General features: G+C 47.4%; 1 protein-coding gene across 1 annotated transcript; it reads left to right on the forward strand.

Annotated features, from left to right (window-relative positions):
- Positions 1 to 34,962: 34,962 nt before the first annotated feature.
- RPS19BP1 (ribosomal protein S19 binding protein 1) lies at positions 34,963 to 90,431 on the forward strand. The gene is made up of 4 exons (XM_078683417.1): positions 34,963 to 35,116; positions 48,496 to 48,648; positions 49,115 to 49,212; positions 89,878 to 90,431. The coding sequence occupies exons 1-4, from the start codon at positions 35,068 to 35,070 to the stop codon at positions 90,022 to 90,024; spliced, it is 447 nt and encodes a 148-aa protein (XP_078539543.1). The 5' UTR covers positions 34,963 to 35,067; the 3' UTR covers positions 90,025 to 90,431.
- Positions 90,432 to 126,810: the final 36,379 nt, after the last annotated feature.

Raw genomic sequence — 126,810 nt, forward strand, 5'->3', positions numbered from 1 at the left:
CTTCTCTTCCAAAGACACTTTCAGAACTAATACCGTCATCCTCAGAACCCTCCAGGAAGTTTGTTCATCATTGTAAATGTGTAACCTTTTCTTGTACATCCCCACCCTTGCTTGATGTGTTTGATATTGTGTTCGTGCCTTCCATGTTTTTATCCTACCTCTCCTAGTCTCCGGTTTATTATTGTGACGCTCTATTTTGTAACAGTTCTCTCATGTAACGTAACTGGTTCTACTGTACAGCGCTCTGACACCTTCCGGTAAAGTCTGTGTTATATAAAAATGCATCTCCATAAGGGCTTGCAATGGGCGCTTCCCGAAAGACAACCCAGGCCAACCAACATTTGAAAGAGCAGGTCAAACATCCGTAATAGACTATTTTTTAATCAGCATAGATCTATGGCAAAAAGTTTTAGACTTTAGTATCGTGCACCGTACTGAAAGTGACCACAATCCGTTGGTCACTATTTTAGATATTTGTCCAAGCAATTCAGTTCAAGTTTTAACAACTTTACCTAGCAGCGACCTGAGAGTTGCAGCTGGAGGGAGACGGATACGCTGGGCAAAAATTACCCAATCTACTGAAACAATGGCTAGAATGTATAAAAGTATAATTCCATTGTTAGAAAAGGTATGCCCTACCATAGAAAGTCCTCATAGCACTGCTTGTTGTGAGGATCTGGCAGAAATCCACCAGAAAATGGTGGCAACCTTGTCGGAATTCTTTGTTAACTCCAGGCCTAATAAGAATAAGCAACAAGCCAACAAGAATCCATGGTTTAACAAGGGATGTAGGGCTGCTAAGCTAACTCTCCTATCCTCTCTTAGGGAAGGAAATTATCTACGTATTAAGGAAGCTAGGGCAGTTTTAAAAAAACACATATTTAATGCGAAAACTGAATGGGAGATGGAAAGATGGCAGAATATAAAGTCCGCCTTAGATTTAAAAGACGTAAAGACCTTCTGGAACATGGTGCAAACCGGGAAGACAGAGGGTAAGTCCACCATCGACCCAAACATATGTGAAGAAGCATGGCGCTTGCACTATAAAGATCTATATTCGGGCAAAAAGAAGAGTTAAAGATGGAAGTATTAATGAAAGCAATAGCTGGCCAACTACAATGGGTGAGGCTCATTGTCACATGGGTCATGACGTGCCCCCTAAAGTTTCGACTGAGAAATGTTTATCTCCTTCTCTTCCTTTGATATTCTCTGGTAACAGATATGCAGTTTTGGCTGATATTCATGATGAGTCCCCCATTTCACAAATGATGCAGGTAGAAGGGGCTGAAGGGGCATGTACTTCCACTTCGACACCTAACTCAAATTCCAGCAGGGGTAAAATAGTATCTGATGAAGTTAATATTTTAACTAATCTAGTTATCCTTTTACGTGATGAAATTGAATCATTAAAATCACTAATTATAAACTTAACAACTTTGGTTAGTGTCGTGCCAGAGGGAGGAACAAATAATCTTCCCAACATGATAACTACTACACGAATCTTCTTCCCGACAAAACCAAGCATAGTAAATAAGGCACATCAAACACAAGTAAGGAATAAGCACACAGATCCAGCTTTGGTACCTGCTATTGATATTAGCAAAAATGGTCGCATTACTGGGAAAGCTCCTACCGGTGGGCCATCAACACCAAGGTGTAGAGTAACGGGCACCGACTTGGAACCAAGACAGAAGCCTGGCACTTCGGTAGGGGGGAGAAATACTACACCCAGGGTACTTAAGAGTACGAAACGATCAGATGACAATGCCTCTAGGAAAGGGGGGGTTTCCTACGTTAATAACGCCCATTGCCCAAATAAAATATATATGACTAATGTCCCTAAGCTGGATAAAGTGACAAGTGGAAATAGTGAGTACCCAGATTACCTAATTAATAAAGCTATCCACTGGCTGCGCCACGTCAGAGGCTGCCGCTCGGTGATTAGGGAAGATATTCTGGAGGCAAAAAGGCTAAGTGTCCCTCATGCTAAATATGACTCTATTGAGTTAACCCTGAAATCAGTGCTTCTTGCTGAAAATCTCTTTGCATTGGAGTTTAGAACTAGCGCACCGGCACACTCACTGATTCACCTAAGAAAATCGTGTTCTCCACCCCTGGAGCGTTCTCTTCACACACCGAGTAGTGTGGGTAGGTGAAACGGTTCCGGGTTGGATAATAACGATTGACATACACCAAACCTAATTCAAGGCATTAGTGGCAATTTGGCGGCCTCCTGTGGGGAGAAAACTACAGGGGTAATAGTGACAGCCGGAAGGGTAACTATGTGTGCTGACTACCCTCCTAATATAAATAGGAAGATAAGTCTACATAGTGGGGAGAATCCTTCAACTTATTTTAATCTGGAAACCACAAGTGAGGCAGAGTTGGTGCCATGTAGTATCCCTGCCATTGCCACTCCTATAAGAATAATTGACAGCAACAGGGTTGGTGTGGGTAAACTAGTCTCATGGAACATTGCCGGGTTGCGTTCCAGACAGCAGCCTCCTGATTGGTTAACATTCGTTAACGAATTTGACGTGTGCATCTTCCAGGAGGCTTGGCTGTGTGAGCCTCATTTTGCCCATGGTTATCTGAATTACTTTGTCCCGGCAATAAAGGGCCCTAAGGGGCGACCTATGGGTGGCTTGGTCATATGGGTCCGGCAGAGTTTATCACTCAATATCAAGGCGGTAGCCACCAGAAGCAAAGACGTCCAACTCATTAGAGCCGACCTGGGTCCCTTGATATTTACAATGTTTACGCTAGGGGTAACAAGGGGGGGGAGGTCAGACGTTTTAGCGGCTCTGGATTCCCTCCTAGAAACTCACTCTGCAGATAATAACATTGTGATAGCTGGTGACTTAAATCGAACCTTCGAGCCTCTGGCTACCTATGATGAGTTTCCTGGGGACGAGGAGGATAGGCAATGGGGTGTCCCCAAATTGGATTTGAAACCTTTTACCCGTTGGTCTGAGGATGTTATCTGTATAAATGCAATCTGCTATGAAAGGGGTCTAAGGGCATTAAATGGGAGGACTGAGAGTGACAAATCAGGGGCAAATACCTTTGATAATGGGCGTCATAGTAGCAGAATTGATTATGTCCTCTGTAGCTTGAAATTATGGAAACTGGTTGGTGATATGGAGGTTAAATGGAGAATTGAAAGCAACCATAACCCACTGTGTGTAGAGCACAAATGGTGGATATCTGAACATGTGGAACCGAACCTGGATGTGGGAAGCCTTCCTACAATTGTCCCTACAAATGATTTGCGTAGGCTAAAATGGATGCATGTCATGGCTAATCAAGAGGTTATGGATGGCATTGGGGCAGAGGCTGATAAAGCCATAATGGCGATTGAGCAAATGAATATAGTTGATCCAGGCTCGGATGATGTAACCATAATCCATGATAGCCTCTTTTCAAGTATTAGGGATCACTTTCTGAAACCTGTAAGGAGGAACAATGGTGCAACTCCCAAGCCGGCTAAGTGGTATAATGCTGAATGAAGGCACGCTAGATTCGCCCTAGGCTCAGCCATCAAGGGAAGGCAATTAGAGACCATTCGCATTGCCAGAAAGGAATACAAGAAATGTATAGTAAACGCCAAGAAAGCGTGGGACGAGCTCCATTGGCAAGATTTAAAGGAGGCCAGTGCTAGAAGAGATTCAAGGCAATTTTGGAATATTGTAAAGTGGGGTAGGGGGGGTGTATCTGACCCTCCTAGTAATAATGTATCACAGGAGGACTGGGTAAATTATTTCAAACCCCAGTACGCCCAAAACCAGTCTGATAATTTGATGGACGGTTTCAGGCCTGCCTACTACAAAGGAAATTCTTTCAGCATTAACGAAGTAAAAACGGCTCTCGGTACAGTGGCTAGTGGTAGAGCACCGGGCTTAGATGGTGTACCGGCGGACGTCTTTATTAACCGCTACCGCGTTTTCCCGCTGTGCGCTGATTTTTAAAAATCGCGCTGTTTATGACAAAGCCAGCTCGTCATCCGCGTAGGGCAGGTAACGCCCATGACGAGCTGGCATTGTCATTAGCGTCGAAGGGGTTAATGATAAAGAGCGCTGGAGCAAGTACATTGTTCTCTTCGCCAATGCAGTGGCTCAGGGTGCAGCTGTCCCGATATCATGGCAGGGCGCAGTTATAATCCCTGTATTTAAAAAAGGAGACAAATCGCAGCCTGGAAACTGCAGGCCCATAAGCTTAATTGATACCATCCAAAAGGTGGTTGGAAGGATGGTTGTCAATAGGCTATTTGATTGGGCCGAGGAGAACAATGCTCTGTCACCCTACCAGGCGGGGTTCCGTACGTTTACCAGCACGGTGGATCAGGTCTTCCGCTTTACTTTACTTCAATGGAAGACTGTGCTACTGGGCAAGGGCAGCCTGTGCGCGGCATTTGTCGATTTGCGGGCTGCCTTTGACCTTGTCCCTAGGTCTCAGTTGTGGCTGGTTCTGAAGAACCTGGGCCTTCCCGTAGAACTGCTGACAATGCTGATGAGGCTTCACGAAGCAAATTTTGCTAAGATACAGTGGGGAGGGCAGGGAATGGTCACCTCAGATTTCCCGGTGCAGCGGGGAGTCCGCCAAGGGTGCGCGATGGCTCCCACACTTTTTACATTGTACATTAATGGTGTTGTAGCCCGCATGCTTTCTGCAAATGTGGATGCTCCTTCCCTGGCTGGCATTAAGACACCTATTTTAATGTTTGCAGACGATACTCTGATTTTATCGAGGACCCCGAGTGGTCTGCAGCATGCCCTATCCATTTTTGATCAATTTTGTGGGGAGCACGGCGTAGAAGTTAATGTGGCTAAAACTAAGCTCATGGTTTTTAACCCTCACCGTAGTTTTAAAAATAAACTTACCATGAATGGTCGCCCTCTGGAGGTGGTTAATGCCTTTACGTACCTGGGGATTCATGTGGCAAAGGATCTTAGAAGGTCTCATCACATAGATACTGCAGTACTAAGGCACAGGCAAACAGTAGGAGCTCTTTCGACAGAGCACAGAAAATCTTTAACTAAACCAATAAAGCCAGTGCTTCAGGTGTATGAGGTTAAGCCCTCAGCTCAGCGCTTTACGGCGCTGAACTGTGGGGTTTTGAGAAATTACAGCCATTTCAAACTTCGGAAAACAAGTTTCTCCGTCTTATAACTGGCCTTCCCAAAAGTACTCCCCTGCTCCCACTTAAGTACGATCTTGGCAGGAAGGCTATTGTAGACTAAGCTAGGCTTCGTCCAATCTTACATTGGCGTAGGCTTTGGACAACACCTGAACTTTCACATTATGTGGAAGGATTTTTAGACATTATCAAAACTGATGTCTTTCACAAAGTTAGTTGGATGAACGAACTCAGAATAGCGCTGGGTGTTCTAGGTCTCCAAACGCTATGGGAACATCCAGAGACAGCTTTATTCCCATCCAAAAAAGTACTGAAGGACATTTATTGGGAGAAGATGGCCTATCGGAACTGGAGTGGTACTAGCTCCTCGACTATGGCTGGAGGTTTTTTAGAAGCAAAGCCCAACCCCAGTCTAGAACTTTATTGGGATGCCGTAACTGTACCAACGGATAGGAAGCTCCTCTTTCAACTCAGAGCAGGTGCCCTACCCCTTAGATCTCTGACAGGAAGGTAGCATGGCTTGTCCACCAGCAACTGCCCTGCTTGTGGAGCACATAAGGAAACAATTGGCCATTTTTTATTTGCTTGTTCGGCCTATGCAGAACCAAGACGCATCTGGTTAACTCCATTGTGTAAGTCCTTAGGTACTATTAGCAGCACTGTAGCCTTAAGAATTATATGCACTAGCACTTTACTGCCTATAGCAATAGCTACCGCTAAATATTTAGGATGGGCATGGAATGTCAGACAGAAGCTTTTAGATCATTGATTCTGTCATTTTTGTAAACTATCATTGAACTGGTAAAATAATGTATTAAAAGAGTATCTGCATTTTAAATTTTAAATGTAATTTTTATGATGTAATTTCACTATGTTTTTATATTACTTGCTTGTACATCAAGTTTTTTAACTACTATTTTAGTGTACTATATTGGAGAATGTATATGCTTTTATGAGTGAACCTCGAATAAAGCAAAATCTGACTTGTATGCCCTACCATAGCACTGCTTGTTGTGAGGATCTGGCACAAATCCACCAGGAAATGGTGGCAACCTTGTCGGAATTCTTTGTTAACTCCAGGCCTAATAAGAATAAACAACAAGCCAACAAGAATCCATGGTTTAACAAGGGATGTAGGGCTGCTAAGCTAACTCTCCTATCCTCTCTTAGGGAAGGAAATTATCTACGTATTAAGGAAGCTAGGGCAGTTTTAAAAAAAAACATATTTAATGCGAAAACTGAATGGGAGATGGAAAGATGGCAGAATATAAAGTCCGCCTTAGATTTAAAAGACGTAAAGACCTTCTGGAACCGGGTGCATACCGGGAAGACAGAGGGTAAGTCCACCATCGACCCAAACATATGTGAAGAAGCATGGCGCTTGCACTATAAAGATCTATACTCAAACCACTCAGTTTAAGCAAGCGAGCTGCCAGCATGTCTTTTAAATCCCGATCTGAAATGGAATATTCCACCTTGCACACTCTCTGAGGTACAAGTGGCCTTAGCCAAGCTTCAAAGGAATAAAGCCCCTGGCTTGGACAGGATCCCAGGAGATCTATATAGAGAGGAACAGACAGTGTGGGCCCCATACTTACAATTATTATTCAACGCAATTCTAGGTGGTCTTCCTGCCCCCCCCCCACCTGGTTGGGGGCGGAGATTATCTCCATTTACAAAAAGGGTCCGCCTATGGAACCAGTAAACTATAGGCCAATTAGCCTGATTGATGTATCACCAAAAATCTATGGTAGGGTCTTGCTCCAACGCCTTCAGGAATGGATGAGTGATCAAGACATCCTGACTCCCCTACAAGCAGGTTTTAGGGTCAAACCCTCCACAATAGATCAACTAGTCAGGCTCCAGTTGATCTACTGGAAGCATGTTGTGTTGGGACGGGGTAGTCTATATGTAGTATGAACTTTATTCGATAGAAATGTCATCATAAAAGTATACAGTTTATACAGTACATTAAAAAAATAAAAGAGTAGGGGCACAACACTCATGTATATTCAACCATCCTCATATACTACTCAGTTTAAATTATCTAAAATCAAACTCAAACTGATTACATAAAATTCATAAAAGACACTTCCTGCCATAGGGCTGTCCGGCGGTTAGGCTAAATGGGGGGTAGGCTTGGCCGTCCTTGCACGGGTCTGCCATGCACTGCCCAGAAATTTGGCTACCCCGCACACCATAGCAGTAGAAGATGTGTCAGTGCGGAGTACCCGTAGGGCCATATTGTGACATCTAAGGCCCAACCCCATACATAGTGGTTTTAGCCATATTTCTCTAGCGACCCTATAAGCCGGGCAAGCAAAGAGAAAGTGCGCTACTGACTCATTAGGGGCTGCACAGCCAGGGCAGGATTTAGTAAGAACACCTTTGCTTTTCCACCCAGAAGAAAAGTCATTCACCGGCAAGGTCCCATGCCTGAATTTCAGGTAAAGTGCTCTGTCCAGGGGTTTCTCTATAAAGTCGAGGGAGGGTTCCAATTTTCTTGTCCATTTGATCTCCAGAAATCGCTGGGAGAGGGATCCCCCTTCACTCCTGCGTATGGCCGTCTCCTGTACCCAGTCCCAATAGAGCTTTTTAATCACTGCCTTGGGAGGCGGAGTTTGGCTCAGCCACGATTCGCTTAGGCCCAGTTGCACAACTAGCTGTCTCAGGTTGCACAACCACTTGATTTTGTTAGCTGTATTGAGCAAAATAAGTTCATCTAGGGCTGCAGCATAATTACATAGCTCCTGGGTCCTTCTTAGTCGCACCCAAAAAAGTAGTGGGCGCAAACATACTATGTCTTTAATGGAACGCCTACCCAGATCTAACCGTAGAGGGATCAGCGGGGTGCAGACTGGGAGGGCCACCAGATCTCGCATAAACTTATTTTCCGATGTGGCTAACTCCGTTATGTTCTCAAACCCCCATAGCTCAGAACCGTATAGGGATGCCGGTAATACTTGGCCATCGTATATTGCGAGAGTCGGTGCCACAGGTTTACTCAACGACTCCCGCTGTTCCCTTAATACCACCCCTGCAACTCTTTTGTGGTTTAATAACATTTTGGCCAGGTGATCTTTCCATTTCATCCGGCTGTTTACCCTGACACCCAGGTAATCAAAGGAAACGACCAACTCCAAGGGGACCCCATTAAGTAAAAAGTTGTTCCTAAATCTCTTGGGAGGGTGAAATGGCCATAAGCTTTGTTTTAGAGGTATTGATGGTAAGGCCTCTATCAATGCAAAAACTCACTAAAGCGGTCCAGGAGTTTTTGGAGACCTATGGGGGATTTAGAGATCAGGATGGTATCATCCGCGAAGAGTAGAGTAGGTGTTTTTTCCCCCGCCAGGGATGGCGCATCTGCCGCTTCCTCCCTCAGATAATCCACCACACCATTCACAAAGAGGGAGAACAGAGTCGGTGCCATAACACATCCCTGGCGGACTCCACTCCTCACGGGCACCCTCTCTGTCAGTTGCCCCTGGGTGCCCCATCTGATCCTCGCATAATTGCCCTCATGTAGCTTTACAATGAAACCCAAAAGAGGCTTTAGGAAACCCATGTTCTCCAGGATATCCCAGAGCCTTGCTCGGGGGACCAGGTCGAACGCCGTTTTGAGATCTATGAATGCTAAATAGAGGCTACCGTTGTTAATGGTCACGGCCTTCCAATAGATCGCAAAAAAATGGAAGACCTGGTCCATTGTGCCCACCTTCTGGCGAAACCCTGCTTGGAAGTGGGAGAGAACGTGCTCCTCTTCCATCCAGACACCCACCCTAGAAATGATGACCCTGCCAACCACCTTCTGGATCACGTCAATCAGACTGATCGGTCTGTAATTGGCAGGGTCATCTCTGGGGCCCTTTTTAGGTTTCGACCTGGCGAGAGCACGCAGTGCTCCGCCCAGACGAAAACTTTTGTTAACAGTATGGGATGTTCGTCCTGCCTCTGTTTCCCATTGGCTAGCTCCATAAATGGACGCTAGCCATTGGCAAACAGAGGCGTCCGTCATCCTGCGAGGCGACTCGTGGGCGTTTCTGAGAATTTTTCTCATCCGGCCCATTTTGTCACGTCAGTGCGGCGGTGGGCGGGGTTTATTTTTCTGTTCATCGAGGTTTATTTTCGTCATTCCGCAGCCGACCGCTGCCGGAGGAAGTCCAGGTGAGTGCTTTCCGTGTGTTCCCGCACCCCACTCCCGCTGTCCGTCTTCCCGTTCCTGCCCCCCCCGCTGTTCGTGTCCCCGTTCCCGCCCCCCTCCCGCTGTCCGTGTGCCTGCCCGCCCCCCTCCCGCTGTCCGTGTGCCTCCCGCTACATTTTTTTTGTCCCGATGTTGCATGTATTTTACTGTTCGAACAATTGCATGCTATAGTTATTGCTTGGGATGTTTGTGTTTGAAGAGCGAGCAAGAGAAATGGGTTGAAACCTGAATGTTGTGGTGGGAGTTGTGGCTATTGGGGACTAGTGTGATCGTCGGGCTGCTTTGGTTCCACTAGCGGGTCACATCACAACTGCTATAGTGTGTGAGTTAAAGTCTAGACTGCATTGCAGATCTTCGATCAGACTGGTACCTTCAGTGGACACATGGGGTGGGGGAGGGTGGGCGGTTCACAGAAGCGTGCAGATCATTGGATCCGCCTCTGGTAAGTAACATGAACTAGCGCATATTGCCATCAAAAGATCCCACTTCTTGAGGGCGCTTCTGTCGGCGCTATTGCATTTTCATTCCGCATTCCAAAATGCTAGGACTTTTACCCCCACATCGAAAAGGTAACATTAAATCTCACCCCATTAACTTTACAGCTGCTGGCCTGGCTTCCAAAGTCCACGTATGACTCGCTGCTCCAGTGTAGGATTTTTCTTTGCATTCTGGGACTCGTAGTCCCGGAGGCTGAGGTCTAACCCACATCGAGGCCAAATTTGGTTTCACAACTTCACAACCTGGAAGCGGACCTTGGCACACACCATTAGCAGAATAGTATTCTCGATTGAGTTGCTCATAGCAAGCGAGGGGTCGCACAACAGCTGTATGTGTGACAGACAGCATGAGTGACATCAGAGCGAGAGTGACTGTATGAGAGACAGCATGAGTGTGAGTGCCAGCATGAGTGTGAGTGCCAGCATGAGGGTGAGTTGTTGGTTCTGGGATGAAATGAATTAAGGCTTCCTTGAAGGCTCCGTTGTTTGAGGATATTATGTATCGCAAAAGAAATGAGCAGGAAATTATAAGTGAAGGGAAACACATTTCACGGATCTTATCAGTACTAGGAAAGATTCACATTTAGTAAAGTCTTCCATTTTTCCTGTTCTTCTATATTTGAAAACACCAACGATCTCACCCGCTGTCTACACATGAGGAATCCCGAGTGTGTGCGTGTCTGACTGCTCCAGTGTGTGCGTGCATGTGACTGCTCCAGAGTGTGTGTGCATGTGACTGCTCCTGGGTGTGTGTGTGTGTGTGTGACTGCTGCTGGGTGTGTGTGTGTGTGTGACTGCTCCAGAGTGTGTGTGTATGTGACTGCTCCAGAGTGTGTGTGTGTGTGTATGTGACTGCTCCAGAGTGTGTGTGTATGTGACTGCTCCAGAGTGTGTGTGTGTGTGTATGTGACTGCTCCAGAGTGTGTGTGTGTGTATGTGACTGCTCCAGTGTGTGTGTGTGTGTGACTGCTCCAGTGTGTGTGTGTGTGACTGCTCCAGTGGGTGTGTGTATGTGACTGCTCTGGTTGTGTGTGTGTGGGGGGCTCTGGGTGTGTGTGTGGCTCTGGGTGTGGCTGGCTCGGGGTGTGTGTGGCTGGCTCTGGGTGTGTGTGGCTGGCTCTGGGTGTGTGTGTGTGGCTCTGGGTGTGTGTGTGGGTGGTAGTAATTGCTGTCTACTGAGCTCGTCCGTAGGGTACAATAGTTCTCACATTTGCGAGAGATTAAGCTATTGGCAATGTAAATGACAATGCCATTTATTTATCTGTTTTCAAAACCAACACATAAATACAAATGTTGTCATTTACAATGCCAAAAGCTCTAACTTCTCCAAAGGCGAAACCGTTGCATTGTAAATGCTTGTTGAATACTGTTACCACCTCTGCTCCCTTCCAAGAGTCTGGCACAGGATAACCCTTGGAGATCAAGTTCATTACTAAGGCAATAAGTCTGGCCCAGGCATCAGGATCATTCAGGAGTAAATCTACCGGTATCCCATCCTGGCCAGCTGCCTTCCTGGGGGTCAGATGTTTAATGGCCAGAATTACTTCCGAGGGCAGAAATGGTTCTTCAAACCCCAGTGGAGATTGGATCCTGGCGTGTGAATCGGGGTGAGGGGAACCTAGTACTCCTCTCCCACCATACAAGGCAGAAAAGTGGGAGTGCCACTGGTGTTCCGTTATATGGTTAGCAATAGATGGTATACTTTGCTGCCTAGCCTTATTGATCAAATCCCAGAACAGCATGGCATTCTTCTTATTGGCTGCAGATTTAAGATCCTGCCAATGTTGTTCCTCCCACTCTCATTAAGCCAACACTAACGCCCTCGCATAATCCTTCCTAGCCGCTCTAACTAGTGAGGGATCCTTTTGGAGCAGGGCGACTGTTAGCTCCTTCCGTTTCGCCTGGCATTCATCTGAATACCACGGGTTACTGGTTGTAGCTGGTTTATTGTTCACACTACCCCTTTTGACCTGAACTACAAAGTATTGTCCTACATCCTCTATCGTGTTCTTATAAGCCGAGTAGAAGGCCAACCCTGGGTCACTAACACTTCCTAGTTCAAGATTCTCCAGCTCTAATGTTAATTCTGCTACATGGTCCCTAATCCTCATCAGGTTCCCTTCCTGGCACTGGACCTTGTCTATATCTAACGTTTGTAGACTTAAAGTCAGCCTTTGATATGGTGGACCGTAACCAGCTTTGGACTATTCTGCTGGCTATGGGGGCTCCCCCATATCTATGTTATCAGTTTAAACTTCTTCACGAAGGTGCATTTGCGAAGGTGAGATTCGGCAGGGATGGATGTCTGACGGCCCCATTCCCCATGGATAAGGGGGACAGGCAGGGCTGTGTCCTTGCCCCGACCCTCTTCTCCCTTTTCTTAAATGGGCTGATAAAAGACCTTCTCGCCACCAAGGATATAGACTGCCGAAAACTTGCATCACACAGCTTTCCCGCCCTCATGTTCGCGGATGACACGCTGCTGCTATCAAAGTCACCTATGGGCATGCAGCATGTATTAAACGTGTTTTCCCAATTTTGTCAAAAAAGGAACCTTGTGGTTAACATTAATAAAACCAAATATATGGTATTTAATGCTACGTCTACCAATTGCCCCCACCCAAAGTTGCAGGACGGACCCCTGGAAAGGGTATCCGTCTTTGACTACTTAGGCCTTACATTGAATGACAAAATGGGGTGGGGTCCGCAGATGGACAAGGCTAACCTAAGACTAACGCAGGCTATGGGGGGAATCCTAAAAGTACAAAAGAATTGCGTTTTAAAAACCATAGGCCCACCACTCAAAATCTACAAAGTACAAGCCAGGGCAGCATCCCTATATGGGGCGGAACTGTGGGGGCCCAAATCTTCTAACACCCTTGCGCTAACAGATAACAACTTTATTAGGCAAGTCTTGATGCTACCAAAAAACACTCCATTAGTACCGCTCAGGATGGATCTAAACATTCTCCCAATCATGGATGTCATCGCATCGCGCCCCCTGCTTTATTGGCGGCGGTTGTGGTGTACTCCTGAGTTGACTAGTTACAGGGACGAACTGAAAGCAGTAATGACATTAGGGGCTGGAAGTATACAGTGGCTAGCCTTTATAAGGCACTCTTTTAGTGCAATTGGGATGGCAAACCTTTGGACTGATCCGGAGGTCTCCTGCCCGGAGATATCCAAAAAAGCACTGAAAAACGCACTCAAGGTGTCGAAATTGATGGAAATCTTTCAGTCTGCGAGACCATCAAGCTTGACACACAGTTTTTTGGACTTCAAGTCCCATTATCAATTTGAGCAGGTGCTAGATACTATACAGCCGACTCTAGCAAAAAAGCTCTTCTTACAGTTTAGATATGGTACTTTACCGCTATTTACTGTTACAAGTAAATGGGCGGGAGTTCCAAATACCCATTGCCCTGGATGCCTCACAGAGGAGGAAACATCAGTCCATGTAGTTCTCTTCTGTCCGGCATATAAAAAATCCAGGGAAAAATGGATAATACAACTATGTAGGAATTTGGGCATTAGGAATCATGCACCCTTTTTTAGGATCCTAAGGTCGGATACTAGCCCCGTTTATGTGGTTGCAGTGGCAAAGTTTCTATTCTCAATGTGGATTATTCGCAGAAACTTGCTAAAGTCGGCCTAGATCCCCCACAGTCCCCTATTCCCCACAGTCCCCTATTGGAGCATAGTACCCCCTATGTTGTAATGATTGTTGTGGAGTATGAAATTTCGTTTTTGGGTCGGGAGAACACTGTTGTTTTTTTTTATTATTAGAATTGTACATATAATTTAAATTTTTATTGTGCTTCTGTTTATTGATGATATTTTATAATTAATGTTTTTTAGGTCTCGCCTGTCGATGCGCATGCGCATCGAGCTTGCGAGACTATGGGGGCTTAAACAGTCTTTAACCAACTTGCAAGGAATCGTGGCGATTCCTTGCAGTGCCCGTGAAAAAGCGTGTGCACATGCCCCCAGCCGCCTGCCTTGCATGTATTTTCCCTCAGCCTCCCTCCCGCGGGCAGCTTGGCCTCGGGTATTCACCCCAGCGCGACTTCTCCTCCCCCCTAATTACATGCCTGCTGTTTACTTCTTTCACGGCCACTCTCTCGCACATCAAAGGCTGCTCACACACACCATATGCCTGCTCCCCTCCCCCACGCCTCGCAACAGACTTCATTGGAATGCGCTCCATGCATTCTCCCCTCCCTTTCAGCCTCTTTCCCAGCTCCAAGCCGGACCCTCCTTTCTCACCTCCTCTTTCTTTATTTACAGGGAGAACTTGTATTTTTCCCCGAGGCAACCAGTTCTGACACTGCCCGTCCCAGCACACACCAACTTAGAGCTTGACTTGTACTGACGCTGTCACCCCAGCAGACATGCAATCTGCATCAAGCATGCATATGCATCAAACATCCACAAGCAACAGACATCCACAAACATCAGACATCCACAAGCATCACAAGCAGCAGACATCCACAAGCGTCAGGCATCCACAAGCGTCAGGCATCCACAAGCATCACAAGCAGCAGACATCCACAAGCAGCAGACATCCACAAGCATCACAAGCAGCAGACATCCACAAGCATCAGACATCCACAAGCATCACAAGCAGCAGACATCCACAAGCATCAGACATCCACAAGCATCAGACATCCACAAGCAACAGACATCCACAAGCATCAGACATCCACAAGCATCAGACATCCACAAGCATCAGACATGCTTAGCATCAGACATCCACAAGCATCAGACATGCTTAGCATCAGACATCCACAAGCATCAGACATCCACAAGCATCAGATATCCACAAGCATCAGACATCCACAAGCATCACAAGCATCAGACATCCACAAGCATCAGACATCCACAAGCAACAGACATCCACAAGCAACAGACATCCACAAGCATCACACATCCACAAGCATCACAAGCATCAGACATCCACAAGCATCACAAGCATCAGACATCCACAAGCATCAGACATCCACAAGCATCAGACATCCACAAGCATCAGACATCCACAAGCATCAGACATCCACAAGCATCAGACATCCACAAGCATCAGACATGCTTAGCATCAGACATCCACAAGCATCAGACATGCTTAGCATCAGACATCCACAAGCAACACACATCCACAAGCAACAGACATCCACAAGCATCAGACATCCACAAGCATCAGACATCCACAAGCATCACAAGCATCAGACATCCACAAGCATCAGACATCCACAAGCATCAAATCAAATCAAATAAGACTTTATTTCGGTTAGTGTTTCAAACCATAAAAAGTGCATACATTGATTACTTTATCGAATTACACAACAATACATTATTTAAAAACTTTATACACGGATATCATTAATAATCATCATGATTGTTAGTTAGCAAAAAATATCCTTCTGGTCCTGACATGGTGCAGTATTGCTTAAAAAGATCATAGGTCTAAGCAAGTTCTTATTCTCAGTGCAAGTTTTAAAAACGACAAAATATGGAGTACACAGTCCTGGTGCAAAAGCTGCAAATAAATAAGGGCAGGTCTAATTTGTTTAAAATCCAACTTTCTCAGCAAGTCAACAAGAAAGTAGCGTCTGGGATAGTCATAAAACCTGCATAAAAATATAAAATGTAGCATATCCTGAGGAGACTTCCCGTCGCAGCCACAGGGAGCTACATGTTTGCTAAAAATGTCAGATTTGGGTCTTATCAAGAGCTGCTGAAAAATGTTAAATCTGAACCTAGTCAGCAAGAACTTTTCCTGTGAGCTAAAGGCGCAAGCCAGGTAGGGCTCTATTCCACCACACGACTTTAGCATGATAAACTTTCTGACACTTGGTTTCAGCATTTCCACACTTTCTCTGTCCGCCAATTTAAACTTGAGATAGGCTCTTTTAACCGCTATTATGTCACCCTTCACAATGCCACTCGGATGGGAGAACAGTTTGGGGCACCCCAGCATTTCAAAGCAAGATTTCAAGTATTTTAGCTAAGGGATGCGCATACAGCTATCCTGAGATGTTACATCCCGTACAATCTGGTGAGTGAGTGGTATCTCCTTGTTAAGCCACAGCGAAACCCAGCAGATCAGTGGCTTCATTGCTAGGTTATCGCATAAAAACGGTGTCCCTAGCTCCTCATGCACAACAAGGTTCGGGGTACTCGCAGGGACACATAGTAACCGTTTAAAGAAGGTGTTTTCGATAACCTGTAATTGAGTATTAGACACATAGCCCCACAGTTCACTGCCGTATACCGCCGTGGCTACAGACTTGGCATTATATAACTTAATCATTGCAGTTATTGGTTTCTTTCCTATCTTTTTCGCGATGTTAAAGATGGTTCCATTAACCCTCAACATATCATTCTTCTTCTTCACCAGATGAGGGGCCCAACTTAACTTCGAGTCAAATAGCACGCCCAGATAGGAAAAGGTCTCTGTGACCGGAATGGGACTATCATCAAGCTTGAATACAAAATTCTTTCTTGGGCGTTGGCCAACCTGCATTATATAGGACTTGGAATTGTTGACCATTAGGTCCCTATCAGACATGAAAACATTAAAAGCAGTTAAAAGTGCCTGGAGCCCTTTCTCCGTGCGCGAGATTAAAACCGCGTCATCCGCGTATAACAGCACGGGGATGCCCCTTCTGCCTACTCTGGGGCAATCAACCTGTATAGATTGTAAAGCTGCATCCAAATCATTAATATAAAAATTAAAAAGAAAAGGGGCAAGAATACATCCCTGACGTACTCCTTTATTTATCATAAACTTATCAGTAGTGTCCCCATTAGATGAATATCTTACATTGGCACTATTTTGATGATGCATATCCACCAGGAAGTCGACAATCCCAATGTCGACTCCCCTCGCCCTCATGTGCTGCCACAGCCTCCCCCTGTTAACACAGTCGAAGGCTGACGACAGGTCCATGAAGGCGAGGTGGATCGTGCCCTTCTGGGCCACCGTGTATTTGCTGAGTATGAGGAATAGATTAAGACACTGAGTTATCGTGGATCTGCCCTCACAAAATCCATATTGAGATATGGACATGACATTATTTGCGGTTGCCCAACTGGTGATTCTCTTCAACAAAACTCTCCCGATAACTTTAACCTTTGAATCAATTAGGGAGATTGGACGGTAGCACAGTGGGCTACCCCTATCTCCCTTTTTGAAGACCGGGACAATGGTTGACACCCCCCAGGTCACAGGACATCCTACCACTGTGGCAGCATTAAAGACCGCCTGTAAGATAGGAGCCCAGAAGTGTGGTCTGGACTTAAATAAATCAGGGGGGATGCCATCTGGGCCAGGAGCTTTGTTTGATGTTAAGCCTTCTATGGCTTCAAGCACTTCGCCACACTCAAACCTAAGTACTCCTTTAGATTCACTAGGATAACTCACACCATTGCCATGGTCGGCTGAGAAGTACAGTGATTCAAAGTGACGAAACCAATCCTCTTTCATTATACAGCACTCCAGCCCATCCCCCGGTTGTTCTGACAGGAATGGTTTTTTTACTATCTGCCAGAATTTCGTGCTACTATTTAGGGTCTCGGGGTCCAAAAGCTCATTCCAGGCCTCCACACGCAAAGTCTCCTTGTGTGTTTTAAGGGAAGACTTGTATACTTTGCGGCAGAGTCGGATTTTCTCCTGGTTCCGCGGTACATCTGCCAGTGCTGCCTTCAGATTACGGGCAGCTTTTGAACACTCTTGGTTAAACCACCTTGGCCCGCATTTCTCTAAGTTTCCCTTAGATGGTTTCGTGAGTAACCCTGACACTTTCCCCGCCAAAGCTTGAAAGGCATTAAGCACCCCCACCGGATCTGTCCCTGTACAATTAACAATTTCATCTGCACAGGTTTCCTCTATATTTTTATACAGAAGGTCTGGGGTAATAGTTGACCACTTTAAGCGCCGCCTCCCATCGGTCGTTGTCAAATTGCCTTCAAGGCGTGAGGGCATGACATCTGAGAGGCCAAAACCCCTAAGACAAACCACAAGAGGGTTGTGATCACTGAACTCACTTTTGTTAATATCAAAGGATTCTAAGAGAGGCAGCAGAGCTTCAGAAAATAGCATGTGGTCAATAAAAGTGCCTCTGCCATGCCCCTTAAAAGGAGTAGTTTCTGTCCTGTAACTCCAGTTCTGTAGTAGGGGTATCTCTGTTATAGTCATAATCTAGTGAATAGTCCCGCCCATGTGCGTGGACCCCGGAGCAATCAAAAATAATCTCTTACAGTGTCAAAAAATGCAGAAAATGCATAGACACTTAAGAGAGAATTTAAAGACAGATAATGCAGCCAAAAAGGCCACACTGTCCAGTACTTCAACTAGAAATTCCACCATAAAATCCACAAAACAGCAAAGCCTGTACAGATTTCCCTTGCTTAACAGCAAAATCCCTCAGGAATGATAGAGAGAAGAACCTGGACAGACAAGCCCCATAGGCTGCCATTATGTGGCTTAATTAGGATACTGTGCCTTTAAGGAACCTTCCAGAACCTTCTCTCAGTATCCCAGAATGCATAGCAGGTCCAACTTAGCCTCAGTTCTTTTCGAAGGCGTAGAAAACGCCAGACCTGTAGCATTATGATCATGAACAACACTCCACCGGGGAGGCGGGAGGGCGCTTATGACTATAACAGAGATACCCCTACTACAGAACTGGAGTTACAGGACAGAAACTACTCCTTCTGTAGTAGGGGATCTCTGTGTATAGTCATAATCTAGTGAATAGAATGGCAAGCCCATCCCCACACCAAGCGGCGGTGGAGAATAAAATAACGCCACTACTGTGCGAACAGATTCCGCAGCGAAGCCTGCCCAACCTGAGCGTCTGCCCTGGCATCAGTGTCCAGGCAGTAATGCTTAGCAAAGGTATGGACCGACTTCCAAGTGGCCGCCTTGCAGATCTCTGCAATGGGAACATTACGGAGCATAGCTGTCGTAGCAGCCTTGCCCCTGGTGGAATGAGCCTTAGGTTTGCCCCCTAAGGTCTTATTAGCTTTGCAGTAACACAACTGAATGCAGGACACAATCCACCTAGAGATGGACTGTTTAGAGGTAGCAAGACCCGTCCTGACTGAGCCATAATTGATGAACAATTGGTCTGACCTACGAATATCTTTAGTCTTATCAAGATAAAACTTCAGCACCCTCCGCACATCCAGGGAATGTAAAGACCTTTCCGCCGGAGATGAAGGATTCTGAAAGAACGTAGGCAAAGTGATAGTCTGATTGATATGAAAATCAGAAACAACCTTGGGAAGAAACTTAGGGTGAGTACGCATAACAACTTTAGCATTATGAAATACAGTATAAGGTTCTTGGCAACACAATGCCTGAATCTCACTCACCCTGCGGGCCGATGTAATGGCCACGAGGAACGCCGCCTTCCAGGACAGGTGCTGCAACGAAGCCTTATGAATGGGTTCAAAAGGCTCCTTCATCAATCTGGACAGCACCACATTCAAGTCCCATGAAGGCGAAGGAAGCCTGACAGGAGGGAACACTTTCTTCAAGCCTTCCAAAAAATCTTTGATCACAGGGATCTGGAAAAAGGAAGTCTGTGAAGGCCCTTTCCTGTAGGCAGTCAAAGCAGCCAGATGAACCTTAATGGAATGGACATTAAGGCCCGACTGCGCCAGATGAAGCAGATATGGAAGGATGACATCTTCCTTGCATGACGTAGGGTCATAGTTCTTAGACTTGCACCAGATGCAAAACCTCTTCCACTTGTAAGCATAGGAAGTCCTAGTGGAAGGTCGCTTAGCCTCCTTCAGTATGTCCATACAATCCTCTGGGAGATTCAGATGGCCATATTGCACTATTTCAGGAGCCATGCCGCCAAACTCAAAGACGAGAGGTTGGGGTGCACCATCCGCCCCCCGAACTTCGTGAGAAGGTCCGGCCTGCACGGCAGCTTCATGTGAGGAAGGAGAGATCGGTGAAGTAGGTCCGTGAACCACCACTGTCTGGGCCATTCCGGGGCAATCAGAATCATCCTCGCCCTGGATTGAGACAGCTTGATGAGAACCGCCGGAATCAGGGGAATTGGTGGAAAAGCGTACAGAAAGCTGTTCGACCAGTTGATCCATAACGCGTTCCCCAGCGTCCCTGGCTGGTAGTACCTTGAGGCGAAGCCTCGGCATTTGCTGTTTTCGGCGGTGGCAAACAGATCTACGTCTGGAGTTCCCCACCTTGCGAAGACTTCTCCTAGTACTTCGTCGTTTATGACCCATTCGTGGTTTTCCTGCACGATTCTGCTCAGTTCGTCTGCCTGAACATTCTGCACACCTGGCAGATGGGTGGCCGTTATCGACAGTCCTCGAGCCAGAAGCCAGTGCCAGATCGCCTGCGCCTCCTGCGACAGAGTGCGCGATCTCGAGCCCCCCTGCTTGTTGAGGTAATACATCGTGGTGGTGTTGTCCGTCTGAACAAGCAGAGAGTTGGTCTGAAAGGACGGATGAAAGGCCTTCAGTGCCAAGTGGACAGCTCTCAGTTCCAGGAAATTGATGTGGTACGTGGACTCCGTCGGGGACCAAGTCCCTTGAATCTGCAGGTCTCCGGAATGCGCCCCCCAACCTAGGAGAGACGCATCCGTCACGATGGTCTGTGTGGGAATGTCCTTGTGGAAGGGAACGCCTCTGAGGAGATTCTCCTTCGAGCACCACCACTTCAGAGACTGAAGAGCATGTAGAGACAGTCGTATCCTGTCGTCCCAAGAACCTCTCCTCTGGTCCCACTGATCCTCCAAGCACTCCTGCAGAGGTCTCATCTGTAGCCGTGCGTGAGGAGTGAGAAAGATGCAAGAGGCCATCGATCCCAGTAGAGAAGACACCGTCCTCACAGTCGTAGACGGAGTTCTCATGAGAGCCTGAGCCTTCCGAACGAGTGATAAACGTCGCTCTTCCGAAGGAGACACGCTTGCTGACAGCGTATTGATGGAGGCCCCCAAGTACTGGATGCACTGCACCGGAATCGGGACCGACTTGGACATGTTGATGTGCAACCCCAGCTTGTTCAAGAGAACGCACATCTTCTGGAAGTGTGCTTGAGCTTCCGAGAAGGAGGAGGCTTTGATCAACCAATCGTCCAGGTACGGGTAGACAAACACCTTGTTCTTCCTCAGGTGCGCCGCTACCACTGCCATACATTTTGAGAATGTCCTGGGTGCCGACTTCAGTCCGAAGGGTAGCACCGTGTACTGATAGTGATTGGTGCCGACTTGAAAGCGCAGAAATTTCCTGTGTTTGCATGCAATGGGCACGTGGAAGTATGCGTCCTGTAGATCTATGGCACACATCCAATCTCCTCGTTGCAGCTGAGGGTAGATCTGATGCAACGACAGCATGCGAAACTTTTCTCTGCGAATCCACTTGTTTGCCTGCCGCAAATCCAGAATGGGCCTGAACTCGTTCTTGTCCTTCTTGCGGACAAGAAAGAACCGAGAGTAAAGACCTCTTCCTCTTTGAGACAGAGGTACGTCTTCGATCGCCCTTTTCCTTAGCAGAATGTCCGCCTCCGCCTGAAGCTCGTGCAGTTGATACTGCGAGCTGACGGGAGGAATCGATGGAGGAGGGCTGGTGAAACGTAGACTGTATCCATTGCAAACAATATTCAGCACCCACTTGTCCTGAGTAATTTTTCTCCACTCTGCCAGAAAAAATTGAACGCTTCCCCCCACCGGAGCGGGTAACGGACGAGGGGGAAGTAACAGCTCAGGGACGGGACCCGGCCGGGCCCTTGGTCGCGGTAGCGGACTGTTGACGACCTCTACCACCCTGTCGCTTCTGGAAGGGCCGCCTGTACGGCTGCTGCTGCTGCTGCTGTTGATGTTGTCCAGCAGACTGCCCCCTTCCACGACCCTGCGACCCAAACCGACGTTGGTACTGTCGGAAGGGTTTCTTTTCCTTGGGCTTCTCCAAGCCCACTGCCGTCAGGGTCTCCGCTTCGGCCTTCATCCTGGCCATCTCATCATCCGCGTGTTTCCCGAAGAGGGTATCTCCGGAAAACGGGAGATTCGCCACGCGTTGCTGTGCTTCCGGTTTCAAGGACGTCAACCTGAGCCAAGCGTGGCGTCTCTGGTGAATCCCGTGGCAATATCCGTGCGCGGACAGCAATGATATGTCCGCTGCGGCGCCGATGGCCTGATTAGAGACCAGCATCCCCTCCTTGACGATCTCCACAAAGTCCTCCTTGCGGTCTCGAGGGACGAGGTCAGCGAACTGCTCCATCGAGTCCCACAGGGACCGGTCGTAACGTCCCAGCAACGCCGAGTCACTGGCGGCCTTCATGGACGAGGCGGATGTCCCACACGCCTTGCGACCAGCAGAATCGATCCACCGGCTCTCCTTGTCCGGAGGCACCGTGGACGCAGGGGAGGTGGCATGAAGCTTCCGAGCAGCAGTCACGATGACTGAATCCGGTACCGGGTCCTTCCTCAAGAAGGCTGGGTCTGAGTCCGGAGCCCTGTACTTCTTTAGGATCCTGGAAGGCACAGATTTCACCGTCGCCGGCGTCAGGAATAGCTGTTCGGCGGGTTCAAGGAGCCCCGGCACCAGAGGTAACAGGGGGCGAGACAAGTGCCTTTTGTGTAAAGTCTCAAATATCACCGAGGTAGAAGCCGTAGGTGCTTCAACCTCAATGCCCAACTTCGCCGCACCACGCAGGAGAACCTCCTGAAACGTGCTTATATCGTCTATCGGAGACACCCTAGTCTCCGGCGAATCGGACAGCGTGGGCGAGTAGGAACGGGTCCCAGATGGAGAACGTGACCTGGACCGACGTCTCTTGTGATGATGCCTGGATCGTGATGAAGATCCGCGGCCACTCCTCGATTTGTCCCGTCTCCCCGAGCGAGACCTCGACCTCTTGGGCCTCGGACGCTCCTTCGGCCTCCCAGGGTCAGGAGCTCCAGGCTTCTTAGGAGTCTTCTTCGGAGGCGTCGGAAACTTAGGCATCGACACCTCCCTCGGTGGGATCGGGGGTGGAGGAGCAACCGGACGCGGGTCCCGCGGAGCCGGCTTCGGAGGCGGGGTAGGGGCCTTCGGAGGAGGACCCTTCGGCACAGCAGGCCGCGGAGGAGGTGTAGACGGCTTCATCGGAGTATCCACCCCGGAATGCGCCGGTCCCGGCGAGCCATCACCTCTTCCAGAGCGTGGGGAGCCCCCCACAGTCCTGGGCCTGTCCCTAGGACCTCCAGACGCAGAAGACCGGTGTCCAGACGACGACCGATGTCCCCTCGACGTCGAACGGTCCTTCGGCGTCGACCGAATCACACTTCTCGACGTCGAACCGTGTCTCCGTCTCGACGTCGACCCCGACCAGATCGACGAGCCACGAAACCTCGACGACGGGCGATGGTGCCTCGACGGCGACCTCGACCTCTTCGCCGGCCTCGACGTCGACTTCTCGGGTCGCTTCGACGGCGACACTTTGGACCTTCTCGACGTCGACCTCTCTGACCTTCTCGACGTCGATCTCCTAGACCGTCTCGACGTCGGTCGTTTGGAATGCTTCGACGTCGACCTCTTCGGCGCCGGAGACGCCTTCCGTCTCGACGGCGACCTCGAAGACGAGGATCCCCTCGACGACGATGTCCTCGACGGCGAACGGCGGTGTCGCCTCGACGGCGAGCGCCGACGCCGGGCCCTCCGATGTCGACCACTCGACGCCGACAGCGACGACGAGGATATCGACACCGGCTTCGACGGCGGCCGGAACACGTTCCTCGACGTCGACGGGCGACGTTTTCTCGACCCAGAGCCCTGGGGAGACCTGGAACTGGCCGTTGACCGTCCCCTCGACGTTGTGGTCAGCGCAACTGACCCAGACGGAGACCTTGGGCGAGGGCTGGTCTTCCTGCCCCTGGGGAGCCCCCCAGAGGCCTCAGCATGGGTAGAAGGAGCCCCTCCTGACCCACCTCGTGCCTTCAGCTTTCTCTCCTCAAGTCCCTGAAGCCTGATCTTCTTCCTCTCCTTCAGGGTCCTTCCAGAGAAGCTTCTGCAGATCCTACACTCCTCAGGAATGTGGGAAGAGGGAAGGCAGAGAATACAGACCTCATGGGAGTCTGTCCTGGCCTTCTTTCTTGAGCACTCAGGGCATTTGTCGAATAATGCAGGCATTATGGACAAAAAAGAGTGCAGAAACACAGAAAGAAAGTCACCAAAGTACTTTAAAAGCACCAAAAATCGAAATTAGTGTAAAACACTAACAAAAACCCTTGAAAAGGGAGAGCTCAATGCTCCAGGGTCCTGCTTGCAGGAGCCGGAAAAAAGAACTGAGGCTAAGTTGGACCTGCTATGCATTCTGGGATACTGAGAGAAGGTTCTGGAAGGTTCCTTAAAGGCACAGTATCCTAATTAAGCCACATAATGGCAGCCTATGGGGCTTGTCTGTCCAGGTTCTTCTCTCTATCATTCCTGAGGGATTTTGCTGTTAAGCAAGGGAAATCTGTACAGGCTTTGCTGTTTTGTGGATTTTATGGTGGAATTTCTAGTTGAAGTACTGGACAGTGTGGCCTTTTTGGCTGCATTATCTGTCTTTAAATTCTCTCTTAAGTGTCTATGCATTTTCTGCATTTTTTGACACTGTAAGAGATTATTTTTGATTGCTCCGGGGTCCACGCACATGGGCGGGACTATTCACTAGATTATGACTATAACAGAGATCCCCTACTACAGAAGTCGGGGTGTCAAAGCTTTTACCGGGATCTCTAATTTCCATGCCCATTGTTAAAACTAAGTCATTCATCATTGAATTGCAAAATTCACCCTCTGCTGTATGTGCAAAGTGTAGCCCATCTGCTCTATCGCAGTTTAAATCCCGTATACACTTCCTAAGGGGATCGCCACAGAGGTGCACGTTGAAATCTCCCATGATCATTAGATTAAGGCTGTGTTTCTTCATAGAGACATTAATATATTCATCTAGTACAATTAATTCGTTAAATGCTAGTATGGTTTTAGTAGCATTGTAAAAATTGACCAGTCCAACCCTATTGCTTTTGGCAGACAAAACAATACCCTGAACACATGAACGTTGAACATTAATGGGGAGGATACTCGAGGTTATCAAAACAGAGACAAAAATCACCAATCCTCCCTTTGGTCTTCCTCTATTAGATGGAGTTGCTGGCACAAAGAACGCTTTATAACCTTCTAAGAACATTTCACACTCCACATCCCAAGTCTCTTGGAGGCAGATAACCTTAAATTGTTTAATAAAAGAAACCCATTTTTCATCCGCCATTTTGGTTGTTAGACCCGCAACGTTCCAAGACACAATATTCACACATTTATTATGCTCCTGTGGGTTGGTAGAGTCAGTATTGCATGTTAGATCAGCTACATTTAATCCATCCTTACCCACAGGTACTTTATGTCAGTCACACATATCAAGACCGGACAGAAGTTCGTATCTGTTATGTGTGTTGACATTATAGGCCTTCTGGCGTTGCCCACCGGGATCAAGTCTGTTCCCTGGGTTAGTTGGAAAACCTGGCCCGCCAGAGTTAACTACATTGTATGTAAATTGCATCCCATTATTCCCAATGTTCGGGGTCAGAGTATCATACCGAGGTGTTGGCCTGCTCAGTTGTGGGTGTGCCGTGCAAAGGTGAGCATAAAAGTAGCCCAGTGGACGAACACAAATACTACCCTCGTTGTATACCAGGGATGCAGCTCTCAGGAGTACAGTTGCCACATGTTGGGGGTGTCTAAAATTAGCCACGATGCAATCCCCATTGCCCACTTTGTTAGAAGGCCCCACCCAGTTTACCCTTCTAACTAGTGTTATCTGATCTGAATACCCGACGGGGAAACCGCAGTTCTTATTTAGCCATGAGACTGTCTTGTTTTTTAGTGAGTCATATGACTCGTCATATGGAGATGCCGGGTGGGTGCCAACTGCAGGGACGTTTGTTAAGACCACCACAAAAGGCGCACAGTCCGGAGGGAGATTTAGATAGCGATTCCTTCTGTTAGGTCTAGAGTCTATCTTGTTACCTGTAGTTGGAAGTGAGCCTACACATGGCTGCGGGTTTCCTGCTTTAGGTTGGGGGAGACTGACAGGTGGTGGCTGCTGGGGTCTATTCCTTTGTGTACACTGTGCTCCTGCCGGATTGACTGCTACTGGCACATTTTTCCCCTGTTCTGCTTGGGTGGACCTTATTTCTTTTAGTATAGTGCTAGTATCACCAGCGACCTTTTGCTGCGCGGAGACAAGCACCCCAAGCCTGTCTACTTCTTTTACAAGAGAATCGATTTTTTCCACTAATGGTTTAAGAGCCTCCTCGATCTTCATCCCCAGACTAGTCTCCATGATTGAGAATAGGGCAGTAAACTGCTCAGTAGTAATGTTAACACTGGCAGACTGCTTGGGGGTGCCTGAGTCAGCTCCTGTGAACACAAAGGGGTTGTTGGCTGCTGCCCAGATGTTATCAGTAGTGTGGCTAGGGTTTGCTACCGCTAAATTGCTAGTTGGTTGTCCCCCTTTACGTAATGCCGTCTTTCTGCACTGCCTTAATGGCCTCTTATTAGGGGGTACCCCCTTACTCACTTCACTATTTATATCGGGTTGCACGCTCTCTCCTGAATGTACCATTGCCACAACATTTACAGAATTGGGTGTTGGTGTCAGCATACATGTTGATGGACTAGCTGGTAGCGAGTCGGGTGCCCTCAGAGAGGGCATTTCCAAGTTGGACAAACTAGCCCTGTTAGTAGCCTCTGTGTCTAGTGCAACAACCAGGGAATCATCCTGTGTACATACTGTGGTATCTCCTTTCCCTAATGAGGCACGTCTATCGCTATTTATCTGGGCGACCATTTTTACCATATAGTTATCAATGGCACTCTGTCCCAATGGCATGTTGCCTACTTTGGCCTTTGACATTGAGTTAGGAAAAAACACACACTATAAAAAGATGAACAGTGCAAAAACAAAACCATACAGATTATAGGCACAATGTTTACAATGTCTCAGTTGCTGCTAAGAATCAACAAACAAAAGGGGCCTACCCAGTCCGAGCAGCGTTTCTGGCCCAGACCAGACTCCTCCGGCCTCTGAGGGCCACAGAGGGCCCGCCCTTTGCCCGGGCTTAGCCCCGGGCGCTCCCGCGGGCGCGATTCGAGGGGCGATAGGGCGCGGGGAGCTTTGTACCGCCTCCTGTCGCTCAGCACCCGTCACGGTGCGCCGCCACTCCCGAGGCTTCTGGGGAATGTAGTGCCGTTGCCCTCACGGCTGCCCGATGGCGTGAAGCAGCCCGGGTTCGAGCTAGGAAGTCTCTCGGCGCTTCCTGTCTGCCAAAGTCCCTCGAACCGCACCACCGTTTCCCTCACGGCTGCCCGATGGCCTGGTAGCAGCTCCGCTGTAGCCCCCGCAGTGCTCGCTGCCGCGGGGAGCTTTGTACCGCCTCCTGTCGCTCAGCACCCGTCACGGTGCGCCGCCACTCCCGAGGCTTCTGGGGAATGTAGTGCCGTTGCCCTCACGGCTGCCCGATGGCGTGAAGCAGCCCGGGTTCGAGCTAGGAAGTCTCTCGGCGCTTCCTGTCTGCCAAAGTCCCTCGAACCGCACCACCGTTTCCCTCACGGCTGCCCGATGGCCTGGTAGCAGCTCCGCTGTAGCCCCCGCAGTGCTCGCTGCCGCGGGGAGCTTTGTACCGCCTCCTGTCGCTCAGCACCCGTCACGGTGCGCCGCCACTCCCGAGGCTTCTGGGGAATGTAGTGCCGTTGCCCTCACGGCTGCCCGATGGCGTGAAGCAGCCCGGGTTCGAGCTAGGAAGTCTCTCGGCGCTTCCTGTCTGCCAAAGTCCCTCGAACCGCACCACCGTTTCCCTCACGGCTGCCCGATGGCCTGGTAGCAGCTCCGCTGTAGCCCCCGCAGTGCTCGCTGCCGCGGGGAGCTTTGTACCGCCTCCTGTCGCTCAGCACCCGTCACGGTGCGCCGCCACTCCCGAGGCTTCTGGGGAATGTAGTGCCGTTGCCCTCACGGCTGCCCGATGGCGTGAAGCAGCCCGGGTTCGAGCTAGGAAGTCTCTCGGCGCTTCCTGTCTGCCAAAGTCCCTCGAACCGCACCACCGTTTCCCTCACGGCTGCCCGATGGCCTGGTAGCAGCTCCACAAGCATCAGACATCCACAAGCATCAGACATCCACAAGCATCAGACATCCACAAGCATCAGACATCCACAAGCATCACAAGCATCAGACATCCACAAGCATCAGACATCCACAAGCATCAGACATCCACAAGCATCACAAGCAGCAGACATCCACAAGCATCAGGCATCCACAAGCGGCAGGCATCCACAAGCGTCAGACATCCACAAGCATCACAAGCATCAGACATCCACAAGCATCAGACATCCACAAGCATCAGACATCCACAAGCATCAGACATCCACAAGCATCAGACACCCACAAGCATCAGGCATCCACAAGCATCAGACATCCACAAGCATCAGACATCCACAAGCATCAGACACAGGGGTGGGGGAATCATATCGCCCGACGCCCGAACCATGCAGTTTTTATCGATGGGCAAGAAGATTTAATGTCTATTTTGTCCGACGGACTACTAGACATTAAATCACGTAGATAATAAAGGCTGCAGGCACTCTGGGGCTCACAGCCAACCAGAAAAGCTTGACGGGAGCCTTTGGAGGCCTCTGATTGGCTATTAGCTGGGCTCTGGGCAGTGATTGGCTGAGGGAGTGAAACGTCACTCACTCTCAGCAAGCTGTTGTTCGTGGCCGGCGCAAGCAAATACATTCAGGAAAAGTAAGAAAATAACCACTGCCATAGTGCCCACCATAGCACTGCTAAAGTGTTTAAAAGTGTTCTATTTTACTCCGCTTGCAGATTGCTCTGAAATTAGAACTGGTGCGCCTGCTGTGACGGACCGTGTCTAATGTTATGCAGCTTGTGGCTGCAGAAAGTGCGGGGTCTCATCGCTGCTATTGGAGTGTGACTGAGACAGCATAATATGTGGGGCCGCAGCGCTGAAGTAGAGGGCCCAGTAAAGCTGCAGGACTGGGGGATCCGAATACTGAGCATACGAGATAAGCAGTGGTGGTGGTGGTGGGTGGGGCAAGGGTGTATCGTGTTGAGCTGTGACTCTGTAAATGTATGAATTACCAAAAGAAAAAGGCAAGAACAGGGAAAGTAGCTGGAAAGCAGCTTACGAAGACTAAAGTGCGATCAATTTAAGGATTGCTGACTGGGTGGTTTTGAGAGTGTAGGATGGCAGTGACTACAGTTTAGCGCCCCTTCAATTTGTTCCTTCTGCAGCAAAATGTTGCAATTCACTGAAGCACTCTACCTTGGGGGTCCGACCAGGGCCAGCGACCGCACCGGCATTGACTTGGGGTGAGGGCATCCTTTTTGAAAATGTGATGATTTTAGCACCTGCTGTCTCGTTAATGGCCTCCAGTAACTTCCAGACATCAATTAAAATGTCAAAGAGAAGTCCCGCGATTAATCGGCTTCCTGGAAAGAGATCGGAGGTTTCTCTAGTGGAAAGTTTGATTCATCCGACCTAAGGCAGCATAGAGGGTTAAACTGCCTGCTGCTAAGAAAGTGTACCACAAGTTTTTCTTTCCTTTTTGCAGTTTACCTATTTTGTTTAAAAATGTTTCTCCACATTTGTGAAAAGTACTGAAGGTAGTCTTATGAGTAAGCTCCCTTTCTCACAGAAAATCAGAGAGCCCAGGGCGCAGTGGACACACAGGAGCACTGGAAAAACACAAGGACGTTACACATGACACCGTTGACTCTTCTCACTTTAAAAGAACTAAATACTGATATTTATTTATTCCCACTGAGCCAGTGTAAAGCAGTTCTTTATTGCACACCTTCACCTCTGGTGGGTGGGCTGTGCTTTTAGGAGTCTGCAAGGCTTCTGAAGATCGTGAAACATTGGTGCAAGAAAAAATGAAAGTAGTTGAGGCAATATGAAAGATATGTTGATGTAATACAGAGTAAAACGGGATTGTTCTAGGGCTGTAAGGAACGGACTCCTTCAGTCTTCAATTGCCACTGTCACTGCTTTGTCATTAGTTAACCAAGTCTGCCAAGGGAAATCCAGATGTCTGCCTTGCGATTGTTTGCAGCGTGCCAAGTGAGTTTCCATATTGACTACAGCTCCGACCCCCGTCTTGCCTTACACTGTAAACAGAGGATGCAAGAATCAAGGACTGCCAAAAGTGCACCTGACACATTTTTATATGCAGGGTAAATTCCGGGTCAACATGTGGAATCACAACTAAAAAAAAAGAAGTACGTTTTTACAGGTCTATTTAACAGTATGCCAATATGTGTTACAGTTAAATGAGCACACAAAACAATGTTATGCATGGTTTCCAAATGCTAATCTCGCACAGAGTGGAGTGTTCTTTCTCAGTCGTTAATCTTCATTAATGTGTCATGATTGATGGCGGCGATTGTGACTATCAGAAAATGTTATAGCCGCAACACTTGCATGCCTTTTCTATTTCCAACTGCAGTCAGAATAATGTCCTTTTATAGCATTAAAAAAAAATCATGCACCTACGGCTTCATTCAACTTTTCGTTTTAACTGTATCAGCAACTACCATGGGCCAGTTTTCTCAAACCCATGTTGTTGGAAAAAATTAAATAAATTATTGGTATTTGTTTATCTAGTCCAAGACACCAAAACACAGTCTACTTTGTTCCCACTTAGTCTAGTGCCAAAAAAAAGAGATCAACTTATTTTGGTCATTAACAGGGTGGCTATTACCACTTCAGATGACTATTGAAAACATACTTTTTGGCGTTCTTTGCAGTGCAATAGTAGGTCGTTGGGATGCAAGTGTTTTCTCTTCTGACTGCATTCCACTTTGTGAAGAAGCCTTACCACTGGCAAGCACAGCTCAATCCACATGTTGAAAAAGGAGTTCTAAGCATCCTAAGGTCTGTGAGTAGGTGGCAAGGGAACAGGAACAGTTGCCACAAAAGGGAGATTTTGAGCCAGTATGCTGGAGAGTGAATGGGAATGGCATCTGGTGTGTTGTGGAAATTAAGTAGAGTCTGTGATGACGGGAAGAAGTTGAAGTTGATTGGAGCATTTGTTAAAAGGAGTAGGGGAAAAGGGAGCATGTAGAGTAGTTGTGCAGAAAGAAGAGAGCCTGCTTATGATTAGAAATTGGAAGAAAAATAGGCATGTAGCTAAAGGTAGGCGACTGATATAGCAAGAGTTCTGGAACCAGCCTGTGGTGAAAGATTGGAAGCAAAGGGAGAATGGCGCTGCTGGCTACAGAGTCGATACCATAAGGCAAGCTTGGACCTGTTATGAGAAAATGGCAAAAAAGGAATTGAGCCTCCATTGTGGAATAGTGAGGCAAAAATGGAAAACTGCACTGTGAGAGTATAGACGAAAGGGAACATGCAGGTTGCTGTGGGAGAGCAAGGGGGAAGCATGGAGTGTTAAAAAAAAAAATAGAGGGTGAAGGTAATTTATGCTATTCTGTAAGAGTTGAGGGAAGGAACTCATAAGTCTGTGTCAGGTGTATGGGGATACTTAAGCCTATGGTGTGTTAGAACAAAGGAACCAATAGGTTTAGCACACAGACCAGCAAATCCATTTAGGCAACAGCTGGGACAAGTTGATCTTTTTACAGGACAAGTAGATTTCTGTTGCTTTTAGTCCCCTGGACAAGTAGAATTTTAAAAAAATTCCACATCCCTGAGACATGCTTAGCATCAGACATCCACAAGCATCAGACATGCTTAGCATCAGACATCCACAAGCAACAGACATCCACAAGCAACAGACATCCACAAGCATCAGACATCCACAAGCATCACAAGCATCAGACATCCACAAGCATCAGACATCCACAAGCATCAGACATCCACAAGCAACAGACATCCACAAGCAACAGACATCCACAAGCATCACACATCCACAAGCATCACAAGCATCAGACATCCACAAGCATCACAAGCATCAGACATCCACAAGCATCAGACATCCACAAGCATCACAAGCATCAGACATCCACAAGCATCAGACATCCACAAGCATCAGACATCCACAAGCATCACAAGCAGCAGACATCCACAAGCATCAGGCATCCACAAGCGGCAGGCATCCACAAGCGGCAGGCATCCACAAGCGTCAGACATCCACAAGCATCACAAGCAGCAGACATCCACAAGCAACAGACATCCACAAGCAACAGACATCCACAAGCAACAGACATCCACAAGCAACAGACACCCACAAGCAACAGACATCCACAAGCATCACACATACACAAGCATCACAAGCATCAGACATCCACAAGCATCACAAGCATCAGACATCCACAAGCATCACAAGCATCAGACATCCACAAGCATCAGACATCCACAAGCATCAGACATCCACAAGCATCACAAACAGCAGACATCCACAAGCATCAGGCATCCACAAGCGGCAGGCATCCACAAGCGTCAGACATCCACAAGCATCACAAGCATCAGACATCCACAAGCATCAGACATCCACAAGCATCAGACATCCACAAGCATCAGACATCCACAAGCATCAGACATCCACAAGCATCAGACATGCTTAGCATCAGACATCCACAAGCATCAGACATGCTTAGCATCAGACATCCACAAGCAACAGACATCCACAAGCAACAGACATCCACAAGCATCAGACATCCACAAGCATCACAAGCATCAGACATCCACAAGCATCAGACATCCACAAGCATCAGACATCCACAAGCAACAGACATCCACAAGCAACAGACATCCACAAGCATCACACATCCACAAGCATCACAAGCATCCGACATCCACAAGCATCACAAGCATCAGACATCCACAAGCATCAGACATCCACAAGCATCAGACATCCACAAGCATCACAAGCATCAGACATCCACAAGCATCAGACATCCACAAGCATCAGACATCCACAAGCATCACAAGCAGCAGACATCCACAAGCATCAGGCATCCACAAGCGGCAGACATCCACAAGCAACAGACATCCACAAGCAACAGACATCCACAAGCAACAGACATCCACAAGCATCAGACATCCACAAGCATCAGACATCCACAAGCATCAGACATGCTTAGCATCAGACATCCACAAGCATCAGACATGCTTAGCATCAGACATCCACAAGCATCAGACATCCACAAGCATCAGACATCCACAAGCAACAGACATCCACAAGCAACAGACATCCACACCCTCACTCACCCTCACCCTCACTCACCCTCAACACCTCATCCTCAACCCCTCACCCTCACTCACACTCACCCTCACCCTCACTCACCCTCACCCTCACTCACCATCAACCGCTCACCCTCACTCACCTTCACCCTCACTCACCCTTACCCTCACTCACCCTCAACACCTCACCCTCACTCACCCTCAACTCCTCACCCTTAACCCCTCACTCACCCTCACTCTCACTCACCCTCAACACCTCACCCTCACCCTCACTCACCCTCACTCACCCTCAACTCCTCACCCTCACCCTCACTCACCCTCACCCTCACTCACCCTCAACACCTCACCGTCACTCACCCTCACCCTCACTCACCCTCAACACCTCACCCTCACTCACCCTCAACCCCACAGCCTCACTCACCCTCACCCTCACTCACCCTCAACTCCTCATCCTCAAGCCCTCACCCTCACTCACCCTCACTCACCCTCACTCACCCTCAATAATCCCTCACCCTCACTCACCCTCAACACCTCACCCTCACTCACCTTCACCCTCACTCACCCTCACTCACCCTCAACACCTCACCCTCACTCACCCTCAACACCTCACCCTCACCCTCATCACCCTCACCCTCACTCACCCTCATCCTCACCCTCACTCACCCTCACCCTCACCCTCACTCACCCTCAACACCTCACCCTCACTCACCCTCACCCTCACTCACCCTCACTCACCCTCAACACCTCACCCTCTCCCCTGCTGCACTCTCCTGCTCTCTAGAGATGTGGCATAACGACCAGAGCTGCCATATAAGTCACGTAAATACAAAACATGTTGCATTCCAAATGCTATAGGTGTCACATTCGCGAAAGTTATAACTATTGGCATTGTAAATGACAAAGCCATCAATTTAGCAATTTTAACAACCAAAAAATAAATAATATATGTCATTTACTAGACCAATAACTACAACTTTTCTAATGCGAGACCTATTGCATTCCAACCCCACTCATCCACGCAACCCCACTCATCCACGCAACGCCACTCACACACGCAACGCCACTCACACACGCAACGCCACTCACACACGCAACGCCACTCACACACGCAACGCCACTCATCGACGCAACGCCACTCATCGACGCAACGCCACTCACACACGCAACGCCACTCACACACGCAACGGCACTCACACACGCAACGCCACTCACACACGCAACGCCACTCATCCACGCAACGCCACTCATCAACGCAACGCCACTCATCCACGCAACACCACTCATCCACGCAACGCCACTCATCCATTTGCAAAACAAAAAAGGTCAAACTCTTCTATTGCGAGACCTATTGCATTTTCAATGCTTGTTAATTTTTACCATCGCACTATGCCCGTAATTCCGGTGTATGTAGAGAAATCCCACCTTAAGTTATGACGAATCTGTAATTGTTGCAATCGAATGTGCTTTTATGGATATAAATAACCGCAATACAGTTTTTTCAATGGTTTTTTCAATGGATAAAAATGCATTAAATAAATAAATAAAAAAAAAAGATCCTCATATTGTGGAAGGGACATATAATATAACACAATATCACGCCAAAGGAACCTTTCCATTCATAGACTTTCTTTTAATACTGATCTAAGTTGACCTAACAGGTTCATGTTACTACATCTCCCAGAATGCATAAAACACAGCACTTGCTAACACGAACTACTATGGCAATACTATTCGTTTGCATTTCTCAATTACTATCAAATTACTGTATGCTTAATGGTGTCAGTAAACAACTGTCATAACAGTTTCCCAACAAACAGGAGAAGAATAGGTTGAGGGTCGCCAGCCCACCTAAAATGAAGAGGTATATCGATTCGAACTATCGGAAGTGTCTGGTTTTTTTACCGGAAGTGTTCCTAACAGGCTAGCAACGTGGTTCTTCCATAAACCGGAAGTGCGTCTTGTCGGTATCGCTACAGAGGGTTGCAGTCTAAGGAAGAGCTTGCCTGAGCAGGAATGTCGGCAGCGCTGCTGAGGAGAGGTCTGGAGTTGTTGGACTCCCAGGGTGAGGAGTGAGAGGTTGGGTATTCGGGGCTCGATAGAACGCACCGAGAGGGTGCAAGAGGAGGGTCGAACCGTGGTCGCATTGTGTGTGTGTTAATGAGAGCATGGGCATGGAGAGGGGACTCGTATCAATGGAAACAAACGGGGGACTTAGACATCCGTTTTATACATCGGGCTCTGAAATTAACGATAATGAAACTAACCGTGCAGGGAGGACTCAGGGTAGAGCAAGAGAAGAGTACGTGTTTGAAGCTGCCAGTTTGAAACACGCGAGCAGGCTAGACCGGAAATAAAGATTGCGGAAACGTATACGGATCATGGTAATTTAGATCACTACTCGCAACTGCCAGGGGTATAATCATTGAGATTAAAGCGAAGTTTTCCATTGTATATCGAAAACTGATGTTCTATGATAGTTTCGTGATGGCCACTCAGCAGTTGTGTAAAGGAGTGCTGTTTAAATTAAGGGTTCGAATTCTTGATACAGCTGAAAGCTCGTTTCCCAGCTAAATCAGGACGTCCATGGCCTTTGGAACGAGGCATAGGTGTACTGTTCGGATTTTATGTGTATATCCCAAGAATCATGGACCCGGCTCTGGGCTTGAGTTTGGCTATTCAATTTGGACTAAAGATACCACAGTGTAAAATAACGAAAATTAATGGGTGCATGTTCTGTTCCTGACATGGGGCAGCATGTTCTGTTCCTGACATGGGGCAACATGTTAGCACTTGAGATTCCATGGCCGGACCGGAGGCTTTGGATTATGCATCTTTCTTTATCTACTGAAACACAGCAGCCATTGAAAACGCAATGCGCAGAAATACTACTTGTCCAATGAGCCCTTTTGCCAATCTTATACCAATCAGGACCCCCATATATATATATATATATATATATATATATATATATATATATATATTCTCCAAAAACAACAGTTTTCCGTTTCTGGAGCCCAAGACCCTTCAGGGCGGCCTCATTATGAATGGGCACGGAACATCCCACAAAAGCACTTGCCATGCAAAACGAGGTTATGAGGCCCAATACTGCAATTCAAGCCCATGCACAGTCCTGCAGCGCCATCTTCCCTTTTCCCTAACGTTTCGGCTGGGTAGCCTTGATCACAGGAGGAAGGAGACACTGACATGCGCTTTGGCGTGCTATTTCAAAGTTATTTTTAATCACATGACTCAGCTTGAAAACATCAACTCCCATAGTGCAATGTAGTCACAAGATGTAAAACATGGAAGTCCTTACTTCAGAGCCTTGTTGGACAATTATGCTCGATATTGCACTGATGTTCAAGTGGTTTTAAAATATAAAGGCAGTCAGGTGAAATATGCAGCAGTGTTTTTGTTCTGCGTGCGACCAGCAGGAACTTTCTATTGCAGCACGATCTTTGCAGGAGTAATCCTACTAGAATCCCTTCCACACGCATCCCATTTTAGCTGATTTAGCAAAACCTCCGTAGGTAGGGAGCGTGAGTGAGTCAGGCTCCTCAGTTAATATCCAAAAACAACAGTTTTCCGTTTCTGGAGCCCAAGACCCTTCAGGGCGGCCTCATTATGAATGGGCACGGAACATCCCACAAAAGCACTTGCCATGCAAAACGAGGTTATGAGGCCCAATACTGCAATTCAAGCCCATGCACAGTCCTGCAGCGCCATCTTCCCTTTTCCCTAACGTTTCGGCTGGGTAGCCTTGATCACAGGAGGAAGGAGACACTGACATGCGCTTTGGCGTGCTATTTCAAAGTTATTTTTAATCACATGACTCAGCTTGAAAACATCAACTCCCATAGTGCAATGTAGTCACAAGATGTAAAACATGGAAGTCCTTACTTCAGAGCCTTGTTGGACAATTATGCTCGATATTGCACTGATGTATATATATATATTGCTATGCAACCACAGTCCTCCTTCTTTCTTCCTTGTTGACACAGCATCAGATGAGTTATCTCACATATATTTTTTTTTGCTGACTTGTTGCGATTTCATTGTGCTGATTGGTCGATTCTTAAGCTTATCACTTCAGTGTTCAATGGCTTCTGCCCTCAGACTTTAGCTGGGACCGCGATCTCGCTATCTGTTTTGGTCGGTGTGAAGTGGGCATTCAGGAGCAGAGCCTGATTGCGGAGAACGCAGTCCTCTTTCTATTTATGGCCATGCACATTGTGGATGCGCTCGAGTTGTTATATGCGCGCTCTGACTTTTCATTGCCCTGCGTTGCTATTGCAGAGAAGGGGCTCCGCTGATTCTGCCGTGTCTGATGGGGCTGTATAAACGTCTCAGGGCTCTGCCCTAGGTGTTGGGTGCCTCCCTCCCTTCTTATTTCACTGGCACAGGTGGTATTATCACCTGTTGGGGCTGCCCCTCCTTTCCTCCGTATACTTCCTTAAAAAGCTCCTGTGGAGCAAATAGTTTGGTGCTCTGCACCATTATGGCACTTTATTCTCAGGAGAAGGACCGCTTCGGGGAATTTTTGAATGCTCCATTCGAGCAACAAATGGAAGCGAGACTTGTTGAGGCACTGCATGTTCATGTACAGAATTCTACTAATGAAGCCTTGCTTAGGGCCCTCCGCACATTCACTTGACCCCATCTCAATTATGGCAGGAGGAAATTTGGTGCCACTTTTGGGAAACTTCCCCACCCCAAGGTGAAATCAGCTAAGCGGGGCCAACCTCCTCATGAAGCTTTAGACAATGTGAATAACACGTATACGGCACATGTGCTGCGCTGGGCCCTTTGGGGCTTGTGTAGAGGGCAGACCAAGCCTCTGAAGACCCGGGTTCCCAGACCTCTAATTCAGCCCACTCTGAAGTGGAACTGCGACCCTCATCCAAACGCAAGTGCCATAATATCAATGAGCCCTCCACTGCACCCCAGTGAGAGAATCTGCAGCTCAAGCCTGATGAGATTGTGCATCCACATTTGACTGAATGGGTTCCCTGCCCGGAAGTGACGCACTGTGTGCAGTATCGTTCGCACCATGAGTTTGATAGGGAAGTGCGCAATACCTTGCGTTCCAAGTGGCCTCGACCTTCCCTCCTGGGCAAGATGGCAGACACGCCAGACTTTGATCCCTGTATGACAACTTTCCAGAATAAATATGCCAAAGACCCAGAGAAGTGAATTGATTGTGCCTAGCGCAGCTACCAGGACAAACTCCTGGACATTTCAGGTCTCCTCACAAAAATTCTTGATTTGGCGGTCCAAGACAAGGATTCTAGTGGCTCCGTCATTCCTGATGTCCTCTAGAATGGTCCCAGCATGCAATATGTCTCCTCTGTAATGCAAACTGCACCATCTCCGCAGAAAGGTGCAAGCCCCTCTTTGATTCACATTGTTCTGAAATTGGGGGAGTTGGCTTCCTCTGAAGCGGGTCCGTTTGGGGATACATTTGTTAAAGATCTCAGTAAATATGTGGCTTTCACTTTCAGCTTTGGACAAAGCCCAATCATCCATAAAAAGGTGTTCCAACAGTGGCCTTTTTGTTAGGGCCTGGGCTACAGAGGATGTGCACCAGGTGGAGGTGCCCAGTAAACCTCACACAAAGGTTTCTAGTTGAACAGAGGAAGAGGACTGGCCTCCTTTTCAGGCTCCAATAACTTCTACCCCTCCCTCCCCAGATGGGGCAGGGGGCGTTACCACCAGAACAACTACTGCGTAGGACAACCATCATCAGACTCCTCTTACACAGGTACAGTTAAATCCTTGTTCAGAAGTTATAATGGGGGACAGAATAAAGTAATTCTTTCACAATTGAGAGCAGATTACACAGGGTCCTGGAGTTCTAGCTGGAATTCTATTTAACACCTTCTAGGGAGGTACTTGGAGTTGCTCCACAAGGGAGCAGTAGTTCGCTCTGTACCTCATCCCAGGGGGGTGGTGAGCACTATATTTTTGGTACAGAAAAAAGGATGGGGCAAGTGTCAGCGACTTTTCACCTTTTATTCATCATAAGTGGCAAGCAGAACCGGCATCTCCTGGCAGCAAGTATGTCTAAACGCGTTTCAGGCTCAGGCGGCCTTTGTTCACTGGTATTGTCAGAAGGTAAGGATTGGTAGTTTCGCGCCGAGGGTGCAGCGTTTATGGAGTGAATTGCCGTAGTGGGCATGGCTTGTCAGCACTCTGGTATTTGTAGGTCTCACATCTTTAGTAGTGCCTCCCCGTCTTCTTTGTAATTTAATCCCATAGTGGGTTTGCTGAAAGAAAAATCGCCGTGTTGGCTGTCAATATTGCGTGTGATGAACGGTATCGCTGTTCCTCCTCACGTCGATTCACCACTTGCTCGGCGTTGAGGAGCTGCGCTTATGCTTCGAGGTGCTTAGCGACCCCGGCAGGGCCGCTTACATAATCCATATGAAACTGCCGAACATTGAGGTACCACGCATCAGCGACTTTTCACCTTTTATTCATCACAAGTGGCAAGCACAACCGGCATCTCCTGGCAGCTATCCATCTGGTGCTTCACAAGTGGCAAGCACAACCGGCATCTCCTGGCAGCTATCCATCTGGTGCTCCACCTATGTCAGTTCCATTGTAGAATAGTCTATCTCCATCTCAAGATGGAGGGCACCCATCTCCTTCGCGATCTTCTGCAGTAAGGAGAGTGGATGGTGCATATGGTGATCAAGGCTGCTGCCCCGCAGCCGAAACGAGTCATGCTGGCTACACTGAAATAAAAGATTTATGCACTGAAAATCTACTACTTGGAGCACGTTTTTTGAGGTCTGTACCTGACTGCGGCAACAGAGGTTCCGAGGGTTCAGGACTTTTGTTGATAGAGATATGATATGTAATATATATATATATATATATATATATATATATATATTGCGGCTCCAATAATCTCCCATTTCACAAGAAAGAAAATTCGGCACTCGCAGGGGGAAGTGTTCACGTTAGTTTTTAATGTCAAACACTCAGCAGACAAACGCGTTTCGGTTTTCCTTCGTCAGTGTCACTGACGAAGGAAAACCGAAACGCGTTTGTCTGCTGAGTGTTTGACATTAAAAACTAACGTGAACACTTCCCCCTGCGAGTGCCGAATTTTCTTTCTTGTGAAATGGGAGATTATTGGAGCCGCAATTTGTAACGTGGTGCGCCACCACGAAGAGGCACCCGTCTGCGAGTGACCCGGTCTCTGGCGCAACGGAGCTGTTATATATATATATATATATATATATATATATATATATATATATATATATATATATATATAATTTAATTTTTTTTTTATTTCAGTGTGGTTCCCCACTACACTGGAAAACCAGTGTGTTGCATGTTGGGACTGGTAGTCCTTGTAATTGGTGCATGCAGGGTTAATTCGCTGCAGGTGAGCCCACTACCACTGGGGAGGTGAAGCCCCGTGGTGTCCTTTGCTTTCTACTCAGATTTGAGGAGAAGTTATATATATATATAATATATATCCAACTAATTTCTCCTCCAATCCAAGTAGAAAGCGAAGGATACCACGGGTGTCCGGTGTCCACAGGTATATATCCCAGGTGACTGGGAGGGCCGGGGCCCACCCCTGGGCTCTGGAGGAGAAGAGTGACTCCACGCCGGGCGAGATGGATTCCCAGACTTGCCCCTGCTGATTGGACACCGGGACTCAGGGGTTGGTGCGGTCTGGGGAGCAGAGTAGGCACCGGCATTGGAGTAACCAGATGTTCAATTTCCCACAAGATGTTTTCCATTATCCCCGCATGTCAACCAGAAAAACAAACAGCATTCTCGGACTTGTAGTACTGACGCACCTGGCGTCCTACATGTTGTACTGGCACCAATACGAACTTTTGTCTTGCGGGGGCGGAGCTTGTTGACACCTATAAGGAGGGGGCATGGTATTCAAACCTTTGATGGCGCCCTCATCCTGTTTACACCATTGGCGCTGAGGAAGGCAGAGAAAGAAGTCGAAATGCATTCGCCCTATAGATGGTGTTATCTACAATAAAGAAGCCTCCACTGTCTCCCCTGCTGTGGCCTCTTCTTTTTGTGAGAAGGTTCCTTGCATTTTGTCAGCGCGAGTGCCAGAGTCGCGCTTTAAGGGGCCCCCATACCGCAAGTTGGCCCTGGCCACGCTGGCTTCTGCTTTGGTGGATTGTGGTGTTTCCAGGTGACTCCTGGGCTCGGGAGGAGAAGAGGCAGTGTTGGAGCCACTTGACTCCACACCAGGCGAGATGGATTCCCAGACTTGCCCCTGCTGATTGGAACACCGGGACTCGGGGGTTGCTGCGGTCTGGGGAGCAGAGGAGGCATCGGCAATGGAGTAACCAGGTGTTCAATTTCCCGCAAGATGTTTTCCATTATCCCCGCATGTCAACCAGAAAACAAGCATTTACAATGCAATGGTCTCGGCATTATTAAAGGTAGAGCTATTGGCATTGCTCGTAACATTTTTTTTTAATCATAAATAAATGGCATTGTCATTTACATTGCCAATAGCTTAATCGTTAAATAAATGGCATTGTCATTTACAATGCCAATAGCCTAATCGCTCGCCCGCAAGCACAGCCAGGGGGCAGAGGAGCAAGCACAGCCAGGGGAGCAAGCACATAACAGATGCTGAATCCGCAGCTATTCAGTGGAAGAGCTCAACATACAACAAGCAGGGAAACCGAGGCACGAAAACGGCGGGCACAATCACCGGATCACGAGCAGGGAAACAGAGGCACGAAAACGGCTGGCACAATCACCGGATCAGAAGCAAGGAAACAGAGGCACGAAAATGGCGGGCACAATCACCGGATCACAATTTGGCTCAGGAACCCAAAAACTCAAAATAAAAAACAGACAAGTCTCTAACACAGATTAGATTGAATTTGACATATGCCATGCGCAAAAACTCAAGACCAGTCCCCTATTAAGCGATCCATCAGAATTCCAAAAAGACAAAAAAAGCAGGTACAACTCAAACGTTTTGGATGAAAACAAAAAGGCCCTATATCTCCCCCAGTGTAGCAACCAGAATTGTTAACAGATAATGCAGCTTACACTCGGTTGAGATGACCAGTAAGTTTGCAACATCTGGCCATTCATCCCACTCAATCCACACTGCACCACTCCTAGCAGCACAACAGAACAGGACTACCACATTCTTTACTTCTTCAGGCCCGGGAAAGGTTGCTGACCCACACCACATCCACCCAAAATTATCAGTCCTGCAAACCCTCAATCACGTTTATTAATGTACAGAGATTCTATAAAGAGACAGGAAGCAGAGTATGCTGTAATACATAAAACGGAGTCCTGCAAGCCACTGGTTTACAGTATTGAAAATCAATGTATCAGTAAGGACAGTCACTGCATCTGCCAGTACCTTGTACTACAAAACCACAGAAAAACATAGCGTGACAGCAAACCAGCATTTATGCATACTTCACATCATGGTAAGAAAGCATGCATTCACACATACACTCATGCACACACACAGCCGTCCGTACGTTTATGCAGACTCACACCATGATAAGAAAGCATGCATTCACACGTACACCCATGCACACACACAGCCGTCCATGCAGTTATGCAGACACACACACCATGGTTAGAAAACGCGCATTCACACAGACACCCATGGACACACACACACAGCCGTCCATGCGTTTATGCAGACTCACGTCATGGTAAGAAAGCATGCATTCACACATGCACCCATGCGCACACACATACAGCGGCACGCACTTACACACACATCCATCCATTTCTGCATACACACACACACCCAGAGCCACACACACTCACCCAGAGCCACACACACTCACCCAGAGCCACACACACTCACCCAGAGCCACACACACTCACCCAGAGCCACACACACACACACCCAGAGCCACACACACACACAGAGCCACACACACACACACACACACCCAGAGCCACACACACACACACACACACCCAGAGCCACACACACACCCACACCCAGAGCCACACACACCCACACCCAGAGCCACACACACCCACACCCAGAGCCACACACACACACACAACCGCTCACCCACAGGCGGCACCGGAGAGGGAAAGACACTTAAAGCACATTGGCTAACACCCGCAGGCCACAGTACCGAGGGCGAGAGGGGGCATAAGGTGGGTGGGAGGAGGAGAGGTGGCGGGGGGGTGGGGTCTGTGAGGACCGACGGAGCAGGGATGAGGGGAGCCTGGCAGGAAAGGTGAGCCATGGCAGACTCTGGGGTGGGGGCTGTGGGGGGCGGTGGATTAGGTGAGGGGGCGGAGGGGCAGCTCTGAATGACACGATGGATTTTTGCCTGGATTGCTTTGTCAACATTTACAGAGTCTGACAGTACAAAGGCAGCGGAGGTGAGCATGTAAATGTCCGGCGCTGCCGAGGCTTGAAGGCTGGAGGCTCTGCGGGGGGATGGGGGTATAGGACGATGACCTGCCAAGGAGGTAGCTATGGGAGCGCGGGATGGGGGCCAACAAAGGAGGTGCTTCACAGGACTGTGCCCGATGCTCACCTTCCCAGTCTTGCGAGATCGGTGCAATTACCGCCCAACAGTAAATCTCTGTCCTTCCCTTTGTCACACCTTTTTATCTACCCCCCCCGCCCCCTACCTCAGTCACTTCTCTCCAATATTGTCGTACCACGGCCACAATCACAGATGCGGAGCCTACCCGGGACTCCTGAGGCACAAAGGGCGGTGAGAGCCTAACTCAATGCGACTCGCACTGGGAACGCTAGCCGGGCCTCGCCAAACCTCACGCGTAACCAGCGTACGGCGCGTCTGAGGCAGCAAGAAATACGGGCGTACGGCGGCTGGAAGACCCGTGCAGCGCCGGCTGAACACTCAATCCGCTCATTTTTCTGCTCTAAATCAGGCATCCTGCACTAAAACCTGTAGAGCATCATCGTGGCTGAATCGCTGTGGTGAGATTGGAGACGGCGATGGAGCGTCTGGCCGCCCCAAATCCTGCAGTTGCAGATCGCCGCTGCCGCGGCCCTGATTGCAACATGGCGTTTGTGCAAGCCGGCGGAGGCCCCTACTAGGAGCTGGTGAGCGGGGCTGTCGAGAAGGTGCCGTGAGGGCATGCTTGGGCCGTGGGCACTTGCAGGAAGCCTAAGTCACGGCGCCCAGCATTGAGGCTCGGCGGACATTGTAGTTATTCGCCGGCGACGAGATCCAAAGCTGCGGTGATGCAACAGAAACTCCCTAATCCTGCCTTCACCGATCCCCGTCACCGCGACCTTGTATGTACCGCTTCGGCCGCGAAATGGCGGCCGCAAAGCTCCGATATTTTCGGAATCGGGGGCGTGTTTTTGGCGTTCTGAGTGACAGATGACGTCACAGGTGGAAAGCACGCCAAAAACACGCCCCCGAATCCGAAAGAGGCGGGGCTTGATTGGAGTGATGTCCCTCTCCTCCAGTGGCTGGCCTCCGTTTAGGAAGCCAGCCAATGGAGGAGAGAGGCGGGTTCAAGCCCCGTCTAAAAAACATTAAATCTCCGACCAAAGACTGAGCAAGCGCAGCCTTTAGGTCCTCGACCTAAACAAACAGCATTCTGGGAATTGTAGTACTGGCGCCCTACATGTTGTACTTGCACCAATACAAACTTTTGTCTTGCGGGGGGTGGAGCTTGTTGACACCTATAAGGATGGGGCATGGTATTCAAACCTTTGATGGCGCCCTCATCCTGTTAACACCATTGTCACTGAGGAAGGCAGAGAGAGAAGCCGAAATGCATTCGCCCTATAGATGGTGTTATCTACAATAAAGAAGCCTCCACTGTCTCCCCTGCTGTGGCCTCTTCTCTTTTCGTGAGAAGGTTCCGTGTGTGTGTGTGTGTGTGTGTGTGTGTGTGTGTGTGTGTGTATATATATATATATATATATATATATATATATATATATATTTATTTATTTATTTATTTTTTAACGAACATTATTGAGTGCCACATGGTAGTTATCAACAATTACATGTGTTTCACTTAGGCATTTCTCGTTTTTATACATCTGATTCGTGGTGAGAAACTTATAGCATGATGTGCAAGCAATTACACCAATAGTTTAACATTTTACAGTAACAGTACTTGTGTGTTCCTGTTATACAAAGGAAACCTCAATATATTTAGAGCGAACAGCATAACTATAAACAATTAACCCAGTTACCCCCACCCACGTTCTGGCCCGTAGGTCTGCTAGTTAGCGTTACCACTGCGCATATGGTGCGTCTCCATTTTGAAAGGCAAATATTTGACAATCTTGATTTTTTAACCTCATCGGAGAGTTCTTCAGTTCTATTGGCACGATCAGTGTCATCAGTTTAAAACTCTTCCCTTTTGGTCTCTCCTTGTCCTCTTAGTGTTTCACTAAGCTTTTGCGCCTGATTGTCCAATGTCTCGGAGAGAAAGGTGGACAATTGATCGTCTGTCTAGACGACATCCTCATAATGGCGCAGCAGCATGACAAAGTTCTCCTCCACCTCTCCTGGGCAACCTGCCTCCTACAGGACTTGGGCTTCATAATCAACAGCGAGAGATATCTGATTTGACTCCTTCACAGAATCTAGAGTTCTTGGGGTTCCAAGTGGACTCGATAGCTGCACAACTCAAACTTTAGCTTCCAAATATGCTTTCTATAAAAAAGGAATTGAGATGAGCTGTGGCGTCTCAGACAATATTGCTGATAATTTTGCCGTATTTAGTGGGCCTTCTTGTGTCCTCCATTCAAGCCATATTTTGGGGGCCTCTCCATTACCAAGCCATCCAACGGCTCAAAATTCTGCATCTCCGCCGGGGTCTGCACAATGCGATACACATAGCTGTGTAAGAAGAAGCCAAAATGGAGATCTCCTGCTGACTAGACAATATGGACGCCTGGAACAGCTAGGCAATTTTTGCCTCTGTTCTGGACGTCGTCCTAGAATTGGATGGAAGCAGATGGGGCTTGGGCACGAGATGTGGCTCACTGGAGATGAGGCAGAAGGTCTCGGAGAAGCTTTGGCTTCATATCAACTACCTTGAGATCCTTGCAGAATCCTTTGCAGTAAAGATTCTATCCCTTGACAAGGTGAAATGTTGCATCCTTTACGTCTCCTGGTGGAAATTGCCAAAGACTTTGGCATTATTGTCTGGGACACTGGGTTGTGGTGACAGTGAAGTATATCCCGGGCTGGGTGAACATTGTAGTGGACTGGAACTCTGTTTCTTCTCAACTCCAGTGACCCTTACCTTTTCAAGGTTCTTGCTCATGTGTGGTGGACTTGTTTGCATCTCACCTAATCTCTCACCTGTCATGTTTTTATTACATTTGGAGGCTAGATCATCTGGCTGAGAGTTTGAATGCTTTTCTACAGTCTTGGTTGGGGGTCCATGATGTATGCCTTTCCCCCGTTCACAATGATCCCGAGAGTTCATTATTGTGTTTGGTCTCATGTAGACTGGTTTCGGATGTCAAGGCCCTGGACATAGCAAGTAGAGTATTTACTCCTGTGGGGGGTTTCTTTCCGCAATTATAATCGTACCAAGACCAATTCTTGTCCTATCATTTATCCAACCTTTCCCCACAATCAAACGTGTGTGGTCAAATGCATTAAAGCTTATGAGGAATTTACCCGCGAATTTTGCTAGAATTAAGTGGGTTAATTGCTTATCTCTACAAAAACCTTTTGCCCGGTTTCCTCAGCGACTCTCGCTCGTTGGGTCAAGTGGCTTCTAGGGTAAGCTGTTATTAATGTGTCTGTATTTGGAGCACATTCAGTCCACGGCGCCATGGCTTCAAAAGCCTTCTCTGTGGTATCTAGACTAGAAGATATTATAGCGGCTGGGGATTGCTCTTCTGATCACATTCAAGGTGTTTTATCACAAACCAATTGTAGATGTTGCTTCTGTTGTAATGGCATAGCTTTGAACAAGCATAATTCAAAGCCTCCAGTTCTTCTATGAAATAAAAACAATTCTAGCTATCACGTCAAGAATGTTCAATTCTATTAAGGACACAGAGGTGAGGATTATTCCATCCGCAAGCGTTGTGATATGTGATGATGGATATGTCAATGTTTATGTATATTGTGATTATGACAACTATATCAATGTTTGATGCTATCCCATCCGTTGAATGCATTTTTTCCTGTTAGTGGTGGGATATTACAATTACAGTTTTTCTGTCTCGCAAGCCAGGGCTCCAAACTGGCGTAGATGGTGTCCTGATTCATCTGGCTGATTTAGTTGGAGTTGCAGAATGGATTGGAGGTTTCCAATTATTCCTGATGTTCGAATGCCTAATGCTTAGACTTGTCGTCGGGTCGCATTGGACCAAGCCGTTCACGTTTTAATGGCTCTTTTGGCTTATAGTTGAAGCTGTTGGTTTCACAAAGAAAGAGGAAGGACTGTGGTTGCATGGCAATATATATGGACTGGGGGGTGGTCCTAATTGGTAGAAGATGGGCTAAAGGGCTCATGGGTAATGTAGTATTTTCTGTGTATTATTTTCATTAACCGCTGTGTTTGAGTAGATTAAGAAAGAGAAGCATTATCCTCGCCTCCATGTCCTTAATAGAATTGAAAATACTTTACGCAATAGCTAGAATTATTTTGTATTTTCTGCGGTCTGACACCCCTTTCACATCTGTTTGATGAAACTATATACCCTCTATGCTGTTTCATGTCTCCTAGACTTTCAAATTTATTAAACAGCGTTTTAGATCACAACAGGACATATTCAGTCCGATCATATAATTTCTGTCAGTGTTGTTTGCATTTCTAATTCTGTCTTTCAGTTCTCAGAGCTTTTATTGACGAATCACAAGAGGTGCAGTAATTTCACTAGGACAGGCTTCCTTTGTGTTCATTTGCTTGTAGTCATGCATCATAAAAGGAGAAACAGAATTGCAAGCCCCAGTTTGTAAAGGAAAAAACAGCCTGAATGATGTAATCCTATCTTGAATTCCTTCTCTTCGTCCCTTGTATTATGGGACTGCGTAGGGTACAAATTAGTTTTATTGTGAGTGATAAATAAGGAGATAGTGTAACATTTGGGACAGAAGGACTCAAAGGCATGTACCTACTATGAGATTTGACCTATTCACGTCTGAGGATTATATACTTAAAGGTGTGTTGTCTGTATGTACTGCTGCACCGATATACAAATACAGAAGTACAAGTTGATGAAGTCTGTGCCGTTGTTGTTGTTCCTCTAAATATATTGTGGCAATGTACATTGCAAAGTAAACTCAAAATATTTACAAAAAAAGAACTACTACAAGTCGGGCATGTCATGACTGGACAAACTACTCAAGCTTAACATGGGACAATCTGGGTGCTGCTCTGTTTTCATATAACTGCATGTTCATCTGTTAAACCACACCAATGTTTTCAGCGTACTTACTATCCCGTTTGCTTTGCATTTTTCTCTCCACCCAGACAAAGATGGTATCCCTGCAAAGAAAGCGAGGAAGACTGACATACACTCTCTTGGCACCAAGAAAACTGGGTCAAGACAGCAGAGGTTGCAGCAGCAGAGACAGCGGCGGGACAAGACCACTGTTAAGGGAAAGGTGGTGAAGTCTGCTATAGGTGAGGCCCCCTTTCCAGCTTGCAGCACAAAATAATTGCTAGTGTGATTTCAGGTTTCATCTTAACAAATGTGTGAATGGCAGGATTTTGGCGACCAATGCAGTGTTACAGCACAGGTAGTATCTGTTCTGTGTGTGGGAGGGAAACTTGCACTACTATTGCCCCTTGTGTACCTGTTGTAGTTGATAGGGTTTTTCCTGCTTCTGCCTTTTTGTTTGTTTTGCGTGATATCGAAGCTTCCACTCTTGCCTGTATTGTACCTGTATTATTCTTTGAGAAAGATGTTTGCAAGAGAGACTTAAACTGTTATACATACTGTGCTTTTTCTTGTATTTAGGTATCCTGCACTACTGCGTTGTGCCTGTTTTTAATCTGTGAGTTTGTAGAACTTGTACTAACCTTCTGTATCAGCAGTATTTATACAAGCCTCCAAATGCACTAACTGGAATCTTTTTTTAAACTGCAGATGAATACCTGAAGCGACACGGCACAGGCAATCTGCAAAAAAACCTCCAGTACATGCAGAGAGCTAAGTTTGTGACAGATAGCACGGTCACGAAGGAGGTATGTGTTCTCACCATTGCTGTGCATAGATTTATTTTCATGTTCTCCCTTGTTCCACATCCCAGGCTCCGTATTTCCGCTCACATGTATTGCTCCTGATATTTAACCCTCTTCCTACAAGCTGAGACTCCATTATTTACAATGGGGTCGACTGGCCTAAAGGCAGGGCCACTGCAATTATGCGGCAAGGGAGCACCAAATTATGCAGCTGGATAGACTGAATTTATGCGTCAAGGAAAGGCAAATTATGCAGCATAAAGAGGCACATTTTTGATAGTATTGCATCATTATTTTGTAATTTTTAGGTCTCGCACCTGCGAACCGGATTGCAAAGCGATCCGTCGCTGCGAGACTTATTGTGATCATTTCAGTTTTCAAGGACTCAAGGGGAACAGACAAGAGACAAGAGATGTGAACGCGCAGATCTTCAACTTGGATTAGGTCACGCGCATCCACTGTGAACAGCATGTCAGTTTCAGTTTTCCATGAGCAGTTCTACATTATGTTACTTTGTTGCAGTTTAAAAGTTTCGTTTTTGCTTTACTGGTTGGTGCTGGGCTGTGGAGCGCTGCGCTGTAGAGTAGAGCGCTGCGCTGTAGAGTAGAGCGCTGCGCTGTAGAGTAGAGCGCTGCGCTGTAGAGTAGAGCGCTGCGCTGTAGAGTAGAGCGCTGCGCTGTAGAGTGGAGCGCTGCGCTGTAGAGTGGAGCGCTGCGCTGTAGAGTGGAGCGCTGAATAGTGGAGCGCTGCGCTGTAGAGTGGAGCGCTGCGCTGTAGAGTGGAGCGCTGTAGAGTAGAGCGCTGCGCTGTAGAGTAGAGCACTGCGCTGTAGAGCACTGCGCTGTAGAGTGGAGCGCTGAATAGTGGAATAGTTCACTGTAAAGTGGAGCGCTGCGCTGTAGAGTGAAGCGCTGTAGAGTGGAGCGCTGCGCTGTAGAGTGGAGCACTGAATAGTGGAATAGTTCACTGTAGAGTGGAGCGCTGCGCTGTAGAGTGGAGCGCTGCGCTGTAGAGTGGAGCGCTGCGCTGTAGAGTGGAGCGCTGTAGAGTGGAGCGCTGCGCTGTAGAGTGGAGCGCTGCGCTGTAGAGTGCTGAGCTGTAAAGCGGCGTGCTGCCCTGTGGAGTGCTGCACTGTAGAGCAGAGCGCTGCGCTGTAGAGTAGAGCGCTGCGCTGTAGAGTAGAGCGCTGCGCTGTAGAGTAGAGCGCTGCGCTGTGGAGCGCTGCGCTGTAGAGTGGAGCGCTGCGCTGTAGAGTGGAGCGCTGAATAGTGGAATAGTGCTGCGCTGTAGAGTGGAGCGCTGTAGAGTGGAGCGCTGCGCTGTAGAGTGGAGCGCTGCGCTGTAGAGTGGAGCGCTGCGCTGTAGAGTGGAGCGCTGAATAGTGGAATAGTGGGCTGTAGAGTGGAGCGCTGCGCTGTAGAGTGCTGCGCTGTAGAGTGGAGCACTGCGCTGTAGAGTAGAGCGCTGCGCTGTGCTGTAGAGTAGAGCGCTGCAGAGTAGAGCGCTGCGCTGTAGAGTAGAGCGCTGAATAGTGGAATAGTGCTGCGCTGTAGAGTGGAGCGCTGCGCTGTAGAGTGGAGCGCTGCGCTGTAGAGTGGAGCGCTGCGCTGTAGAGTGGAGCGCTGCGCTGTAGAGTGGAGCGCTGAATAGTGGAATAGAGCGCTGAATAGTGGAATAGAGCGCTGAATAGTGGAATAGAGCGCTGAATAGTGGAGCGCTGCGCTGCAGAGTGGAGCGCTGCGCTGCAGAGTGGAGCGCTGCGCTGCAGAGTGGAGCGCTGCGCTGCAGAGTGGAGCGCTGCGCTGCAGAGTGGAGCGCTGCGCTGCAGAGTGGAGCGCTGCGCTGCAGAGTGGAGCGCTGCGCTGCAGAGTGGAGCGCTGCGCTGCAGAGTGGAGCGCTGCGCTGCAGAGTCCAACGCTGCGCTGCAGAGTCCAGCGCTGCGCTGCAGAGTCCAGCGCTGCGCTGCAGAGTCCAGCGCTGTAGAGTGGAGCGCTGCGCTAGAGCGCTGCGCTGTAGAGTGGCGTGCTGGGCTGTAGAGTGGAGCGCTGCGCTGTAGAGTGGAGCGCTGCGCTGTAGAGTAGAGCGCTGCGCTGTAGAGTAGAGCGCTGTGCTGTAGAGTAGAGCGCTGCGCTGTAGAGTAGAGCGCTGTAGAGTAGAGCGCTGTAGAGTAGAGCGCTGTAGAGTAGAGCGCTGTAGAGTAGAGCGCTGAATAGTGGAATAGTGCACTGTAAAGTGGAGCGCTGCGCTGTAGAGTAGAGCGTGCGCTGTAGAGTAGAGCGCTGCGCTGTAGAGTAGAGCACTGCGCTGTAGAATAGAGCATTGCGCTATAGAGTAGAGCACGGAATAGTGCACTGTAGAGTGGAGCGCTGCGCTGTAGAGTGGAGCGCTGCGCTGTAGAGTGGAGCGCTGCGCTGTAGAGTGGCGCGCTGCGCTGTAGAGTGGCGCGCTGCGCTGTAGAGTGGCGCGCTGCGCTGTAGAGTGGCGCGCTGCGCTGTAGAGTGGCGCGCTGCGCTGTAGAGTGGCGCGCTGCGCTGTAGAGTGGCGCGCTGCGCTGTAGAGTGGCGCGCTGCGCTGTAGAGTAGAGCGCTGCGCTGTAGAGTAGAGCGCTGCGCTGTAGAGTAGAGCGCTGCGCTGTAGAGTAGAGCGCTGCGCTGTATAGTGGAGTGGTGCGCTTTGTAGAGTGGAGTGCTGCGCTGTAGAGTAGAGCGCTGCGCTGTAGAGTAGAGCGCTGCGCTGTAGAGTAGAGCGCTGCGCTGTAGAGTAGAGCGCTGTAGAGTAGAGCGCTGCGCTGTAGAGTAGAGCGCTGCGCTGTAGAGTGGAGCGCTGAATAGTGGAATAGTGCTGCGCTGTAGAGTGGAGCGCTGCGCTGTAGAGTGGAGCGCTGCGCTGTAGAGTGGAGCGCTGCGCTGTAGAGTGGAGCGCTGCGCTGTAGAGTGGAGCGCTGCGCTGTAGAGTGGAGCGCTGCGCTGTAGAGTGGAGCGCTGAATAGTGGAATAGTGCGCTGTAGAGTGGAGCGCTGCGCTGTAGAGTGGAGCGCTGCGCTGTAGAGTAGAGCGCTGCGCTGTAGAGTGGAGCACTGAATAGTGGAATAGTGCTGTGCTGTAGAGTGGAGCGCTGCGCTGTAGAGTGGAGCGCTGCGCTGTAGAGTGGAGCGCTGCGCTGTAGAGTGGAGCGCTGCGCTGTAGAGTGGAGCGCTGCGCTGTAGAGTGGAGCGCTGAATAGTGGAATAGTGCGCTGTAGAGTGGAGCGCTGAATAGTGGAATAGTGCGCTGTAGAGTGGAGCGCTGCGCTGTAGAGTGGAGCGCTGTAGAGTAGAGCACTGCGCTGTAGAGCACTGCGCTGTAGAGTGGAGCGCTGAATAGTGGAATAGTTCACTGTAAAGTGGAGCGCTGCGCTGTAGAGTGGAGCGCTGTAGAGTGGAGCGCTGCGCTGTAGAGTGGAGCGCTGAATAGTGGAATAGTTCACTGTAGAGTGGAGCGCTGCGCTGTAGAGTGGAGCGCTGTAGAGTGGAGCGCTGCGCTGTAGAGTAGAGCGCTGTAGAGTGCTGAGCTGTAAAGCGGCGTGCTGCGCTGGGGAGTGCTGCGCTGTAGAGCGCTGCGCTGTAGAGTAGAGTGCTGCGCTGTAGAGTAGAGCGCTGCACTGTAGAGTAGAGCGCTGCGCTGCGCTGTAGAGCGCTGCGCTGTAGAGTGGAGCGCTGAATAGTGGAATAGTGCTGCGCTGTAGAGTGGAGCGCTGTAGAGTGGAGCGCTGCGCTGTAGAGTGGAGCGCTGTAGAGTGGAGCGCTGCAGAGTGGAGCGCTGAATAGTGGAATAGTGCGCTGTAGAGTGGAGCGCTGCGCTGTAGAGTGCTACGCTGTAGAGTGGAGCACTGCGCTGTAGAGTAGAGCGCTGCGCTGTAGAGTAGAGCGCTGTGCTGTAGAGTAGAGTGCTGCGCTGTAGAGTAGAGCGCTGCGCTGCGCTGTAGAGTAGAGCGATGCGCTGTAGAGTAGAGCGCTGCGCTGTAGAGTAGAGCGCTGAATAGTGGAATAGTGCTGCACTGTAGAGTGCAGCGCTGCGCTGTAGAGTGGAGCGCTGCGCTGTAGAGTGCAGCGCTGCGCTGTAGAGTGGAGCACTGCGCTGTAGAGTGGAATAGAGCGCTGTAGAGTGGAATAGAGCGAGGAATAGTGGAATAGAGCGCTGAATAGTGGAATAGAGCGCTGAATAGTGGAATAGAGCGCTGAATAGTGGAATAGAGTGCTGAATAGTGGAGCGCTGCGCTGCAGTGTGGAGCGCTGCGCTGCAGAGTGGAGCGCTGTGCTGCAGAGTGGAGCGCTGCGCTGCAGAGTGGAGCGCTGCGCTGCAGAGTCCAGCGCTGCGCTGCAGAGTCCAGCGCTGCGCTGAAGAGTCCAGCGCTGCGCTGAAGAGTCCAGCGCTGCGCTGAAGAGTCCAGCGCTGCGCTGAAGAGTCCAGCGCTGTAGAGTGGAGCGCTGCGCTGTAGAGTGGAGCGCTGCGCTGTAGAGTGGAGCGCTGCGCTGTAGAGTGGAGCGCTGCGCTGTAGAGTGGAGCGCTGCGCTGTAGAGTGGAGCGCTGCGCTGTAGAGTGGAGCGCTCCACTCTACAATGCACCACTTCACTTTACAGCGCACTATTCCACTATACAGCGCTCCACTCTACAGCGCAGCGCTCCACTCTACAGTGCAGCGGTCCACTCTACAGCGCAGCGCTCCACTCTACAGCGCAGCGGTCCACTCTACAGCGCAGCGCTCCACTCTACAGCGCAGCGCTCCACAAAGCGCACCACTCCACTTTACAGTGCACTATTCCACTCTGCAGCGCTCCACTCTGCAGCGCAGCGCTCCACTCTACAGCGCAGTGCTCCACACTACAGTGCAGCGCTCCACTCTACAGCGCTCCACTCTACAGCGCAGCGCTCCACAGCCCAACAAGCCACTCTACAGCGCAGCCACTTCAGTTCAGCACTCCACTCTACAGCGCAGCACTTCAGTTCAGCACTCCACTCTACAGCGTAGCACTTCACAGTACAGCATTTCACTCTACAGCGCAGCGCTCCGCAGAGCAGTGCTCCACAGCGCAGCGCTCCGCAGCGCTCCACTCTACAGCGCAGTGCTCCACTCTACAGCGCAGCGCTCTACAGCGCAGCGCAGCGCTCCGCAGCGCAGCGCTCCACTCCGCAGCGCAGTGCTCCACTCCGCAGCGCAGCGCTCCACTGCGCAGCGCAGCGCTCCACTCCGCAGCGCTCCACTCCGCAGCGCAGCGCTCCACTCTGCAGCGCAGCGCTCCACTCCGCAGCGCAGCGCTCCACTCTGCAGCGCAGCGCTCCACTCTGCAGCGCAGCGCTCCACAGCACAACTATACACATTTATTATGTACCTAGAATACTTTAAAACGGCCAACTAACTAAAGCAAAACAAAACAAATCTAACAGCACATTACCATTATTTTGATATATACCTTAAAGTAAAATACTATATACACAGCTACTTTAGCATTTTACCACTAACATTGCGTTTTAAAATATTGCACTTTCAATATTAACATACCATATAAAACATTATTACAATACAAATGTACTTCAATTTATTTTCATTCGTAGCCTTAAAGCTAAACACTGTGAACACAATTACTTTTGCGTTTCAACACCAATGTATATAAGCCACACACTGCATTATGCAAAATTGCAACTGTAAAAACTAGCATCTAATGTCTTATTATTATTATATTACAGCAAAATACACAAATGCTCACTTCAAATTATTATCTTGTTACATGGCCGAATACCACTCCGTGATAACAATAAAAACACGCAACACACAATGTTACATTTAAAAAGACATATCAAATATATCGAATACGTAATAAATTAAATACCTTGAAAATGTACTCGCAATATAAGCACTACATATAAAATATAGAGCAGTTTAGCCACCTTCATAGGTAACAAAATTGCAAGTGCAAAATACAAATATAGCAAATACTAATCCATATATACTCTATATACCTATTAATGCATTGCAAACGAAATACCGTCCCTACAAATAAAAAAACTTCACATATTATGACACGATAACATATATTATTGAAACAGCACGAAATAACAAGTACATTATATATACATTATCACATAAGAATAACAATTACAATTAGAGACATTGTTACCAAAATACAGTCACATTACAATTAATAAAAGCACTTACATTATGCGCGAAGCGAAGCTCCCTACTAGCGCGACACTCCTTACACCTTCAACGCCGACGTCAATATAACATTTACACGTGCGGTGATTGCTACATTACGTTACATAACAAAAGAAGCAATCTGATTGGCTACGGCATACGTCACACGCAAAGAGGAGCAAATTAAACCACAGAAAGACTAGACCACGACATTACAAACACCTTCACACATTAGGGGATATTTTAGACGCCATTATTTTCAATACAAAAACATTTGCCGTTCCATAGCACAACTACCCTAAATTCCTTCGTTTGTATTATGGGATTTTAATCCTCTGTTTAGACCTTTGCAAGTACAACTAGGCGAGACGGGCGTATGGGGCACGTGGCAGTGGTGTGGTGAGTGAGTGGCATCTCTGTGCTGGCAGATATGAGGTTAATCAAAGGCGTAGCTAGAGCTTGTGGCGCCCGGGGCTACCCCTCAGATTGCCGCCCCTTGGGGGCGGTGGGTGCTGGGGAAAAAGGACGGTGAGCACTTCAAAGATGTCCGAGGAGAGACAGAGACACGTAGTATTGCTGCTAACAGTTACCTCGATCATGAAAGTTACATTTAGTTATTTATAGTTTTATATAGCGCGAACCTGAACCCGAAGTATATCAGAGCGCTTTACAATTTGAGGCAAAAGGTAACAAATCAGAACAATAGTCTAACATGGGGAATCTAATGGGCATTGAGATGTTTACCCTTCTCAAATTTGCAATGGTTATTTGTTAGAAATGGGGGTCTCTGGTTGACAGTGGCTGAAGTGGGGACCCTTCTTCCTAAGTCAGAGTAAGGGGGCTACACCCTTTGATAACCCCTCCTTGTGCGCCGGACCCGGGGCCTCTCACCATTCTTTCTTTTAATATGTGTAAAACCAGTATAATATAATGTATAACTTTTTTTAGGACTTCACTTTACACCTATGTGATAGTGCAATTTGTATTTATTCATTTATTTGCACGATTGCATGTTAAGAGCAAAACACCACTGGGTTTTGCGCTGACACTTCCCAGCATTCTTTTTGATCTTATTGCACTAGCAACCAATAATGCCTGAGAATGAGTGATGGTATAACCAACCTAGTTGCACTTGCTATGCTATTAATTTCTCTTTTTTAGGCTAGCACAGGTCATGAATGAGCAGATCAATGATATCATCTTATTAACAGCTGCTGTGCCTGCCTGACCTCTGATACGGTAGTCACACAGTCTGTGTCTGTTTAGTGCCCTTCCATTTCTGGTGTTTTGCATAAGTTTTAAGATGATCATAGAGTTTCTCGTTGTTCAAATGGGGATAAATTCTGATATTTAAATGTTTTCCTTGTCTTCATTGCTTGATTTTGCTCGCAATATTGTGTCACTCATAGTCCTCGTAATGTCACTCATAATTGCTCTAAAATTATGACAGTGTCACACATAGCAATCTGAAACCTTGGCAGCTATGCTTGCAAGACATTGTCACTCATAGTACACTGAAATTATGAAGATGTCACAGTCACACATAGCGATTTGAAACTCAGCTATAAAATCAAGCCCCACCACCCTGGTATGTCTGCCCCCATCTCAACACCCGTGAAAACAAGAAGTCAGTAATGTAATCCATATTGCCTTCTGGTTTCAGGTAGAAAATAAACCACACTGTTAGAAAAGAGTTGGCACGAGCTACAAAAAACAGGCTCTGGCCAACGATGTATCCAGCACTTGATTCATCCTTATGCCCCCACTACTACACGTCGATCTAAGAATTCTTCACCTGCCGTTTGTTTGCCAAGTACTGTACACTGCTGTGTTGGCAGAGCTCTTCTTGGGCATGCAAGCCTGACCTTATCTAAGCACTGTATTATCCTCAAGCTCGTCCATCGACTGTCTTGCTTCTAATTGTGCTTGAAGTCAGAAAGAAGATATCATGCATTGCCATTGTCATCACAGCTGTGATTTTTGATCCTGGCTGATGGGCACAACTTGTCACAAAAGTATTTCTGGAATAAATAATTACTAAGGCATTCTCTGGACTCGACTCCCCCCGGGCCCCGCTACGACCGACTCTCTCTCTCTCTCTCACCTCAATTATTGTGGTGTGTGTCGTCGTGTTGCGCAGAGTGCCGCCCGCAGCCACACAGTACTGGGTGACACAGAGTACAGTCAGTGAGTACTGTAAAGCGCTGAACAGGGCAGGGCTGAGGGCAGCAGGGCCCCGGCCAGGCCAGGCAAGAACTTGAATGGTGGTGGCTGTCTCTCTCCACAGTCCACGCACTCCTCGACAAGACGGGTCACGGGAGGGGCTGGGACCGTGAGCGCGCAGCCGCAGCGCGTAATGCGTCACAGGTCACACTGGTGCGGCGGCGAGAAGGCTGGCCCAAAATGTTACAGGGCCGTCATTGGTTGCGGCTGTGCGCACCGCGCACGCTACCTGATTGACGGCCCTGGCCTCTGTGAGCGAGGCTAGGAGGTGGGGGCCCTGTTGATGACGTCGTGATAATCGGAAGTGAAACCAACCGAACTGACAGGTGTACATTAAATGCATCATGGTGTGTGCTACTGACTGCTTAGATCGAATGGGAGATGGCCTGATCTCTGATTTACTGTTGTCACTGGCGTCCCGTCCAGTCCGACGGGTGTCACCGCACTGTAAAACTCTGATTTTTATGTGTAAAGCAGGCGCTGCCCTGCGCCACCGCGCCGCCCTAGTCACAGCTCACAGGCCTCCGCGGCCGCAACGGGCCTCGGCCAGGCCTCCTCCAGTGCCGGCCCCCCGCACCCCCCTAACTATGCCGGTGTGAGGTTTTCGAGGCAGAGTGGTGGCGGTGGTCATCATAATCAGAGGACACCGGTGCATTGTGGAGAACGACGCCAGCGTTTATTTGCGGGTGCGAGGCTTGTACTGCCAAACTAATCACTCGAATCCGACCGGGCCGGCTGGGGTGAGTGGTCTGGCGCCGGAAGGATGGGAGAAAGAAGAGGAGAGCATCGCTGAGGGGCTCCAGCAGATGGGACATCGGGCAGAGAGGGGGCTGAGGGAGACGTGATGTTATGACGCATGATCGGCCGCCGGCAGAGGAGGTGCCGCATCCAGTAAGTTTAGTTTATATATTTTTATTACGGTATTTATTTCATTACCCCTGACCTCCTACCCCCCCCCCCACCACGCGCGTTCCCCCGGAGTCATGCAGGCCGCGAGAGGGACCTGTAAATTTGATGCCACCTCATGCACTTACAAGAATGGTGCGGTGGACTTTTTAAACTACTTTACTTTCTTTGGCCCTTACAATCAAGTGCTTGCTGCTGCCGCCGCGATATGAGAGAGAGAGTGTGAGCGAGTATGAGAGCAAGAGAGAGAGGCAGCCTTCAAAACTGACCTCAAAGTTCTCCTCCTTCAAAGACACTTCAAAACTTAATTCACGCCCTCTCTTTTACCTGAATAAAGACCTTCCATTATAGAAAATTCTTTTTTCCGTGACTACTACCACGCGGTGACGTGACCTGCTGCAACCGTCATCACGCCACCACCACACTGCACATTATGCCTTCGAAAAGGTACTTCGCTAGTTTGCTTCGTTTCATACTAAAATAAACAGCACACCCATTTACATTCTGTTCCCTTCAGTTACGAGCAAAGTTATTTCTTATGACCTTCAAAATAACTAAGGACACGTTGATTCCAGGCAGTCACTCAGGTGGGAACAGGAATGGTGTTCAGCCAAGCTGAGCTGCACAAGGTGGACATCACCATTCCCACATACAGGAGTCCACCATTTTGTGCGGCACACAAGTAGGGGTCCGAATGAAGCCAACTATTCATGTGTGAATCACAACATACAAAACACAAACACACATCGATGTCCCATATAACATGTAAGTAAATGACATCAGTTATGGGGAGTTACAGACCTTTTACTGAAGAGAGGTAGTGAGCAGTCTGTCCACAGGGCACAGATAAAATGGCCTGCACTTCTGCACTAGAAACTCACAGCCACCATCTCCAGTCACTGTGTAGCTCGGATTAAGAGGTAGCCATTCGGAATGACTGCACACTTTGGGTTTCATGACAGTCAGTCTCACAGGAGGAAAATGCAGATATGTCCTATAAATGTACAAAGGCACAGCGGCACCCCTTCCCAAGCCATGCAATAGTTGCTTGTGCCAGTGGATTCAAGCTATCCTGGCTGATGAGGGGTGAAAACCCGAAACCGGTCCAGGATGCTTGTTTCCAGTCCAGGGAGGAGAGGGCCAGGCAGTTCGGGCTGGACTATTCCCTTGGGGAGCAGGGTCAAGACTTTATATGCCTGGTTGCAAACTGGGGTGCCACAGTGAGCAAAAGATCGATAGATTAAACGCAGATCTGTGTCTGGGGTGAATGGTTGAAAAGTTTCAGAGCTCCGTCCATCATCTCCTTGTGTTTGCTTTGATCCAGCTCTCCTTCACTAGATTAAAACATACAACGGACCACAAACTACATTTTGAGGATATACAGATCACCAATTATATGCATATATGCAAATCTTTGCTTCTGATTTTTTATACTGCTTTTTAGGATGCCGGGCACTCCTTTAAATCCATATCTAGATGCAGTTAATAATAACGTAATATTTATTTAGGTGTATAAAGACTGCTCAGGCATAATGTACTTCCGGTTCCTGGGTGATCCACAGAAGAGTATCTTATCTCTGGAGCAGTTTCTTTCTGAGATTGGAGATGCTCTGCAGTGGTACTTGGAGGCACTAAGCTCCTGAGGGATGCAGGCCCACAGAGCGCAGCATCTTGTTTTGAAACAAAAACACGGTTCTTCATCTATCAGTTGGTACTTTGAAGCCAGAATAAGTTTTTTTCATTTATTCTGCCAAGATCAAAGACTTTGTACTGAGAAATGCACGGAGGCTCATTCCTTCTTTTCAACTAGTTAATGCAAAGTTTCCAGACAGCAGGACAGTGCACCGGCAGCTTGCGCTGTGCCGCACAGACCGCATTTTGTGCCTAAATCGACTCCAGGCGCCTGGTTGAATTTAGAGTGGGTTGTAAGAGACTAGGTGGTCCACACTTCCTATTTCCATGGAGTCAGCTCTTCGTGTAAAGCACTCAAGGCCATGGCACGTGATTATCACTGTGGCATAAAAGTTGATACCTCTGTGCATAAGTAGTACAATGCTAATGTATTGAGGAGTATTTTGTTTTACTATCAGAGTTTATTTAGCATAACAAAACCCTACACACATAAAAGTGTGTGCGTACATTTATACGGTAAATAAATGTGGAAATATACTAATTGTACTTTTTTTTCAACAATCAAAAAACATATTGGATACATTCCAACAAAAGGAGAAAAACAAAATGGCTTATTTACAAGCTCCTGGCCCTTGCCCAGCTGGTGCCGCAGTGCTGGACCAGCCAACAGAGAAGAGATTCTATGTGTCGGCCAGCCACAGTAACTCATGCTCATTGCTCACCCCTTACTAAGCCACAGTCCAAGATGGAGCACATGGACGTCTGAGCCCCAGGCCATGGAATTACTTAGTAGATAGATTTATTTGAGTCCAGCATGGGTATTAAGTTACTCATTTTTACAAGGCCTTGCTCAAGAGATCGGTTGCTTCAGGACAGTTTGGGTCCGCGGGATAAACTACCAGTGAAAGTTTTCCCCAAACAGAGATCCCTGAACTGCAGAAGCAGGAAAGCTAGACCTCGTGGGACACCGTAGGACTTTGCAAACTTTTGCCACAATAAAACCACGGTGTTGTCAGGCCTGGCTGGGCAGCAACCCGCTGGCTCTCAAAAGGCACCGCCACCTCCAGCACTACACTCGAGTTTGTCTAGTATTACAGACCTTACCATTGGAGCCGGTTCTCGGCATGTACCTAACCATCCCGCCATGTTGCCCACTTACACAAGCAGTCAGGGAGAATTGAGGACCCAGAACGAGGCTCCACTGCCACGCACCCAAACAGAAAGCAGCGTTGGTTGGTTTGGCCTGTAATAGCCCCTGCAGACTCCTCAAACATGCACGCTCTCGCTGCGCTGCTATATTAGGGGATTGCTGATACATGTGGGTGCAGCTTACTACATTTCAAAAAGCCTTCTTTGGGCCGGTGGGCCTAGTGTGTAAAGTTAGTTCAAGCATCCATAAATTAATGAGTGGTTGTGGATCCGTCCACTCATGATTAATCAAACATGCCCACGCCACCGCCACCCACGGGGCGGCATAGTCGCATATTCATCATCATGGCAGCTACACATGTCAGAGAAAGATGCGTGCACCTACCATACTGGCTCCCAAAAGGCACCGCCACGCCACCTCCAGCATGGCTTCCTATGACGTTTATATATAATTTACAGACCTTAGCATTGGATCCGGTTTACTGCATGTATGTACCTACCCATCCCGCCATGTTGCCCTGCCCATTTACACCTGCAGTCAGTGGGAATTGAGGACCCAGAACGCTTTATCTAACTGATTAGGCCTGCAAGGCCGTGCCTTACCTGGTGGCTCCTGGTGCTGTTAATGGCCAGTAGGCGTAGTAGTAGTCGCTGCTGGCAGCCGCTACTCGAGTCCAGTCCTCAACAACGCCGTCCGTCCATCCGGCCTGGCCGATCAAGCTTGCTCCTGGCAGCTGTTGAACCACGACGACTCAGTGGGGCTCGGCCGTGCGGGTATGCTTGCTACGTTGGTGGCAATGCAGCCAATGCGCGCGCAATCTCCAAAAATCTGCGCCCGCTGCCTCCTACCGCGCTCCGCGCACAGCCCCCAACGCCCAACCAATCAAAATCCAGCGCTGCCAAAATCATTGTCCCACCCACGCCCCTACCCACTGGGCGACCGGCAAGACTGAGCCGGGGTCGCACAACATTTATTGAAAAGAACAGGAGACAGAACTTAACAAGAACCTGAAGAATCAGAGTCACAAACAAACAGGTTCAACATCAAACAGTGCCACTGCCAAGTGCCGTAATAATGAGGAAAATCTTTCAAATCAATTACGTGCACTAAAGCTGCGTAGACCCGGCCCTGCTAATTAAGTGCCGGTGCTAAGCACCGTCACAAATTAAGCCGTGTATGGAAGTGCCTTCCCAGTGTGTTCTTGTGGTGTGTGAGTCTGGCATTTATTGCAGTATTATCCTTTTACCTGTGAACTCTTTTGTAACATACACACATCACTTTTCTCTTGTATCACACCGTTTGCTACCTCCTACATTTTGTTTGCTTTAGATACTTGCACAAGTGCCACCATTGCCTATGTAATGTTTGTTTTTGTGTTTGAGTGTCCTCCATTTATTGACGCTTTTGTAACCTGCACACTTGTCACTTTCCCCCTGTATTGCACCGTTTGCTACCTCTTGTATTTTGTTGGCTCACCATTGTCACTTTTGCCTCATGTAATGTAACGTTTGCTTTTGTATTTTGTTCACTAGTAATGTTCTCATGTATCAGTTCTGTTTCTATTGTGAATTAGCTCTGACACCTTCGGGTAAAGTCCGCACATCCCTTCTTACTCAGCTTGCTTAGCTGGCAGAATGGTGTTGGAGCGTTGGCTAGGAGTTTATTATAGTTGAGCTTTTTTCTTTCAGTTAAACAATAAAGTGACATTCATACAACCTAAATTCAGGATGCTGCCTCCCTGCCAACGTTTTAGGCATCTCTTTTTAAAGTCGGGAACATTCTGTTAAAACAGCTGTTTAGGATGTAAGGTATTTCTTCTCACGAAACAGACTGATTTTTGATAATGTCCTGAATGCAGCAAGGACCGTCTGAATCAATGTAAAGAATTGCAGTGTTCCTAATGTTCTATATGCGATTTGCCTTCAACTAGTAATTACCATTGCATCATTGTGTGCTGTCTCACTCTTAATGCCCGTTTAAAAAGAGTGCTCTTTATGCTGGACCCAAGTATGTTGCTATTTAAACACCACCAGCGATCAATGCACGCTTCCACCACACGCACACAGAACCAGACGTCAGTGCACGCTTTCACCAGGCGCACACACACACCACCAACCATCAGTGCACACTTTCACCAGGCACACCCCATCAGCCGTCAGTGCACGCTTTCACCGGGCACACACGCCACCAGCTGGCAGTGCACACATCCACCAGGCACACACACCATTAGCCATCAGTGCATATTTTCTACAGGCACACACACACCACCAGCCATCAGTGCACGCATCAATTGTTAGCACATCCACAATTAACTATTGTAGCAATCGCAGTATGGCGCACTTTACTTTTAAACATGTCAGTGCACGCTTTTCCACCATGCACACACACCATCAGCCATCAGTGCACACTTTCAACAGGCACACACACACCACTAGCCATCAGTACATGGTTTCATCAGGCATACACACCACCGCCCGACAGTACACACTTTCAACAGGCACAGACTCCATAAGTCATCAGTGCATGCTTTCACCAGGCACAAACACCACCAGCGGTCAGTGCACGCTTTCACCGGGCACAAACATCACCAGCCGCCAGTGCACCCTTTCACCAGGCACAAACACCACCAGCCGTCAGTGCACACTTTCACCAGGCACAGACACCATAAGTTGTTCGTGCACGCTTTCACCGGGCACAAACACCACCATCCGTCAGTGCACGCTTTCACGAGGCACAAACACCACCAGCCAATACAGAGTTTGCAAAAAAATTCATGCAACACATTGTCATATACAATGCCAATAACTCAAACTTGAATGCTGCGAGACCTATTGCATTGCAAATGCTTGTTACACATGGTAATACTGTCTGGGCAAAGATTTCACCCCTTCTAGTAACAGTCTAACAACCAAATGCATAAATAAGCTACTGAGAGATGGCCAGTTAACCTTTGTGAAGGGTCTTCCAATGCACGCAAACTCAGAATGTCATGTTTTTGTAACATTTGATCAGTTTGACCTAGATGCAAAATCTAAAGATTATACACTAGCATGATGGATTATGTGACAAATGCTTAGTTATGAGAAAAGCCACAGAATCTCATAAATCCATTGGCCCTGCCTATAGGACAATCGAGCAGTGGTCTGAATGATCAGTGTGTGGGACGTCTTTTGGGCTGTTTGCATACCTGTTTTATAGTCTGGTGGAAATACTGTTACTGTTGATTTCCCTGATATTACCTCAGTCCTTGCCTACAGCAAGCAAAAATGCATAGCCTCTCATACCTTGAAAACCAATGTCCTGCAATTAAAGTCAGGTGTTCCTTCTGCTGGGTAGTTGGTCACTTAGCAAAAGTGTGTAGGAGGAAGAATAAGAAAGCTAAACTGTGAAATATTTTGCTGATAAAACAAGAGTCTGAACATTCAGAAAACAGTGATGTGAGCAATAGTGATGGCGTGCTAATGGTTGATTGCCCTGTCTGACAATTGGTCAGAAAACAAACCCAAGTGTGACCTGTTAATTGGGGGGTAGAAATATCCATAGTGGCGGCCTCAAGTTCTCCATTCACTATTATTAATAAAGATGTATGGAGAGAGAAGTTTGTGTCACAATGGGGTGCTGAGTTTGTGGAGTCCGACATACAGTCAGTGACTTTCACTGATCAACAAATTCCAATGTTGGGATATAAAGTGTTTGCATTTAAATTCAGGATGCATACCAAATTATGTGTCTGAGGTTGGACCTTCTGTTTTGCGGTGGGAGGACCAGAAGACTCTGGTGATGATTCTAGATCCCAACAGCAAGGATCAAGTTCTACTACTGGGGTCACAGTAGTTGGATGAAATGGAATTTAAAGGAGGAAGACGTTTTGGAATGTTTTTTCTTGTGAAATTGGTAAATTGAAGGAGTTTGTACACAAAATAGTACTCAAAGGGGGTGTCTCATGTGAGCCACAAAGTTAAGAATATTCCATTGAGAGTAAGGACTGAAGTGGTTAGAGAACTGAGCGAATTGGAACAAAGAGGTGTTATTGAACAAATAGATTGTGCAGAATGGCTTCCTCCTTTAGTTATTGCCATGAAAGCTAATGGGGTCTATTCGCTTATGAAATTAAAATAGAATTTGTAGATTGCAACTAATACCCTGGGGTGTCAAGGCACTTAATCCTCTATGAACTGCAGCACATATTATTATTATTATTATTATTATTATTATTATTATTATTAAGCTGTTTTATAGCGCGCTCAATTACTGCCGGAGTATCCTGGCGCGAAAGAGAAGAATAAAAAGGAATTGTAACAGCAGAGCCCTGAGCCGACCTAACAAACTAGACAGCCAATCTAAACAAATGAGTTTTTAGCGCTTTCTTAAAAGCCTTGAAGTCAACAATACTGCGCAGAGAAGCCGGGAGCGCATTCCATGCGCGCGCGGCCTTCACTGCCACAGAGTGTCCTCCCAACCGGACACGCCGAAAGCGCGGAACCTGCAGCAGATGTTGAGCTGCTGAACGCAATTCTCGGTTGGGGGAGTACCGCATGAATCGTTTCATCAGGTAAGCGGGACCCCGCCCGTTGATGGCCTTATGGGCCAGAGTCAGAATTTTGAAAGTGATCCTGTGCGGCACCAGCAGCCAATGCAGACTCTCCAGGTAACTCCTAACGCTAATCCGCCTGGAGATATTCCCCAGTAATCTGGCGGTAGCGTTCTGAATAATCTGGAGCCGCCCTATCAAGTAGGCCGGAGAGCCACTGAACAGAGCGTTGGCATAGTCCAGGCGCGAGAGAATTAAAGCTCTCGCGACTGACTCGCGTGCAGAGGCAGGCAAATAGGGAAAAAACTTTCTAAGAGACTTCAAGGTCCCAAAGCAGCCTCCAGTAAGCCTCTTAATATGCCCCTCAAATCGAAGGTCTTCCCCAAACCAGACCCCAAGGTTCTTAGCCAAGGTGTTTGAGGCGCTTGGAATGGGGAAGCCATCCGGCCACAGTAGGATCCTAAAATCAGGAGGGAACTGGCCATAGAGCAGGATTTCGGTCTTGTCCTCATTACACTTCCATTGAGATGACGCTAACCAATTGAAGACTGAGGACAGACAATTCTGGATCTGCTCTGTTTCCAGAGCCTCTCCTGGCCAGGTGAACAACAGCTGCGTGTCATCAGCGTATGCTAGAATTTTGGCACCCAAATGTTCGGCTAATTCAATCAGGGGGGTCAGATATATATTAAAAAGCAGAGGGCTCAAAGTCGAGCCCTGGGGGACCCCTGTCAAGAGAGGTCTAGCCGATGATGAATAAGGAGGGAGCCAAACCTGTTGAGATCTTGCCGTCAGAAATGAGCTCAGCCAATCTAATGCAAGATCACTGACACCGATGTCGGCGAGCCTGGCCAGGAGGCGTTGGTGGGGAACTGTGTCGAACGCGGCAGAGAGGTCCAATAAAATTAGAGCCGCTCTGCCGCCACCATCCAAGCACTCCCTAACTGCCTCTGAAATTTCCACCAGGGCCGACTCCGTGCTGTGAGCAGCGCGGAACCCGGATTGGGCCTCGTGGAGAGCTCCGGATCTTTCCACAAACTCATTAAGCTGCTGGAAAGCCAATTTCTCGCCAATTTTTGCCAGAGCAGGAAGCAACGATATAGGCCGGTAGTTAGTCAGAACCGCAGGGTCGGCTCCGGCCTTTTTGAGCAATGGCAGGAGCTTAGCTTGTTTCCACTCTGAAGGCAAATTGGCAGATTTAAAGGAAAGGCCGACTAAGTGTGTCACCTCCTGAACAACCACATCGGCAACAGCAGCCAACACTCTTGCTGGACAAGGGTCAGATGGTGACCCGGATTTCAAAGATTTAATCACGGCAAGAGTGTCAATAGTTGTAGGAGGGACAAACTCCGTCAACCTGGCCGATGGAACCCTCAGAGAGGGAAAAAGGTCAAGCGAGGCTTTTGAAGGACTGATGGCAACAAAATATGACTGAATAACAGCTATTTTGTCCTCAAAAAACCTGGACAGACTCTCACACCAGTCTTTTGAAGCTGGAACTATCCGCTGCTCCGCGCGGGGGGGCAAGAAAGGTATTCACAATCGAAAAAATCTCTCGCCTGCTATTATTGGCTTTGGCAATTCGATTGGCGTAATAGATACCTTTTGGCCTTTTTAATACTAGCATAATAATTTCTCTGTTCTTTACGTAGTATTTCCTTGGCCAAAGGGCAGTAAGATTGACGCCAATCCCGCTCTAGTTTTTTACAGGACTGTTTATGGACACGCAACTCCGGGGAAAACCAAGGTTTAGAGGGAGTGGCGCGCAGTCTGCCAACCCTCCCTTTAGAAGAGACCGAAACCCCCGACGCCATCCAATCATTGAAAGACGACACCGCTGTGGTAAGGTCGCTACCCGGCGCGGGCCGACTCTCAATCAGGGTGGCCGCCAGAGTCTCATTATTAATTTTATTGGCACACAGTGATTTGACCCTCGCAGTGGAAGTACCCAAAGTTGACCAAGCAAATCTGATTAGCTGGTGGTCAGACCACGTCAGAGGTTCAGGGGCATCGACCTGGAGAGAAAAATTGGAGCAGATCACATCCAGGGTGTGCCCACCCGAGTGCGTGGGTAGAGAGACCCACTGAGACAGGTGCGCCAGGTCCAGAAAATCGAGCAAACCTTTACTTTCTGGAAGATGCGCTTCCTCAGTATGAATGTTAAAGTCACCCAGAAGTAGAAAGCTGGGAAATCTGAGGGCTCGGGGGGTAATAAGATCACTCAAAGCCGTGAGAAACGACCCAGCTGATCCCGGAGGCCTATATATTAGGGTGCCCCCAAGAGTGAAGTGAGGGGAAAGAACCACTGAGAAATTCATCGCTTCGCCCCCTTCAAGGGTTACCGGGGGGGTCAACATGAAGAGTCAGTGAGTCTCTAAGAATAATAGCAACCCCTCCTCCTCTTCCCAGCGCTCTGTCCCTCCTGTATATTTTATAGCCGCGGGGGGACGGCTAACTCGACATCCGGAGCACTGGCCGTAGTGAGCCAGGTTTCCGTCACAAACAAAAAGTCGAGCGAGCTGTCCACAAGAAGCTCGAAAATATCTGCAGCATGTTTACACATCGAGCGCGCGTTAACTAAGGCAGCCGCGTTAACTAAGGCAGCCGAGAAAACATGGGAGGCCGGCTCCTGGGGAGAGGGGGCAGGAAGTGTTTCCACACAGCAAAAACCACAGATCGAGCAAGGGTTAAGCCATGGACAGTTCCCAACGACACCGCCAACATTCAGACACCCTGCCGAGCGCAGAGATAGCAGCTGCTCACTCGTGTACACAAATATGGGGCCAAACACAGTCCAAGGCTGTAGGGCAGCCCGTCCTGCGTCCGTCGCGGACGGGCGCAGACGGGCTGACCTTTGGCTTACCTTCGGCGCGCCTGAGGCGCGCCCGCCACGCGTGACCGCTGCGCGTCAGAAAAGGCATGGTGTTTATATAGGAGCGCGTCACTCCCCCAGCTAGATCGCTGCCACAGGTTCAGCCGGGGAGAGGACTCCTGGTAAGATGGCCGCCCGCCCTCCACACAAACGGCACACAGCCGCGATGGAACGGGGCCGGGTAGGCTCACCTCAGCACACAACAGAAGTCAGGTAGGTCTGAGAACGAGCCCCAAAACGTTTTTACTATTTTTAAGCAACCCCAGCAGTGAGACAAACTGACTCGAGTCTAAGGGCCAGATGTATCCAAGGGTTTTTACCCATTCTATGTTTATGGGAAAATGTGTTCGTACCTATGGCCCCAAGAGCAGACAGATACTTTACTGGTTAAATAGCTAAGTTTTTTTTTGTAAAATATATTTTTATTGTATTTGTTCAAAGGAAAGAGGGAAGGGAGGAAAGGGGGAAAAGAAAAGAAAAGGCGACAACCCCGCCACAAATCCCACACATGGGAGTGTAATATGCTGTAAATAGAATCGCTGATGGCAATCCATAGTAGTACACGCTTCATCAGGTAAGGGCAGACACCATGCTCGTGCCTTCTCAATTGTCCACAAAAAAACTATCCAGAAGCAATAAAGGAAAGGCGCCTGAAGCTATTGTAAGTCCCCGGCCCCAAGCTAAGCAGAGCCGCAACAATGAATAATAACAATACCCCAACTGGTTCTCCCCCCACCCCACCCCGGTGGTGACAACATAGCCACCCTCCCACCATATCCGGAGGGAGGACACACAAACCAATCATACTTGAAACAAATGCAAGGCACGGAGCGTGGGCGGACATACCGCCGATGGTAGGCCAGATGACAAAAAGCGGACCAGTGGGCCCCAGCGGAAGTGGAAATTCTTAAAGTCTCCCAGGAAGATGTCCGACATTCTCTCCATGCTCAGAAGGCCCCACAACCTCGAGTGCCACAGTGATATAGCCGGTGCTTGCGGCTTTTTCCACGCCGCTGCCAGGGTGAGCTTAGCCGCCCCGAGGCACAGCCACTGAATACGCTTATCAGCCTTAGTCTGGTGCTCCAACAATGGATCTCGAAGACCCAGCAAGACATGAGCCACCGAATCCGAGATCGGGTACCCCAAGATCTCCTTGATGTGGGAGAGTATCTCCGACCAAAAGAGGCGGATGATCGGGCAATCCCACCAAATATGGCGGAAGTCGCCCAGCAGGCCACACCCTCTCCAACACCGGTCCGATGACGTAGGAAAGATGCGATGGAGCCTGGAGGGGTACAGGTACCAGTCATACATTGTTTTCAGGTGAGCTTCCCGAAGGCTAACGGAATGGTTGAGCGCCGCCACATCCCTCCAGAGGTGTTTCCATTCCATATCAGAAATGTCCCGTCCCAAAATGCTCTCCCACCGCTCCATGTATCGAGGGCGAGGGGCAATCGCCGTGCGCAAGAGCAGGCTGTACAAAAAAGAAATCGCTCCCCGCATCGTTGAAGTGCGAAGCAAGAAGGATTCGAAGAGAGAGAGTGGACGAGTAGCAGCTTCACGAACCCCCTCCGAGGTCGCCCAGTGAAGGAGCTGGGCATGGCGGTAGCACTCTGTAGGTAAAAGACCATAGTCACGCATACAATTGTGAAAGGTGAGGGGCACTCCCCCATGAAACAAGTGCGTAAGTGCCCGACAACCCCCCTCACGCCACTGGCGGTAGGGACCCTCCTGGGCGGCCGGCGGGAAGGCCGGATTAAAGTGAATGGGGGTGAAGGGAGATGGGAAGGTGGTCCATCGATCGTCACCAGAGATCGTATCCCACACCTTTAGAACCGTGCTAGTGGGGGTGCTGATGTAAGCATTCTTTGGCCGGTCTATCTTAGGCTTCCAGACCAGGTCCCAGACCGACCTACCCGCCACTGCCCGGTCCATATGGAGCCAGTGCTTCTCCGAAAGCTGTTTGGTCCACTCCACGATCACCCGCAACTGTGCGGCCTTGTAGTACAATAGCATGTCCGGGAATCCGACTCCCCCCTCCCCTCTCGGCCGACTAAGTGTCGTAAAGGGTATCCGAGCCCGGCCTCCCTGCCAAACAAACCTCAGCATCATCGTCTTCAGTCGGCGGAAGAAGTCCGTGTCTAAGGGGATAGGTAGGGCCTGGAAAAGGTAAAGGAACTTGGGGAGGAGGACCATTTTAAGCGCATGTATCCGGCCGAGCCACGAAAGGTATTTTGGCTTCCACCGGTCAAGGTCAGTGCGCACCGAGGCCAGCAAGGGGGGGGGGAAACTCGCTGCAAAGAGGGAGCCCACGGTCGGCGTGAGACGTACCCCCAGGTACATTAAGGAGGAGGGGGCCCAAGACAAGGCCGTCAGCACGCGTAGCTGATCCACCTCAGCTGACGGGAGGGTCAAATTCAAAACCTGCGACTTGTCCAAGTTGACACGGAATCCCGCCACTGCCTCAAACCGGGATAGCTCCTCATGGACAGGTGGTAGGGACTGAGCGGGGTCACCTAAAGACAACAGGACATCATCCGCAAAGAGAGATATTTTATGTTGCTCCCCCGTGAAGGGTATGCCTTTGATGCGGTCATTCTCCCGAATCGCTAGCGCCAGAGGCTCAATACTCAAGGCAAAGAGGAGAGGGGAGAGGGGACACCCCTGTCTCGTACCTTGCGAATGGAGGAACGCAGCCAACCGATGTCCGTTAACCAACACCCTCGAGGTCGGTTGATGGAAATTTGCCCGGAGCATCGTAAGGAATTGGTGTGACAATCCAAAAGCAGTCAGGGTGCGGAACAAAAAGCCCCAATCGACTCGGTCAAAGGCCTTCTCCGCATCCAGACCCACCAGTACAGCAGGTAACCGGAACCTAGAAGCCTTCTCGATCAGGTGAATCACTCGCCGTAAGTTGTCGTGAGTCTGCCGCCCCCTAATGAAGCCGGACTGGTCTGGGTGTATAATGGCCGGCATCAACTCCTGCAACCGGCGGGCGACGAGAGAGGAGTACAGCTTGGCATCTACATTCAATAAAGCTATAGGGCGGTACGATGTACAGCTGGAGGGATCCTTCCCCTGTTTGGGGATCACAGAGATCAGGGCCTCCGCCATAGTGCCCGTGGTCTCCCCAGCTGTTGCCATATTATTGAAAAGGGAGACCAGGCAGTCGACAAGTTCCGAGGCAAACGACTGATAAAAATAAGCTGTATACCCATCAGGTCCAGGGGCTTTATTGGGTTTCAGAGCCTTGATCGCCATCAGGACTTCCTCCCTTGTAAAGGGGGCAGTAAGTTGGTCATTGCTACCGGCAGAGACCTGTGGGAGGGGGAGGCCAGACAGAAAAGCGTCTTGCTCCTCCGCATCTAGGGAATCACTTTTATAAAGCGTCGCGTAGAACCGTCCAAAGACATCCGCCTTGTCCCCATCCCGGTGATGAATCGTACCCCCAGAATCTCGGATCCCCCCAATATAGTCCTTCTCCCTCTTCTCTCGGAGCTGGCGAGCCAAATGGTGGCCCACTTTGTTCCCCTGGGCATAGGAACCCCGACGCAAACGCAGGAGGGTTAGTTCAGAGCGGTTGGAGTAATGCGCCTTCAACTTCCCCCTGACAGCCGACAGAGGTCGGAGCGTCATGCGGGAAGGGTTCAGTTTGTGGGATCGCTCAAGTTTCTCAAGCTCAGCCTCCAAGGACTCCCGTTCCACCCTACGTAGGCGGTTAAGAGCCGCGTTGAGCCCTATGCAGGTACCCCTCAGCGAGGCCTTACAAGCATCCCAGGTGTTAAACACCGAGGTGTCCGAGCTCGGGTTAAGCGTGAAGAACTCCCTAATAGCTTTCCTGAGTTCCTTACAGGATGCCTCATCACGCACCAAAGCAGCCGGAAAATACCACTTCCGATACCCATCCCCCCTCACCGACCACTGAAGTTGGAGTGTCATGAGGCCATGATCTGAGACAGAGAGAGGAAAAATCGTAGAAGCCCGGACATCTCCCCTAAGGGCCTGATTCACAAAAACATAGTCAATGCGTGAGTAGGTGTGATGCACATGGGAAAAAAACGTATAGTCCCTGGACTGGGTGTTCACTGCACGCCAACCATCTAGTAGGCCCAGCTCCTCCATCCTTTGTTTAGTTACAGCGGAGAAGACACCAGAGTCTGTCCTTTGGGCACGGGAGCTGTCCATAGCCTGATCCCATACCATATTAAAGTCCCCCATGACCACCAGGTGACCCTCGACGAAGGTCCCCACCGCATCCAACAGTCCCTGAAGAAAGTTATTCTGCTGCGTATTCGGCACATACACTACCACAAACGTACACCGGCGCCCATGAAGCACTCCTTTAACCATCAACCATCTGCCCTCTTTATCGCTATTCACTCCCAGAGGCTGGAAGTGAACAGAAGACTTAAATAAAAGCGCCACCCCTCTGTGCTTGGTAGAAGCGGAGGACCTGTATATGAGGGGAAACTGCTTATGTCGGAGCCGAAGCTCATCTCTACGGGCCAGGTGGGTCTCCTGGAGCCCCACCACATCTAAGTGGTGATCCAAAAGGTACTTCCACAACTTCAGGCGCTTCTGTGGAGAGTTAAGGCCCTTTACATTCCAAGTACCCAGGCTAACAGGCATGTAAGCAGATCAGGCCTCCCAGCTCACCAGCAGCGAAATCTAGCAGGTACCCCCCTCCCCGGAGCCCCTCTCTCCAGACAACTCCCAGGCCCGGGAAGACTCTCCCCCCCCCCCCCCCCCCCTCCCAGTACTGGCACCACCCGCTCCATTCCCAGCTCATGTTCCCAGACCCGCAACCATCCCACAAGGCCCGACATAGAAGGACAAGCGCCATCCACAACCAAAAGTAGCGGCCCCGCAGACCAGTCTGCACACACACAGTCGAATATTCGTCGTCACCACCCCTCCCCACCCCCACCCAACAGCTCCTCATCCCTCCCCATCCTACCCCCCATATACCCCCCCAACTCCCCAACAACCCAAAAAACAAACATAGTGAGTCCCAAGATGGGCAAACCCCAAAGAAAGTCTCCCAGGGGGCGTAGTTGGAGACCCAAGAACGAGTCTCCCAGGGCAAAAGACCGGGGTGTCTTCTCGGAAAGTACATTCATAGCCCCGTTACCTGCAGGTGCGTGCCCCTCCGGCACCAAGGCATGCGGGACGAAGATCAGGCCGCTCCAGAGCTCTGCTGCGACGGTGGAAGCGTGGCAGAGGCCACAGCGTTTCCCCGTTCCTGAAGGCTAGTCGTGCGGTCGGGCCTCCTGCGATTCTCCGGGCCCACCCTGTGCCAGGATGAGGAACGGCGCCTTCTCCGCGGTGAGGGGCTCCGACGGTCGGGTGTCGGGGTCTCATCCCCAAGTCCCAACAGCTCCTTTGCTTCCCGGAGAGAGCGAATCTGAGCCAGCCTGTTCTGCCAACGAAAGATGATCCGGAAAGGGTGCCCCCAGGAGTAGGAGATATTGTGCTCTCGGAGGTAGGTAGTGACGGGACGGAAAACGCGCCTCTTCTGGAGCGTCGTCGCGGCCAAGTCCTGGTAGAGCTGAGGTCTATGATCTCTAAATTGCAGGGAGGGTACATCTCGTGCCTTCCTCAGAATCCTTTCTTTGACCTGAAAGTCGTGGACACATACCAGTATGTCAGGGGGGGGACCACCGTTCCGCCGGGGCAAGCCCACTCTATGAACCCGATCCATTCTGATCTCCTGCACATCTTCCTCATCCAGAATCTGAAGAAAAAGAGCCTGCACATATTCCCGGAGATCCCCCGCCTCACCGTCCCAGGGAACCGCCCGAATGCGAATGTTGTTCCGACGGGAACGGTTCTCCAGGTCCTCCGCATGGGCCTGCAAGTCTATATTCTGTTCCATCAGGCGGAGCACGTCCTGCTGCAGCAAGTGCACATCATTGGCCATGGTAAGGTCGTGATCTTCCAGGGTGGCCACTCTTTCCCCAATACCGTCGACGTCCCGCCGTACCTCGCGAAGATCCGACGTCAGCTGGGCGCGAAGCTCCGATATATCATCTTTGATGGAGGTAAAAAGTTCCTTCATAAAGGCCTTAGTTGCGGGGGCTTCATCGTCAGACCTCCCCCATGATGTCTCTGGCATGGGGAGGCCAGAGCCTGAGAGTTCTTGGTAGCCCCCTCTTTCCCAGCCTTCACTTTGCGGGGATTAGTGGCCATCACAATAGCTAAGTTTTAAACTTTTCATGAAGTCCAGCAGATTTGATTTGGTCTTAATTGCTAAAGGTAGTGTGTTCCATAGTCTTGCTGCACTGGTTACAAAGTTATTACTGCCCCATCTGACTATTTTAAACCCGGGAACAACAAGGTTTCCGCTGGAGGAGTAGCGGAGAGATCTTGTTGAAACATATGGTTGAAGGCATTGTGATAGCTGTAATGGACCCAGACTGTGTAAGGACTTAAAAGCAATACACCAGGCCTTGAACGTAATGTCTTTTACCACAGGGAGCCAGTGTAACTGCGCCAAAGCTTGAGAAGCAGGGTTGTGTCTGGGAATGCCCAAGAACAGCAGAGCAGCTGAATTTTGGATGGTCTGTAGCGTTAAGCAGAGTTTTTGAGTGCTCATGAACAGTGCATTGTAGTAATCCAGTCTCTAGGTAATAAGTGTCATAACCACTGTTTTCTGCAAAAACAAGGGGATAAACGGAAGAATGTTCCTAAGAATTTTTAAGATAGAAAAACATGTGATATTAATCTGGCCCTCAAAAGATAGTTTGGAATCAAAAATCACCCCCGGGTTTTTCACTTTAGCACTTGGGGTTGGAAGAGAACATAGCTCATGGGGCCACCAATTAGGAAACCAAAAAGTGGGTTTGTTACCAAACCGTATGGCCTCAGTTTTTGAAGAGTTTAACTTTAAGCAGCTGTCCCTCATCCGGTTGCCTACCTGAAGCATACATTCGTGGAATTTGGCAGTTGTAGATTCTGGATTATCGGCGACAGACACAATGATCTGAGTGTTGTCCATGAATGAAACCAGAGAGAAGCCAAAGGATTTAATCAAGACTGCTAGCAGGGTAACATATAAATAGGACTCCCGGTTTTATGGTGTTTATTTTTTTGACATTTCTCTCTGTATTTATCCATATTTCTTTTTTGTCAACTTTATCTGTCTTTATCCATATTTCTTTTGGGTTTTGAGAAAAAAATATAGCTGAAACTGGTATATTTCCATATTTATTTAACCAATAAATATGCTGTCATGCTTGAATGCCTGCCAGGTTTCATTGATATGAACACCCGCAGAAGATCAATCCATACACTTATGTGAAAATATGCACATTTCAGTACCAGCCATGTGCATATCTACTGCTGTTTAAGCCTCTTTACTAAAATTCCTTTCTTTTTTAATCCCCTTACCTATCAACCCACACAGTTATTGGCCTGGCACTCATGGCAAAGTGTATTTAGAATCCCTCAAAAAGCACCCAATTTCCGTTTTGATCCACATTTAAAAATAAAGCTGTCAAGAAAATAAATGGTTTTCTGTCTGCATTTATCTGTAAAAATCAGGGAAAACGGAAAACAGGAATACTTGCATATAAATTAAATAAAGTGGGGCTTAATGATTACCCCTGTGGCACACTGCATGGCAGGGAGAAAGACGGAGAGAGAAAGTCTCCCATGGCCACTAACTGGACTCGGTTAATGAGGAACGAATTAATAGGGCTATGGCTTCATCTTTACTGCCAATGGAGGCAAGTCGGCCAACCAGAAGATCATGGTTGACCGTATCGAACGCAGCCGATAGTTCTAATAAAATCAAAGCTGCATTTCCTCTATAGTCTGCCTCAGTTCTTCGGTGGCCGTAATTACAGTGAGCTCCATATTATGATGACCACGAAACTCAAACTGTGTTGTGTCCAAGATCTGATTGTTATTGATGAGGGTAATCCGTTCATGATTGATGGCCTTCTCAAAAATGTGGGCTTGAAATGCTAAGCGAGATATAGGCCTAGATTTATTTGGATTCCTTGCATTTAAATTTGATTCTTTTAAGAGCAGGAAGATCGAGGCAATTTTCCACTCCTTTGTGAAGAGTCCTGACCGAAATATTTTATTAAACATGCATGTAAGGTGCCCTGCTATGGCCTTCGGTGCCAGATGCATGATTCTGGGAGGACAGGTATTCTGTGGGAATCTGGATTTACCTTGTTTTAACTAATCCAGCGTTTGATCTGCAGTCAAAGCGGAAAAGGAAGATCGGAAATTTGCTTTATTTTTAGGGGACTAACTGATGGACCTAGCAGGTCAGAGAAAGAGTGATGGAAAGAGCAAGGGAACCAATGGAGCCGTTGGAAACTACGGAGGAGTCGTAGACTGATTTAACCTTGGCTTAGAATGAGTATGCCAGATTATTGCAGAACTGTTGACTAATCATAGGATTTTGTGCTTCAGGAAATGTAGAAAGATTAACCACTGCAAACAGTTCCTTTGAGTTTTTAGAGACCTCCGATTTTGCAGTAAAATAATGTTTTTTATGCATTGACTTACTCGCTTTAAACAAGAATATCATGGTAAAGAAGTTTCCCCTACCGAAAATCAATACATTTTTGGCTGAGACAAAAGGAGTGAAATAGTTTTCTACTGTTGATTTGTCCTCAGCCTACCATCAAGTGGAGCTTCATCACACTATCAGGAATTTGACAGCGTTTCACACCTGTTGGCGCCTCTGACCTGAGGTAGACGCTGTTGCTTATTGCCAAAAATCGATCTTTTATTGTATGTGAAGTTGTCAGGAACTGTGTTTTTAACTCACTTTCTTTGCATTTGCTTTTAACCTTGAGTCGTATGCACACAAACTCTTGCTCCTTCCTGCCACCGACCCCGGTCCGTCCCGACTTGTGCCGCTTGTACGGATGGTCTGTTCTCTGCATTTATCACACTTCCGGTGGGATCACCGGAAGCCTAGACTAGCGTTCTAGTTTCTCCCGGCTCATTCTCTATTTTAATCTGAGCAGGGCGCGGACGTGCGCCAAAGGCAAGCCCGTCTGCGCCTGAACGTCGCCAGACGCCTGGACCCCTGCTTCATTTTAGCCCGGTATTGTATCTCCTACCTTTCACTTTGAAATATGTGGAAATATGCCCATACTTCGATATTCTAGTGAAGAAATCAAAAAGTTAAACACCTCTCTGATTAAACCCACCGGAATTCTAGCTTCTGAAATAGCTAGTTGTCCTCAAATTTCTCTTGTCGCTACTCCCTCTGATCAGACGGAGATTTCCTCCCTCTCTGGCTTTAATCCCTCCAGTACAAGCAGCCCAGTTGGAAAGTTGAATGCCATATATTTCAACGCTCGCTCTATCCCTAAACATGCACTGGAAATCTGGTCCCTAATTGATTCAGCAGCCTCAGACATCTGTTTCATCGCTGAGACTTGGCTACACTAATATGCCACCCCCGATATATATATCGCTTTTCCACCAGAGTATAAAATAACTCGACTCGACAGGAAATAAACCAGAGGGGGGGTTATTGATTGCAACCAAAAAGGATGTGAATGTGGTTAGTTTGGAAAATTCTGTCTCCAATTATCTAGAAATTCTTATATTTCAGATTGAGGGAAAACCGAATAATATTTGGAAAGGAGCCTTCATATATCGCCCCCCTGGTGCTAAAGGAGATTTTGCTAATAAACTGCTCGAAATCATTGCTCCTCATGTCCTCGCCTCTGACAAATTTCTTCTAGTAGGTGATTTTAACCATCATGCGGAAATACTATCTGATTCAGATACTGGGAAGTTAATATCTAGTATGAATACTCTGGGACTTGATCAGAAGATCATAGGCCCCACACATCAACCTGGTCATACATTGGACCTTCTTTTTTCTAATTCCCCTGATCTGACAGTAGCCTCTCCCATTCCACTGCTCTCGAAAGAAAATTTCAGTTAAACACACATTCTTTTTTCAAGTGCTAGCACTGCGGCACTACAATTTGACATAGCTATAGAGACCGCATTGGATAAAATTGCTCCTTTGAGAAAAGTTAAGCACAAGATTAGAACTGCTCCCTAGTTCACAGAGCAATTAGGGGAGAGGAGTTGGCCTAACGGCTAAGGCGCTCGACCTCGGACCTGGGGATCTGGGTTCGAGTCTCGGTAACGACGCCAAAACCTCCTGTGATTCTGGGCAAATCACTTAATCTCCCCGTGCCTAAAAAAACATGAAAGTGTGTGTCCTCATGTAAAAACGTAACTTGTGCAATGTAAAGCGCTCTGATAACTGATTCGGTTCGGTTCTAGTTCGCGCTATATAAAACTAAAAAAAAAAAACATTTGAAAATCACGAAATCGAAATGTTGAACCGCGGAGAACAAATGGCTTAAAAGTAAAGATCAGATAGATCGGAAAACATATAAACTTTTGCATTCTAGCTACATGAGCGACATAAAATCGACAAAGAGAGCATTTCTTACGGAGTGGATAGATAGAGCCCAAAACTCCTCTAAGGAACTCTTTCAAATTATGAAGGAATTTACCAATCCAAGCAATTCATCAGAAATCCCGAATTCCTTGGAGTGGACAAATGCTCTATCTCAATTTTTCGAGGATAAAATCACTACCATTCTTCTCTTTTCCCTCCCATCCTAACCCAACTCAGTCAGATGCCTTGGTTATATCACCATCGGACCCCCCATACATCATGGAGGAATTCGTCAAATGTAACTGCGATGCGACCTTGTCTGCCGGGCTGAAAATTAAGTCTGGGTCGTCCTCCGACCACATTTCCCCCAAACTCTTTCCCATACTTGCGCCGGCATTAGTGGAACATCTTACCAACCTCTTTAATAAATCATTTACGGATGCCGACTTCCCAACAATATGGAAAGCAGCAAAAGTCAGGCCGATTTTGAAAAAGTCCACGGCTGACCCTAACATTCTTTTGAATTATTGGCCCATATCTCTACTTCCATATTTTGGGAAAATGCTCGAATCCATTGCCAACAAGCAGCTTGTGAGCTATCTCGAAAATCATGGACTGGATCCCTCACAATCAGGTTTTAGGGCACAACACAGTACAGAAACTGCATTGGTCGAGGTTGTCGATAATATCAGACTGGCGCTGGATAAGCACCAGTCCACTATCCTCGTCCTACTTGATCTATCTGCGGCCTTTGACACCATCTCTCACCGCATTCTAATTCAACGGCTGCGGGAGATTGGTGTCAGAGGAAACGCCCTAAAATGGTTTTTTCAGTTACCTATCCAATCGCACAACAATGGTCCAAATCGATAAAAACAGAGCAGGTGAAAGACCTGTTAAAATGGGCGTTCCTCAGGGCTCTATTTTGAGCCCGAAGCTCTTCAATATCTATATGACTCCTTTGGCCAAAGAGATCAGAGCTCATCGTTTTGATGTTCTGTCTTATGCCGATGATACTCAGATCTTAGTTACACTAGATCCTGATCCTAACGAAACCAAACAACGTTTCAAAAACTGCCTGATACAGGTTGAGGAATGGATGACCACCAATCACCTCCAACTAAATGGCAGTAAATCAGAAATGATGCTCTTCGGCAAAGCGGCAGAGCACTGGACAAATGACTGGTGGCCAACTAATCTGGGCAGCTGCCCAGTAATAAAGGAATCAATCTGCAATCTGGGTTTCCAGATGGATAATAAACTGTCCATGAATAACCAAATTAACAACATCATTGGTACATGTTTCGGACTAATGCGTAGTTTGAGGAAAATTTTCAAGTGGATCCCCGTTCAGGCCCGAAAACCCTTAGAACAGGGTCTAATAATAAATAGAATGGACTACGGAAATGCACTCTTAGCTTCCATAAATGAACATCATCTGAGCAGGCTTCAGGTTCTTCAGAACACCGCAGCTCAGTTGGTTCTTAGCCTCCCGTGAAGAAGTCCATCTGCTGCCTGTTTAAAAAGCCTTAATCGGCTGCCGGTAAAAAAGCGTATCCTCTTCAAAACATTGTGCCTGGCAGATGTATGAAAAAGGCCCCAAGTATTGGTCCAAAAAACTAAGATGGTATCGGCCTCAAAGAGAACTCAGATCCAGAAACTAACTCCTGCTGACGCCTTTAAGAATACGAACTTCCAGAACTGGTGGTTGTGTGTTTTCGTTTCTGGCTCCTGCTTCATGGAACAACATGCCCTTTCATCTCCGTAGCACCCCTGAGCACAGCTGTTTCCGTAAGAGGTTAAAGACCTGGCTTTTTGCAAACGAACTGCTCTATTTCCCTCTGTCAGACTGCTGCAAGCGCCATGAGACTCCTAGGATGTGATTTGTGCACCATACAAATGTCCCTGACTTGACTTATAGATTCTTACGCATGCTGTTTGGGCTGGCCTCAGCAGCTGCGGTGTTCCAGAACTCATGCAAAAACTGTTTAATAAACAAAGTGGTGTTAGTTTTTTCAGGATGACATCTTCGTGATGGGACTCACCAGGGAGGAACATGGTGGTAGGCTGAGGGAAGTTTTAACAATAATAAGTTAAAATGGTTTCGCAGCGGAATGGAATAAATGCAAATTCTGCATGTAATCAGTGACATATCTGGTTCATGTAGTTAGTGAAGAAGGAATTTTTCCAAGGTAAAAGATTAAAGCTGCTATTTTGACGCTCCTGTCCCCACCTAAAAGTGAGCTATTTTTTAGTTTTCTCTGAATTTTATTTCAAATTTGTTGAAAATAAAATTGCAGAGAAGACGTTTGGGTTAAGGCAATTGCTAAAAGGGTGAAAGACCGCTCAATAGAATGAGGAATTTCTTAGCATTAAGAGAGACATATGCACTGCACTTCCATTGCAAGGGTTTGATCTTCATTCTAGTACTATACTTCCTACGGATGCTAGTGGTAAGGGTTTAGGGGCAGTGCTGAGCCATGTGTTTATCAAGAATGGGAAGGAAGTGGAGGAAACAGTTGCATTTGCTTTGTGTCCTTTATCCCCAACAGAGGTGGAGTACTCTGTCATGAGTACGCTTAGACAGTACGTATGGGGTAGTGATTTCTTGGTGCGCTCTGATCACATACTTTTGGTGAATGTTTTATCTACGGAAGGGTCTGTTTGTGCTACTTCCAGGTTGACAAGGATGCACTCAAGTTACTTGATTATTTATAATTACAAAGTGGAGTACTTTTCGGAACGCAAGAATAAGGTAGCAGATTTCTTAAGTAGGTCCCCTGTTAGCGGGGAGGTTCCTTTGCAGGATGAATGGGACGAGTACAGTGTGTCTATTATTGGTGAGGAAAGCATTGCCATTCTTGATATCGAGTGGTTAACTACAGAGAGGATACGGTTATGAAAGAAATTAAGAAGTTTGTGGTTGAAGAATGGCCTGCCAATAACATACTTGATGTCGAAGTTGAGACATTTTGGTGACTCAGAGAGGATTTGTCTGTGTCTGGTAAAGGATTTCTGTTGAGGGGGGTTTAAAGTGGTTATTTCATGTGATTTGAGAGGAAGGATTCTGGAGTTAATGCATGAGGGGCATTTAGAAATTGTTAATTAAAAAGAAACGGATCAAGAATTTTTACTGGTGGGAGCGTGGCCAGCAGCATGGCTTGCTAGGACGTGCTTCTCCGGAGCTCCCGGCGAGCTGCCTCCAAATCCGTCTTTCCTTATAGTCTCACACCACCAGAACACTGTGAAGGACGCAGTGGAACCGCTAGACTCAGCGGAGACGACCTACAGCGGCTCCTATGTCCGAAAACCAGCAAAAGCCGATTTTGTTCCACTGCTTTGGGAGCCCTCCCGGCGACAAGATGGCGGCCGCGGCGTCTGGGCATCGGCGGCAGCGCTGAAGTCCAGTCGGCGGGACCAGTGACTCTCTATCGCTGTTGGGGTCTGCTTGGGAGAGTCCTCGTATGGTGCACCGCCGATAAGGGGAACCCCGGTGCGGGGATCGGGACTCCGTGGCGACATTCCGACCCTAACCAAGATGGCGGCCGGAGCGGAGCCGCGGAGATAAGGCGAGTCCGGTGATCATCCAGCCACTGACCGGAGGACAGAGAGGTGAGAGCGGGAGTGATACCTGGAGAGGCCTGGGCGGTGGTGTGGACCTGGGAGGTGGCCCTCACTGAAACGCCCAGCCCCCCCCCCTCTCCCCCCCTCCCCCCACACACACACAACCAGACACTTCACCAAGATGGCGGCCGGAGCCGCGAGACCGAGCCCGAGTGGGCTCCGAGCCGGTCCTTGACCCCGCGGCAGTCTCGGCGCTCAGTGGCCCAACGACCTTCACACTGCCACCCACCGGATGCGGTGATTAGACTTCCCGGCCCTACATTGCGCAGGATCTGGCGGGAGGTCTCGCCGTGGTGGCCCCGCTGCCCTGCATCCAACTGGGAAGCCCTTGCCCCGCCTGAGGTGACCCATGGCGCCGTCGGGGGCCCGGAACGTGGGGGATCTTTCTATTCTACTCCCCCCGGCCCCCGTGACGGAGCGGCGGCCCTGGGCAGCAAAAGAGACACTCGGATCGGGGTGCACCTCCGAGAAGCGACCAACGTAGGAGGGCCGCTCGTGACGGCAACTCAATAACACACACGTGCGGACCAATCTCCACGGAGTGTGATACGAAGACGCACGTGGCCCCCGGGGACTGCGGTGTGGGAAAATCAGACTCCCAACTACGGAGACCGCTGACCCCCCCCCCCCCTGCAGCCACTGCGTCAGGGGTGAGGAGACCCCAAGTTGCCCCGCGAGATCGACGCTGCCAACCATGGGGAAGAAGGACACACTCCCCAAACCTCCTAAACAGGGTCCCATGGACCATTTCGCCACACCGAAACAGTCGGCGGAGGTCCTCCCCACCGCCTCTGGTGTGCGCTCCGACACTGACCTGCTAATGGGAGCCATCCAGGCATCAAGGACCGATATCCAGGAGTCCCGAGCGGCCCTAGAAGTCAAAATCGGCGAGGTGGGCTCTGAGGTGACACTGCTGAGGCAAGACTTCCGAAACTTATCAAACAGGGTGACCACAACCGAGACGCGGCTAGGCGAAGCAGAGGATTCGATCTCCACCCTAAGAAAAGACGTGGCAGAACTCAAGGCATCCCATCGCCAACTGATGTGGAAGGTGGACGATGCCGAGAACGGGGCGAGACGCAACAACCTGCGCTTTGTAGGATTTAGAGAAGGAATTGAAGGAACGAATATGGCATCATTCCTCCACTCCTGGCTGACTAAAACCTTCCCAACTGCACAGTTCTCGCCTTGCTTCATTATCGAGAGAGCGCACAGGGCCCTCCTGGCAAAGCCGCCTGAAGGTGCGAGACCTAGACCGGTCATTGCGCACTTTCTCAACTTCGCGGACAGGGACTTGATCTGCGAGAGGCTAGGAAACTGGGGGAGATCCGACTGGAAAACACAAACATAATGATATTCCTGGATTACAGCCAGGAGGTGCAGAAGCAACGCCGCTCCTTCGATGCAGTAAAGGCGAAACTAAGAGACTTGCATATCTCCTACATGCTCCTCTTCCCTGCGAAACTCAAGGTAATCTACAAAGAAAAGTCAATCTTCTTTAATCATCCGGAGGATGCCTGGAGGAACGCCCAATACTCCATAGCAGAGAGGCAGTTGGACGAGACATGATGGACAGGTCATTGCTGCAAGGGCCCCAGTGGGAACTACCAAAGACACAGAGGTTGAAGTCCCGACGGGTGAAGAGACAAACCCCGGCGACACCTTACCGGGGACATGGCTCAGGAGGCACTCGGAAAGGACGATCTGCCTCCCCGAGAGGCAGTGCCGTGCCTGGCTCCAGATTCGACTGTCTTCGGAGTCACGCTCGCTCAGAGGGAGACGACTAGGAAGAGCTTGAGAACCGCACCTCTGGAGGAGAAGAAGGGGGGGGGGGGACAGTAGTCCGTCCACCCGCTGGTAGAGGCGATCCGAGACTTGGAACACGACGCGTCGGGGCGGAACAGCGCTCCTGATACAGACACTCAAGACTCTCACTCATGAACGTTGATGGATCTGGTTTTTGGGACTGCAGCTCGTTGATGGGAAGCACGCAAGTTGACACGCCCTCTTGAATTTACGTTTATTGTTCTTCTGGTTTTTTGTTCTTGATCACACACCTTTTCCTACTTTGGAGGGGTGGGTTAGGGCTGACTAAAGGGAGGGATGCACGGGAGGGCGACAGGCCTTCTCCTACAGACAGTTCCGCCTTGGGATGGGATGGGACTGGAAGGGGAGGGAGGTGGGGTGGGGGGAGGGGTAGGGGGGTTCCACGTTAACTCAGGTTGGGGACCGGGAGGGTGTAGTTGGGGTGAGGGGGTAGCAGTCGGGAAGATGCAGTTGTACACTTTGATGCTTCGCACCAAGTATCCACATCAGAGACGAACCTCATTAAAGTATCCCTGGCTTGAATGGCAAGTACATTAGCGACACCGCAAGTGGGTGACGGGGGAGTTAGCATCCTGACATGGAATGTAAACGGACTGGGCTCCAAAATTAAAAGAGGTCTTGTGAACTCCTACATTAAAAGATTAGACCCGGATATTACCCTACTCCAGGAAACCCATCTTATCCGCATGCGTGCGGCCGCTATTTTCGCGCTGTGCGGCAATTTGCAAAAAGCCGCGTTACATGACGAGCTGAGCTCGTCATCAGCATGCGAGCGGCGCAACTCATGACGAGCTCAGCTCGTCATGCGCATGGAAGGGGTTAAAGGAACACACTGTGCCTTCATAGCCAGGGGCCGCCATAGAGTTCTGGCTCATGCGGGCTACACGTCCGATTCCAGGGGGGTTGCTGTCATTATAAAAAAAACCTCCCCATTATGCACCACACGCACCTGGATAGATCCACTGGGGACATTTGCTGGGGTTCAAGGGACATGGATTAGACATACATACACGATAATCTCGGTCTATGCTCCGCCCAAGCTACAGGCACGTACGCTCAAAGCTCTCGCAAACATTCTCCTAGACACAGCCGACACATCCAAGTCATGGGAGGGGATTTTAACGACGTGATGGATATAGAACAGGACAGATCTGGGGCGGCAAGTTAGTAAAGGTGGGACTCGTCATCTTAAAGATCTCTTCACCGGGGCCTACCAGGAGGGGAGGCTCCCCCCGGACCTCTCCTTGGCTACGATCGTCCCGATACACAAGGAGGGTAAGCCTCGAGAGGAATGTGCGTCCTACCGCCCCATCTCCCTCCTCAACACGGAAGTGAAACTTTTAGCGACTATCTTGGCGTTCCGCCTGAGGTCGGTTATCCCGGACCTTATACATCCAGACCAATCAGGTTTTCTACCAGACAGGGCGACCAAACTAAATCTTAGGCGTACCCATAATTGGCTTCAGGAAGTGAGGGGAAGGAGCGACCCACACTGGTTTCTCTCCCTCGACGCCGAAAAAGCCTTCGACGCGGTCCACTGGCCATTTCTCAATGCGGTGCTCCACAAATTTGGTTTTGGCCCTAAATTGCAGAGGTGGGTTCAGCTCCTCTACACTACACCAAGAGCGAGGGTGAGGGTGAATGGAAGGCTATCCCGTGAATTCCACGTCCAGAGGGGGACCCGTCAGAGCTGCCCCCTATCTCCCCTCCTCTTTACACTTACCATTGAGGTACTGGCAGCCAGGATCCGACAAAATGAGGGCATCTCCGGTTTCAAAAGAATTGACACTGACCCCGCACAAGAAAAAATGTCACTCTATGCGGATGATGTCCTTCTATATATAACAAAACCAGAGACCACTGTCCCGGAGTAATTCCGAGAATTAGACCACTATGGTAGGCAGGCGGAACACACCATAAATTGGCACAAATCTATCCTCTACAACCCAGGGGGACGGGACCGATGGGGTAGGCTACCAGAGCAACTATTGACGACCACCGAAGGCTTCCAGTATCTCAGGATATACATCACATTAGATAAGACTCTGTCGTTACGAAAGAATCTGGAACGGATTATATTGAACTCGGTGGCAGATATGGACCGCTGGAGACCGCTCCTGCTCACACTCCTGGGTCGAGCGGCCATGTATAAGATGATCATTCTACCTAAATTTCTCTATGCCCTACAAAACGAATATTACCCGCTTCCGACTACGATAATTGCTAAAATCCACTCTGACCTGAGAACCTTTCTTTGGTTGGGCAAGCAACCTAGGGTAGCTCTGACTACGCTCCAAAGACATCAGTATAGCGGGGGTATCTCACTCCCTAACCTAGAGGCCTACTATTGGGCGGAACACATGACGCCGATTAATGATTGGCTGCACGCCCCGGCGGATCACCCGACCTATGCCCTAGAGAGGCTTAAACTGTCGTCAAAAAACCCACTGTACTATCTCTACGGGGGCACAAGACGGGCACAGCTCCTCCCAGCGACTACCCTCACGCTAAATGCGTGGACCAAGGCCACAAGGCGCATGGGATGGGAGAAGAAGCCCACCCGACAGACACCGCTATGGCACTGTCAGTGGTTAACAGAACTCAATAAGCTATGCGGCTTCCGAAGATGGGACAACATAGGTATCTCCACTATAGGGGATGTGATCGCCAAAGGGGAGCTGAAACCCTTTCAGGTCCTCAAGACAGAATTTGGGCTTCACCACTAGCAGCTCTTCAAATGCACACAGCTGCGACATGCGTGGCAGGCCCAGAACGTCCAGCTGAATGATATCCCAGAATATGCGCCTTTGGAGGGACGGCTCCTCCAAGAGCGGATCCTAGGGAAGGCGGTCTCTCTCACCTACAAAACCTTAACTAACAATATGTTAGGTGACCTGGCGAAGCTTCGACGTACGTGGGAGGTGGAGGTGGGAGACATGGAGGACCTAGACTGGGAGATAGTGTTAATGCATCCCCGGGAGGTGGCAATCAAATCAAGACTACGCCTTATTCAATTCAATGTGCTCCACAGAACCTATTACGACAGAATGCGACTCCGTAGAATGGGGAAAGAAGAAGACTCGCACTGTCTTAGATGCCGTCAACTCGACAGAGACTTTTATCACACCATATGGGCATGCGACAAGATACAAACTTACAGGACGCACATATTCATAGAATTGGGGGAGGTTTTGGGGGTCCCGCTCCAGCGAGAACCCAAGCTGGCACTGCTGGGTATGACTAATGAGGTAGACCTGCCGCGCCCACTCCTCACCTTCTTGGTTCTTGCACTAGTAGTAGCTAAAAGGGATATTGCAAAGTACTGGGGGTCACCGGAACCGACTGAACTAGAGGAATGGAGAAGAGGGTTGGACCTTTACATGGCAGCCGAGAGAGTGACTTATAAGGCATGGGGGTGCCCGAAAAAATTTCAAAGAGTCTGGACCAAATGGCGGCACTACCACGGGTTGGACGGGGGTTGTGAGGGATGGGAACTCTAGGACTTGGCCATCCCATTGCTAGACCACATGCAAGAGTACTGCGGATAGGAAGCGATATGATAATCACACTGTGTGTCAATGGACGCTGAATTTGAGATGTTTCGCACTGTGACAGAACTTTTTGGCTTTGAGGTGGGTGGGGGTGGGAGTAGAAGTGTATATGCTGCTAATTTTATGACTGTATTGTTGAGTTTTGATAAAATGCAATTAAAAATATTTTTTTTTTTTTTAAATTACTGTTGGCCAGGGTTGGACTCTGCTATGGAAAGGTTTGTGCGACAATGCAGTAATTGCTCTGGTGCTGACAAAACCCAGAAGATGTTAAGGCCGCTCTGTTAGGTGTGACGGAGTTAACAGAAGGTCCTTGGCAATCATTATGTTGACATTTGGGCTCAACTCTGGACAGAGAGGGCGGGGGGGTCAAATTTGTCATTGTCTTTATGGATTTGTATTTCAAGTGGCGAAAGTTGGAGTGCTTTTAAAGTGGATGCGGAAGTAGTTGGCTCATTTTTGGAGGGGGCCTTTCTGAGGGAGGGTAAGTCTCTAAGAAGTTATTGAGTGGCAATGGTCCACAGTTTAGGGCAGACAAAGTAGAATTATTCCTCTCCAGGAATGGTGTGTGCCTTGCACACGGCCATCCTGAAGGGAATGGTTGTGTATAGAGGTTCAACTGTGTGATTATAGGTAGTGTACAAGCAGCTGTGAATGCTGGAAAGAATTAGGAGAAGGAGGTGAATTACTCTGTTGGTGACCAGTTATAGTCCATTTAAAGTGTTGAGGGGACATGAACCTTTCACAAAGGATAATAAAGTATGGGTGTCTACATATTTGAAAGGTAAGTGGTCTCCTGCGGTCGTTATGAAGATTTTTTTTTTTTGTTAGCGCGAAGAGCCAATAAGGATTACTATAATAAAGAGATATGTGGAAAGTGTATCCTTGCAGAAGGATGATTGGGTGAGTGTCAAGATTGATTGCAAGGTCAAGAAGGGCAATAGTAAGTTAACGAGGCCCCTCCGAGTGGTAGAGGATTGTGCTTGCTCTGGTAAATTGTTTAATGCGAAGATCTGGGATTTCAATAGGCTTGCTAGGTGCAACCAAGGTGTGGAAAGTTCAAGACTAGTAGTAGGGGAAGGACTGTCTTTTGTCCTAAGACGTTTGAGGATTTCCTTGTGGGTTAAACTGTTTAAGCAATGATAAAATTTACACTCAGGGGTTTTATTAATTTTCTTTGTATGTGGTATTCGTATTTGCACACAAAGTTTAGTTATGTCATATGTACGGTTCAACTGTGTAGTGGATATCTGTATTATCTTTTGTTATGTTTGTTAAAGGGGGAGGATGTGTGGCATCTGGTTCTCTTGGTGCACGTAGGTTGTCCTCGTGAGTGATTGTTACCAGGGGCGGGCATGTGGGCTGGAATGCTCTAGTGTCAGTTAGCCAAGTTGAATAGAACGGATGAAGTAGCAGACGTGCCTGTCTGCTTTTCTATAAATAAATACTACCGACTTACCTGATCATCCTGTCTTTGTTGGAGGGGACACTACATACAGCTTGTTATTACACATTTAAAACTACCATGATTTAAAAATTTGGGGCACCTTGCTAGCTATCCGATTCTCTGAGGGCTATTTTGATTTTGGTGCCTGGGCCTATTTTCTGTCTCAGTCCGACCCTGATCAACCTCTTCCTCTTCTACTCTCCTGTTCAATTTCATTGCCTGTACTCAAGCCATTTTCTTTTTTCTTAGTCACTTACTAATACTTGAGGGATAATGTTCCTCCTGTTGCTCTAATTTCACATTTCTGCAAGCTTCATTCTTCTGTTTTCGCTTGGCAGGTGCTGAGCCAGAACCGAGGCCGGAAGGCATCAGATCGGCCACCAGAGAAACCCAAGGAGAAGGAGGAGCCAAGCATCTTCACTGATGCAGACTTCAAGCGCTTTGAGCGGGAATATTTTGGGGGAGGCGCTGGCACAGTCAAATAAGGATGGCTCGAAAAACTTTTTTCTCCAACATTGTAAGAGAACTGTGTAGACATTCACTTCCAGTGTTATCCAGGTTCAGTGCTAAAGATGTTCAGGTAGTTGCAGGGTCCGGAAAGAAGACTTGGTAGGTGGGATGTCGCCATTCTTTCACCTTGCCCCATTGCTGCAAGTATGTCTCTAAAAGAGATATATAATATTTGGAACTGAGCAGTAAAGCTGGCTAGAGGAGTCCATGGAGTAGTTGTCAAAAAAAGAAAAGGTATTGTACGGGGCACACAGAGACACATTATTAGTGTGTATTATTTCCATGTCATGCCTGTTTTTAAACCTTTATTCTTATAACCTGTTACAAGGAGTTTGATTATTTAATTGAATGCAACTTAAATAAAATATCTTTTATAAATGCAGCACATAGTTTTAGATTTTTTATGTATTTGGTAGGGTACCAAAATATATAGAAAGGCCAAATACACTGTGGTGTCCTATGTACAACCTTCTTGCTTTCCCCAAGAGGTATCTAGAAGGCCATATTGTTTAGTGATTGAGCACTCATCTATGCAGCAGAGGCCCAAATTGTAGTTGAGGCTTCCCCCACTAAATTAAAAATAAAACCGAAGACACTTGAAATGTTCGTTTTTATTCTCTGCACAGCTTCGTTAGCCTACTTCAGCCCTATATGTGGGTACATACCCATGCAAAAGCTGACTGCAAGATCGTGCACAAAACCACTGGCACGCGGAACAAGAATTTTCAAAATGGATAACACTGATCAGCAGCATAATAGCTTCTTATTGGTGCACCCTCCCTTGTGGCAAATATGATGTTTGACTGCTGTTTCTCTCCCCACAGTTGTATCTTCTTTAACCACAGGTGTGTAAGGGGATTTCGGTAGCAGCAAACCACTGTCCCAATTTCCTGCTTTGGTTTAGCTTTAAAATGGACCACTATTCAACCTGGTGTAACTGTCACAGTGGGGTGGAGCAGAAGACCGAGGTGGAGGAATGCCAATTTGTATATTGGAAGGAATTATGGACACTGGCAAGAAATGATTCCCTTGACCCAAAATTCAATTTTTCATACAATAGTCAAACAAACATATAAAATATAGTAAATGATCATACCATGTTTATTAAAAATTCAATAAAAAATATTCATTTCATTATAAAAAAACAAGTTAAAATACAAGTAAAACTTGTAACGTTTTTTAAAAAAAACGTATATTTTAGGAGATATTTCCCCATGTCTATTGAACAAACTTACAATAATCCGACGGATTCCAATTTATAACCAGCATAAAAAAGATAGACAACACAAATATTTAGACATAACTCCTTATCTAATATCTGCACGTATCCAAAGGAATTGTAGGACCACACAGTTGATGTTCAGATCCAATCGACATTAGACTAATGCAGATTTTCCACAGTTTTAATGTAAAGAAAGTCATGATTTTATTAAAGGCACGTAGGCTAATATTATGCATCTATCCCTTTATTACCACTCAAACACAGCAGCAACATTATAGAATCGGAACATTATAAACATTCTAGAACTTAGAACATGCATATATCCCAAGAAAAGGCAGCCATCTTCCTCTTTTGTAGCTGCGAAAAATGACAAGTCCCAAGAATCCTCAAAACAACTTTTCCTTTCTTGAACTCTGAATCCTTCTGACTTCTTTAAAATTCCAACTTCTTCTTTCCAACTTCAACCTATAAAATAAATAACAAACAGTAGTAGGGTGGGGATTAGCTGAGGGATAATATTAGCCTCCGTGCCTTTAATACAGTCGTGATTTTCTTTACATTAAAACTGTGGAAAATCTGCATTTTATGGCAAAGGCCCGGAGGCCAATATTATGCATGTTCAAAGTTCATCCAAAATTCTTCCCAAAACATTTTCCACAGGCTTAAAGTAAAACTTTCTAAAAGTTGAATCATTCGACCAACCAGCAGCCTTCAAAATACCACTTCAACTGAAACCCTTCATAAATGCTTTACTAGCCATAGCCCCTCTAGCTGAATGTGATCCAAACATATTAATATCTACCCCTGCCTTGAACATAACATTCCTTGTCCATCTTGCCGGTGAGGGGTGATCACTTTGCGGTTTTAATATATGGAGGAGGAAACAATTGTTTGCATAAATAATTCAATGCAATAAGATGAAATAGTGTTTTGTATGCCTGTAAGATGTTCAGCAAATGAAAATACAGAGTAATGTGACCATTGATTGTATGTCTTTCGTTGGTGCAGGAATAACGATAAAGCAATTTGGAAAACAAGATTTAGAGACAATAGAATTGATTTCTTGATAAAGATGGTAGTATAATTCAGAACCCATCGAAACGTGTTGATGCAGCTTTAACATAATTCAAGGAAGGACACTAATTAGTCGAATGTCGATTGGATCTGAACATCAACTGTGTGGTCCTATAATTCCTTTGGATATCTGCAGATATTAGATAAGGAGTTACGTCTAAATATTTGTGTTGTCTCTTTCTCTTTTTTTATGCTGGTCATGAATTGGAATCTGGCGGATTATTGTAAGTTTGTTCAATAGACATGGGGAAATATCTCCTAAAATATATGGCTTTTTAAAAAAAAAGTTACAAGTTTTACTTGTATTTTAACTTGTTTTTTATAATGAAATGAATATTTGTTTGATTTTTTAATAAACATGGAATGATCATTTACTATATTTTATATGTTTGTTTGACTATTGTATGAAAAATTTAAATTTGGGTCAAGGGAATCATTTCTTGCCCGGGTAGCAGTACCCCATTTCCCTTGATTTCATTAAGGGGTCCCTCTCTCTTTTGTCTGATTATTGATTGCACAACCTGTTGGTTGGAGAGGCTTTTCTGTCTCATATTTGGATATGTGGCAAGTCCAAGAATAAACCAGATAAAGGGTGACCCGCCTAGATATCAGCATGGATAAGTTAAAAACGTTTGGATTCTCAGAGGATCAATTTAACAGGTTAATTAACCAGAATCCACGTAGCGGTGGATCTAAAGCACTAAACAATACGAGCTACGAACAATTGGTCAAGATACTAAATTTAAAAAAGAGTTAGGAATGAGCCTGGGCTATTCATTGAAAATCCCAAGTTCATAGGAACCTGGACACATATAGCCAACCGATGTAGCTGGGATTGGCTGATTTTAATTATAGAAACGGCGCAGGAACTTATATTAAATTGAAAAACAAGAAATAGAGGGACTAGAAACTCGGGTAAAACAAATTTCAGCCTTGGAGGACACAAAGAAAAAAATAGAAGAATTAGAGGCAAAAATCACACAGCTACAGGGAATATGTAACAAATAAAAAAAAATGAAGTTTAGGAAAGACGTAGAAAGATACAGTATAGAAGGGGTATACCCATATATAAATAAATATTTCTTTGAGAATAAAGAACCAAGATGGGAGAAACCACAATTGCAAAGACCGCAGTACGGAAGAGGGGGTAACAAACGTATTACTTGCTGGACCTTGGGAAAACATGGTGGCGGCCGCTTGAGCCGCTGCAGCGCTCTGTCTGTGTACTCCCGTTTCTTGAGTGATTATACTAAACTAGGTCGGTTTACGATGCGGTTTTCTGGTAAATCAACAAAACAAATTAATTACGGATAAAAATCAGCACTCATTCTTACCTGTCTCCCTCGTTACTGCCTGATGGGGTGGGAGAGGGCTTTTTTTCCGTGAATACTGCTGTGGTGGAGAAAGTTCATGCGGCTAGGCTTGATTGCGGTGAAGAGGTGGACGCTGTGCGCCGAGGGCGTATTCTGATATTGTCTGGCGGTTTGGTGTGGAGCCTGGCCGCCCTGGAGCTCCGACGAGGGCGCCGCATCCGTGGCTTACTTCCTGGACGCCGAGAGATTGTAGCTGTTGCAGAGGTGGAGACGACTGTGTTTCCCGATGTGAAGACGTTGAAGGTAGGAGAGGCGACGCTGGTTCAAGAGCAAAGAGACAGTGGAGGTGGTGATGATAGCAGGGACACCGGTACTAGACCAGAGGCAGCTTATAATCTGAGAGGCAGCAAAAACAAGGTCAGTAAGGGCAAGATCAAGAATAATAAAACTGGGCCGCGAGATCCTATCTCACCCGATGTGGACTCATGCTCACCCGCGGCAGACGGTGTAAGTGGGACTGGATGTGAATGTGAACCTGTGACCAAAACAGCGGTGAGAAGGGATGTTTCTATCGTTGATCGCCTCTGTAGTAGCAAAAAGAAGCCCTCCTCTTACCTGACCGGGCAGAGCAAAGCGTGCTCACACGCGTAAATCAGCCAAAGGGTCTAAGAGTCAAAACGCCACCTCAGTATCCAAAATAACTCCATCACTGAGGTCATATTTCAAGGTAGTACCACAAGTAGTACTATTATCGGATAGGTTTGAAAAGATACCTGTAGAAAATATTGGACTTGAGGGACGGATGAGCTCCGAAGATTTGCTGGATAAAGCAGACTCTCCGCTAGAGATGGCGACGGGGAGCGCAGATATGTCCACGAACCTGGGAGCAGGGGTGGAAGAAGGCAACGATCAGTTTGCTAACATAGAGAGAGAGATGGGCGATCCAATTGCTGGTTCATCAAGACACCTCTCACCACTGGCTTTGGTTTTGGCACCCCCTTTGGCTCCACCTCTCACGCTAGCCTCATTAGCTGTCTTAGGTCTACAGGGGTCTACACAGGGGGCTACAGCTACTACATCAGATAGTTTACCCCCATTGCCTAGAGTTGTTCCACCTACCAACACAAATACAGATTTGATCACCACCTTGCAGGTGTCTTTTCAGGAGATGTTTTCCTCTCTATCGATAGATATTAAAAAAGGATTTGTAACCTCAGCGGCTAACCAAGCAGATATTAGATGTTTTTGTGAAAGTTTAGACAAAAAACTAAGTGACCTATCAATGAGAACAGAGGCCCTAGAGGATAGGGTGACCGGTTTGTCCCTACACCTAGATGAAGCTAAGTCAAATATCGTCACTCTTAGGAAGGAAGACCAAATTCTATCAGAGCGGATGGAGACGCTTGAGAACAATGCCCGAAGGAATAACCTTCGTATAATGAATATTCCTGAGGATAAGGAAGGCTCAGATATCAAGCAGTATGTTATATCTCTATTGAAGGAGGCGCTAAGACTAGATCAATCTGAAGAAGAACTAGCCCTAGACATTCAGTGCATACATAGAGAGCCTTTTAAGAAAAATCCTCAAAGAACCAAGCCCAGAAAGGTTCTGGTCAACTTTCTCACATACTCCCTCAAAGAAACCATTCTTAACCTGGCTTTAAAGCAGAAAACTGCCAGTGCAAAGGGGTTCAATTTTCAAGTGAGATCAGACTTGTCCAGGGCCACACTAGACAGACAATGGGAGTTTGGAAAAAGGCTTGAGGCTTTTAGAAGCTATGGCGCAGTTGCTCAATTGGTTTTTCCCGCTGCACTGAGAATTATGTATAATAACACCATGCACAATATAAGATCAGTCCAGGCAGCGGACGAACTACTGCTCACTATAGGCAGAGAAAAAGGAGCAGGTAAATAGAGGAAGCTTCTCCGGGATAACTAAGCTAATTTGTTTAGCATTTAAAGAGAAAGGGAGGAGAAGAGAAAGGAAAAAATGGAACTAAAGCTGATAAGAAAGTAAAGAGAAAGCACATAAATATACAAAAAAAAAGAATATAAATAAATAATAAAACATATAAAAAGGTGATCTATAGGTATAGTATAATTTGAATGTAAGAAGCAAGAAAAGTGGTTGAGGTTAAATACTAAACACATAATAAAAGCAGTGCACCACACACACCCTTTGATATAATAGGGTTTAGGTAAGGGGCACGTAGGTTAGTTTCAACTCTTCCCACCCATATTTCACGCTGGTGTCATTCTCTTTGCCTTTATTTTCCGACCATAAATAGGAAGGGAGTTCACAACAGAGTGCTATCTTCTGGTTTTCCAGATAGATAAAACAAGGGTTTTCCAGGGGGGGGAGGCGGGTCAGACAGGGGCACTGGGGTGGGTTGCAGAGGAAAAAACAAAAAAAAGAGTCCTCTTTTTCGCGGTAGGTTGGCTTTTTGTGTGATTTGGTCAGTGTTAAGATATGTCTCAGTTAGAATTTTTCTTGTATGTGCATATGGATTACAGAGCCTTTTTTTCTTTTTTTGTGGGAGCGGAAAAAAATGAGGAATTGGAAACATTATACCAATGAGTAAACTGTCTATTCTCTCCTGGAATACCAATGGTTTGCGGACTAGCCCTAGGAAAAATAATATCATGCAATATCTTCGAGTTTCAAGTGCGCAGATTATGGTACTCCAGGAGACTCATTTGACCGATCCTGAAATACAGATATTGGTTAAGAGGAATAGAGGGATTGACGCTTGTATAACGACGTCACAAGCAACACACACTAGAGGTGTGGCAATTCTATTTAGAAAATCTTTAAAAGCGAGGCTGCTTTCGAATATTGTAGACCCAGGAGGACGATGGGCAAGAGTGTCAGCCATAATATATGGCGCCCCAATAACTATAGTAGGATACTATGGTCCTAATCAGGAGGATCCATCAGCATTGAAGGTCCTAGCGGGTGATTTTAATATAGTTCTAGATCCTTTAGCGGATAAATCACCATCTAACAGAGCCAAAGTTTTGTCCAAAACTAGGGCATACTTGCAAGATAATATGAAGCAGCTAGGATATAATGATATCTGGAGAACAATGCATGGACAACAAAGAGGTATTACTTTTCGAAACTATAGGTTTCATCACCAATCTCGAATTGATTTCATCCTGATTAGTCAATCCTTAGTTCATCTGGTTAAATCTGTATCCCATCTACCGTTTCATCTTTCAGATCATGCGGCAATTCTCTTAGACTTGGAAGGGTTTCCAAAAAATCGATCAAGTAATTGGTCTTTCGACCGATCATTATTGTCATCAACTAATATCATTGATGCCCTTAAGGTAGAGGTCCAGTTTTTTCTGGATGATAATATAGGATCTGCTTCTCCAGGTGTCGTATAGGACACACTTAAGGCGTTCTTAAGGGGCCAGATAAAGAACAAAGTATCATACAAGAATAAAAATTATAGAGAAGCAGTGACCTCATTGGAATCAGTTAGCTAATCTTCAAGTAGATATATCTAGGTACCCTGATGCCAGCGCTCCTACGGTTCAGGAGAAGCAAAACAAAGTGACCATCTTGAAAGGAGAGTTAAGCTCGATATTAAATGCTAGGGTCCAAGAGAGATGGGAAGCCAGTAAGCTGGCACATTGAGTATGGCGAAGGTGCCAGTAAATTGCTGGCATGGAAAGCGAAGACCGAATTAGTGCGTAATAATATTAACTCTATTATGACTGACGGTATTACATTTTCTACGGATGTAGATATTAGGAGAACGTTCCGTGACTTCTTTACTAACATTTATTGTGAGGATAATAATGTAGAGCCGAAGCAGGTTGAAGATTGGCTGGCGGGAGTTTCTCTCCCTGCTTTGACATCCGAACAAAGTAATAAACTGGAAGATCCGATATCCCAAGAGGAAGTCAGGATAGCTGTAGCCAATAGTAAAAAAGGCAGGGCATCAGGCCCTGATGGATTGCCATCGGAAATCTATAAAGCTTTGACTACAACCATCATTCCCTTTTTGACTGAGCTGTTCAATAAGATCCTCTTTGAAGGGATGCCCCCTCCAAAATCGTGGGATAATGCATCAATTACATTGATCTTAAAACCAGGAAAATCAGCACTAAATTGTGGGTCTTATAGACCAATTTCCATTCTAAATACAGATTACAAAATCTTTACTTCTGTACTTGCAAATAGGTTGGGGGTAGTTGCAACAAACATCTTGCATACAGACCAAAAGGGATTTGTAAGGGGGCGTCAGCTGTATGAATTGACCTATGACCGAATAGGTGCTATCGATATGGCGACGGTGACATCACTTCCTCTAGCCGTAATGACCTTGGATGCCACCGAGGCCTTTGATAGAGTTAATTGGGTCTACCTATCGGAGGTCCTGGAAAAATTCAACTTTGGCAACAAATTTAGACGTACAATTAAACTTTTGTATAAGAATCCATCAGCATCTATACTTGTCAACGGAGAATTATCGGACCCATTTAATATCACTAGGGGTAACCGCCAAGGATGCCCCCTCTCCCCCCTCTTATTTGATCTTTATATAGAGCCTTTTGCTCAAAAGATCCGAGACAACAGTAACATCAAGTCTTTTGTGTTTGAGGGTTGGGAGAGGAAGGTCGCCTTATATGCGGACGATCTTCTCATTTTTACATCAGAGTTACGATCGGCGTTTCCAGCAGTAATTACGTTGGCTAAAGAGTTTGGAGCAGTATCAGGCTATGAGGTTAACGCAGCCAAGACCGACATTATGGTCTGGAATGACCCTGAGCCCGTGGCAGGAGTCCAGATAAGTTCAGTCCTTCGATATTTAGGCCTAAATATATACAAAAACATAGACGAGATAGTTCCAGCAAATTTCTCGCTTATTGCTAAAGAATGTCGCAGACAAATGAAATCATGGTCTACACTCCCGCTATCTCTATTGGGTAGATCTAATCTAGTCAAAATGACGATCTTACCTAAGATTACATTTTTATTTAATACCATCCCTTTTTTTAACCCTAAGCTAAGCTCCAAAGCGATATACGTTCTTTTATTTGGAACAACCGTAACCCAAGAATCGCCTGGAAGAAGATCAGGCGACGTAGAGAGAAGGGAGGTTTGGCAGCTCCGGACCTACAACTTTATGGGTGGGCCTTTCAAATGTCCCATGTTAGGATGTTGTTAAAATCCCCGATAAACTTGGCTTGTGGACACATGTTCGCTGCATTACTTAGAGGAGAAAAAGTGGCTGATCATGAATTTGTGTTTAAATTTGGGGACCCTAAGGTTTTTAAGAAAATAAAATTAAAGGTGCTTAGAGATTCATGTAGAACATGGGCTAAACTTAGGTGTACCATTAGAATTGACTACTATTCTGGTAAGGCTCCATTCTGGAACTCTCCTGGCTCCCCGAGTTGGCTTCTGGATAGTCTTGCAACACCACTACGTGAGTCAGGTATGTTAGTCTGGGGGGATATCTTTGTTGATGGCAGCCTACTGCCGTGGGAGGTATTAAGATCAAAAGTGGGGTCTAGGTTCTCCAGGTTCAAATACCTTCAAATGCAGAGTTGGGCAAATGCATGGCCCTCTGTTAAAGGCAGATTTCAGCTAGGAGGGGACAGCACATTGGTGTCACTACTAACAGATAGACCCCATTCAAGAAAGAAGTCTCATTCTGGTATAATTTGTTACTAGATGAAGCAGAGGGTGAGTTCCTACTACCAGATCAGTTGTGGTCTACGCATATGACTGATATTAGCGTGGAGAATATGTGGTACAAATCTTTTAAAATTATGTGGAACATTGTAAAACCATCTTGGTTACGCCGAAACCACTTGTTTACATTACATAGGGCCTACTATTCGCCTCAACGTCTGTCAAAGTTCACAGACAATTCGCCGGTTCTATGCCCTAAATGCGGCTTGGCAGAGGCGTTGGATCTACATATGTTCTTGGATTGCCCACTTCTAACACCATTTTGGAACTCTGTTTCTATTTCAATATCCACCTCCTTGGGATCCCAACTAACTTTATGTCCTGCTCTTGTTATTTTTGGTATCTCTCCAGAGGTTCATGGTCCAGCAAAAAATCTACTTTTCTTTTGTATCCTGTTGGCAAGGAGGGAGATATGCAAGAAATGGAAAGACCCTTCACCTCCAATCTTGCTTGACTGGCGAAGGTCAGTACTACAAACGTCAAAGATGGACCTTTTAAGATCAGGAAATCAAAGTAAGAGAAACTTCTTATTTATTTATTTATTTCGCATACTTTTAGAGCGCAGACCTGTCACCCAGAGGGCATCCTGGCGCTTTGATCAGAGAACCCCCGCACAAGACCAGAGCAAACGCGCAGCCATTACTTGGGAAAGAGATGAGTTTTTAAGGCTTTCCTGAATGGAAGGTAGTCCTTGCAGCTCCTAAGAGTGAGTGGGAGAGAATTCCACAATTTAGCTGCCGCCACTCTAAATGAGCGGCCGCCCATCCTCACTCTTTGAAACCTAGGCACCACCAGAAGGTGAGCCGATGACGACCGCAGAAGCCGTGGGGCAGAATACCATGCAAACATGTTTTGTAGTGGGATGGGGCCTAAGAGGTGAACCGCTCTAAATACCAAACAGGCCGCTTTGAATTGGACCCGTAGTTCTACCGGGAGCCAGTGCAGGTCACGAAGCGCAAGAGTAGAAGAGCTAGATCTGGGTCGTGAAAGGGCCAGTTTAGCAGCCATATTCTGCACCCTCTGCAGTTTCCCAATCAGATTTTTTGGGGCCCCCAAAAGGAGACCATTACAGTAATCCAGCCGACTTAAAATAGTCCCACGGACTACCTCCGGCCTGGATTGAGCAGGAAGCAGAGGCAGAACTCTGCGGAGCATACGGAGCAGCATCATACATGTTCCCGTGGTTTTATTAACATGTAGGTCAAGTTGTAAGTTAGGGCCGAACATGACCCCTAAATTACGGGCTGACTCCGATGCCGACACCGGTTCGGAAAAAGTGCTGGGCCAAAAGTCGGTAGGTAGAGCCCGCGGGATCCGGTCAGTGGAGCAGTGGAGCACCTCCGTCTTCGAGCTATTAAATTGCAAAGAATTTGCTTGAAGCCAATCCGCTGTAGCTGCCATGCAGCGATGGAAGGTGTTCAGCGAGATTGCATTGCTCCCTTCCAAGGAAAACACCAGCTGAGTGTCATCGGCATAATTAAATGCCGAGACCCCAAAAGATTTTATTAGCTGGACAAGCGGACGGAGGTACAAGTTAAACAATAGCGGGCTGATGGCCGAGGCCTGTGGCACCCCCTGTCCGATTTTCCTTGGCTCCGAGCTAAAAGGCGGAAGTGACACCAACTGTTGCCTGCCCTCGAGGTATGACATCAGCCAGTCTCTGGCCCCCTCGCAAATCCCGCACTCTTCCAGCCTCTGAACCAGGGTCCGATGGCAGACCGTGTCGAACGCGGCCGACATGTCGAGCAGCACCAAAAAGGCTGCCCGACCACTGTCGACACGCGAACGCAGATTATCCAGCACGGTCACAAGTGCGGTCTCCGTCCCGTGACCAGGTCGGAAGCCAAACTGGGCCTCATCGAACCACCCAATATGTTCCAGGTAGCCGGAAAGAGAGCGAGTTACCCATTTCTCCAAGATCTTGATTGGAAAGGGAAGCAAGGAGATCGGCCTGTAGTTGGAAAGGACAGCTGGATCCAGGGTTGGCTTTTTTAGCAGAGGCGACACCACTGCTAGTTTCCAGCAGCCCGGGACAGAAGCCGATTCCAGAGATTGGCGACAGATTGAAAACAAAGGCGGGAACAGTTCTTCCTGAAAAGTTTTCCAAAATTTGGGGGGCAGTGGATCGAGCGGAGATCCAGATGACACCGAGCAAGCCGTTTTACAAAATTCTTCAAAGGACGGGAGGGGGAAGGAGTCCAACCGTGGTGGTTTGGGTGAGATGGTCAAATCGCCCGCCCCAAAGGCCACAGCGGCCGGCTGGGGTCGACTGGGTGAACAACCCGGAGCTCCCACGTCAACTGGCTGGGGTCGACTGGGCTGCCCCACCGGAGCTCTTGAGAATACTAAATTGGTAACGAGTTTCGGTTTGATCTTGGGGTTTGTGTTTTTTTTCTCCCCAAGGTCCAATGATTACGCTGCTTGGAATCCCTTTTTTCCACTCGACTATACCCAATATATTTGAAAGCGATATACGATTGGGTATATGAACGCAGTATGTGTCCCAAACGGTTGCTCCAAAGTAGCTTTGTTGGACTACGACACTACTTACTGTGGGGCAATCAGGGCGGCTTTTCTCGGAGCTCCTCCCAGTTTATCTGAGACAGTAAGGTCATTTCCACATGCTACTAGTTGGTCACCAAGGGCGAAAATGAGGACCAAAAAAAACAACAACAAAAAACGTATTACTTTTTCTGAGACCTCCGGATCAAGTAGCGACGAAGAACAGGTGGGAACATCAGGAAGTCGGGGTGGTCCTACATTTGAGCGGGAGCCTTTTTTAGGGAGGCGCCAAAATCGAGGTCAGAGGGGGTACAGGGGCTACAACCGCCAAGAACCCCAGAGAAACAATCAACCTCAAACTGGAGGCCAGGAATACCTGGCCACTAGGAACAAACAGTACTGGAGATAGATAAGCTCCCAATAATTAATCTTTCGAAAAAATTTTTAAATGATGATGAGAAAGAAATATTACAGAGAGGGTTCAGCTTTGCTCCCAGTGATTCATATGATATGTTTGAATTAGAGAGCTATCTTAGAAATTTCTTTAGGAAAATACGACTAAATAGGTTCTTTGAAAATAGAACATATACTCCTAAACCAAGCGTGACATGCTTGAAACCCAAGTCAACTTTCACTCCTCAGTTGACCCAAATTGACAATAATGTGGAAACCTTCGAAAAAATTGTCGAAATAGAAATTAAAACTATGATCAAGACAGTCCATCGTAATTTTAATAATAATATGCCTATAGAACAGTTAAAGGCTTTGAAAACACTACAGAATGACAATAGTTTAACGATAAAACCTGCAGATAAGGGTGGGGGTGTGGTAATTTTTGACACACCTACATATGAAAATAAAATGAGGGACTTCTTAATGTAAAAGAACATTATGAACAAATAAAATACTCTGAAGTGGAGGAACTAAAAAGAGATGTATCCACACTTTTAACTAAGGGCAAAGAAGAGAATTGGATTTGCGAAAATGAGTACAAAGTCTTATTAAATTTCGCATCCAATGATTCCGGCAATCTACGGATTGCCTAAAATCCATAAAAATGTTTTAAATCCGCCTATGCGGCCCATAGTTAGCAGCATAGGATCCACTTTGGAGCCAATTAGTAGATATGTGGACTTCTTTTTGAAGCCAATAGTACAAAGACAAAGATTGTATCTGAAGGATACTACCCACCCTATTTCCATCTTCGAAGGGCAGGGCTTCAACAGGGTGACCCAATTTTTAGTCACCCTAGATATTGAAGCCCTGTACACCAATATTCCCCAGGATGACACCGTAGCGGTCATCTGTAACATCTTAGAAGGGGAAGATCTGAAAGGGGCGAGTAAAGAGTTCATCATGTCTTGTATTAAAATGGTCTTGAAGAACAACTTATTCCTTTTTAAGGATGAATTATACCTACAGACGAAGGGGACCAGTATGCGGGCCACTTATGTCCCCAGTTTGGCCTGTTTATATGTAAGTAAATTTGAGGAACAACACATATTTAATGAGATTGCTCCATATTTTGAGAACATCTCGTGCTGGCACCGGTTCATAGATGATAATCATTTTCATTTGGACCAGCATAGAGCTAATGGAGTTTTTAGAATGGATAAATTTGGGTGATCCAAATCTTAGATTCACTGCGCATTTTAGTAATATTAGTGTGGAATTCCTAGATATATTGATTAAGAATGTGAACAACGAACTAGAAGTGGAACTTTATATCAAGCCCACCACTAAGAATACCCTCTTAAAATATTCCAGTAATCACACGCACTCACAAAAAGACAATATCCCATTTGGGGAATTTTTAAGATTACGCAGGAACTGCACTACTCTGCCAGATTTCTACCATCACACGGAAGGCCTTAAAAAAAGACTGACAGCGCGAGGTTACCCCAATGAACTTATTAAAAACTCGCTCAAGAGAGCGAGATTTTATGACGGGGACAGTTTATTAAACCCTAAAAAAAGAGAAAAAAACAATATTGCTTCAGGGAGAGTGGTTTTTGTGATCCAGTATTCCCATACAAGCAATCAGATTAAGAATATTGTGAATAGAAATTGGAAAATCCACAAATATGGTAACGAATTAGCTCTGCACAAGCCTCTTTTCTCCTTCAGGCACAATAAAACCATTTGTAATGCGTTAGTTAAAACATACAAAGGTACAGAAGAAAAGCAAAATAATATGGGAGGTGAAAAAGCCACAGGGAAAAACAAATGTGGATCTTGTTCCATATGCGTGCAATGTTTGGTGAACAAAAGCTTCACGTTTGCAGGCAAAAAATTGACTACTTCAACTTTAAATAATTGCCGCAGTAAAAATGTGGTTTATCTGTTAATCTGCCCCTGTAACCTAGGTTATGTGGGGGAAACGAGCAGAGAATTGCGTATTCGTCTGCTGGAACACAAATCTTCCATCAAAACTAACAAAGACAATGCTCCCCTCACAGACCGGTTCAAGGAAAAAAAACATGATTGTAACGACTTTACATGGTTTATCCTTGAAAAGATCATGATTAACAGAAGAGGAGGCTATAAAGAAAAGAGAAGGAAGAAAAGAGAACACTGGTTCGTGTGCTATTTAAACACAGTAGAAGAGGGACTTCACTCCAGAGAAGATTGGGCTAAAATTCTTCAAATGTAATTAATTGAACCAAAAAACATCAGTACTACAGTTCATATATCGTTAAAAAAAAAAACTAACAGTCTCCCCTAAATTTAATCGAATCAACTCAACAGTCTTCCCTGAATCTAATAATATTTTATCAGACGGGGATAAGAATAGAGGAAAACAAATATGGTCATATAGAATTATATATGAGCGGTTTAGTTTGAGTTAATTAAAGATATTTTCGTCCCAGATAGTGAATGAGAGGACATGTCAGATGGAGTGATGAGTTGTGTAGGGATTTTAATATATTGACAGTTAACCTCTCATGATAAGAAACTTTTATAATCTACAATGAAAATACATGTAGAAATGTATGCCACAAGAGAATGGATAATATTTGAACAAAACTAGAATTGTTTTCTAATGCTATACTGTGTACTAGCAACTAGCGATAACCAATTTAGCTCAATTTAGTGGAATTGGGGATTAACCGTGTAGGCTATGGACAAATAGTATTGCCTGCAACCTCATTTCTACAATTTCACATTAAGATTGAGTTTGCGGTGCTTTGTTTGTTTTCCTGGGATCGGAGGTAGTGGAGTGAAACAGAAGGATAAAGTTTTATTTTTAAAAAAACGGCACAGAGTATCAATAATTGTCACGTGTAGCGATTAGACCAATCGCTTTAGTTGTTTTTCTCACATCCGAAGGGGTGAGCAAACGTGACTTCGATATCCAATTAGAGGCAATGTCTCATGGTTTAAATAGAAGAAGTGTGCGTGTGGACGGGTTGAACGCCACTAGCCGCATATTCGGTATCCGAAGAGCTCACTACATCTGGATTTCAAGGTATGGAGAATGCAAAAGGCCTCTTTAACTTTGACTGTACAGTCTATGGAGTAAGGTTATCCTGATTACTATCCATTATATATACTCTTGCAGTTTGCTACTCTGCGGACGGAGCGATTTATAAAGCCTGCACAGTTCGCGAATATTACAACTAAGAATGGGAATATCGGAAATCGTACTTTTAAGTGAGCGGAATTCAACGCTAAGGTAAATACATGCTGGCACGATAGGGATTATGGTTGCCCAGCACAGTAACAAACCTCAATACAGGTATCTTTGTTTTCGTTCATCAGCCTAAAGACAATAAATACAGCTTGTTACCAGAGCAGTTCGAGGAGAGAATAAACCATTCTGCCTAGAACAATATTTGAAGGAAATACGAAGATCGTATTAAAGTAATATGGCGAGCCATCTAGCTGCCCCAAGGATTGTATTATTATAAAGGAGGATAGTAATCTAAGATTATATGTATATATTTCTTTCAGGGTTATAACATAGATAGCGGCTCAAGATACGGATTTGAACTAATTTCACCCTATCTCATACCCCATGGCTAAAAGATTATTGCTCAAGGTGAGAATAAAACAAATGACATCTTATCTGATAGAAAGAGGAACTGTGAGGTAACCTGACTCGTATAAAAGATTAATGAATTCAGTCTAAAAAATGTTTTATCATGGAATAGGATCGACAATCAATAGTAATGATATGTTGAGGGTTTGGGAAGGGAAGAGGCCAACGGGAGTTGCTATTAATAAAAGAATGATTACATTAGAGAAATGTCCTGTAAAATATTCCAACTAGTAAGGATCATGATTGTTTACGTACTGAGTCCACTAGTCAGTAGCATAATACCAGCTCTAGAGTTAAGGTCTAGCCTACAATAGTGATTAGTACATGAAGCCAGTTACAAGTGTGTCCCTTTACTATGCATTACTTATACCATGTTGATCCTAATTTGCAAATAACATGCATGATTGGGTAGTAGGTTTGCGTTTCCAGCCTCAGTGGGATATATAACCTTGAACCTAGAAAAATGCAAGAAATGATTGAATCTATGGCCGAGGAAACAATTGTTTGCATAAATAATTCAATGCAATGAGATGAAATAGTGTTTTGTATGCCTATAAGATGTTCAGCAAATGAAAATTCAGAGTAATGTGACCATTGATTGTATGTCTTTACTTGGTGCAGGAATAACGATAAAGCAATTTGGAAAACAAGATTTCGAGACAATAGACTTGATATCTTGATAAAGATGGTAGTATAATTCAAAACCCATCGAAACGTGTCGACGCAGCTTGAACATAATTCAAGGAAGAACACTAATTAGTCAAATGTCGATAGGATTTGAACATCAACTGTGTGGTCCTATAATTCCTTTGGATATGTGCAGATATTAGATAAGGAGTTGCGTCTAAATATTTGTGTTGTCTCTTTCTCTTTTTTTATGCAGGTCCTAAGTTGGAATTTGTTAGATTATTGTAAGTTTGTTCAATAGACTAGGGGAAATATCTCCTAAAATATGTTGGTTTTTTTTAAATGTTACAAGTTTTACTTGTATTTTATCTTGTTTTTCTATAATGAAATGAATATTTGTTAATTGAATTTTTAATAAACATGTAATGATCATTTGCTATATTTTAAATGTTTTTTATTTACTATTGTATGAAAAATTGAAGTTTGGGTCAAGGGAATCATTTCTTGCCTGGGTAGCAGTACCCCATTTCCCTTGATTTCATTAAGGGGGTCCCTCTCTCTTTTGTCTGATTAGGAATTATGGACACGCCATAGTAAACAAGAGAAAATGTTTAGGGGTGTAGGGGATTTTGCCCTGTGGTACTCATGACACAAACCATGTGTTGCAACACACTGGGAGAGATACTGTCCCCTCAGACCATACAGGTGATTCTGCCTCACTTGAAGCCTTGAGGTGCAATGCATTGCTTGAATGTGTCTCGCACGTTTTTCTGCCATATTAGAGTATCGACCATAACAGTTTTTTAATAGAATGGGCACAATTTGCCGCAGAGTGACTTCAATAAAGTACTCGTATGTCGCAGCTTGTTTTTTGTGGCAAGCAACAGGAATGAGAAATGTGGCATTTCTGTCACAAATATGTCCGTCAAACTCTAAAAGAACATTCACCGGAAATGGCATGTGTCTTGAGTACCACACTCATGCCTACAATATCGGAAGTGCATATACTGTTGCATTCGTCCTAAGTACCACATGCATGCCTACAATACTGGAAGTGCCTATGCATTTTGCACGGCACAGCCACACTGCGCTTGCTCTGCATCATCCTCATCATTTTTTTAAACTACCATGTATTTATGCATAATGTCTTTCTCATTGTACTCCACTTTTTCAGATACAATAAATAAATTGGGTGAAAATCCTAAATTTCGAATGCTACAACTCATGCATGTATGTGTGCGTGTTCACTGTATAGGGTTTTGTCCATAGCACCTTGGTCCTGAAGAAAGCATTCTTCATTGGCTGAAACATGACTGCCTACCACTAGGATGTGAGAGATCGCTAATTTCTCATGACACATCCACCACTGCTTTACACCCTACCCAAGGAATCCGTAATTCAAATATTTTTACTTAAGGGTGGATATCCTGTAGGTAGTTTTATAATTCCCTCCCAAAGTCACCACATCACAAAAAGAAAACCGCTCCCCTGTAATCCGGTGTCATAGCACACCAAAGGTTCACGTAGCAATTTAGGTGGGAACCCAATGAGAAGTATGCCACCAACAAGGTTGGTGGATGAGGGTTCTTTTAAAAAAACCTAATGGTTTTTATCAGGCTTTAGTTAAAGACATGAATGACAGTTGATTGGCATGTTAGCAAGCTCATCCATTTTAGACCTCGACATCTGTCATAGGGTCAGTTCTGAATCCACTGTCCAATGAATATCCGTGCTGTTGGGTCTCCAGATATGGATACAACATTCCAGAAATGGCACCGTACCCAAGACATGACCCCCAGGTTCTCACACCATATATTGCAGCTAAATGTAGTTGCAATACTCCAGGAGATGCATTAAGAACTAGACAGTGTTCCATATGAACCCTTCATAGCTGGGTACAGCACTCAATAGGAGATCTTTCTAGTTATATTGCCTTTTCTTTTGGTTTTATCACTGTTGGACCTGCGATGGGCAAGCCCAGCACAAAGGGGGTAGCTTGGCTCAAGTGACAAGGCAAATGAAGGCTGTAGTGTTAAGCCGGCTCTGACCCAATAATAACTCCTTGTACATCCACACCAAAAAGAAGGACACCACACCACTGCTGTAGAAAAATACGATTCCTTTATATAAAAGTTATTTGTTGTAAATAGGGTTGACTGGGAAAGCACATATACATTTCTTTTGGTCATACAGTTCTGGTAGTAAATAGTATTAATAAATAGAATAACTTCAGGGATGAGTATCAGAATAAATATCAGAATAAATATCAGAATAAATATTGGTTCATTTAAATAAACAACCACATGTTTCTTCTGGTATCGCTGCCACCAATTAAATACTTTAGAATCATTACATGTGCAATACGCTTCAAATGGGAAGATAACTCTTACAGTTTATGCTGTTTTCAATGACCGGGTATACGGCTTCTCTGAGCACAAAATAAGGTTTGGGACTCTTTAATAATCACTCAGGGCGTATGCGCGTATATCTAAAAGGCAAGGAAACACAGTAAATACATCATTTGCACTCGGCGGTCACCGGGATAGGATCTCTGCTTTGCCGGTGAAGTCTATGCGCGCCTACGGGCTTTAGCACCACTTGAGCACAGGCGGCACCAGTTCAAAGTCTTTAGACTGACGAACGGGCTGCCGGAGAGGTCACACAACCTTCGCGCACAGTCAAATGAATGCCGGTTCACAGTTCCTTCATAACGCTGCATTCACTATGAAGAAACGGGCCCACCTCACATCGGCTGCAATCAAAATACGATTCAGTCGGGCACAGCACTTTTCTCGTTAGCGACGGGGCTCTCAGGGGCTCCACGGACCTCCCTCCGACTTCCGCATACAGGGTGGTTCCCGCCCACAGCTACAGCTCCCGGGTCACTGGGGAGTGGCAGAGACGCTAGTCCCGCCCAACGAAGGCCGGCCTTTCCCCGCCCCGGCGCACCACCTCACCTTCAATCTGCGCAGGAAGCGCTCTACGCTGGTGGGGCTCGGAGACGTCCGAGCTCCCCTCTAGAGGCACCTGTCGTGAAGGGGGCACAGCTGACGATCGCAGTCGCGGCGAACTTGCTCTCGCCTCGCGACTCGATAAATCGATCACAGTTCACCACCGGGGGGGCGGGGAGGCGCACGAATCTGGCCAGTCTTTTGGGGCAATGAGGTACTCGCTGGGCAGGCGCTGTAGGCGCTAGATCACTTCTCACGTAGCTGACTGGAACGCCAGTCAGACACAACGCCAGCAACCCTTTGCTGCTCTACTGCCTGCGCTACCAGCCACCTCAGGGGTCAACAGGGCAGGTGTCAATCTGGTGTGGAGTCTGGAATCTCTTAATCTCCTTCTCTAGTCTGAACAATCTTCATCTACATCTCCAATGGCCGCCAGGGACTGGGCCTTATATAGCCAGTGCCCTGGGGTACCGGCACGAGCCAGAAGGTTCTAGAACCTTCTCTGGCTGTGACAATGACAAGGCACTCTTGAGGGGTATTTAGGACACTCACAGCCACCGTACTGGGGTTCTAGAGCAGCCATTTTGTGTACCTGAGGAAAACAAAGGAATTCCTGTCAGAAATGCGCGCAAAACAAAGGGCGCCAAAACCTCAAAAGGCCAGGGTTCATGAAGGCTCCAATGGGAGTCACTTCACATGAGGAAAAAGGGTGTCCACCATTTTAGGTTCATTTATACAGGTTGACAACCCCAGTTTGTAATGCCACAGGTTTGAGCCAGGCGCCTTGTAAATAGGTGCCACAAACCTTGTGAGCAACTGGGCATCAAGGAACATCTAACCCCATGAGACAACACATAAAAAGTCCTGGTAGACAAATAAAAAACGACAACTTTTGGGAGGTACAGGGGAACAAAAGAAATAATAGTGGTGAGGGGACTCTCAGAAGCAGGCGGGTCTAACAAGCACTTTTCCACTGGACCTCTTGATCGTTTATTACACACGAGCTTTCATTGTATACACACTTAACAGTCTGACGATGTGGGCCCTGAATGAAGCTAAAAGAACAGTGAAGTGTGTAGCATTGCAGACTATGCCCAGTATGTGCAATGTTTTGGGGGCGTTAGCACTGCTGCTGCACTCTGTCTGTTAAAGTTGGTAAAATAATTTATGGTTCTGATATAATTACAACCACCCACAAATCCCAAAATGCTTTAGAGGGGGCAACATGAATCTTGAAGCTACATTATGCAAAATGCCACTATTTTGCGTCTGCTTTTTATCCTGTCTATGTGTTCTGATATTACAGAAAGGTCTGCAGACAATTGCTAAGCCACTTCTATAATATGGATTATGCCGGTGCAATTTATGTGGCTGCAATATTCTAAGAGGGTGTTTGCATGCAAATGATGAAACCCTACAGCTTGTTCACCCTCGCTATATTATAAGTGTGGGTGCGGTGGCAAAGAACTGGGAGACCACCAGATATGAGGGGGTGCACTGTCTGGAATTTCAAACCACTGGTTGCATTTCTGTAATGTGCGGCTCTGAAATGTGGTACAGGTTTACTCCTCCACTGGAAACCACACTTTGTTTTTGTAATTGAGTGCACATTCTCGGTCTGAGCCAGGCGCCCCCTAACATGCATGGGCCACAGAGCAGATTTGGAATGTGTATCTGATATTTAATACTGCTCATGGTTCGCATTGAGGCTGCAAGGATTTTTCTGTTAAATGTATCAATCCTAAACAAGTTGATTTTGAGAAAATGCCAAATGTTCATGTCTTGCTGCCCCTTAGACTGCAATTCACAATCAAGTGTCCTTGCTCCTAAGCCATGTTCAAATGTGAGCTTGATGTCCATCGTCTTTGTGTTGTTGTCTCCCTTTCCTTAAGTCTGTACGTTCTTGCTATGTCAGCCTTGAAGTGTTTGCATCAGACTCCAACACTGTGCAGATAACCAGAGATTAAATTAAGTGCCAGCAGCGATTAGAAATTATATAAATCTGGACAGCTGTTTGATCAGCCATAAGTTTCTTGGGGGGGAGCCTATTGGTAAGAATTTCCCTTAGTTAATAGATTAAAAATGTATATATATTAGCAAAGCTGTTGAGTGCAGTAGCCATCTGTTGTGAAGAGGCATTACACTACTAATTTGCAATTTGCTATTGTGAGTGTGCTGCATTGTAATAAGACCACAGATCCCCCATGTCTGCACATTAACTCACCATCATGATTCTAGTTGAGTCCAGACTGAAAGAATCCCTAAAGGCAGATAACTCGTGAGGTTAGCATATGCTACACTTCAGAGAGAAGGATATGGAACTTTCTGGTTCGGAAATTGTTTCCTCCATTTTGTAAGCAAGTTGATCTATTTACTGTGAGGAAGTACTTCTAGCTAATCGGCCAGATGTGGGTAGACAAAAGCCGTCCGACAAGAGGAATAGAACTTAAGGGTATCCCATATGGATACAACAATAGGTGCTGTATTGACTAGGAGAAAAGGTTCTGTAAAAATGATCATCTGCCAAAAACCACTGGTGTGTATTAAAAGTGGAAATGTGTATGTGTCCTAGATGAACACCATATATAGGCAGTCCTGTGCAAGTGAACGCTAAGGTCAGTAATGTTACAGTAAGAACCCTGGATTAATACCAGGCAGAGACCGTTTATAAGGTGTTTCCGGTGTCATCTAGAATTCATAGTAGGGCCACTCAGGGTCATAGAATGTCCAGGATTTATTAATTACCTCTATTGTTTACACCTGCCTGTACAGCTAGATGAAAGTCTATCTGAAGTAAAGAGAGTCTCACTGGTTTGTCAGTCTGATGTGGATTTTTGTTTTTACTTAAAAGATAATGCAAATGTACAGATGTACCATAGAATTCTGAAATTTAACATTTAATTTCACCAAAATCTCATTGAAATTACTAATATTATTACCCAACAAATCTCCATTTAAGGAAGTATCCCAAATTCTAAATATCTGTGAAATGCTAAATGTACTTACTACTCAAAACATAAGAAATTAGAGCATAATATATGATGTACCCATGCACATTGAACACCACCACTAAACAACACCTTGAACAGCAATGTGTGTTTAAAGCCTGCACTGTTGCCTGAGCTATATACATTGTTAGACGCACCTTACATTATTGTTTGGCAGGGAAAATGGGGCCATACACTTTGTGCTTTACTTTCTTGTTTAGACCCATACAAACAACACATATCAGAGCTAACTGTAACTGGCAACTACAAGTATTTTTTAGGTTTTGTTTTGTAAGCGTCACAATATAAATTATTTTGATGAATTTCTGGTTTTATTATTTTAAAAAAACGTTAATGTTTTATACCAATTCCTAACCATAAAGTCACTTCAACTGTAGTTTTTTTTCAGTAAATTTCTGGAGTTTTCTGCGAACATCCTGACTTGCCTTTGGCGTCTTTCAGCTGTGTGATCCAAGGGCTTGCAGCCAACCCACTACGGGCAGCTTGTGAGGCATGGTGGTTTATAGAGACCAGCACTTTTTTGAGTTTTTTGATTGTTCTCAATATGACTGGATTGAGAGGTGTGAAATCTTTGATTTTGTGTATTGTTTTGCTTTTTTTTCAACTTTGGAGGCAAATGACCACTTAAAAACTGTTTAGCAATGTGTCCTGTGTAGATGGAATTTGGTGTAATGATCTTCAATCATTCGAATTCTGTGATGTTTCTACCCACCCCGGGTGTTCATTTTGCACTCCACAATGCAGTAGAGTGCAAAGATTCTGAGGTGGAGATTGTGTTCTTCTCCTTCCTGCAGCAACTTCTGTGGAACATTCTGTGGTCTCTCCGATTCCTGTCATCCTGTTTTCTTGTTCTTCTGTTCCTGCAGAATCTTCCCATGTTCTGTGGCATGCTTTGATTTGAGCTGCCACCTCATGGTGAATGTATCAAAGGAGGAGAGTCTTCTCTGTCCCCTGCTAACATTTTGGTCATATAGCTTGTTAGTGACATGACTTGCCTTGCTTTGAAACTCTTCTTCTCTCGTGAATGTGTAAAAAAAACTGTGCGTCTAGGTCTTAGGTTTTTCTATCTCTTCACTCTCCCCAAGTACTACTTCCTTCTCCTCTGTAATAAGAGGATGGTCCAGGAATCTCTCATTCACCTCTCTCAGCATAGCTATCCGAAATGTAATACTGAGCACCAAAAACACCTGCGTAGGTCTAAAGGTTACCTGAACTTTCTACCAGTGAAAAGCTCAGAACGCTCTTTAATTTTCGCAGATATTTATTTATTTTTATTTATGAATTTGTATCGCGCCTGAATCAGCCCCGAAGGGGTATCTCCGCGCGTAGCTTCTGGTAAGGCATTAGGAAACAGCCTGAGATATGAAACTGCACAGATAACAGGAGAAATTATTGATCTTGTGTAAAAAGGTATGTTTTTAATTTCTTTCTAAAGGAGAGGAGATTAGGGGTGTGTCTCAGCTGTGGAGGCAGAGAGTTCCATAACATGGGGCCTTTAAGTGAGAGGGCCCGTCCTCCCTGTCTTGCTCTCGTCACTCTGGGCACCTGCAGCAACATAGTGCTGCTGGAACGCAGGACACGTCCGGGTGAGTAAGGGACGAATATGTCTCTTAGGTATTTAGGGCCAGACCCATAAATACATTTATGCATTATACAGCATACTTTAAAGTTGACACGTTGTCTCACCGGGAGCCAGTGGAGGTGGGAGAGGAGTGGGCGTGAAGGAGTTCGGGGAAAAACATTCAAGATGAGTCTAGCTGCGGTGTTTTGTACTACCTGCAGTCTGCCCAGTTGTTCTTGATTGGCAGAGATGAGGAGTCCATTGCAGTAATCTATCCGACCGATGACCAATGCTTGTACCAACGTCTTCCTGTGGATGTCAGGCAGGAAGGGGAAAATGCGTCGTAATAGCCCAATTACTCGGAAACAAGTTCCAGTAACTTGATTGACATGATCTTTTAATATCAATGCTTGGTCTAGGCGCACTCCCAGGTTAATCTGTTTTGGTACGGGGACGGGTCCCAGCTCAAGTGGCCACCAGTCGGGGGACCATAGCAGGGTGGCCCCTCCAAACAACATGACTTCAGTTTTGGTCACGTTGCATTGGAGGAAGTTCTGGGCCATCCAATCTGCCACGGCTCTCATACCATTTTGAAAAGATTGTATAACTGTCGGTGTGAGGGTTTGGAAGGGATACAGCAACTGGGTGTCATCAGCGTAGGAGATTGGGGAGAACCCGTGAGATCTTATAATGTCCGCCATGGGGGCCACGTACACGTTAAATAACGTGGGGCTTAAACATGAGCCCTGTGGCACTCCCTTGGTGAGCTCCCTACAGATGGATTTGTGGGGGCCTAATTTGACACCTTGTTGACGGTCCGCAAGAAAGCTTTCTAGCCAAGCCATGGCGGTCCCTCTTATTCCCACCTCCCTCAAGCGGCCGAGAAGAATTTTATGCGACACCGTGTCATAGCCCACAGACTGTAAAGGAAGTCTTGCAGGGTCTCCAATACTGAGTTGAGACCCCAGATATGGCACACTTAAAAAAATATATATATATTTGAGTTCTCTATAAACCCAGTTCCTAAAAATGTATCTGATGCCAGGGCACAACTAAGTGTGCCCTTCTGGGAGGACAAAAATAGTTCTTCAATGTTAAACGGAGTTCAATGTTAAATTGAGTTCACGTGTGTTGCTGCCCCACAGACTAAATTTGGAGACAACAGACCTAAAATGGTGTCCATAGTCGATGGTCTCACTACTAAGACAACAAAAACGGCTTTTCAGAGTAACCACTGACCTATGCAATAAACCTTAAGGTACCCCACTGTTAAAAGAGACACTATTAACAAGCACTGGCGTTGCCAATAGGTTTCGCATTTAGAAAGTTGGAGCTATTGGTTTTGTAAATGACATTTTATATTTATATATAGTTATTGGCATTGTCAATAACAATATATAAATATAAAATGTCATTTACAAAACCAATAGCTCCAACTTTCCAAATGCGAAACCTATTGGCAACGCCAGTGCTTGTTTTTAGTTACTCTGTGTACTTGGATAAGAGCCTGGAGAGCATGCTGCAGATCCCAGACGAGAGGTCCAGTCATGTGAGACATGCAGTGACCTCATTCAGACAGACAAGCCACGAGAGGTGAAACATTGTGCTGTCTGCGGAAAGCTACAAGGTGACATCATCAAGTTACTCACTGGATGTAAAGAGTCTCTGCATACTATGACACTCCACATGCATGCTGGGATGGTTACGTTTCACTCTAACAGAAGCACCTACTATATTAGATCTACACATCGACTAGCTGCCTTATTGACGGGGGGCATGGGGATGCAAGCACTTAAGAGCTATTCAACGAAGACATTGTTTAGCCACGGACCAACTAGTGATTTTTGCAACTGCTATTAAGACTTTGTACAGAGTCAAGTCAGGGACTTCACCGGCTACTATGCTGTTCAGCAAGAGCCAGACTGCGTTCCTGCGTCACAACGGAGCCCGCCTACTTATGCCTAAGTCCAAGTGGAGCCCGAGGTCAAGCTGGTGTTTGGACGGCAGTTTATTCACTCCTCGACGATGATACCCCGATGCGTAGGAAATTACTGATGCAGCTAGACTGCATCTTTGGAGTAACTACGCAGTGTAAACTTGAGCAGATGTCAGGCCGACTTACGCCTTGGCCCCAATCAAGGCTTGAAGAGGTGCAGTCATCAGGAAAGAAGTTCAAACCTTGGTCCTTGTGTGCAGTTGGACTCGGGAAACGTCAGAGCATTTTTTTTTCTCCAGACACGTGGAAAGCCTTTTAACAGCCGAGGAGAAGGAAAAAAAAGCCAGTTAACTTTAAAATTACGTTTACAATGTCTGGAAAACGCAGGGAGAGCACACGAGGCAGTTTCTGTGCAGAGCAAACTTTAATCATTGAGCCGGATGGGGGCGGGAGAGCCTGGTGGGGGGCGCATTACCGACGTAATGCTGGCAAATGGCCGGAGGGAAGCCGGATGGGGGCGGGAGAGCCTGGTGGGGGGGCGGGAATGCGAGCGACGGAGGAAGGCGGAAAACCTCACCGGTGAAAAAGTTGCTTGGACGACATCAAGAAGCAGCCCAACGAGTATTCTGAAAATAACTTTATCACAGGCATATTTAGAAGGAAAAAAAAGCCAGTTAACTTTAAAATTACGTTTACAATGTCTGGAAAACGCAGGGAGAGCACACGAGGCAGTTTCTGTGCAGAGCAAACTTTAATCATTGAGCCGGATGGGGGCGGGAGAGCCTGGTGGGGGGCGCATTACCGACGTAATGCTGGCAAATGGCCGGAGGGAAGCCGGATGGGGGCGGGAGAGCCTGGTGGGGGGGCGGGAATGCGAGCGATGGAGGAAGGCGGAAAACCTCACCGGTGAAAAAGTTGCTTGGACGACATCAAGAAGCAGCCCAACGAGTATTCTGAAAATAACTTTATCACAGGCATATTTAGAAGGAAAAAAAAGCCAGTTAACTTTAAAATTACGTTTACAATGTCTGGAAAACGCAAACGCAGGGAGAGCACACTAGGCAGTTTCTGTGCAGAGCAAACTTTAATCATTGAGCCGGATGGGGGCGGGAGAGCCTGGTGGGGGGCGCATTACCGACGTAATGCTGGCAAATGGCCGGAGGGAAGCCGGATGGGGGCGGGAGAGCCTGGCGGGGGGGCGGGAATGCGAGCGACGGGAGGAGAAATTGATGCAGGCGGAATAGGGAGATGCGCGTGCTTGTGTGGTCACGTGACCCGCTTTTGTGGCCACGTGAACTCACATGCACTGTGAAGAAACCGCAGTGGTTTCACTAGTCGATCGAGCCCTTGAATTTTCGCCTATTACATTCGCAAGCGAATGATAATAGGCGAAACCTAAAAAGGGGGGTGCTACATGCCACACCTATACTCCACTCCATCCGGAGGTGCGGGGAAAAATCCTTCCTTTCCCCCCTCAAAATTATAAATAACTCATCCACTCATAACTCATCTGGTTCACCCTGTCCCTTAAGGGACAGGGTGGGCTCGGCCGTATTCCAGGGAGCTATTTTTATATTAACATCGTAGGGGAGAGGGGGAGGCTAACAATTTGTTAAAAATTCCTTATACACTCAAGATATCCCTTTATTAGTGGGGCGGATTGGAAAGGATAAAAGTAAACTATAAAGGGGATTGAGTGCTTTCTGGGATGATTCCAGGCACATTTGGAGTGACTATCGGTAGTGCTTCCTCCTACTCTGTTATTGGGGGCAGAACCTACACTTGTATTTTCATTGTTGGCCAGTTACCCCACTGCTGCAGACTAATGTTTGAAAAATGTCCCCAGAGTGTTATTGATGATTATAGATTCTAGCTTAGGTTCAATTGATTTCACAGTAAGTCATCATTGAGCCCTTGTCTATTTGTTTGTAGTTTATAGATCCATCTTTATTCCTTTTCCAAGAGTCTGTTACTAACTCCCGTGTATGGTACGAGTTTCTCAATGATTGACCACCTACCGACTTTGTTGTAATGGATTTTCTCCAGAAAATGTTGTTAGTTTGGTGGACACTTTTCTACATAATACTGTACTTCACTTATCCTGATCTTGATTTTCCTTGTAGTTTTTCCAATGTAGCGACGGTTATGTGGACAGGTGAAGATGTATATTACATTGTTGCTGTTACAATTAGTATATGTTCGCTGTTCCCAGGGGGTTAAGGCTTAAGTCCAGTATTTTGGTTACTCAATGACAACTTGTCAGATTAAAATTTCGCCAAAGTTTGTTCACATTCTTCTTGACACTGTTGGACGAGAAGTTTTAGGTACTGACAAAGATCTGTTATCCTGTTTGGCTTTGGTCTTGAGTAAGGCATCTCTTAGGATGTTACATGCACGTTTTTGTGCCTTTCGATCTTTTCTGGATATTCTTTGCCCGTAGGTTTCTTTGTACGAGTCATAGCTTCTATTTTTTAAGTTTTGTATATCTGAGCAGTTCCTTCTGATATGTAAAATTTGCCTCACGGGCAGATTCTCTGTGAGAACCCTGGGGTGAGAGCCTTTGAAATGCAAGAGGCTATTCTGGTCTGTGGGTTTTGTGTAGAGGGAGCTGCTAAGTCTACCATTTTTGCTGTGATGGTTATATCAAGAAAAGATACAGAATTTCGGTCTCTTGTCATTGAGAATCTCAAGTGGAGATTCCTGCCATGAAGCCATGTAATGAAGGGCTCAACAGTATTTTAATTCCCATGCAAATTGACAAGAATGTCATTGTACTGCTGCCATGATCGGATCTTATCATTGTATAGGTTGTTGGTCTAAATATTCTCCTCCTCAAACCACCCCATATAGAGACGGGCTATGCTTGGCGCAAATGGACTCCCTAAGGAAGTCCCATGGCACTGTAGGTAGATCTGGTCTTCAAAAGAGAAAGAATGACACGTGAAGGCTCCTCCACCTCATAGACAAAGTTCTGAGACATGGCCAAGAACGAATGTTACTATCGGTCGACGCTGAGAAAGTGTTTAACAGAGTCCACTGGCCCTACCTCGAGGCCACCTTGGAACACTTCGGTATAGGCGAGAGATTCCAAAAGTGGATCGCTAGCGCCTATGACTACCCGACTGCAGTAATTTGGGTAAATGGCCATCCCTCCACCCCACTCACCATCAATAGGGGCACCAGACAAGGGCGCCTTCTATTGCCCTTACTCTTTGCTCTATACATGGAGCCTCTGGCTCAGTCGGATCCAACCCGGCAATACAAGGAATCACATTCTGTGTCGATCAACATACCCTCAATCTATATGCGGAAGATGTTATGGCAACTCTGGAGAATCCGAACTCCTCCCTACTGGCCTTCCTTGATGAGCTTGCAGTATTTGGCCAAGTAGCGCATTTTAAAATGAACATTCATAAGTCGCAAGCCCTTAACCTAACACTGCAACAACAATCGCTCACTAGACTCCAACAGACCTTTCCTCTCCAATGGGCCTCTACAAGCCCTTAACCTAACACTGCAACAACAATCGCTCACTAGACTCCAACAGACCTTTCCTCTCCAATGGGCCTCTACATATATTCAGTACTTAGGCCTCCATATTTCCCCAACGATACCCAAGACAGTGACCCTCAATTTTCATTCTCTGACTCGTCAGATACGCTCCGATCTTGGCTGCTGGTAACACCATTCCCTCCCCTGGCTTGGGGGAATGGCCGCATTGAAAATGGCAGTCCTTCCCCAGATCTTGTACCTATTCCAGGGCCTGTAACTAGAACCACCACCAGGTTTGCTCTGTTCCCTCCAGGACGACTTGAACCACTTTGTATGGGAGGGCAAACTTCCCTGCCTTCACAAAGACCTGACTTCTAGGTCCTCCTTGGGGGGTGGCCTGGGGGTCCCGGACCTTGTCCGGTACTATCAGGCCACCCAACTAAGAGCCTTTCTCGAGTGGTTCAGCGCGGAGTCAGAAAAAGTCTGGCTTTTTAAGGAGAGGGTGCTTGCAGGACAACCCTTGTGGAAAATACCTTTTCTTCCGGAACGTGTACAGCCCTCCAACTTGTATCTCTCCTGTATCGCTAAACCTGCGCTAGCAATATGGGGCAGGGTGGCGACTGAGAGGACCCTTCTGTCCTTCCCTTCCCCCTGATACCCAAAATAGGGAATCCTGACTTCACGCCGGCCCTTACTGACGGATTTCACAGTTGGAACCAACCAGAATGCAGACCGATGGGACACGTTTGGTACAGAAGGCGCCATTCCTTTCGACTCCCTCCGCCAAAAACACAGCCTTCCCGAAGGTGGACGTTGGCACTACACCCAGATCCACCACTGGGTGATGCATCCGGCAAACCGCCCAGGGGCACAACAACACCTTACTTCATATGAACGCTGGTTACTTTCTAGCACGACGGATACACAACTGATTACCCACTTGTATAAACTACTGGCCCCTGAAAGCACAATCATGAAATCCCCATGCCAAAAGCGATGGGAATCCGAGAAAGGGCGGGAGTTATCACCAAAAGGATGGGAAGATATTCACTACTGCACCTGACACACAGCCTGTAACATCCAAGGTATTGAAACGGCCACCCAAATCATAACCTATTGTGGTATCTTGCCCCGGTTGGACTACATCAATACACACTATCCAAGTCACCTGACTGATGGCGCCAGTGCGGATCTTCAGGCACGCTACTTCACATACTATGGGAATGTCCAAAGCTAGCTTCATACTGGGCAGATACTTAGAGATATAGACAAACACCTACAAACAAATTCCTTGATTCCCGGCATATATTTTCCTTGGGCTCCCTAATGTGCTTACCTTCCCATTAAAATCCCGCAGGGGTAGACAGATTAGACTGGCACTACTGGTGGCCCTCCAGAATATACTATTGTACTGGGGCACCAGCCAAATTCCCACACACCAAGGCTGGCTCCTTAGACTGTGGTATATAATGGGGATGGAGCTAATCACCCTCACATTAACGAGTAAGGACTCAACATTCCCCAAGCTCTGGAGGCCCTTTTTTCCCCATTGACGAGTTTGCAAGCTTACATGCCCTAAGTACTTACGCTTACTTCGATTGTCGGATGCCAACATTACACCAAGCCATGTTCATTGAATTGGGCTGGGATGAGAGAGATACTGGTTCTTTCTTCTAGCTTTATTTAAACAGGTTACCAGGGTGGGTGGGAGGGGGGAGTTTTGTGGTTAATATGCAATTGTATTCACTCCAGCTGGTTGCCTTTGCCATCAGCCATCTTTATCTGTTCTACATGCCAATACAATAAAGAAATGTAAACCATAAAAGAAAAAAATTCTCTGTAAGTGCTAGTTCTGCCAGGCTCATGATCCACTAGAATGGGGCTGCCAATTCCTATTCTTAGGATAGTGGCAGATCATTGATGACCCGAAGGCTCTCGCCAGGCGGAATAATGGTGTAGAGGGCCTCAACGTCGAGGCACAGCATAGTTTCCGTGGTCACATCGTAGTCTACTTCCTTGGGAAGATTTAGCCGATGTTTAGTATCCTTGACATAGGAACTTATTTTTGTGACCAAGTGTTGTAGGAACCAGTCAGTATATGGTGATGAAGGTTCAAGGACAGATCCAATACCGTCACTATGGGTCTTCCCGGAGGCGGTGTTCTCCCTTTCTGGATCTTCGGGATGGTGTAGAATCGAAATTTGTCTAGCTTACGTAACGGTAAGTTTCAATTCTATTAAGGACACGAAAGCGAGGATTATGCTTTTCTTTCTTCGCTATTTATTATTGCATCAAAACACAGCAGCCTCAGAAAAGCTTCAACCAATGCTTATATGCAAAAACCAAAGAAGCATTCAGAAAACACATTGAAAAAATCCATAGATAAACTACAACTCCCATGAGTCTTCACAACAGTCCATAATGTAGTCCTTCCACTATGTCCACAAAGGGTAGATAGTCAGTCCTTCTTCAATCTTCTTCCTCCTTTCTTCGCGCAGGTTACGCACTCTCCTCATTGGTCCTGTTTGGAACCGTCATTTCCTAGTGGAAAAAACGACAGCGTGAGCGTAGTACAACAACTACACTGACAGCATACAAAAGAGGAACAGCCACAACACTGGCATGATACATGAACAAGAATGTAAACAATTTACTTACAGCCATACGGGTGGGTTCTCAATCGGCGAACTCCTGGGCGGGATAATCCTCGCCTTCGTGTCCTTAATAGAATTGAAACTTACCGTTACGTAAGCTAGGCAAATTTCGATTCTATGTCAGGACTGGAGGCTTCGGATTATGCTAGTTCAAAGCTTACTCACCACTAACTGAGCAAGATCCACCACTGGTTTAAAGTAAAACCTCTTAAACGTGGAGTCTGAGGACCAATCTGCTGCACGCAGTAGATCTTCCAAACGAGCTCCCACGGAGAAAGCCTTAGAAGCCATGGCTCCCCTGGCAGAGTGAGCTCCGAAACGTTTTGTGTCAATGACTGCTTCCTGCATGACCCAACGCACCCACCTGGCAATGGTGGGGGAGGAGACGGCTCTGTGCGGTTTTCGCAAGGCAATTAGTAATTGTTGCTCGCCCAGAGGGCGAATATCCAAAGTAAAGTCTAAGTAAGCTTTCAAGCATTGAACGACACACAATTTGGGAACGTCCACAAAGGCCGGGTACGAGATAGTTTGTGACGCGGACTTCGTGTGGCGTCCCACCGTAAAAGTCACCCCCTCTGGGGGAAAAACTCGAGCCGAAACATCCAAAGCACGGACGTCTGACACTCTTCGGCAAGAAACCAAACACAACAGCATAGCCAACTTAGCCGAAAGTTTTTTCAGAGATAAATAAGCGTTAGCCTTCCAGGACAAAAACCGGTTCAAGACCACATTAACGTCCCAAAGGACAGAATACCGAGGCTCCGGAGGCAACGAAAGACGAATACCCCGCAAGAGCCTGCAAACAAACGGATGTACACCTACTTGAGAACCCTCCACCGGATGGTGGCCCGCTGAAATTGCCGACCGCATTGCGTTAATCGTTCTATATGCCAAGCCCGTAGACGCCAACTCGGCTAAAAAAATTAAGATTGGAAAGATTCCTGCGACCCCGGGATCCAGGTCCCTTCGAACACACCAACGCATCCACTTAATCCAAGCGGATCTGTAGCGCTTCGCCGTGCTATCCGCCCAGGCTTTGGATAGCAGGCCCTCAGCTGATCTCGAAAGGCCCGGGAGCGACCAGCGTCGCCTGAAAGCCTCCATGCCATGAGGCGGCTGAGAGCCCTGAACGATAAGAGGAAGCGCTTCCCGATCCAGATTGAGCAGGAGGTGAGGAAACTGGGATTGGAAAATCCCAAGAAAGTTCCAGAAGAACCGGAAACCAAACTTGAGACCTCCAAAGTGGTGTAATCAACACCAACTCCACCTCCTGACGGCGAACCTGGGCCGCCGTCTGCACCACCATCGAGAAAGGGGGAAACTCAAAAGGCTTCTCCCGACTCCAATCCTGAAGAAAGGCGTCTGTGGCCTCCGCTAGAGGATCCGGTCTCCAACTGAAAAACCGTGGCAGCTGGTGGTCCAGTCGAGACGCAAACGGGTCCACTGAAAACGGACCCCAACGTTCGTTCAGCCACTGGAAAACCGGAATGTTCAACATCCACTGACTGGCATCCCTCAGATGTCTGGAGTGCCAATCCGCTACCTGATTGGAATGACCCGGTAAGTATTTCGCCGTCACCGATATGTGATGCGTTAGGCAGTAGTCCCAGAACTCCTTCGCTAAATTCGCCAGAGCTCGGGAGCGCGGGCCTCCCAGATGGTTGACCTATCGAACCGCTGAGACATTGTCCATCTTTAGGAGGACGCAGGACGTCGCTGAGTCCTTGGTCCAGCAGCGTACTGCGAACGGCCCCGCCAGGAGCTCCGAACAGTTTATATACAACCGCTGTTCGTCGGAAGACCAAACGCCGCCGGTGGAGAAATCCCCGCAGCGGGCCCCCCAACCCGACCTGCTGGCGTCCGACTCGATCACCAGATCCGGGACCGACCCGAAGATCGCCCGACCATTCCACGCTTCCATGTGTGACAGCCACCACGACGTTTCCTCCTTCACCTCCGCCGAGAGGGGAACCATTTGGTCGTAGGACATGCCTCTCCGAAGATGTTGGGCCTTGAGCCGCTGGCGCGCTCTGTAATGCAACGGCCCAGGGAAAATCACTTGGATGGAGGACGACAGCAGTCCTACCACCCTGGCAATCTGTCGCAGAGAGGTCCGGTCCTTCGAAATAGTCTGTCGCAACGTATGACGGATCTTGGCTATCTTCCGTGAGGGGAGACTGAGCGAAGCTTCAATGGAATCTATGACAAACCCCAGAAAAGTAAGCTTCTGACACGGAACCAGGACCAACTTGGAACCGTTTATGACAAACCCCATACTCTGGAGAAGCAAAACCGCTTGCTGGAGTTGTGAGTTCAAGACCACTGGGCACTGGGCCATCAGGAGGATGTCGTCTAAGTAGACGATCATCCAAATTCCCTGCCCTCGCAGGTATTCCATCACCGGGTGCAACACCTTCGTGAAGCACCATGGGGCCGAGGAAAGCCCGAATAGAAGGGCGGCAAACTCGAACACCCTGTCTTTCCAGAAAAACTGTAGGAATCCATGGTGAGGGGGATGAATGGGAACCACCAAATAAGCGTCTTTGAGGTCCTATCTCACCATCCAATCCCGAGGAAGGAGTATATCCCGCAGGAGATGAATCCCTTCCATCTTGAAATGCCGGTAGACTAACCAACCGTTGAACTCCTTGAGGTTGATCACCGGACGTTTGCCTCCATCCGTCTTGTCCACCAGGAAAATATTGCAGAGGAAACCCGAGGGATGGCGCGCTGATTGACGGATGGCTCCCTTGCGAAGCAACTCTGAGACCTCTCCGTCTATCAAGCGCGCGTCGGGCTCGGAAAATACTATCGGCCGCGGGAAAACCGCCTGGACGGGCCGATCGTAAAACTCTGTGTGGAAACCACGTACGGTCTGTAAAACCCAAGCGTCTGCTGTAATTGACGCCCACTCCTCGTAAAAGGAGGCGAGCCGACCCCCCATGAGAACTTGGTCTGAAGGAATGACACTCACCGTTGGAATTGTTGGGTCCAGAATTCTTGCGGTAACCCCGACCGCCGAAGCGTTGCCCTCTCGTGGGGTAGAAGTTGTTAGAGTTGGCTGAGGTCTGGTATTGGCCTCTGCCGGAGCCTTGCCCTCTAATACCTGCATTCTGTCCACCGCGGCCGGTCGAGCGGCCCCTTGGGAGAAACGTTGCTGGAAAACACGTTTGATGCTGGACTGTGCTTTTTCCAACGATGTGAATGTGGACACAAATTTTCCCAGCTCTTTAATGAACGGCTCACCGAAGAGGCCACCCTGGGCCACTGCTCCCGCTTCAATCTCCCAACTTTGGATCCAGCTTAATGAGCAGTGACCTCCTACGTTCAGTCGACAGGGCGCAGTTGGCGTTCCCTAGGAAGATTATTACCCGCTGCGCCCAGTTCGACAAGATCTCCGGGGAAATAACAGTGCCTGTGGCCTTAGCCTCTTCCGCCATGTCGAGGATCTTTGTGGCGGGCCCAACTGCGTCCAACAATTTATCTTGGCATGACCGCCAAGAGCGATCAATGCCCTTGCGCGGGTCCTTCATAAACTTTGCCAGGAAGGTGGCCATTTTTGCGTCCAACTCTGGCGTCAGGGCCACCTTACCCTCTAGCGTGGGCCTCGGACACTCCCCTCTCAGGCACCCTCTAGCCTCCTTCTCTAATGGCTTGCGCAGACGACCTGCTACGAACTTTGCCACAGCGTCACCCGGCGGACCGCGGATGCATGATCTCATCCGGGTCCAACATGCCCGAACTGTCCTGGGGCAACTCCGCGGCCGAGCCCGAGGGACGCCAAGAGTGCACCGACTCCCCATCATCCGTGTCGGGGGAATCCGCCCCCGGAGACAGAGGAGCAGTCTCCAAATCCACCACGGGCTCAGGACCCGAAAGTGGCGTGGAAGGGACAGCAGTCGTCTTAGCCAAAAAAACGTCTCTGAGACTCTCAAAGGCGCCTCTGTCCACCCCCTGCGCCCCTTCCGATGTCCCCTCCCTGCAGGGTTTCTTCGGGGCAGAAGGGCCCTCTCCTGAGGGGCCCGGGAGACCAGTAGGTACTCCCATATGGGCTTGCGCTTGCTTTGTGCATTCCTTTACGATTCGCGCTGAAAGGCGGTCCTCCATGGGACCCACCACTTCAGTCACGCAGCGGTATATCGTCCACAGCCTGATAAAACTCTTCATCCTGTAAATAGGAGTGTGACTCCTCATCGTAGTAATCACCCTGCTCCATACCGAGGAATGGGACCAAAAATGCCTAAGCCTTACCCACAATCGAGGGTGTCAAGACTATCTGAATATGGGCAGACTAATAAGACTGCAATGAAGTTTTGGGCCAAATGTACTGGCAATCAGGGTTGCACCAACCCTCGAACGCGCTGACCCTCCTCACAGGGACCGGGTCCACCCACCCCCAACGCGCGTTTCACCGCCGTAAATAATGAAGGTGCACTCTCGCCTACTGGCGTTCAATGCGGTCACAGCCGCAATACAGACCCCGAGGGGCGTAGTAAATAAAGAATGGCATGCCAAATACCGACCCGGTAACCGGGCGTATAGGGGTGGAGAGGGCAAAGCTCCGGATCAACCGTCTCCTCAGCGCAGCTCCTCAGAGTGAGGAGAGCGCGCCGAGGAGGCAGCGAGACGAGCGAGCGCCCCCCTGGTGGGCGCTGTAAGCACCGCA

Source organism: Lissotriton helveticus, chromosome 1_1 (assembly GCF_964261635.1).
Source record: "Lissotriton helveticus chromosome 1_1, aLisHel1.1, whole genome shotgun sequence".
NCBI classification, from domain to species: domain Eukaryota; kingdom Metazoa; phylum Chordata; class Amphibia; order Caudata; family Salamandridae; genus Lissotriton; species Lissotriton helveticus.

Coding starts and splice junctions, on each gene's coding strand:
- RPS19BP1 (XM_078683417.1), top strand. CDS start 35,068: ATGTCGGCAGCGCTGCTGAGGAGAGGTCTGGAGTTGTTGGACTCCCAG. Junction 35,117..48,495: donor GGAGTTGTTGGACTCCCAGG/GTGAGGAGTGAG, acceptor CTCTCCACCCAG/ACAAAGATGGTATCCCTGCA. Junction 49,213..89,877: donor ATAGCACGGTCACGAAGGAG/GTATGTGTTCTC, acceptor TTCGCTTGGCAG/GTGCTGAGCCAGAACCGAGG.